Genomic DNA, 121,896 nt, shown 5'->3' with positions numbered 1-121,896 from the left:
CGAAGTGTTGGGATTACAGGCATGAGCCACTGCCTGTGTGGATGTTTGTCCCTTCCAGATGTCACGTTGAAAGGTGATTCCCAATGTTGGAGGTAGGGCCTGGTGGGGGGTGATTGGATCATGGGAGCAGATGCCTCCTGAATGATTTAGTACCATCCCCTTGGTGATAAGTGAGTTCTCAGTTCATTTGAGATCTTGTTAAGAGTCTGGGGCTGGGCAAGATGGCTCATGTCTGTAATCCCAGCACTTTCAGAGGCTGAAGTGGGAAGATCGCTGGAACTCAGAAGTTCAAGACCAGCCTGAGAAACATGGCAAAACCCGATCTCTTAAAAAAAAAAAAAAAAACGGCCGGGCGCGGTGGCTCACGCCTGTAATCCCAGCACTTTGAGAGGCTGAGGCGGGTGGATCACCTGAGGTCGGGAGTTTGAGACCAGCCTGACCAACATGGAGAAACCCCATCTCTACTAAAAATACAAAAAAAAAAAAAAAAAAAAAAAAATTAGCCAGGCGTGGTGGCTCATGCCTGTAATTCCAGGTACTTGGGAGGCTGAGGCAGGAGAATCGCTTGAACCCAGGAGGCGGAGGTTGCGGTGAGCCGAGATTGTGCCATTGCACTCCAGCCTGGGCAACGAGTGAAACTCCTTCTCTAAATAAATAAATAAATAAATAAATAAATAAATAAATAAAGCTGGGATGGTGGCACTTGCTTGTAGTCTCCCAGCTACTTGGGATGCTGGGGTGGGAGAATCATCTCAGCCTGGGAAATTGAGGCTACAGTGAGCCATGATTGCGCCACTGCACTTTTGCCTGGGCAACAGAGCAACCCTTTCTAAAACAGACAAAACAAAACAAAACAAAAGGAATGCTACATAAAAGCTACCATGGCAAAACTGGATGAGTCTGTAATGTTACCCAACATGCTGTTGGCATTGTTGTAAACAAGGATAAGATTCTTGCCAATAGAATCAGTGTGTGTATTGAGCATATTAACCACTCTAAGAGCTGAGATAGCCTCCCGAAATGCATGAAGGAAAATGATCAGAAAAGGAAGCCAAAGAGAAAGGTACCTGGGTTCAACTGAAGCACTAGCCCACTCCACCCAGAGCAGCACACTGTGTGAGAACCAATGGAAAAAAGCCTGGGCTCCTGGAATCTATGAATTCATGGCATTATAGTAACAGATGTAAAAAAGTGGGACGTCCACCGGGCGCGGTGGCTCACGCCTGTAATCCCAGTACTTTGGGAGGCCGAGGCGGGCGGATCACAAGGTCAGGAGATCAAGACCATCCTGGCTAACATGGTGAAACCCCATCTCTACTAAAAATACAAAAAATTAGCCCGGCGTGGTGGCGGCTGCCTGTAGTCCCAGCTACTCGGAGGCTGAGGCAGGAGAATGGCATGAACCTGGGAGGCGAGCATGCAGTGAGCTGAGACCACACCACTGCACTCCAGCCTGGGCGACAGAGCAAGACTCCATCTCAAAAAAAAAAAAAAAAAAAAAAAAGTACATGGATGTTCATTCTGTCTACTTTTGTTTTCCTCGACAGCTGGAGAATGCAGGGAGAGGAAGACTATACACATAAGAGGTGGAACTTTAAGGTTCTTCCACATATCCCAGTCCTCTTTTCCCTCATTCTTCCATCCTTCCTCATCACCCTTACTCCACTTCCTTCTGCCAATTTTCTTTTCTGCATGAAGAGAGCAGCTGTACCAGGTGCTGTACCAAGATGAATAACACTAGCTTTGCTCAGGCAAATTTGATTCTACTTAAGGTAGGTAACAGCCTGAAAAACATGAAATGCCTACCAGAGATATTAGAGCAAGGAAAACTTGGGTGAGGACTCCAGCTTATCTAGAGAACTTTACCATATGTGATGGCAAAGACCAAAAGTATTAATATAAAATGGCTTCATTCTTATAAGGTGATGTTGGCAAGGACTAGGGCTGAAAGACTTTCCTGGGTTAACTAAGCTACACTCAATGAATGCTTATGAAGAACATACTGGGTGAACAGAAGTATAGACATTTGATGTAAATGTTATGAAGTAAAAAGAAAAAAAGTGCTAGACATTGAGGGAAATAAAGGTACAGCATAATCCCTGCCCTTGGGGTTATAATCTAATTTCAGAACTGCAACACACTAACAACAGAGTTTGCATGTCAAGTGATACTGATAATACATGTTGCTATAAAATGTTAGAAATTTTTTTTTGAGATGGAGTCTTGCTGTATCACCCAGGCCAGAGTGCAGTGGCATGATCTCGGCTCACTGCAACCTCTGCCTCCCGGGTTCAAGCGATTCTCCTGTCTCAGCCTCCCAAGTAGCTCGGACTACAGGCACCTACCACCGCACCCGGCTAATTTTTGTAGTTTTAGTAGAGATGGGGTTTCATCATCTTTGGCCAGGCTGGTCTTGAACTCCTGACCTCGTGATCCACCCGCCTCGGCCTCCCAAAGTGCTAGGATTACAGGCGTGAGCCACCATGCCAGGCCATCTTGAGTAGATTTATCACTGGTAGCTTTTATACATAAGTTTAGAGAAAAACCCTACCACCATCTTAGGAAGAGATGGCTTATCTATGTACTTCCATCAGTACAATTCTTCTAATAACAACAACAACAAAAAATCGCAAACATTGAGATTAAACAGGCAAGTTTTATTATCAAATGTTAACTCTACAAAAATTCAGTAGTATTGTAGTAAGCATTACTGCCTATCTTAAAGTCTTTCAGAGCTTTGGGCAGCTTTGGGCATCTTAAGGCATCAAGTATACAGAAATTTCTTTTCGATCTTAAGTGCCAGTTATCACCAATTTTCACACAAACCTTTTTTTTTCTTCCTATTGCAGTTAAAGGGCCATTGCCAGTCAGATGAAGAAGGAAATGTTTGCTTCTCCCTTTAAGGTGTTAAAGTAATGCACAGAAAATAAAAATAGCAGCCACATAAATCTGCACAGCATTGCATTCAAGCAAAGGACAATATGAGTAACTTAGAGAAATATCCACATTCAATGCACTTAATGAAATCCTGTTTTCTTTGGAGTTACATGAGGCAGCAGTACTAGCTAGTGTCTAATATTGCACTTTTATAGCATAAACACAGCTAAACATAGTGTTAAACACCGACAGCATCAGTACCTGTTCTAACTGCATCAGTGTTTACCTCTCAGTCTAGCATGCTGACTATAGTCCTATGCTTTAAAAGGTTATAATTATTTGACAGTTAAGGCATTAGAGGAAAAAGGTTTAAGGCTATCATAATATATATAAGCATTCACTTCTGTTCAGTTAGTGTATTGTTTTCTAGAATACACTGTTCAAATTGTCTCACTTCTGGGATATTAAAAGCTATGGAATTTCTCTTATTAAAGTCCAAACCATCAATAATGAAAAAAGTACAATATAAAATAATACATATGAAGCCACAATATTCAATTACAGTTCAAACTAGAAATTACTAACTACATGTAGCTGCTTCATTTTTCGTTTTGCATTTTGGCCCCTAATTCATTATTTACAACTGATACCTGCTGAGAAAAAGATCCAAACTTTTAAACTTTGTATGTTTTGTGGAGGGTGCACAATTTCTTCTAATTTATCTTCAGGTGTTTTAAAATTTAATTTGTTTTTAATCATAACATATCATCATGGCCAAGAGACTGGGAAAATAACAATTTTATTCTTTCTCCTAAGATTGTGATTTTATTATTCCAAGACCTTATGCTTGAATTACTTAGCAAGAAGGCATGATTATGCAGAAGACAGGGAAATGAAAAGAGCGGGAATATACAAAAATGAAGCTTCCTTAACAAGAGTTCATGGTGGAGATGGTAGACACTGGTGGAGTTTTTATCCAAGACTTAAAACTTAGGAAACACCTATGATGCCACTTTAACTGGAAGTAATGGAGACATCTGATTCCAAATTCACATTTTAAATGCCTATTTGCAATCAGCAAAGAGCCAGGTATGCTGCATGCTGCTTGCTGTAAGTTACGATTTGGCTTCACTGGCTCAAATTTTTTCACTCCACCAAAAGATAAGGCACAGGCCCGTTTGTCCAATCAAGTTTGCTGAAAATACTGCAGCCTGAGTGTAGACAAACTTCCCCTGAATTTGCTAGAAGTTTTCTTCTGTCTGGCGGTTTCAAGATCACCATACATCTTTCAAACACTGAAAAAAAAAAAAAAAAGTGAATAAAAGGAAATGTTATAGTCTCTAAATGTCATTCTCAGCAGCCACAAAAATGATTTCAAATTCCACAAGGACTTTGTGGAAAAAAAGCCTTAAGATGGTCCAAGTTATTATTTCACACAGACATAGTTGGCATTTACATGGCAAGGGCTTTGGGAGTACAGCACTAGCCAAGGAAGTTTCCATGGTTTACACAGTAGTTGGCGTTCTGCACCACTCCTACCCTTTGTAGTATCATGTGTTTAGTTTAACATGTATGGTTTCCGACTCTCTGCTCAGCTCAGCTCCTTTCTGGAGAGACTATTTCATTCATTCCTTAGAGGTTCAATATCATTACCAAAATAAACAAAACCATTTAGACAAAATTTTAAAGTTAAATTCTAGTATAAGAAATTCCAAATAATTTCTAAGACACTTAATAAGAAGCAATAAGGGGCCGGGCATGGTGGCTCATGCCTGTAATCCCAGCACTTTGGGAGGCCGAGGCAGGCAGATCACATGAAATCAGGAGTCTGAGATCAGCCTGGCCAACATGGTGAAACCCCATCTCCACTAAAAATACAAAAATTAGCTGGGCGTAGTGGTGCGTGCCTATATTCCCAGCTACTTGGGAGGCTGAGGCAGGAGAATTGCTTTAACCTGGGAGGTGGAGGTTACAGTGAGCCAAGGTCATGCCATTGCACTCCAGCCTGGGCAACAGAGGGAGACTCTGTCTCAAAAAAAAAAAAAAAAAAAAAAAAAAAAAAAAAAAAGCAATAAGGCATGACATAACAGCAAACATATGGGCTCTATATGCCTGTGACTAGTTGATGATTAGCACCTTTATATGGATCATGGATAAATTTATTTCATCCCCACATACGACCTTTTAGATTACCTTGTTATCCCCATTTTAGAGAAGGAAAAACTGAAGCACAGAATGATTAAGTTAGTAATGGGCAGATGCAGGATTTAAACTAATACAGATTGGTCCCACTATGTTATTTTACTTATATTCCATACAACCTTAAAATAAGAACTTTTAGTAGGCATTATATACTGTTTTGAAACAGGGTCTAGCTCCATCACCCAGGATGGAGTATGGAGTGATATGATCCAATCATAGCTCACTGCAGTTTTTTTTTTTTTTTTTTTTTTTTTTTCAAAGAGATGGTGCCTTGCATTGTCACCCAGGCTGGAGTACAGTGGTGAGATCAGAGCTCGTTGCTGCCCCAAATTCCTGGGCTCAAGGTATCCTCCACCTCGGCCTCCTGAACAGCTGGGACTACAGGCACACCACTATATCCAGCTAATTTTCAAATTGTTTGTAAAGACAGATTCTCACCATCCTGACCAGTCTGGTCTCAAACTCCAGGCCTCGAGCAATCCTCCTGCCTTGACCTCTCAAAGTGCTGAGATTACAGGTGTGAGTCACAACACCTGGCCCTAGGCTAAATAAAAGATATATATATATATTTTAGAGATGGGGTCTCCCTATGTTGTCCAGGCTAGTCTCAAACTCAGCCTCAAGTGTTCCTCTTGCGTGGCATTCTAAAGTACTGTAAAGTGCTGAGATTACATGTGTGAGCCACCACACATGGCCATTATGCATACTTTGACATGTAAATGAAAAACAGGAATGTTTTAGACTTCAGTCTTATTTCATATGGCCAGTATGAAATGTCTAATGGAGTTTTACTGCTTAACAATGAAACTGAAGACTCCTAACTGCTAGCAAAAAAAAAAGTCTCAGAAGCACATGAAGATTAATTTATTTGAAGATTAAATCTGCCTTAATAACACAGATTCTACAAATGGTACAAATCTAATATCAGGTATTTAAAAAACACGGAAATACTGGTTAGGATGCATCTTTTAAATGTGGTTTCCAAAGTGACCACAATTTGGCACTCAGTTTAAAATACCACATGCTGAAAGGCTTCTCCTTTGACACTAAATTCAGATAAGAAAATCAATGACCCAACACTATTGATCAGTATCTATTTTACCCCTCTTTTGGCAGTAGCACCTGAATTGAAAACAACTGCCCCATCACCTAATCTCAAGCCCCTAAGAGGCAGTTTTACCACTGAGCCAAACAAGGGGCCCAGGCATGGCCAGTTAGAGCCCTGCATATCCCAGGTCATTGTGGTTTTAGGATGAACGTAAGCCAGGCCAGTGAAGGCCAAGTGTTGCTAGGGGTATCTCAGTGAGTTTGGATGAGCAAACCCTTGGATCCAGCTACATCAGTCAACCCTGGGACTGCCAGTTATTAGAGTCAATGAGTACCAACTTCTTCATTCCTATCACATTTATACTAGGAAATAGCATCTTTGTAGATGCTGAAAATTAAGCCTTCATATTCTGATAAAATGTGGAAATGCCAGGAAAAGTTAAAGTTAAACGTTTAGCCTTCTCGAACCGCTTTTTAATGCCAGTGGAGTTTGACTGTGTAACAATGAAACTGAGGCCAGGAGCGGTGGTTTATGCCTGTAATCCCAGCACTTTGGGAAGGTGAGGCAGGCAGATCATGAGGTCGAGATGGAGACCATCCTGGCCAACATGGTGAAACCCTGTCTCTACTAAAAATAATAAATAAGCTGGGAGTAGCGGTGTGTGCTTGTAGTCCCAGCTACTCGGGAGGCTGAGGCAGGAGAATCGCTTGAACCCGGGGGGTGGAGGTTGCAGTGAGCCGAGATTGCGCCACTGTACTTCAGCCTGGTGATAGAGCAAGACTCTGTCTCAACAACAACAACAACAAAAAGAAACTGCAGACTCCTAACTGCTAGCAAAAAAAAAAAAAAACAATCAATCTCAGAAGGAGATAGAGAAAATGTTTCCTCTTCCCGTTTAGCTATAGCAAACAAAGTTGAGAATTACAACTGCAGACGTTTACAAATCTTATTTCCCTTTCAAATAAGATCTGTGTTAAAACATGTTTTTATTTTGTAATACACTGTCATTAAAGTATTACATACAAAGAAGTCTTTAAAGATATCTGGATTTCACCACTGGTGCTATATGCTACAGAATGAACCTATAATCCCTTAAAAACCCTGCAATTCTACAGCCAGGCATGGTGGAGAACACCTATAATCTCAGCTACCAGGGAGGCTAAGGTAAAAGGCTCACTTGAAGGCTGGGCGTAGCGGCTCACACCTGTAATCCCAGCACTTTGGGAGGCCGAGGCAGGCGGATCACGAGGTCAGGAGATTGAGACCATCCTGGCTAACATGGTGAAACCCCATCTCTACTAAAAATACAAAAAATTAGCTAGGCATGGTGGTGGGCGCCTGTAGTTCCAGCTACTCAGGAAACTATAAGTACTTCCTATGTGTTTTTACTGTTATTCTGGACTCAGATTATCTAAATGGAAAAAATAAGATCTTATAAAAAGTTTGTTCTTTTTAATCATCTTACACAAGAACTTGCAACATCAAGTTACAAAATGATCAAATACAGTTTTTATATATTTTCATGTAATTAACTGGTAACCGTCCAGACAGAGGTAAATACTGTGTTATTTTTGCGTAAAATTTCTCAGTAGGAATTTCTCGTTATTTAGAAAGTTTATGTAATCTGAACTCTTTAGAACAGATCCTATGGAAGGCCTAGAAAACACACCTATCAAAAAAGCAAAGCCCTGTTGCTTAAGGCTGACAGTCCAATAACAAAAAGGGGAAAGATAACACTGATCTAAGTACTACACTCCAGCCTGGGTGACAGAGTGAGAGTCCATCTCAGAAAAACACAAAAAAACCCCTATGTCCCTATGATTATTATAATCATAACAGCAAAAGTTATGTATTAATATAAAACTTTAGTTTGTAAAACTTGTTTTCATTCATTAATTCTCACTCTGTCGTCCAGGCTGGAGGGCAGTGGCACGATGACAGCTCACCGCAACCTCAACCTCCTGGACTCAAGCCATCCTTCCACCTCAGCCTCCCGAGTAACTTGGACTACAGGCGTGCATGACAACACCTGGCTATCTTTTAATTTTTTGTAGAGACGAGGTCTCACCACATCACCCAGGCTATTCTTGAACTTCCAGGCTCAAGCAATCTTCCATGCACAGGCATAAGCTACCATGTACAAGCCAAAATATCATTAATAGATTTAAATTTGGGGGCTGACATTGCCTTCGAGACCTAACAGATACGAAACTTGGAACTTGGCCAGGCACAGTGGTTCATGCCTGTATCCCAGCACTTTGGAAGGCTGTGGCAGGCAGACAGCTTGAACCCAGAAGTTCAAGACCAGACTGGGGCAACATAGTGAGACCTTGTCTCTATGGGGACAAAAAAAAAAAAAAAAAAAGAAAAAGAAAAAGAAGAAAGCAACTTGGAATGTAACAGTAACTGGAGAAAAACACCCTTTCTGGTGATCTGAGGAAGCATTTCTTCCAGCCAGACACCCAATCTCCTTCCCAGAAAGGCTTGTGGGCATCTTGAATGGTTAAATGAGGCATATCTCCACTGATTCAGTGAGACAGTCAATGTGTGTTGGCTGGGTTGATGGGACAAGGCAAGAGAAGACAGAATAGTGTGACTTCTTTACCAGACCTCGCTGTGGGTGTTAGCTTTCTTTACCTGATCCTATAGCCAGCCATGAGATCATTCGCTCAATTTTCTTTTTTTTTTTTTTTTTTGAGATGGAGTCTTGCTCTGTCGCCCAGGCTGGAGCGCAGTGGCGCGATCTCAGCTCACTGCAACCTCCACCTCCCAGGTTCAAGCAATTCCCCTGCCTCAGCCTCCTGAGTAGCTAGGATTATAGGCACACACCACCACACCCAGCTAATTTTTTTCTATTTTTAGTAAAGACAGGGTTTCGCCATGTTGGCCAGACTGGTCTCGAACTCCTGACCTCAGATGATCCACCTGCTTCAGCCTACCAAAATGCTGGGATTACCGGCATGAGCAACCGCACCCGGCCCTCTTAACACACACACACACACACACACACACACACACACACACACACACATTTTTTTTTGAGTCGGAGTCTTGCTCTGTTGCCCAGGCTGGAGTGTAGTGGCGCGATCTCGGCTCACTACAAGCTCTGCCTCCCGGGTTCACCCCATTCTCCTGCCCCAGCCTCCCGAGTAGCTGGGACTACCGGCACCCGCCACCACGCCCTGGCTAATTTTTTGTATTTTTAGTAGAGACGGGGTTTCACCATGTTAGCCAGGATGGTCTCGATCTCCTGACCTCGTGATCCGCCCGCCTTGGCCTCCCAAAGTGCTGGGATTACAGGCGTGAGCCACTACACCCGGCCCTCTTAACATATTTTTAAAAATACTGTTAGTTTCCTGTCACTGCTGTTACCATAAATTGGGTGGCATAAAATAAGAGGTATTCATTCTCTAACAATTCTGGAGGCCAGGAATGAGAAACTGTGTCGGTGCGGCTGTGCATCCTCTGGAGGCTCCAGGGAGCAGTCAGGTCCTTGCCTCTTCCAGCTGCTGGTAGCTGGGAACACTCCTGGCCTGTGTCAACAGCTCTCTCATCTCTGCCTCCCTCGTCGTATTGCTGCCTCCTCTTCTGTATGTGTCTCTGTCTGATTTCCCTCTGCCTCTTTCTTACACGAGTGATTGTATCTAGGGACCACCCAGATAATTCATGATCTATTTTCCTCTCAAGAACCTCATTACAGCTTTTTCCATAGAAGGTAATAGTCACAGGTTCCAGGGATCAGGATGTGGACGTATCTCGGTGGCCACCATGAAGTCCACTGGAAGCCCTTTGCCATGCTACAGTTTGGTTAACAGAAAAGCATCCTCAGAGTGAAGGCAGAAGGCCTGGATCTTTTTGTTAGCTTGATCATTAGCTGTATGACTTGTGTAAGTTGCCTAACCTCTCTGGGTTTCATTTCCTCATCTGTCAAATGGGCCCATGATGCCTCCTTGCAGGCTTATGGTGGGTCTCAAATGAAACTGTGGATATAAGTACTTATAAGAACATGAGCCACTCGGTTATGATAATGAATTTGATATTGATAAGGAGGCGGTGAAAAATATGTGTATAACAATACAAGGTTAAGGGGAAAGAAACAAGGTTCAAAATTGCATGGGGGTATGAGAGGATGAAAGGAAGTATTTATTATGCTTGTTTCTGGGTGGTGAGATTATTAGTGACTTCTTTATACCTGTCTCTCTGTTCCAAATTCTTTGCAATGAGCACCCAATACTTTTATAATCCTATCTCCTAGAGTTGGTAAGATAATTAAATAAGATAAATTATGCCAAGTATTTCACACAGTAATCTATGCTTTTTTTGTTTTGAGACAGGGTCTTGCTCTTTGTCACCCAGGCTGGACTGCAGTGGTACAATCATGGCTCACTGCAACCTTGACCTCCTGGACTCAATTGACTCTCCTACCTCAGCCTCCAGAGTAGCTGGAGGTAAATGCCACCACACCTAGGTAATTTTCTGTATTTTTTTTCGTAGTGACAGGGTTTTGCCATGTTGCCCAGGCTGGTCTCAAATTCCTAGGGCTTAAGTGATCTGCCCACCTGAGTCTCCCCAGGTGCTGTGATTACAGGCATGAGCCACTGCTCTTAGCCAGATCTGTATTTTTAAAAATTTGCAATAGAGAGGCACATTGACCTGACTTTATTATGACGAAAAGATGCAGACATCTGGATTTGAACACAGTGCCCGATCTGTTATTCTGTCATGACTCCAAATATATAAACACAGGGTAGAAAACTAGAGGTGGTGAGTAATGGTTCGTAGTCAGTTTAGGACATTTCTGGTGTAATGTCAAAAGCTTCCATTTCCAGTCATTTCTTAGTCAGTATACTCATTTAAAAATATAGACTATGCGTTAATCAAATTCATAAACAACATGGTATTCAACAATGAACATGTGAAAAGAAAATATGGACCAAAATGGTATCAACAGGCTAGAACAATGTGTTCTCACCACTGAGACAAAGACTAGAGAACACCCATTACCACTGCAAAGCATTCGTACGTGACACTCCTTGGTAGGACCAAGATATACTGAAACCTCACCGAAAATGACAGATCTGAAAAAAATCTTCACTTCCAACTTAGAACTGGGGTTTCCACACTTCAGAGCAAAGGGCTAAGATGCAAATTCTTATTTCTCAATGATGACAAAGTATTGGCAACCTCATTTCCAGTTTAGAATCCACATGGTTAAAACCCACAGGGTCCTCAGCCATGAAAATGTTAATAGAATTGGAAAATGACATGCCAGCATGCCAGCTTCAGAAAACTCAACTCAAAAATGATGAAAAACCAGTATCAATTCCCAAACACATCCCTACAACTACATCTCCCAAGAAGCCTCAAAGAATGCCAGTATCCTTTAAGAAAAGATTGTGGATTAATGGGGACTGAGGAGAAAACATTAATCTAGAAGACAATTTTCAAAGAAAATTATCAGCATTCCTTTTGTCTACATTTAGTTCTAGAAAAGGAAAAAGACATGCAACAAAAACTTTCCAATCATTTTGGATTAAAGCACATTTAAACGTATGCCCAAATCTACTTAAACACATAATGCTAAGTGAAATAAATAAGCCAGTTACCGAAGGACCAATCAGTCTGCTTAGGAAGGACTACCTAGAATAGTCACATTCACAGAGACAAAGTAGAATGGTAGTTACCATAGGCTGGGGAGAAGGAGGAATGGAGAATTCTTGTTTCATGTATACAGAATGTTAGTTTGAGAAAATGAGAAAGTTCTGGAGCTGGACGTCGGTACCTGGTTGCACAATAATGTGAATGTACACTTAATGCTACTGGACACTTTAAAATTGTTAAGTTTCGTTGTGTCTATTTTACAACAATCTTTTTAAAAGAGGAAACAGGCTGAGCGCGGTGGCTCACGCCTATAATCCCAGCACTTTGGAAGGCTGAGGTGGGCAGATCACAGGGTCAGGAGTTCAAGACCAGCCTGGCCAACATAGTGAAACCCTGTCTCTACTAAAAAACACAAAAAAATAAGCCAGGCATGGTGGCAGGCGCCTGTAATCCCAGCTACTCGGGAGGCTGAGGCAGGAGAATCACCTGAATCCGGGAGCAGAGGTTGCAGTGAGCTGAGATTATGCCATTGCGCTCCAGCCCGGGCAACAGTGTAAGACTCTGTCTCAAAAAAAATAAAAATAGAACATAAAAGAGGAAACAGGAAAAAGTATACCCAATCCAAAAGAATCACTACATGACTCAGTGATTATACTCCTGGGTACACACCAAAGATAATTAAAAACAGATATTCAAATAATTATACATGAGTGGTCACATCAGCACCATTCACAATAGCCAGAAAGTGCAAACAATTAAAATGTCCATCAGTGGATAAATAAAATGTCGCATGTCCATACAATGAAATATTATTCAGTCATAAAAACAAATGAAGCATTAACACGTGCTACAAGGGTGAACCTAAAAAGACAAACACAGAAAAGGTCACATGTATGATTCCATTTATATGAAATATCCAGAATAGCCAAATCCATAGAGACAGAAAGCAGATTAGTTGCCAGGAGCTACTGGGAGAGAAAACAGGGAGTGACAAAAATGTTTTAGAACTAAATTGAGGTAGTAGTTGCACGATTTTGTGAATATACTAAAAACCACTGAGTTGTAAATGAGTTTAAAATGGTTAATTTTATGTTATGTAATTTTTACCTCAATTAAAAAAAAGAATACTCAACTTGTACTCCACATGAGAGATAGTAAATTAATGTCCAAAGGGAAAAGTTTTCCCTTGCCCCACAGTAACAAACAACTCTCATCCATTAATGTTGCTTAGATTCTATGTACCTAGATGACAAACTTAATTCTAGTCTCCATTCCTTCCAGGATATCTGATATTTTACATTACACTAAAGAAAAGAAGGATTCTCTCAGTTGATTTCTAAATGCCTTCAGAATCTTGATCTCTATTTGTTTGGCCCTTTATAATTTAACTTGCACATCATAAAGCCTTACCTTCTTTTCTGAGGATGTTCTAACTGCTGGGGCCCTTAAATACAAACCCATTCTTTGGGTAGAGTCCTGGCCTGGTCATTTGTGTGTATAAGTCCATCCTCGGTTGCATACTAAAATGCAAGTTAAAACAAACAAGATCAAAAGACGGACAAACTGTCACTATGGATAATATTTCAGCTAAATAGATCTACCAACAAAAGTATAGGACATTTAGATAGGAGGAAACAAACACAGGTACAAGCCATATACATATTTACTAACCCAAACCTTTATTTCTTAACATGTTTAAATACCATAAAAGTCCCTTCTAGGATGGACATTAGATTGAAAACATGGATTACACACACATACAAAACACCATACCACAAGAACCTAGGAGGCCAATTTCTTCAGATCTTGCCTAGTACTGTTTTCATGCTACTGCAAGTATGATTACATATCAAATATTTGAGCACTAGTTATTTGCAAGGGATTGTACAATAAGCCCAATACCCAGTATCTCCAAACAATGCAGTGAATTTTAGATAGTGTTAGATGTATTTGTAATATCAGTCTAATTCTCTCAACAGGGCAGCAAGTAGTGAGAGGTCCAAAGAAACAATAATCAGTACTTGAAGAGAAACAAAAACTAGCATCTATTGAAAATGTAAAAGGCATTGATGGTAAAGGGTAGTACAAAGAGCAAATGAAAATGTTAAAGGACTTATGTAAGGATACCTGAGAGTCCATTCAGTATGAAAACACATCATCTAAAATATACACACATTTATGGACCAGAATGACATCCTCATTACCAAGTATTTTCATGGTAGTTTGTAAATCCTTGGTCTTTGTGGCTTTACCTCCACCCTAGATGAAGTATGGAAGACACAAAGAGTAGTTTTTTGTTTGTTTTGAGACAGAGTCTTGCTCTGTCACCCGGGCTGGAGTGCAATGTCGCATTCTCAGCTCACTGCAACTTCCACCTCCTAGGTTCAAGCACTTCTCCTGCCTCAGCCTCCTGAGTAGCTGGGACTACAGGCATGCACCACCATGCGTGGCTACTTTTTGTATTTTTAGTACAGACAGGGTTTCACCATGTTGGCCAGGCTGGTCTTGAACTCCTGGCCTCAGGTGATCCACCTGCCTCAGCCTCCCAAACTGCTGGGATTACAGGTGTGAGCCACTGCGCCTGGCCTAGAGTAGTTTTATGTAAGAAATTTTGTTAAAGGTTGGGGGGAAAATACATTAAAAAATTATATTTAAAGATAATTTATAAAATTATATATGCCATTATTACATCAAGATATGTTTTTAAGAGACAGAATCAGAGACCATCAAATTTCTTCAGCTTCAGAACAGATAGAAAAGAAAAATAGGCTAGCTGCGGTGGCTCATGCCTGTAATCCTAGCACTTTGGGATGCCAACACAGGCGGGTCACGAGGTCAGGAGTTCGAGACCAGCCTGGCCAGCATGGTAAAACCCCATCTCTACCAAAAAAATACAAAATATTAGCCAGGCTTGGTGGCACGCGTGTAATCCCAGCTACTTGAGAGGCTGAGGCAGGAGAATTGCTTGAACCCAGGAGGTGGAGGTTGCAGTGAGCCGAGATTGCGCCACTGCACTCCAGCCTGGGCGACAGAGTGAGACTCCGTCTCAAAAACAAAAAAAAAAAAAAAGAGAGAAAGAAATTTTATTTACTCAACCAATTATTGCCTGGATATTTGCTTAGTTATGTAGTTATTATATAATTATATATAAAATAACTAGAAGTAAAATTAAAACCTCCCATTAAGCCGGCAACAGCCAATACATGCACGCTAGGTAAACACAGATTACACTTAAGTGAACAGTTTTCAAAAAATGTCATCCACTGATTTTATCATCTTGGTTGCCAAATCTAAAGAAGATGGAACCCTGTAGTGAATTTAACTGAGAACACGAAACAAGAAGGCATGTACTCTTCAAGACAGTAGAAAATACACATTTTATGTAAGAATGATACAAACTTGGGTTAGGTGTAAAGATTTTTGAGTGCATGCATTATGACTGCCTCAAAGCTCAAATTACTGAAGAAGATATCAGAATAATTTGATACGTTGAATTAGATAACCGAAGTTCCTATGTAATCCTAACTCACTGTTCCAGTTCATAAATTCCAAGCACTTCAGAAATGAAGGCCAAATGCCTTGAGATGAAATAATATTGCACAATCGTTATGTTTCTGGTTATACTAGACAAGTCTATTCCAACCTTGAATGGTTCTAAGAAGTTACTACAAAGAAAAACTGCTACAGACTGAAGTTATGTTATCTCAATTTTGAAGAATGTGAATCTTTTAGTCATAAACATAGAAATAATCCCGATTGCATGGTTGTGGTAAAATAAATACCCACAAATGCCAGGCATGACACTTTTTTTCTGAAACGGAGTCTCGTTCTGTCACCCAGGCTGGAGTGCAGTGCCGTGATCTTGGCTCACTGTAACCTCAGCCTCCTGGGTTGAAGCGATTCTCCTGCCTCAGCCTCCTGAGTAGCTGCGACTACAGGCGAATGCCACCACGCCTGGCTAGTTTTTGTATTTTTAGTACAGACGGGGTTTCATGTTGGTCAGGCTGGTCTTGAACTCCTGACTTCAAGTGATCCACCCACCTCGGTCTCCCAAAGTGCTGGGATTACAGGCGTGAGCCACCATGCCTGGCCGACACTCTTAATAATAAAGAGCAATTCTGCTTAATCTCATTACTAATTTATATGTAAGGCAACCTAATTCTATTCAGTGTGAATGTAAAAGTTTGTTAGTCAAACAAATGAAAAAGAAATTAATTCAGCTGAGTACTAAAACCTGAAACTTTCTTTGAACTTTCTTCACTTGGAAAACAATGGAAAAAATAAAATACACAAGTCAAAATGTTTTCTCCATAATAAGCAACCTTCTCAATAAGCTTTTAGTAAAATCTTCCTTTTATAATCTAATGAATCAGATAGGAAGTTTAAAAAGTAACTTTTTAACCCCTTTCAAAGTCTTCCAAAGGCAGCAAAATTGCTTAGGGAGGAGTGAGTATCTACTGACCTCCACCTTCCTTCAGCTTTTCACTATCAGCCATAGATTTTGTCAGAAAGTGTCCTTCATATGTTTAAAAACCCCTGAGAAAATGACAGCCACTTGGTAGGTTTGGGCTGGTAGCATCGCCCCTGAGATAATTTTAGCTGAGATCACAGTCCTCCATGACTCACAGATGCCAAGCTCGTAAACCCATTCTAATCACCAAATAGCCTCTACAGACACAACCCTTGTAATGCTGTACTGAAAATGCTCAAGGGCTATTTTAGAATGTGACTATTATTCCGAAAACAGCTTCTCCACTCCAAAGACTCAAGCAACGTTCAGATCCAGGAGGAAAGAGGACAATTGTTGCTATTAGTACAATAAAAAGACTATAAGTTACTTATTTTTTAGAAATGGCAGGAAAGAAGGAATTCAAGACTTAGGTAATTATGTGACTTGAGGAAAGAAAGGTATCTGCTTAGATGGAATGGCAATGTTCACTGTTAAAGAACTCTTACTAAAAATCATCTCATTCTTTAGCATATGTGAGAAAACAGCTGATGGACACAGACTGGGGTAGAAAAAAACTGCCAAGAGCAAACATTAGTCACAAGAATAAACATGAAAGGCTCGCCCAATACCTGAGAGCTCATTCTAAGGTGTTACCACCTAAAGACTCATGAGTGTCCTAGGAGTTAGGCAATTTTTTTTTTTTTCAGGTTATCCAGAGGCCTCTGGCCATGTTTAAATACTCACCTTTAAAACCCATGTTTAAGTACTTATTGGTTTAGTCAAGGATTTGACACTTGACTTTGAATAAAACCCCTTAGCCAATCCTATTCTAGATGTAAACACTCATACTGCTGCATGTCCTAAAGAGCTTTCCCCAAGTAGCTCACTTTTCAAAAAATAACCAACAGATTAAGTTGGAAGACTTAAGACAGCATGGAAAAGCCTTAATTTTTGACAAGGGGATGAGTCTGAAGTTGGTCCCCACAGTGACTCCAGATCTATTTGTTTCCATAAGCAAATGCATTAGCATATATACACACACGAGTTTCATAGAATCTGTTTCTTTCCTGGCTGCATTCTGTAGGCAAATCAACTTAAGTAATAAGGGCACTGAGGATTATTCTCCTTCAAGCTACTGACCTGGTAACCTTGGAAGAAGTTAAGAATTTCCTTAACTCCAGTATTGTAGGCCAGGCCCTGCATTCTGACCACCGTGCCAGGCTGTGGAGGGACACCGCTAAGATTAGCAGCTGTAGGGAAGTAGCCAAGACTATTAGGCGAACCTGGGGGGCTAAAGGGAGAGAAAGCACAGTGAACCAACAGGAATAGACAATGTTGAATACTTACTATAAAAACATTAGTTACTTAAGGAAACAGAATTTCTCAAGGCAACCTTTCTTATACTTCTCAGAGCCGTCTTTCCTAAGACAGGTGAAAACACCACAACAGTTCTGTCTCACATTTCCACGAAAGCCAAAAGTTGAAAGGCAGTGAGATTAGTGCAGAATTACATACAGGGCTTCCTCACATCCCTGAGATTCTTAAGAGAAGGACAGAAGTAAGCCTCATGTCAACTCCACCGCAAAGCACCACTTCCGAGGCCCAGCTCTCTGATGATTCACCGGCTAGCTACCAATAACACTAAGGCATGAAGAGGCACGTATACAAAGAACTAAAGGGAACCACAGCCACAGAGACCAGAAGTATCCAAAGTGATTGCACCGAAGAATAGACTGTTCTACCTATATATAGGAGCATGAGGAATAGCACAGCAGTACTACAGCAAATCAAAGTACTAGAGTGCCCATGGGTTATATTTTCCTGCCTTTTAAAAAATGGGGGTGGTGGACGTTGGAAGAGATACATAAAAATTAAATCAATCACCATTAACACAAGGGAGAAAATTGATGAGTGGGTCTTCCGGTATATCTGCAACCATAACCTCCAGGGAACACCAGCCAAGTAAACACCCAACTTTATGTGACAATTTGAGTCATTACCATATTATGCAATTAGTTTCACCCTGTTCCCACCCAGTCTGTTTTCTACCTCAATTGGTGGCCATTATTAAAAATTTTTATTACACAATTCATTTTACATAATATAGAGTTTAATATAATTAAAACTCATAATTGAAAATATATAGGGAATTTTTAAAAAGTCATCAGCCTAAAGAGTAATATAGACTTGCAACTTTGGATTATTAACCTTTATTCATCTTTCTGAGTTGGTAATTGTCCCATTTCAAGGATAATTAAACACATAATAGAAGGGACTAAAAGTCTTTGAGATTATCTATCATACATAATCCCAACAGATAGCTTAATAGGAATGGAGTCAGATGTGCCTCCAGTCCCAGACTCTGTCTATAATTAGCACAGCAAGCTTAAATCACTTAATTCCTTCATTTGCTTACTGGGGGGTGATCAGCACTTTCCTAGTTTCACAGAACTGCTCTTCAGCTTCAGTGACTTAACATATCAAATTACTTCATAAACCATAAAAATGCTGTAACATTACTTCATTCTTGCTATTTCCGTCACCATCATATTTCATCATTTAAAAAATAATGGGAGCCTGAACTATTACTTTACATTAAGCTGCCCTTAACCTTCTATGTTGCTAAAGCAGTGGTCTTTAACTAATTTGCAAGTAAGAATCAGCAGGGGAGTTTTTGTGTTTTTTTGTTTGTTTTTTAAACAACTCTCTATTATGAGATACTACCCCAACAAATTAAAAATTAGAAACTCAAGACAGCCAAACCCAGACATTGATATAAATATATTTTAAAGGCTACTATGTGATCACAATGTGAGATTTCAAGTCAATTTATGGGCAACTGTGAGACTAGAGAAAGAAGAAATGCTAAACTTTTGGTCTGAGTAGGACATTCGCCACTATTCAGCCATACCTCTTCATTTTTGCAGAGGTGGAAACAGAAACTAAGAGTTAGATAATTTCTCAACAGGTCCCATAAGTTACCTCTTGCCAAACTGTAAGAATCACCCAAACTCTTGACTTCTGGTTCATTGCTTTCCTCCTATACAACTAGCATTCACTCAAAGATGGTGTTTGCTCAGAAAGATAGCAAGTCTAATACTCAAAGACCATCGGGACTTCTGCACATATTTGATTACTTAGACTTTTCCAGACTAGATATAAAAGGTCATTTTCACAGCATACAACTTACTTTCACAGCTTTATCCTGCCATATTCTATTCCGCTTGCCTAAAGATCTTCTATAAATTAAGCCTGAGGTCTCTAGTACTCTCAAAATATAATCCAGATAAAACTAGCCAAAGTAAATGCTGCACAACTAGAAATTTAAGCTTATAAATGACAATTATATTCCGCATCTAAGGTACCATCTATTCTGATGAAGCTTAAATACAACACAATTTGGATTCTTATCCTTATTTTTCACAGCTATGATTACCTGCTGTATACAAGGAATCGTAAGAAAAATTTAAAAAGTCATATATCTACCTGACAGGACATGAAAGTAAGAATTTTTCATCAACCTAAATTCTAGGCCGGGTGCAGTGGCTCATACTTGTGATCCCAGCACTTTGGGAGGCCAAAGTGGGCAGATCACTTGAGGCCAGGAGTTCAAGACCAGCCTAGCCAACATGGTGAAATCCCATCTCCACTAAAAATCCAAAATATATATATATATATATATTAGCCAGGCATTGTAGCTCATGCCTGTAATCCTAGCACTTTGGGAGATGAAAGTGGGTCATCACTTTAGGCCAGGAATTTGACACCAGCCTGGCTAACACAGTGAAATCCTGTCTCTAAAAAACAAAAAACAAACAAACAAAAAAACAAAAAAAATTAGGCTGGGCACGGTGGCTCACGCCCGTAATCCCAGCATTTTGGGAGGCCAAGGTGGGTGGATCATGAGGTCAAGAGATCGAGACCATCCTGGCTAACACGGTGAAACCCCATCTCTACTAAAAAATACAAAAAAATTAGCCGAGCATGGTGGTGGGCGCCTGTAGTCCCAGCTACTCAGGAAGCTGAGGCAGGAGAATGGCATGAACCTGGGAGATGGAGCTTGCAGTGAGCTGAGATGGCGCCACTGCACTCCAGCCTGGGCGACAGAGCAAGACTCCATCAAAAAAAAAAAAAAAAAAAAAAAAAAAAAAAAAAAAAAAGCCAGGCATCATAGCACATGCCTGTGATTCCAGCTGCTTGGGAGGCTGAGGCACGAGAATCACTTGAACCCAGGAGGCAGAGGTTGCAGTGGGCCAAGATCGGCTGCACTCCAGCCTGGGCAACAAAGTGAGGCTCTGTCTCAAAACAAAAAAACCCTAAATTCTAAATTTTAAGGTCTTTTGTGGATTACTAAGAATCAGCAAAAATAATTTACATTATAAAAATGGCAAGATAAAGACAAATATGAACTTACATGTAGAAAAATAAAAAAGAATTTACTAAAAAACTACTAGATCTAATAAGCCAGTTCAGCAAGGTTACATAAGATCAATACACAAAATAAATCAACTGCATTTCTATACACTACAACAACCAAAAATAAAACAATTCCATTCACTATAGCATCAAAAATAATAGACTTAGAGAAACATTTAAAAGTGCAAGAGTTGCACACTGAAAACTACAAAACATTGTTAAAAGAAAAAAGATCATCTAAATAAATGGAAAGGCAGCCCATGTTCATAAATATGATTTTTTTTTTTTTTTGGAGACTGAGTCTCGCTATCACCCAGGCTGGAGTGCAGTGGTTCAATCTCAGCTCACTACAACATCTGCCTCCCAGGTTCAAGCAATTCTCATGCCTCAGCCTCCCAAGTACCTGGGATTACAAGTATGTGCCAACACATCTGGCTAATTTTTATATTTTTAGTAGAGACAGGATTTCACCATGTTGGCCAGGCTGGTCTCAAACTACTGGCTTCAAGTGATCTGCCCACCTCGGCCTCCCAAAGTGTTGGGATTACAGGCGTGAGCCACCATGCCTGGGTAAGAATTAATATTGCTAAAATGGCCATACCACCAAATTGATCTACAGGTGCAATGCAATAGCTATCAAAATTCCAGCTGTCTTTTGTACAGAAATTGACAAAACTGAACCTAAAATGTATATGGAAATAAAAAGGATCCAGAATAGTCAACAAAGAAAAAGTAGGACGACTTTTTCTTCACAAATTCAAAACGTACTACAAAGCTACAGCAATCATTACAGTATAGTACCAGCATAAGGAGAGGCATATAGACCCACGGAATGTAACTGAGAGAACAGAAATAAACCTTTACATTTATTATCAATTGGTTTTGTTTTTGTCTGTTGAGGCATTTTATTTGCATGTATTATATCCCCAAGAACATGAATCCCAGGGTTTTCCCTCATGTGTGTTTTCATCTTGCTTCTTCATGGTCTGTGATGCCAGCCGAAGTTGTCAGTATAATGAAACCAAACTGATGATGTGGAAGCAGATAATTCTGCCACTTTTCTAGATCTTTGAGTTGCACATGAAATCTGAGGATGATCACACTTGTTTAACTTGCCTGTGAGGTTCACAACAATTTCCCCAGCTCTGTGATCTCAAATGACTTCAAATTCGCCATTGTAACCATGCTTCATCATCAGTCAGAAACTGGACAATAACACTGGGCACAGCCTTCTAAGAACCTGATGTTTGCCTCTTGTTTTGACATTGTTGATGCTCTTAAGAGCAATGGTCAGGACATTCATGTGCACCATTTTGATGGCACAAAAACAGCTGGTCATAGATTTTTGATAAGAGTTATTAGAACGCAATTTGATGGGAAAGAGGTGTTTTCAATAAATGGTGCTGGAACAATGGACTATCAACACGTAAAAGGATGACTTTGTTTTTCTCTAAAGGGATGATTTTAGACCCCTACCTCACACCATACAAAAAATGAACTCAGATCGAATTATACCTAAATCTAAGAGCTAAAACTATAAAACACTTACAAAACATAGTAGTAAATCTTTGTGACCCTGGGTTAGACATCACACCAAAAGTGTAAGGGAAAAAAGAATAAATTAACAATCAAAATTAAAAACTTTTATACTTTAAAGGACACTACCAAGAAAATGAAAAGACAACCTACAGAATTGGAGAAAATATTTGTAAATGACGTCTTATAAAATCTCATATATTTAGAATATATGAAAAAAATTTACAAGTGAAAATAATCCAATTTAAAAATGTGCAAAGGATTTGAGTAGACATTTCTCCAAAGATGTGCAAATAGCTAAGAATCACATAAAAAGATTCTCAAAACCAATGCTCATTAAGGAAATGCAAATCAAAATCATAATGAGATAGCAAACCCACACCCAAGAAAATGGGTAAAATTAAAGACAGTAAGAATTGGAAAGCAATTACAGAAATTAGAACCTTTATATATTGTTAGTGGGAATGTCAAATGGTGAAGCCACTTTGGAAAACAGCTTGGTTGGCAGTTTCTTGAAAGCTAAATAGTTACTGTATTATCCAGCAATTCCACTTCTAGGTATATACCCTAGAAAACTGAGAACCTATGTCCACACAGAAACATGAATGCATATGTTTCAAGTAGCATTATTCTTAATAGCCAAAAAGTGTAAACAACTCTAAATAGTCATCAACTGATGAATGGATAAACCAAATGTGGTATGGCTCTACAATGGATTATTTCACCATAAAAGGGATGATATATGTCACAATATGAATGAAACTGAAATATTATCTGGAATAGGAAAATCAAAAGAAATAGAAAATGGATTGATAGTTGTTTAGGGGTGGGGAGAGGGGTGAGTGAAGAGATAGAGGACAGGCAAATGGGAGTTTCTAACTAATGGGCATAAGGTTTCTTTTTGGAGTGACATAATATTCTAAAATTAGACTGTTACATGATTACCTAAAGATTAGATTGTAAAATTATTCTACAATTGTAAATTTTGGAACTCTGTAAATATACTAAAAATGACCAAACACCTAAAATAGGTAAATTTTATCAAATTATCTCAAAGCTGTAATAAAAATCATGTGTATAGGCTTTATGGCAGTAGTTTAGAGAAATATAAGGATTAAGCATGAAATTTTCTACTTGCACGCCAAATAAGAATAAAAAGTTCTTTAAAAAGAGCTATGCCAATTAGTAACTCATCTGAAGTTATGTTCAATAATGTCACTGTTTTAGATTTTTACCTCCATTATACCTTTACATTTCAGATTCTCAAGTTCCAGTATTTATTAACATATCATATATACATTGTGTCAATAATGTAACTTGTACTCAAAAGATATACAAGTTCAAAAATTGATAGGACCACAGAGGAACCGAAGGGTTAGGGACAAATGACCAAGTCAATGTAACAGTGTATTCAAAGGTCCTACAGTTTTGGAGACTGTACCACATCAAATAAACTAACAAGGAGACTGTCATGGAGCTGGAGAAGCAACCTTAAGGTTACCTGAACAAAGAGCTGAAGGGATGTGAGAGGAAATGAAGGGAAAGAAATTAATACTAGAGGGGCTGTTCCAAAGGCTTGTATCCAGAAAACTGCTAGAGCATCACAGTTGCAAAGACATTAATTACTTAGGATCACAGCCAAGGCTCCTTCAGTAAGCTGCACCAAGATCATGTTAGGAAATTACTGAATGAAATACATGAGTTAATATATTATAAAGTTGCTGAAGACTTCCTCCACTGCAACACTTAATATCCTCTGTACATATATAGGTAACGTAGGCCAGCCCTGGTGGCTCATGCCTGTAATCCCAGCACTTTGGGAGGCCGAGGCGGGTGGATCACTGGAGGTCAGGAATTCAAGACCACTCTGGCCAACATGGCAAAACTCTGTTTCTACTAAAAATACAAAAATTAGCCAGGGTAGTGGGTGCCTCAGGAGACTGAGGCAAGAGAATCGCTTGAACCCAGGGGGCAGAGGTTGCAGTGAGCCGAGATTGCACCACTGCACTCCAGCCTGGGTGACAGAGGGAGACTGTGTCTCAAACAAAACAACATATATAGGTATTAAGTTTTTCCAAGCACAACGTAAATAAAAATTCCATTTCCCTGATAAGTTATGATATCCTTTCCTTTAAAATTATGAATTTTACCATTCAATCTTCCTTTGCTTTGACTACCTGCTCCCAGCCCATTGTTTTGTTTTTGTTGGCTTTTTTTTTGAGACTGTCTCCCTGTCACCCCGGCTGGAGAGCAGTGGCACAATCTGTAACCTCCATCTTTCGTATTCATGCCATTCTCATGTCTCAGCCTCCCAAACAGCTGGGATTATAGGCATCTGCCACCATGCCTGGCTAATTTTTTTATTTTTTCAGAATGGAGTTTTGCCACGTTGGCCAGGATGGTCTCGAACTCCTAACCTCAGGTGATTTGCTCTCCTCAGCCTCCCAAAGTGCTGGGATTACAAAGCCACCATGCCCAACCCTATTGTTTTGTTTTCTGAGACAGGGTCTCACTGTCAACCAGACTAGAGTGCAGTGGCACAATCACAGCTCACTGCAGCCTCAAGCTCCCGCACAGCCCACTGGTATGCCAGTATCAATTTAATTGGCCAAGATTCTGTTATTGGACTATCCACAAATTTCTCCCTATGCTATATTTTCCAGACCCTGACATATATTGTCTAGTTTTATAATATACAGTGTAGCCTAATAAATCATATACAATTATATGTAAAACAAGATATGAACATGCTGGATGCCAAGATGCCCACCACATCAACATACTCATAATATATGCTATATTGATAACAAGACTTATAATACTCTTCCTCCATTTAATAATCACAAAATACAAACATTGGTAATACTAATTAATATTATCAGGTGATTTCTAAAATAAAGGTAGTCAGAAGTATGAGAGTATTGATAATATTCACAATTTGAGGATTTGCCATATATAGATATATATGGCTTTTTTTTTTTTTTTTTTTTTTTTTAAAGACAGGCTTGGGCTGTCTCCCACACCACAATGAGCACGATCACAGCTCATTGCAGCTTCAATCTCCAGGCTCAAGCGATCCTCTAGCCTCAGCCACCCAGGTAGCTGGGACTACAAATGGGTGCCACCATCCCAACTTAAATTTTTTGTATGCCCAGGATGGTCTCGAACTCCTGGGCTCCAGCGATCCTCCTACCTCGGCCTCTTAAATTTCTGGGATTACAGGCATGAGCCACCACGCCCTGCAGACTTGCTATAATTTCACTAAAAAAGAGAGGCCAAAGTATCATATGTATGGTTAGAGAAATTGATTAAGTGGAAGATTAGAGAATTACAGTCTCCCCTCTGAATGAGTGACTACATATTGTTTCACATTTTTGAGAAACCCTGCAGAAAAATCTAATTATCACTGCTTTGTAAAATGACCACACAGAACCATTTTACCAACATTAACATCCCTAGTGTTACAAATACCACATATTTGGGAGTAACTGGAGACATACTGTTTCAATCCTTGCCAGTGTAAAACCTAAAGTCAGTTTTCATGTAGGAAACCTTTAAACTGACTTTAATTTTCATCTGAAATTAACAAGGTTAACTTTTCGAGATTCTTCATGGATTTAATAACTACAGCAGTCTATGGACTGATGACTACCTCTGGACGCTGGATTTCTGTTAGTGCTCCTAAAAGTCCATACAGGCTTCTCCAGGCCTGCGCTTCTACCACTCAGAGAAAGTCTAAGGAACCAAACAAATAAATAGGAAAACACTTTGGCACAAATAAATAAATCTTCCAAGAATCTATCTCACCCAAATACCTGGCAAATTTATGTGCTGTCAAAAAAGTTTGGTAACTAAACTTAAATTTACCCCAAGGCCGGGCGCAGTGGCCCACGCCTGTAATCCCAGCACTTAGGGAGGCCGAGGCGGGTAGAGCACCTGAGGTTGGGAGTTCGAGATCAGCTTGACCAACATGGACAAACTCCATCTCTACTAAAAATACAAAATTAGCTGGGCATGGTGGTGCATGCCTGTAATCCCAGCTACTCGGGAGGCTGAGGCAGGAGAATCGCTTGAACCTGGGAGGCGGAGGTTGTGGTGAGCTGAGATCGCGCCATTAAAGTTTTTACATTAGCAAAGGGTCATTTCCTCCCTGAAAGCCATACTGAACTCTCGCTGACTAGTAGTAGAGAGTGAGCTGCCCATGGCAGTTGTTCTTCCTTACATTATTTAGAAACCTAATCCAAACTAAAACACCTGATAATCATAATCATGACCACCCACAAAAATTACCTGGCACTTCTCTCATATTATAATATTGCTTCATATTGCATCACTATTACTATTATTTCTAGCATCATTTCATTGGATGCTAAATTCTTGTTTGCATTTGTGATACTAAATATTTAACTTGTCAGAAAACTTTTAAATCAAGAATTCTTTTTTCTTGGTCCTATGAGAACACTTGCAACAACAAGCAAATTAGAAAGTAAACTGATTCCCATATGTTACCATTGGGATAAACTAGGTGAAGTGTACAAGGGATCTCCATGTATTATTTGTTACAACTGCATGTGAATCTCAATAAAAATTTCAAGTAAAAAAGTAAACTGGAATAAGAAGAGCAAGTTCAAAATAGGAAATGTAAGCATCTCTCAGAGGCTTGGTATTCTTCTGGTTCAACTACAAAGAATTCCAGGATAGAACACAGTAACACAACAAACCAAAGATCGATGTGCTTAGTAACACATACATATTACTAAATATACATATTCATAGGCCGGGTGCGGTGGCTTGCGCCTGTAATCCCAGCACTTTGGGAGGCCGAGGCAGGCGGATCACTTGAGGTCTGGAGTTGGAGACTAGCCTGACCAACATGGAGAAACCCTGTCTCTACTAAAAATACAAAATTAGCTGGGCGTGGTGGCACATGCCTGTAAACTCAGCTACTTGGGAGCCTGAGGCAGGAGAATTGCTTGAACCCAGGAGGTGGAGGCTGCAGTGAGCTGAGATTGTGCCACTGCATTCCAGCCTGGGCAACAAGAATGAAACTCCGTCTCAAAAAAAAAAAAAAGAAAAAAAAAAAATATATATATATATATTGAATAATGAATATATATGTATCTATACACATATATATATTCATTCATTAGGTTATAACAAAAGCGGGTTTTAAAACAAATGGTTACAAGAAAGACAATGGTTATTCCTCACCATAAAGCTTTTATACAAGCTTGCACAGTTTACTTGTGACTACATCACTCATTAAAAAAAGTAAAACTTCCTGTGCTTCCTTTGTTGGCACAAAATGTTGTTACTTGGCTGGGCATGGTGGCTCACACCTGTAATCCCAGCACATTGGGAGGCTGACGTGGGAAGATTGCTTGAGCTCAGTACTTTGAGACCAGCGTGGGCAACAAAGTGAGACCCCGTCTCAACAAAAAGTCAAAAAATTAGCCAAGTGAGGTGGTGCATGCCTATAGTCTCAGCTACTTGGGAGACTGAGGCATGAGGATCACCTGAGCCTGGGAGATCAAGGCTGCAGTGAGCCATGGTAGCGCCACTGCACTCTGCCCTGGGTGACAGAGCCAGACTACATCTCAAAAAACAAAGACAAAAAAGATGATGTTACTTGTAATTTATAGTGTCGTACGAAAAGCAAGAGATGCATAGAAGGTATGTATGTCATTCAGTCTTTGAAGAATCAGCATGTCTCCCACCTATGCAACAGCTTTGCTGCAAAGGAGAATATTCTTTTCTGAGAAAAATGAGAGGTCAGAAGAAAAAGTAGGGCTTGATGTAATGAAAGAGAAAAGATGTGAGGTAACTGATTTTGCACTGATAATCAGAGAGGACCCAAATAGAAAGCCCTTCTAAATATTTTTCTGCCCTAGCTAAGGTATGAGTCACTGGATAACTGAAACCCTCTTCTGAGGTAGAGAAGGGGGTGAAAAGCCCAAAAAGAGAAAACAAAACCACATGAGGCATACATGCTTTCATTTCACCTGCTCTTCCAGATGCTGTTGTGACAGCGTCATTTATTTTTATTTTTTGAGACTGAGTCTCGCTCTGTCACCCAGACTGGAGTGCAGTGGCATGATCTTGGCTCACTGCAACCACCGCCTCCCAGGTTCAAGTGATTCTTCTGCCTTGGCCTCCCAAGTAGCTGGAACTATAGGTGCCCACCACCATGCCCTGGCAATTTTGGTATTAGTAGAGACGGGGTTTCACCATATTGGCCAGGCTGGTCTTGAACCCCTGACCTCGTGATCTGCCTGCCTCGGCCTCCCGAAGTGCTGGGATTACAGGGGTGAGCCACCACACCCAGCCATTTTTATTATTTATTTTTTGAGACGGAGTCTCGCTGTGACGCCCAGGCTGGAGTGCAGTGGCACAATCTTGGCTCACTACAGCCTCCGTCTCCTGGGTTCAAGCAACTCTCTTGCCTTAGCCTCCGTAGTAGCTGGGATTACAGATACTGACCACCACACCCAGCTACTTTTTGTATTTTTTAGTAGATGGAGTTTCACCATGTTGGCCAGGCTGGTCTCGAACCCCTAACCTCAAGCGATTTGCCCATCTCAGCCTCATAAAGTGCTGGGATTACAGGAGTGAGCCACCATGCCAAGCCAGTTTTTTTTTTTTTTTTTTTTTTTTTTTTTGAGATGGGGCCTTGCTCTGTCGCCCAGGCTGGAGTGCAGTGACATGATCTTGGCTCACTGCAAGCTCCTTCTCCCGGGTTCAAGCCATTCTCCTGCCTCAGCCTCCCAAGTAGCTGGGACTATAGGCACCCATCACCACGCCCAGCTAATTTTTTGTATTTTTTAGTAGAGACGGGGTTTCACCATGTTAGCCAGGATGGTCTCTATCTCCTGACCTTGTGATCCGCCCGCCTCGGCCTCCCAAAGTGCTGGGATTACAGGCGTGAGCCACAGTTTTTTATTTTTAGTAGAGATAGAGTCTCACTTTGAGACTCAGGCTGGTGTCTAACTACTGGCTTCCAGTGATCCTCCCACCTTTGCCTCCCAAAGTGCTGGGATTACAGGCATAACCCACCACTTGTGGCTTTTTTTTAATGGAAGAAATTTAAAAATAAAGAAAAACACAAGAGCTTCTGATTAATAATATCCCTAGAATATGCTGTTTCAGATTTCCCACTTATCAGAGTGGAGGCCAAAACATACTTGAGCATTTACATAACAAAGTTTTTTAATAGCCTCAAATGCCCAGTAGTTATGCCAGGTTAGAAATTAATGTTTTTCACCGAGCGTGGTGGCTCACACCTGTAATCCCAGCACTGTGGGAGGCTGAGACGGGCAGATCACCTGAGGTCGGGAGTTTGAGACCAGCCTCACCAACATGGAGAAACCCCTTCTCTACTGAAAACATAAAATTAGCCAGGCATGGTGGCACATGCCTGTAATGCCAGCTACTCAGGAGGCTGAAGCAGGAGAATAGCTTGAACCCGGGAGGCGGAGGGTGTGGTGCGACAAGATCACGCCATTGCACTCCAGCCCAGGCAACAAGAGCGAAACTCCAACTCAAAAAAAAGAAATTAATGTTTTTCTATCAAAATTATAAAACATCTTTGGCATATGCTTTTTAAATCATACCAGATTTGCAGCATAAATAAGAGCATATAATTCCCATGTTTGAATGCTTTCATGTTGTTATGTAGGTAATTTCACTAAAAGTGGGGAAATGTAAAATAAAATAACACACTCTAGGGGTTAATTTGGAAGTATTAGCTTATATATAATGCACCTGACCTTCGTTTTTAAAATTCCACTTCTGTAAAACTGTCCTACAGAAATACAAGCATGTCCCCTGCAACCCCAGCACTTTGGGACGCTGAGGCAGTGGATTACTTGAGCCCAGGAGTTTGAGACCAGCCTAGGCAAAATGGCAAAATCCCATCTTTAGTCAGGGAAAAAAAGTTTGAGAGAGAGATAAAATCAAGTATTTAAAGATCAACATGAGCTTTAATAGAGAAAAATTAAAAGTACGGATATCTACAAATAAACTTAAATTATATTTTTACTCTTTGGACATTTTGAGGAATTTACAAGAATGAGGTAAATATACACAGAAGTCACTGACACATTTTCAAGTTTTAAAAAAAGAAAGAAGGAACGATTAGACAGTACACATTAAGATGTCACATTATTTAGAAGCATACACGTGTATTACCAAACTGATAATAACAGTTACTTCTAGACTCGGAGGTGTATAAAATGGGAGTCTTTACTTTTACTCACTACACTCCTATACTCAGACTTAATAATGAGCACAATACAAATTTTAAAACTACTGGTAGAAAAAAAAAATTGACCTACAGGCCCACATCCAACATTACAGGAGCTATTAAGCCATAAATGTCAGTTCCTTCTGTCTTTGGGGCTTCAAGATTCATGGTCTCATTTCCAAGAAACTCCTTCCTGTACCACTACTCAGGTGGCAAGTAGTGATGGAAGTGGATATTCTACAATTACACTATAGGAACAAGAACACTGGCAGACATTCGGAGACACCAAGGATTCCATTCCTGACATTCTGATGACATAAGCAATTATCACAGGGTCCAGAGAGGGTGGCAGATTGGGGCTGGGCTACGTGTCTGGCACAGTATTCCATCATGAACAGTTACTCATGCTTCTTAGCCTTTTCAAACCTTCAGAAGACAGCTAGCTGACAACTGTCATAGCCTTTTTCTTATTTTTCTTCTCCAGTGGAATAAAAAATATTTTCAATAGCATTAATGTTTTAAAAACTTCTAACAAAATAAAAAACACAATTAAAAGTGGCTACAAACTTGCCTGTTATTATGAGACCCCTAACCCTTACTCCCTAGTGGAAAATTCTGTATTGGACAGGGAAGAAAAATACAACGCAACATAGCTGTAGGATCAGACAGGTTAGGTCCAAGACACTTATTATAAGCCTCATTTACATGCTCGTGCATGTACTCCAAATATTTCGTCTAAATAGCTTGGAAAGAAGCTAACATTCAGTCTCCCAACTCCCAGACTGACAACATTCTCTCCATTATATGCTAGTATGCTATGTCCGAGAAATTGAACACAACTAAAAAGACAGACTTAAAATATATAGACTCTAAGAAAACACTAAATAATCTAATTCTGGATTGGTTTATAGATTTGTTTAAAGATTTAGGAGGAAAAGAATATAAGCCCTGGAATATTTAAAGCAACAGTTTTTATTCACTGTGCCATAACATGAACTCATACTACTTCAAAATAGCATTGTTCCTCTTATGAATTTTCTTGTTTTATGATTCATTCATCTGATATTGCCATCCTATTGCAGTGATCACATCACTACTCACTTGGGGTCCTATGACAGGAGAGGTAAAAAAGGAAAGCTGTAGACATAGGTGACCTAAAAGATCATGCTGTCAGTATATGGTTAAAAACTATACTGCTTTTGCTTTGTCTTGAAACAATCTTCTTGGTCAGAGATATGACCAGAGGCTGTGGCCTGCCACGCTAACCTTCAACATGGCAGACAATATTCTTTTGTGAGCTCGGGCACTGGCTATCAAAGGAGTCCTTTGTTTCTGCCCCTCATTTCCACTTCTGTCAGAGCCTTACCTGGGATAGTACGCTGTGTAGTTCATGAAGAGCTGAGTGCCTGCTGGGTAGTACGCTGTGGAGGGCTGCAGTGCTCGTGGATTCAAAATCACAGAGGGCTGGTAAATGGCAGCTTCTGTAGGAATAACTGCAGCAGGAGCTGGAAATGTGTAGGAGGGAGGAGACAGGCCTAGATATGCAAAGAGAGATTCTTTGAGACATATTTGTAACAGCTGACATGCACGTGCTAGCACTAAAAACATAGTCACTGTTCCATCTACACATTTTAAAGAAAGAGACCACAGTTCTTTATCCTATCCCAAGCAATTTCCTTTTGATTATATAGTTAATACATAGAAGTATCTGAATTCCACCCTGTCAACCTAAAAAACAGTTCTTAGCCAGAAATTCGGAAACACCAAAATCAAGTGGATTTTCATGTCTTCTCAACCATTTCACAATATGTAATTTTTTTCCCTCATGTTCCTGAGTGCCAGTTACTACAAACCAACTCTCAGAGGAAAGAAACAAGGAACTGACGTTTAAGTTTCATACTAGAGGCTACTAAATATTTTAAATTTTAAGTTATGCTTCTACTCCCTCTTGCTACCTACCCGTCAGTACAGCATCAAATGAGAAGTGTTATGATAAACCTCTCTTGGCCACTACCACATATTAGGTCAAAGCATAGACTGTGCCAGAAGGAACTGACCTAAAAGAAACAAGCAGATCAACTCTGCATTATTCTCACCTAAAGGCTAGCCACATGATGGGCTTTGAAGCTAATTTATATTTTCAGACCTTTAAAAAGAAAAAAATCCAACCTGGGAAATAGTCCCAAAGGAATTGATGCCTAAGTCTTCCTGGGACTCAACTAATAAAAAGCTGGCTCAGATTAAATTAAAAAATGGGCCCAAACTCCATTGTCTTCTGGTTATCCAACATCTTCTAGGTTTAGAAACAGAAGACCAGTGGCTGGTCACTAGCTTTCACTTGTGGAATGAACACAACTATCTGGGCCATTTATACCCAATAGAAGAGTTAAGTTGAGATGCTGAATGAATATGGGGTCCCTGACTTTAAGCTTCATACCTAGAACCACCACATTTTGCAATCAGCAGAGGCCCAAGAAATAACTTTTTCCCATAAAAATCTCCAAGCTGACTTCAAATTGTCTTTTGTTCTTATGAGTTTCTACATTTCCATGGAGATGAATAAGACAGCAAGCTAAATATGGGCGTATAGTAAAAAGACCAACATATTGATCTCATATTTAACTTGAGTGCCTCTTTCACACTCATCAAAAACTGTGCAAAAGAAAGACCAACAATACAAATTGAGGCACCTAAGTCTCATAGAAAGTTATACAGCCTGTGCTCATATTCTGATTTCTTGTATTTTTTTTAGTAGAGACAGGGTTTCGCCATGTTGGTCAGGCTGGTCTCGAACTCCTGACTTCGGGTGATCCGCCCGCCTTGGCCTCCCAAAGTGCTGGGATTACAGGCGTAAGCCACCGCGCCGGTTCATATTCTGATTTCAAAACTATCAAGCAGTTCATTACAGGACAGTGCCTCACACCAATAAGACAAACACACATGGCTGGGTGTGGTGGCTCACGCCTGTAATCTCAGCACTTTGGGAGGCCGAGGCAGGCAGATCACAAGGGCAGGAGATCCAGACCATCCTGGCCAACATGGTGAGACCCCATCTCTACTAAAATACAAAAAATTAGCTGGGCATGGTGGCACACTCCTGTAGTCCCAGCTACTCAGGAGGTTGAGGCAGGAGAATCACTTCAACCTAGGATTCAGAGGTTGCAGTGAGCCGAGACTGAGCCACTGCATGCCAGCCTGGCAGAAAAGCAAGACTCCGTCTCAAAAAAAAAAACAAAAAAAACAAAAAAACACACACGCATAAACACACACACATAGTAGGTGTAAGTCTGTTCAGCTTCAAAACAAAGGTAGAAATTTTCGATAACCAAATAGATTGGGCTGCAATGTTTTGGGCATTCCTCAAACAAAAGGATAGCTTTTTTTTTTTTTTTTTTGAGACTGAGTCTCACTGTCGCCCAGGCTGAAGTACAGTGGCGCAATCTCAGCTCACTGCAACCTCCGCCTCCCGTGATCAAGCGATTCTCTTGCCTCAGTAGCTGGTATCACAGATGTGTGCCACCACTCCTGGCAATTTTTTGTGTTTTTAGTAGAGACGGGGTTTCACCATGTTGGCCACTCCTGACCTTATGTGATCCACCTGCCTCAGCCTCCTAAAGTGATGGGATTACAGGTGTAAGCCACCATGCCCAGCCTAGGATAGCTAATCTTATATATCTAAAGTAGTGTATATGCACTGACTACAAAAATGAAGTTAAACATAAAACATTCCTTCTTAAGAAAGTAAGTTAACAAACTTTAAGAAGTTGCATAAAAGTTAAATGCAACATAAACTCGTTATGTTGCTCAAGCTGGTCTTGAGCCCCTGGCCTCAAGTGATCCTCCCACCTTGGCCTCCCAAAGTGCTGAGATTACAGGTGTGAGTCACTGTACCTGGCTGACACATGGATTTTAAATCTTTTTTATTTGGAGGCTTGTGAGGAAAAATGGGTAAAAATGAAAGTCTTCAGAGGAAAAATCTGTAATGACCAGGAGGAGGGACAAGTGAAAGGATATTCCAAAAGCAGAATTTGGGTCACACATGATGCTTTATCTTACAATGTTTGACAGATTATCACTAAAGGATATCGTAAAAGCTGACATTACCAGTGGTTTATATACTGAAGACATACAACTGGGATTACTGTAAGATCTCTTAACCCAATTATAAATTTCCAAAACTTCATACTTATTAATGATCAACTCTAAGATATTCACCAACAGCAAGCAGCAGGTAAATGGAATATTAGCATTTAGAAATTCAAAATGCTAAAAGATAAAAAGGATTAAGCCCCACTGAATCTTCTACAAATAATACTTTACCAAACAAGATCATTAGTATAGGTCCATCTTATTAGAAAGTGAGGTGCCCAAATCCCCCGCTTTATTGGAATCAAGCACATAATCCAGTTTACTTTCTTAGTTATCTTTGAACTGTACTGCAAATACTATATTCTTTAAACATACCCAACAGGCCTAAGAAGGTACATCTTATTTAAAGGAGAAATTGTGTAAAAAAGACTCAAATTTTAACATCAGATCCCCATATGTTCCTTATTCACTAACTAGAACTTTGTAGACTACAGGGCTTATTCCCCTCAAATAGGATTCCAGATGGCTTGCACCCAGGTGCCAATGAGCAAGAGCATGGCTTGAAATTAAGCACTGATCCTGTGATCCAATGGAAACTTTGGCTAATTAATCTATGTGGTTTTTTTTGTTTTCATTTTTTGTTTTTGCTAACTTGCTCATTCCAGATATCCTGGAGAGCAACAGAAATGCTCAAAAATGTTAAAAAAATACTTGATGCTCAAAAAGTTAAATGCAACATGTGCATCAAACTGCCCTTCTTAAAGGTTAATACGTTTTAAAAAATAAAAGAATCCAGCCATACTTTTATTTTGCCTTTAAATGTGTACTAAAATTATCTACATAGCCAGGTTGCCTCCCAGAGTCAGTGCTTATCTGGAGCACACTAAGCTTCAGAAATCAAGTGCTTATCACTGGAAAAGCAGGAATATAATTTGAAAGGAGGTATTTGTAGCATCTCTAATTACGGGTGTCCACAACCAAGGTCTTAAATGATTACCAGGTACTACTGATTACAGATGGGAGAGCCTTATATAACCACCTCACCTGCCTCAGAAAGAACCAGGGGCACAGAAAGTTACGAAAGCAGCTTAAGCACCTACCAGCATATAGCGTAGAATAGCGCCAAGACCCAAGAAAAACTTACATGGTAACTTACATGGCGGTGGGGATAAGCCATTTCGATTTAAAGTGCCCCCCATTAACACAAAGTTCATCTCCTCAGCTGAACACTGAAAGACTTCAACATATCTGTCCTTCATGTTTTTTTTATGACACTTCTGTGCAGCCATAAATGCTCTGTCCGCAGACTTCATCTGGATAAAGGCATCTCCTGATGGGCGGCCCTGAGTGTGTGGGGGAAGAATAAAAACAAAAGGAGACTGTCTCCTTCAACAAGGAAATGGTTGCTTACAAAACATACAAAGTGACAATCACCCATAATACAGATATTTTAGCCACAAAATCCGGGTGATGGTGTGATCTGCTGGAACCTGACTTGCATTTCATCACCTGATCACCAGAATGGCCAACAAAACCTTTAAGAAACAGTTTTGAGAGCTCATAGCTGAAAATGAGCCTTTTTCACTTCTGTTAATTAGTATCAGATTTACAAGGGTTTGAAAGGGTCTCCTTGTGACTGCTGTTTCAAAATATAGGATCGTATACTAGTTTTTTTTCTCTTCTGAAAAATTCGATTAAATCTCATTCAATTGAGAAAAGCTAGTAACAGAACCAGCACTGGAGCTTTAGGTACCCTCCTACAGGAAACTGAACCGGTATTCTTTTTTGGCTCTCAGTTCCAGTCCATCACTGACCTGCCATATCCCTTTCAATCTTCCCTCATCCCTGAGACCTAGGTTGGAATGTGGCTTGGGGGCAAGGAATTTGGGAGGTGCAAGGCCCAGTGATGATTTGTGAGAGCTGTATGTATCATCAGCCTTGCTTGGGAGCCCTTCTCTCACTCCTTACAGCTCTACCTTGGTCAAACAGGTATTACTAATAGACATTTTCTATTAGTAATAGCTTGCTAAAACCCCCTATTTCAAACCAAGCCTGTAGATTTGTGTTCCACAGAGGTAGAACGCCTTAGTTTTATTGAGCATGAATGTTTTATGGGGGAGAAAAAGACATGATCAGCTTATAGGACTACTTTCTTATTTTATGGTTTTCTCAATAAGTCTCTTAAGGACTGTGAAATTATTACCATGCAAGTTACCATTAGAGTTACCACACCAGGGAAACTAGCAACAAACCCAGTCCAAGATGGAAACCTAACATCCTCAAGGCACCTAAGAGTTTGTGCATCATCTAAGAACCTTTTCCCAAGTGTAATCACAATAGGTCACATGAGGCAAAGAGAGACAAATACTGTTGTTAATCAAAGATTAATGGCCTCTGGGTTATTAGAAGTGGTGACTCAATAAGAAACCAAATAATTCCCTGGTGATGCTTAAATGTGGGCAATTTTATTCAAAAGAACTGCTACCAGTGAAGCATGCTGAGAGGGTCAGATAACAAGTTGTATAATTTAATATCAATATTGACTGAAGATTTAGAATGAGCATGTGCTGAATACAGAAAACTGGTATAGAAGGCAAGGGCTCAGGATGGTTTCTGATTCCTTGTATCCAATGGTACAGGCTTTCCAGTGAGACAAGATTACAGTTATGAAAGTGACCAAATCTCCAAGTGAAAAGGTGAGAAATTAGCAACTTAGGGGAAAAAAAATTCAGTATTTTCAATATAAGCCTACATTCAACCCTTAATCCTCAGAAAACATTTTCAAAAATTAATAAAGCTTTGCATTTAATTAAGAGTCCCAGGCCAGGTGCGGCGGCTTACGCCTGTAATCCCAGCACTTTGGGAGGCCAAGGCGGGTAGATCGCCCGAGGTCAGGAGTTTGAGACCAGCCTGGCCAACATGGTGAAATCCTGTCTCTACTAAAAATACCAAAATTAGCTGGGAATGGTGGTGGGCACCTGTAATCCCAGCTACTCGGGAAGCTGAGGCAGGAGAATTGCTTGAACTCAGGAGGCAGAGATTACAGTGAGCTGAGATTGCTCCACTGCAATCCAGCCTGGACGACAGAGTGAGACTCTGTCTCAAAAAAAAAAAAAAAAGTTCCAAAGTTTCAACTAGAACCACCTGGCTTATGGGTTTGTAGAATTGTATCTTGCTTATGACAGCACAAAATACTGTTAAATTTTCCAGCAAATATAATTTTCTTTAACCAAAAATTAGGTGACAATAAGCTAGGAAATACTTTACATTTGCATATGGAAGAATTCAGTTAGATTTTTATACAGGCTTCTCAGCAACTCATTCATTAATACATTTGAGAGCCTGTTATGATCCACACATACTGTTCTTTCTAGGTGGTATGGATTCAAGTCCTCACTGAGTTTGGTTCCTATTGAATGTAATTTGATGTCTAACATGTATATATTAAATATGAAATAAGCCATTTCTAAATAGTGTATGGATACAAAATATTCTGGAACAGATATGATTATTTGTTAAAATAAGCATCATCCATGATTGCTGCAACACTACAGCAGAGTTGCAGAGTTGAACAGCCAAAATAAGAAAAATTGTGTCAAGACTGATAATATATGTCATGCCTACTTGATGCTATTGATAATGTGATGGATATATGTGATGAAGAAATCAAAGCTGAATTTGAATTATTATACTAATGACAGCATTATTTTCAGTTCATTCTAAAGACCTCTAGTATTTACAGTTAAGTCTTTCCTTAAAGACTTAGTGTGTAACTGAGGATTACGTACTTTTTAATTAGATGTGAGACTAATTTTATTTATCAAAGACTAATTTCATCTAAATTTATCTCAGACTAATTTTATTTATCAAAGACTAATATCTAATATTAGATATTTCTAATAGATTATCTAATATCTAATATTAGATATTTCTAATAGATTATCTAATATCTAATATTAGATATTTCTCATATGTAGTGAGAAAAAGCGAATAAGTTTTCCCCTAAGTATCTTTCTTACCTGGTGATTCAAAACCATGTGAACCCCATGAGTACGAATATCTGTGGCGAACTCCCCCAGGAAATCCAGGATGTCCTCAATTGTGGCTGCATAGGGAAGACCTCGAAGGCGTATACAGTCTCTAACATTTGTAGGGGGCACAAATTGCTGAGGTAGTACTGGAATAATGGGAGGGGTTGGAAGTGGAATGAGAGGGGCCGAGGAGAATCGATTCAGCACCTGTACTCAAAGCAAAACAGAAGTAATTTAGAGCTGTGCTACTCCCCTGCTTTCTGCAGATCAGCAATGGCATCACTGGGAAGCTCGTTAGAAATGCAGAATCCAGCTCACCCCAGACCTAATAAATATGAATCTTCATCTGAACTAAATCTTCAAGTGATTCAGAAGTACATGCAAGTTTGAGAAGTAATGGAGAAAGGGATTCATGCATTCCAGCAGGGAAAGCATGATACTCATTTTTGTCAAATACACTGTGAGGTGTACACCACACACAACACAAAACACTTAAACAGTTAGTGTCTACCTGTAACAATGTATCACTATCTGTGAGGGACTATTATCCCTAAAGCTGCCACTTTTATACAATTCTGAACATATCACTAAATGTGGACTTTTGTAGCAAAAGTAGAAATGTATCATTTCACTAAGTACACAGTATTCCCCTCATTACCTTCATACTCCACCTCCAAACCCAAGAAATAGAGAATGACCCAGTAAAAGAATCACAGGCCAAACAATCACTTTGGATTATATTAAAATATAATGCTGAATAATAGCACAAGACAGAATGGGTGGGTATAAAGACCTGAAAAGAATCATTTGTTGACCATAAAGATGAATAGTAGTTTAGTTTCCCTGTGAATTTGAGACAGTGGTAAGACAAAAGATCTTGAATATCTTCTAGATTCATGGAATTCAGCTATCTTGGAAATGGATGATGATAGGTTAGGCGAATTTTAGACAAAAGACTGCCCTTAGGCAACACTCATATTACAAGGCTCTTGTCCACTTTTGTCTCAGAGCATGCCAACTAGTTCATAATACTAGAAGTCCTTAGGCAAATGCCATCTGTGGCATCTCCAGGTTTTCTGAACAACTTAATCACTCTAGCCTTTAACATCCCGTAAATTGACAATATAGAAGAATCAATGAACCCTTCCCCAAAACATGCACTAATTTCCCCACTCACACCCTGCTCAGTTGCTATCTGAGTAAGAGGGGACAAAAATCAAACCACGCCACCAGAGAAATGGCATGAAAAAGAGACAAGAAGACTTTAATAAGAAGTTATATAAACAATCCAGACACAGCAAAAACATTAGAAGAACAAGAATAGAAAATTAGTGTAGTAATAGATAAACTCAGGACAGGAAATGGTGAAGCATCTCATAATACCTAACAATTAAGAGGTGCTCAAATATTTATTGAATAAAATGACTAGTAATGAAGAAAAGACAGTGGAAGAACCTATGACTAGTTCAAAACTTATTAAATAAATCAAGAAGGATGGAGAAGTAGAGAAAATGCACACCCAAAAGCAACTCATAGTAGAATCATAGAGAGGCAGCCTACTCTATTTCCAAACCAACAGAGTAGCCCAGGCTCTGCAGTAGCTTATTCTAGGCCATGATTTCATAAGACAAACTCTCTTTCCAAATAATGATCTGCAACCACATCTAGTTTTCTCTCCTGGTTTGGGAAGAATGTGTGTCATGTTTGAAAACTCAAGCACATTTTAGAGATTCAGCACTTATGACATTTTCAAAAAGGTATAAATTTTTTTTTTTTTTTTTTGGTAGCGGGAGACAAAGTCTTGCTTGGTCGCCCAGGCTAGAGTGCAGCGTGATCTCTGTTCACTGCAACCTCCACCTCCCGGGTTCAAGCGATTCTCCTGCCTCAGCCTCCCGAGTAGCTGGGACTAAAGGCGCACACTGCCATGACTGCCTAATTTTTTTTTGTATTTTCAGCAGAGATGGAGTTTCACCTTGTTGCCCAAGCTGGTTTTGAACTCCTGAGCTCAAGCAATCCACCCGTCTCGGACTCCCAAAGTGCTAGGATTACAGGCGTGAGCCACTGCGCCTGGCCAGATTTAAATTTTAAATTGTAAGAATGTAGCTAGTTTAGGGTTCAAAAGCACCAGTACAATGGAACACAAAAATAATTTAGAATTTCAACTATACTTATTTTAAGTACAAAAATAATTTTGGCATTCTAGTAGGTAAAAAGGTTCTTAACTTTGCATAATTATTTAAAATCACAGCATATAATGGGATGCAGAAGCTACACAAAACTCTGATGAACTCACAGAAATAAGTAAGTAAGTATCCTAAATACTTACAAAGCAGATCTGTGGAATCATATGAATCACTATTCTACTATGGGACACAAATAGAGCAAGTTGGAAAAGCAGTCTATACCATTTATGCTACAAAGGCAAACTGACCCCTGAAGACATGTTCAATTGGTAGCTGGTAAGTCAAGAACAGTTGAAAAGCTTGAGATTCTATAAATGGTTTAATGCCTAGATCTTAGTACATTTTGAGGAAGTGATTGCCTCATTTTGTGCCTCAAAAATGCTGAAAGTTGCCAGGCGTGGTGGCTCATGCCTGTAATTCCATCACTTTGGGAGCCCGAGGTGGGCGATCATCTGAGGTCAGGAGTTCGAGAACAGCCTGGCCAACATGGCGAAACCCCATCTCCATTAAAAATTCAAAACTTAGCTGGGTGTGGTGGCAGGCAGCTGTAATCCCAGCTACTCAGAGGCTGAGGCAGGACAATTGCTTCAACTGGGGTAGGCGGAGGTTGCAGTGAGCCGAGATTGCGCCACTGCACTCCAGCCTGGGTGACAGAGCAAGACCCCATCTCAAACACACACACACACACACACACACACACACACACACACACACACACACACAAACACGCTGAAAGCTAGTAAAACAGGACAGAGCTCACCAGCAGGGTATGAAACTGATGAAGGCTTTTGGGAAATAACATTTGGCAACACATTAAAAACCTTAAAAGCTCACACTCTATATCCAATGCTACAGAAATCAAATTGATGACAGGTTTTTAAGCATTTTACATAGAAATTTCTTCTGGTAGAAAAAAATCAATCTAAGTGTACACTAGAGGAATTTCTAGATAAAGTATGCACTTCCATGAGATATTTAAAGATGAAACTTTTCAGACATAGGTAAGCTTTCATAGTTTTAAAACAGAATACAAAAATCCAGCTATAGCAGTATCCCATCTCTGTAAAAATACGTAGTATGTGTTGTGTGTGTGTACAGGATAACAGCGGCTATCTCTTGGTTATAGAATCAAGACTATTTTCATGTAGTGACACTTTTAGTATTTTGCCAGTATTATTTTAACATAATGAGCAATGTAGGACTATTTTCAGAGATAAAGAACAGAAATTAATGCAAAGGCACAACATACTTGTTTTTAAAACCAACCTGCTGAACTTCAGCTGCTGTGCTCCTGAAGAGTTCAATGTATCTTTTACCCAACAAGTCTTTATGCTTCCTCAACGCATTCTGTGCATATTCCTCACAAGCAAAGAGGACAAAAGCGTCCCCTGTTGGCCTACCATCTGGGTAGGTGACAAAGAGGATGCCTTCCTTTCCCCCAGTAATAGGGCAATGCTGTCCAAAGAAGGCCACCACTTCTTCAGCTGTGGCCGTGAAAGGGAGCCCCCGCATGCGGACAATGACTTGATTTTCCTTGGAGAGAAACTGGGCTACCTCATTGGAAGTACCTAGGGAAAACAAATATTAGGAAGCAGGGAGAGAAATAGTTAAGACATCAACTTTACCGATTTTAAAGTGATAAAAGTCCCGCCAATGTCTTGAGTTCATAATGAAGACCCATACTCCTACTGAACGCAAAATAACATCCTAGAAATCAGAATTTTCTAAATTTGAAACTCCTCCCCTTTTTCATAAAACATCCTTCTTAATTTAGGAAGCTGGTAAGACAATTAAATCATGGGCCAATCACTAGTAAGTAATTGTGGTAGTTAAAGGCACAGGTCCTGGAGCCAGAATGCCTGGGTCCAATCTTGGCTTTACTGCTTACTAGGGCATAATCTTAGTCAAGTTCAACTCCGTGCCTTACTTTTCTTGTCTGTAAGATTGCCTATGTCATAAATTATGAAAATTAAGTAGGGTAATAGATATAAAGCACTTTGGGTTAAAAAAATCTTTTCCTGATTACTCTTTTGCTCCCAAGAAAACCATCTGCAAGTAACTCAATTACTTTTTTTTTTTTAAATTAAGAAAGGTTCAAACATTCTTAGTAAAAAGAATAGTATAATGAATATATGGGGTACCTACTTTCAATATTGATCAACATTCTGCCCAACATAAAACATTTTGTACAGTGTTGTCATATAGCAAATACTTAAATGCATACCTTTGAAACTCATACACTAGTAATATTTTCCCTAATAGCAAGTTCTTCTTTTTGCTTCTTTTCTTTTTTTTTTGAGACACAGTTTCACTCTGTCTCCTAGGCTGGAGTGCAGTGGCACGGTCTCAGCCCACTGCAAACACCGCCGCAGAGATTCAAGTTGATTCTCCTGCCTCGGCCTCCCAGATTAGCTGGGATTACACACACACACACACACACACACACACACACACACACACACACACACACCTCTCCTGGCTAATTTGTGTATTATTAGTAGAGATGGGGTTTCGCCATATTGGCCAGGCTGCCCTTGAACTCTTGACCACAAGTGATCCGCCTGCCTTGGCCTTCCAAAGTGCTGGGATTAAAGGCATGAGCCACCAAGCCCAGCCCCTAATAGCAAATTCTTATCGCAGTGCCCATATACAATGAAATCCCAGAAATGATATAAACATTAATTGACTCTGCCATCTCCAAGTTGCAATGCATCTATCACGAAATGTCAGGATTTAGGTAAAACCACAGCAACCCCAAATATATTTGACCCCAAACAATATCAAACATTGCTTGGGAACTCTGGAAATGCTCCTAAATTTAAAGTCCTGAATTTTGAAGCCTTAGAGTTTATCTAAAGATGAACTGGAGCAAAAATATACCAGTAGATTGTGTTAATAGGATGCTGTTCCTGTAAGTTCTATAGCTGCAAAATTTTCACCCAGGCTCTGTAATGTAGGAATACAAATGTTCTTTTACACAGTGAAAGTCATCTTCATATAATTTGGCAATAGATGTCAAATGGCTGTTGAAAAGGTCCAAAATTCTTTGATTCAGCTATCCTGCTTTTAGAGATTTATCCCAATGAGTGGCGCATACAGAGATTTTAAAATATTTACAACATATTAAAGTCAAAAGTTGGAAATGCGTTCTAAATGCTCAACAGGGATATTTTATTTATTACAGACAGAATCTCACTATGTTGCTCAGGGCATTCTCAAAATACACCAAGGCTCAAGCAATCCTCCCTGTCTCAGCCTCCCAAGTAGCTGGAATTACAGGCACAAGCCATGTGCCCAGCTCCAACAGAGATGTTTCAAAATATTATGGTACATATAATACCATGTAGCAATTAACATTTAAGAAAACTGAGTAATGTAGGATGATGTTCATAATACATTAAAAGGAAATTATAAAACAATATGAATGAGCAACAGAAACTTACAAAGTAGATATATGTATAGAAAAAAAATCAGACAAAAAGCAGTCAACGTTTTATGCATGTTACTTCCTTTAAAGTTATTAATCACTAAATAACTGGATAAAAACCACATCTGTTCCACCCTGTTTTTAACCATATTACTGTAAATACACATCCAAAAATACTATGAGACCCAAAACTGCCATGTTTCTGGTGACTCGTGTTAAGTTTAGAGAAAAATTAGAAGCACATGTGCAACAACCCCAGGTATTGCAGCGTGGCCGTTTGAAAGCAGTTTTCTGACTCTTTTCAAGAATATAATTTCCTGGCCGGGCACAGGGGCTCAGGCCTGTAATCCCAGCACTTTGGGAGGCTGAGGCAGGAGGATCAATTTGAAGCCAGGGGTTCCAGACCAGCTTGGCCAACATGGTGAAACCCCGTCTCTATTAAAAATACAAAAAGTTAGCCAGGCATGGTGGCACACACCTGTAAACCCAGCCACTAGGGAGGCAGAGGCACAAGAATTGCTTGAGCCTGGGAGGCAGAGGTTGCAATGAGCTGAGATTGTGCCCCCGCACTCCAGTTTGGGTGACAGAGCGAAACTCTGTCTCCAAAAAAAAAACAAAACAAAAAAACCTAGCCTTTCCATATGCATACAACTTCATATCACCTTTTCACCTTCGTATAGTACTATTTTTAATGGCTATTTAACTATAGTAAGTTGGCTCAAGCCTTAGGACAAGTGTTATACATTAAGCTCACTGTTATTATTGGAAGCTTCTACCTCTGGGGAAGAAAATCTATTCCCATGTTCCATTAGAAAATAAAAACCATTCATGACCCTATTCATCTACTCTTGCTAAATTTAAGTATGCAAAATTTTAGATTCTTATTAACTAAAGCCACATTATGTAAAAGGCACTTACCACCAGCAATTTTAAGGAAATCTTCACCTGTTGCTTTGTAAACCTGAGAAAAGACAGAGAAGTTAGTGTTTCTGAGCCTTCCATCCTATGTTAATTCTCATTCACGATGTCCAGGGGTTCAGGTTTTGAGGACATACCTCAATATACCGGGTCCCCATGTGATGTTTGTGCCTCTGTAGTGCTAGGTCTCGGTGCTCCTCACTTACAAACCTAACCAGAGCTTCTCCATTCCTTCGACCCTGAGCATTCAGACAAAGTGCTGCACCTCCCCTTTGAGAATAATAAAACAGACGGCAGGTAGAAAAAAAAAATACAGTGAGGAAAAAAAAGGTAGAAAATCCATTATCCCCATGGGATTGTTAAGTAAAATAGATATTTAAGAAAACCAACTTGGCAATATTGAGTCCTTTGAAGAATCTTGCAATATCTTGATCTGAAGACTGCCATGGTAAACCTCGTGCCCTGACTACGGTGTTATCATCAATAAGTTCCATCTTGCTGCTGTGGATGAAGCAAAACTTCAGGTTGCATGATAAATGCTAGCAAGTCAGACACCTATTACCCCCTGCAAGACAACTGCCTAGTTACACAGGATGTATTATTTGGTGTTCAGACAGACTAGCAATACTACTTGATTTCCCTTATAACCTCAAAAATTATGTGGGTACAACTCAAAGTAATGTTTAGGTGGTTCATTATAGAAACATGGCTGCCTGTGCAGGCCCAACACAGCTAGCTCACTCAGCAAACCATCTATCTATCAAAGCTGAGGAAGGCCAGGCATGGTGGCTTATGTCTGTAATCCCAGCACTTTGGGAGGCTGAGGTAGGTGGATCACCCAAGGTCAGGAGTTTGCGACCAGCCTGGCCAACATGGTAAAACCCTGTCTAGTAAAATTACAAAAATTAGCCAGGCATGGTGGTGTACGCTTATAATCCTAGTTACTTGGGAGGCCGAGGCAGGAGAATCACTTGAACCTGGGAGGTGGAGGCTGCAGCGAGCTGAGATTGTGCCACTGCACTCCAGCCTGGGCAATAGAGCAAGACTCCATCTCAAAAAAAAAAAAAAAAAAATGCTGAGGAAATGTTTGCTTGGCACCCTCATGTCCTGAAAGTTCCTAGAACCCCAAAAGATAGGTTTGAATTCATTCTCAAATTTAGACAGCATACATGTGGGGTTTAAATCCAGTTTAGCAGCTGAATTTAGGATCAGAATAAAGCTGACAATTAACCCACATGAGGAATGTGTGTGCATGGTAGGAAGTCTGCCATTAAAATATCCCCCAGATCAAACCAGGGAGCCATCCCAGAGAATGTCCATAGAAACGCCTGTGAGTCCCTACACCTTAATGACTCATTTGCAAATCACTTATTATATATTTTGACACCTTTTGATGTCTTATCCCTCCCACGTTCACATTTTCAGTTCTCCTAGGACATTTTCTTAATAAGTCACTTTCTCCACAACTAATCGGCCTCAAAGTCTCTCTCTATGGGCAAAGCTGTCAGAAGTTTCTATTCACTTTAGAGACCAAGCACACACTCAATTCATTAGAGTGATTTACAAACAAACAGGTCTACCTGTGATCACTAACAGACACCACTTCATACTTCTCCCCAGCTATTTCCTTGGCTTTAAAGTAGAAACCTATATAGCCAGGCACAGTGGCTCACACCTGTAATCCCAGCACTTTGGGATGTCAAGGTGGGTGGATCACATGAGGCCAGGAGTTTGAGACCAGCCTGGTCAACACGGCAAAACCCCATCTCTACTAAAAATACAAAACTTAGCCAGGCATGATGGTACACATCTGTAATCCCAGCTACTGGGGAGGCTGAGGCACAAGAATTGCTTGAACCCGGGAGGCGGAGGTTGCAGTGAGCAGAGATCACACCGCGATATTCCAGCCTGGGCAACAGAGCAAGTGTCTCAAAAATAAATAAATAAATAAATAAATAAATAAATAAATGTACTTATAGAATGTACGTAAAATTTTATCTCAGTAAAAATTGTGAACTCTATTAAAGCCTACAATTTCTCCTTTGGAAATTTTCTAAGTGAAAGATTGGATAGTTTGGGGAGACCAAAATAACAATCACAGATATGAGCATATAATATACTTAAGGTCAGGGTGACTAAAGATGCCAGTAAGTCGTTACATTTTATTCCCAATATCAAGCTCTAAGTAATACAACCTTCTTTTACAGATGACCGAACAGCAAGAAAGGATAGCTAAAAGGATTAGTAAAGTTTCTCAAATATAACAAGAATTAAGAGGCACAATATGAACAAAAACAAGTTAAAGGCCGGGCGAGGTGGCTCAGGCCTGTAATCCCAGCACTTTGGGAGGCCGAGGCAGGCAGATCACGAGGTCAGGAGATTGAGACCATCCTGGCTAATATGGTGAAACCCCATCTCTACTAAAACTACAAAAAAATTAGCCAGGCATGGTAGCGGGCGCCTGTAGTCCCAGCTACTCGGGAGGCTGAGGCAGGAGAATGCCATGAACCCGGGAGGCGGAGCTTGCAGTGAGCTGAGATCGTGCCACTGCACTCCAGCCTGGGCGACAGAGCAAGACTCTGTCTCAAAAACAAACAAACAAACAAAACAAGTTAAAAAGCTCAAATAAATAGTACTCAAGCACTTACCAAGTCCCACTTTCAAACTTGTAATTCACTCTCTCTGGATCTGAAAACCTGTGATCTAAAAATGAGAACACAAAAGTCATCATTTTAGTGATTAGGGAGACAAAGTTGTAGGAGGAAATTTGAGTATAGGTAAGAGAAAAATAGTACGAATTCTGGGACTGCACTACTATAAAAGCAATACTTACTATAAGGCTCTGAAATCATTGCTAAAATTATATTCCCCATATCTTCAACTTGAGAGGCTCCATATCGAGAGACTGAACTACTCTTCTCAAAATTTAAATCTGTGAGATTAAATTAAGGAAACACTTTGGAAAGGTAAAATCAGGTTACTTCTAAATCAAAATTAAACCTATACCAAGCCAAGAGGAGGAAGATGGATCTAGCTGAGCTTCCTTTAGAAATCTCAGAATGGCTGCCTCCCATCAGTCAGTCATTCAACTTAGGCTCCAACTGCCCTTTTGGGTAAAAGAGCCAAATCAATCCAGTGCTGAAATATTACCAGGAATACAACTTTTATTTACCCAGTTGTAGCAAATGAATACTGAGCATTTTCATTTCATTTTGAATCAAAGTATGCAACAAAGTTAATTAGAATATTTCATCCTCTGAATCTTTACAGCACACACAAGGCAATGACCATGCCGACTTCATGATATGGTGACATTATCAACACTACAAGGTATTAAATGACTTTTTTTTTTGGCCTAATGTTTGAAATGGACACCACAGATTATTGATGTGAGATTACTTCCACAATGCCACTTTTGCTTAGAAATTCTATTATAGAACACTTTCGGAGCCCTGTAGGATAGTCCACCTTTGATGACAGCAGATGCTAGTTCTAGACAGCAAATTTTGGAAACAATTCAAGCACTCAGAGCCAACACAGACCAATGTGCTTCTTTACCAAAAGTATACTCTTTGAAACACATAGCTCAAACTTGGTTTGAGGGTGAAACCAGGAATTCACATGAAGTTTTGCGAATCTCTCTAAAATAAGGATGTATTTCCATCAAATAGAGGCATACCTTGAAAATATGGTAGGCTTGGTTCTACACCACTGCATTAAAGTGAATATCACAATAAAGCAAGTCACACAATTTTTTGGGTTTCCCACTACATATAAAAGTTATGTTTTGACTGTACTAAGTATTCAATAGCATTATGTCTTTTAAAAAATGTACATGCCTTAATTAAAAAATACTTTGTTGCAGACGGGCACAGTGACTCACACCTGTAATCCCAGCACTTTGGGATGCCGAGGCGGGAGGATCGCTTGAGACCAGGAGTTCGAGACCAAGCCTGGCCAATATGGTGAAACCCCATCTCTACTAAAAATACCAAAATTATCCAGGCCTGGTGGTGCATGCCTGTAATCTCAGCTATTCAGGAGGCTGAGGCAAGAGAATCACTTGAACCCGGGAGGTGGAGGTTGTAGTGAGCTGAGAACACCCCACTGCACTCCAGCCTGGGCGGGAAGTAGACTCTGTCTCCAAAAATAAAAAACAACAGAACAACTTTGTTGCTAAAACATGTTAATCATCTGAGCCCTCAGTGAGTCAATCTTTTTGTTGGTGGAGGATCTTACCTAGATGTTGATGGCTACTCATAGATCAGGGTGATGGTTGCTAAACGTTGGGATGGCTGTGGCAATTTCTGAAAATAAGACAACAATGAAGTTTGCCACATCAATTGCCTCTTCCTTTCATCAAAGATTCAGTAGCCTGTGATGCTGTTTGAGGGCACAGGCAGAGTTGACTTAGAGTAATTCTTGGTTTTCTTTGGTTTTTTGTCTGTTTGTTTTTTTTGGTTTGGTTTTTTTTTTTTTTTTTTTTTTGAGACAGTCTCGCTCTGTTGCCCAGGCTGGAGTGCAGTGGCACAACCTCAGCTCACTGCAACCTCTACCTCAGCCTCCCGAGCAGGTGGAATTACAGGCACGCGCCACCATACCCAGCTAATTTTTGTATTTTTATAGAGACGGGGTTTCACCATGTTGGCCAGGCTGGTCTCGAACTCCTGACCTCAGCTGATCCACCTGCCTCAGCATCCTAAAGTGCTGGGATTATAGGTGTGAGCCACTGCACCCGACCTCATTTTTGTATTTTTTAGTAGAGATGGGGTTTTACCATGTTGGCCAGGCTGGTCTTGAACTCCTGGCCTCAAATGATCTACCTACCTCGGCCTGCCAAAGTGCTGGGATTACAGCCATGAGTCACCACCCCTGGCCAATTTAGCATAATTCTTCAGAAGGCTAGGATTTTTAGAACGGTTAATGAGCATTAGCTTTAACTTAAAAGTCACCAGCTACATTAGCCTCTAACAAGAGAATCAGCTTTTGAAGCAAAGCATTGATTTATCCTCTCTAGCTATGTTAGTCCAGGATGGCATCATCTTCTAAGAGAAGGCTGTTTCTAGTACATTGAAAATCTGTTTACTGTAGCTGCCTTCATCAGTTAGCTAAATCTTCTGGGTAACTCACTGCAACTTCTCCATAAGCACTTTCTGCTTCACTTTGAATTATGTCATAGAGCTGACTTATTTCCTTGAATCTCATAAACCAATCTCTGCTAGCTTTTCTTCTGCAGCTTCCTCACTTCTCTCAGCCTTCATAGAATTGAAGAGACTTAAGGCCTTGCTCCAGATTGTGCTTTGGCTTAAGGAAATGTTGTAGCTAGTTTGATCTATCCAAACCACTCACACTCTCTCCATATCATAGCAATAAGTATATTCCATTCAAATTACGCTTTCCTCTCTTCTATAAATGACAAGTGGTACCCAGCCTTCTCATTTTTGCTCAGGTAACACCCTATAATGTTTTGCTTTCTTATCATTCATATATTCACTGGAATATTCTAGAAATTTTCCTTTACGCAACTTGACAAATCATTTGGTGCATAAGGCCTGGCTTTTGGCCTCCCTTAGCTTTTGACATGCCTTCCTGACTAAGCTTAATCGTGTCTAGCTTTTGATTTAAAGTGAGAGATATGAAACTCTTACTTTCACTTGAATGGTTAGATGCTATTGTAGGGTTAATTGGCTTAATTTCAATATTGTGTTTCAGGGAATAGGGAGTCCCAAGGAGAGGGAGAGAGATGGGGTAACCACCAGTTGGAGCAGCCGAACACACACAACACTGACCAATTAAGTTTGCCACCTAATATGGCCCTGCTTTATGGTGCCCCAAAACAATTACACCAGTAACAAAGATCACTGATTACAGATCACCACAACAGAATAATGAAAACATTTGAAAGGTGACAGAGAGACAAGTGAGCAAATGTTGCTGGAAAAATGGTGTCAATAGACTTGCTGAATGCAGAGTTGCTACAAACCTTCCATTTTCTTTTTTTTTAAACAAAACAAAACTGGCCAGACACGGTGGCTCACGCCTGTAATCCCGGCACTTTGGGAGGCCAAGGTGGAAGGATCATTTGAACCCAGGAATTCAAGACCAGCCTGAGATAGCGAGTCCCCATCTCTACAAAATAACAAATTGGCCTGTCATTGCATCTACTCAGGAGGCTGAGGTGGGAGGATTGCTTGAGCCTGGGAGGTCGATAAGTACACCACTGCACTCCAGCCTGGGTGACAGAGCAAGATCCTGTCTCAAAAATAAAAGATAAAAATAAAAAAAAAAGACAAAATACAACAACTGTGAAGCACAATAAAGTGAAGCACACTAAAACAAGGTGCACCTGGGTAAGCAGACCCTAATGTGCTCCGCAAAACCTAACATTGACTTTCTAGCCCCTTATAGCAAAAGGTTATTGACCTGTGACCTATTACAGAAGAATGGAGATTGCAAAAAGATGGCCAGATACAAAGGATGCCACAGGAATGTTTGTCAATCAATCTGAAAAAAGAATATGGGGAAAATTTAGACTTGAAAGGAGTATAAAAGTATATTCCATTCAAATTAAGCTTTCCTCTCACCTATTAATGGTAGGATTACCTAGCCTTCTCAACATTGCTCAGGTACCACCCTATAAGGAAAGCACTCTTATCTTAATCCCCTAACCAAATTAGGCCACAAATGACCCACCAAAACTGTTCTAGGCCACAATCATCAATTTAAGAGTTCATTAGATACTATTCCTAAAATGTTATGCTATTTTCTCGACTGTCGTAACATTTCCTGGGTGTAGGCCCCCATCTTCCTCTGATCTCTTTCCACCTATCAACATCTCTATAGCTTCCAAGGATCTACTGACTTAAATGGTGGCATTTACTGGACACCATTTTGTGCCAACCACTCCCTATTTCTTCCAATTCTCATAATAACCCTGACAGATAAATTACAGCAAAACCAAACAGTTGTAGAACTAAGATTTAGTGAGGCTAGGCATGGTGGCTCAAGCCTGTAATCCCAGCACTTTGGGAGGCCGAGGTGGGTGGATCACTTGGAGGTCAGGAGTTCGAGATCAGTCTAGCCAACATGGTGAACTCCTGTCTCGACTAAAAATACAAAAATTAGCCGGATGTGGTGGCGGACGCCTATAATCCCAGCTACTCAGGAGGCTGAGGCACAAAAATCGCTTGAACCTGGGAGGCAGAGGTTGCAGTGAACCGAGATCATGGCCACTGCACTCCAGCCTGGGTAACAGAGCAAGACTCTATCTCAAACAAACCACTGGGATTGAGTGATGTTCAGTAGTTCACCCAGTCACCTGGCTGATGGGTAATGGAGGTGGGATTACACGACAGCTATGATTTGACTATTGAGCAATAGTGTGTGAGAAGTTTTATAAATTCATAGATAAAAGCCAACTGAAGAAGACAAAGTTCAAAAGTAAAAATGTAAAGCATTCCTGCCTGGTTAGAAATAGACTTGTAGCTGAAGAATCATTTTAATGAATTCTACTTTTTAACTCAGAAAATGTTCTTGACATTTGGCTACTACCTTGGTGCCACATAACACGTCCCAACATGTCTCCCTTTGAGCCATCACACACCAGGATCAGCGTCACACACCAGGATGAGTGGCACTAAGCTGTGTAACAACTTGTAAAAGTCACCCAACCTCCTGAATGCCCAAGCCATCTCCTTACACACACACACATACACACAGCCTCCATAGGCCAGTTTCTTCAATCTATAATCCTTAGCATCACTGAAAACGAGTAACAGAGAGGAATGAGAAAAAAAGTTTTAGTAGCAATTCTTTCCCCTATCAATTTATAAGTATATATTGGATTACTTGCTGCACGTCTGATCTTGAGGAAAGGAAAGATGGGTCTGTGCCTCCTGATTTATAGCTCCTCATGCAACTTACTCATTCTGCCCTCAAGGCAGTCACAACAGTACAAACAGGCTTAGCCAGCTTCACAAATGAGAAATGCCTCAAGGAAATGAGGAAGGGTACAGGCAGAGGCAGTGGGAACAAAACTCATCATTTCAGGCTGCAACTGAGCAAGTAAAACTTTATATGCATGTTAGAGGAGTCTAGAGAGACTTGGTCTATATATTAACAGGAGGGACACTTTCCTTATGACCACCACTGGTGAAACAGGCTTGAGGATTTAATCCACACTTACATTAGCTGAGGATATAATTCAGAGAGAAATTTTATGGTTTATCAATATTAGCTTATCTACTTTAAAAAGTTATCCTTCCCAACTACCTAAAAATGGTCACATCTGGTTTCAGAACATCCAATTTTTACTTGTAAATATCTTTTTAAACTAAGTTTTTAATAAGGTAATACATTAACTCAGACAAGTTTAAGCTATTTTATAATTACTCCAATTTGAAGTGTCATCTGAAAGCCATTTTTCCTTGCCATAGAATCCTCACAAGACGTTAAATCCATTCCTTTTGTTTACTTTCATTTATTGTATAGTAACACAATTTCATGCTGCCAGACTTATAATACCTATGCTAATGAACAAAGGAGTAGCTGATAAAATACAGCAAGAAAAAAAGAGAAAAGTTGATTAGTCTTCTATCTAAAAACTGAATTTTCTAAAATCAAGTGATAGAGATGTTACTCTTAAAAGAGTTGCTTTTATGGGCTGGGCGCGGTGGCTCACGCCTGTAATCCCAGCACTTTGAGAGGCCGAGGTGGGCGGATCACAAGGTCAGCAGATCGAGACCATCCTGGCTAACATGGTGAAACCCCCGTCTCTACTAAAAAAATACAAAAAATTAGCTGGGTGTGGTGGCACGCACCTGTAGTCCCAGCTACTCGGGAGGCTGAGGCAGGAGAATGGCTTGAACCCGGGAAGTGGAGCTTGCAGTGAGCCGGGATCGCGCCACTGTACTCCAGCCTGGGCGACAGACGATGACTCCGTCCCCCCCAAAATTTTTTTTTTTTTTGAGACTAGGGTCCTGCTATGTAGCCTAGGCTGGAGTGCGGTGGCTATTCATAGGTGCGATCCTGCTGCTGATCAGCACATGAGCATGAGTTTTAACCTGCTCTGTTTCTGGGACAGTTCACCCCACCTTAGGGAACCCTCCACTCCACTCCCAGAGGTCGCCATATTGATGATGAACCTACTGTGGATACTGGATGGGCATACCGCACTGCAGCCCAGAACTCCTGGGATTCAAGCAACCCTCCTGCTTCAGCCTCTGGAGTAGCTGGCATTACAAGAGTGTGCCACCAAACCTAGCTGTTTGCTTAATTTATTTTTTCGAGACAGGGTCTCACTGTTGCCCAAGCTGGAGTGAAGTGGCGTGATCTCGGCTTACTGCAACCTCCGCTTCCCGGGTTCAAATGATTGTCCAACCTCGACCTCCCAAGTAGCTGGGATTACAGACGAATGCCACTATGCCTGGCTAATTTTTGTATTTTTTGTAGAGACAGGGTTTCACCAGATGGTCAGGCTGGTCTCAAACTCCTGAGCTCAAGTGATCTGCCCGCCTGAGCCTCCCAAAATGCTGGGATTACAGGCCTGAGCCACCGTGCCCAGTTTGGTTGCATAATTTTAAATGTAAGTTCTACATATAACCTGATATATTTTAAAGTGAGCTTTGAAGGAAACAAAACATGTCACCATAAGAAAATACAATGAGAAGTCAAGACAACCAAAACTATTTAACACCAGTAATAAAATGCTGGGGAAAAAAAATCTAAAACCTAGGTATGAGCTGAGAGGAGTGAAAAATATAAAAATAAAATTAAAAAAAAAAAAAAAAAAAAAGAGACGCCAAGTGTGGTGGCTCACCCCTGTAATCCCAGTATTTAGGGAGGCCGAGGCGGGTGGATCACTTGACACCAGGAGTTTGAGACCAGCCTGGCCACCATGGTGAAACTAAAAGTAAAATACAAAAATTAACCAGGTGTGGTGATGCACATCTGTAATTCCAGCAGTTACTTGCGAGGCTGAGGTATGAGAATCCTTTGAACCCAGGAGGGAGAGGTCACAATGAGCTGAGATCGCACCACTGCACCCCAGCCTGGGTGAGACGCCGTATCAAAAAAAAACAAAACAAAAAAACAACAAAACACACACACACACACACACACAAAAAACCCAAAAAACCTCACAGACACAGATACACACATACTTAAAACCCTAGTTTTGTCTTCTCCCAACCAGTTTTCTCAGGTTGAATACAACCTTAGTTTTAAACCTTACTTCTCAGCTTACTTTTTTTTTTTTTTTGAGGCAGGATCTTCAGGCTTGAATGCAGTGGCGTGATTACGGCTCACTATAGCTTTGACATCCTGGGCTCAAGTGATCCTCCCACCTCAGCCTCCCAAGTAGCATGGACCACAGGAGTGTGCTTATTTTTAAGCACCTAGCTAATTTTTAGATTTATTTTTGTAGAGACAGGGTCTCCCCGTGTTGCTTAGGCTGGTCCTGAACTTCTGGGCTCCAGTGATCCTCTTGCCTTAGCTTCCCAAAGTGGTGAGATTACAGGCATGAGCCACTGCACCCAGCCTCTTACTCTTAGAGGGTAAAAAATAAGATCCCTACCTAACAAATACTACTTCTTGGAGATATTATTGTACTGAAGAGTCACACAGAAGGATTTCCAACAAACCTAGTAAGTCAATTATACCGTAGAAGAAAGAAGATGGAGATAGGGTCTCATTCAACAAAGGAGATGAAAACCTTTACTTTGGAAAAAGACATTTATATGGGATAAACAAATTAGGAAAAGGAGACTCCTTGATAACAAGTCTTCCGAAGCTTTCTAAAACAAAAGGATTAACTTGGAATTTCCAAACTCCCATTTTAAAAGTAAAATATTTTATTTTTTTGAGATGGAGTCTCACTCTGTCGCCCAGGCTAGGGTAAAGTGGCGCGATCTTGACTCACTGCAACCTCCGCCACCCAGGTTCAAGCGATTCTCATGCCTCAGCCTCCTGAGTAGCTGAGATTACAGGTACCCACCACCACACCCAGATAATTTTTGTATTTTTAGTAGAGACGGGGTTCCGCCATGTTGGCCAGGCTGTTCTCAAACTCCTGACCTCACGTTATCCACCTGCCTCCGCCTCCCAAAGTACTGGGATTACAGGCGTGAGCCACTGTACCAGGCCAAAATATTTTATAATTAAAACAAACAACACATAATTAACATCAGTCTGAGGGCTGGCAAGGAATATGCAGTATTTCTAGTTACTTCACTCACTGCAGATGACAGGCCAGTGTCCGTGCCGATTTGGCTCATGTTATGCCAATGTGATGCCAGAGATAATTCCTTCCACCTCCAGCTAACAAGGTCAACTACTGGCCCAGCTTAACTGTATACTTGATTTTGTATATATATATATATACATATATATATATGTATGTATATATATATATGTGTGTATATATATATATATATATCCCTTTCATACACAGAAAAGTACCAATGAGGATTCGGTGTTTGCCTTCACCTTTACAGCAGGGCAGGGAAGGTTTGTACAATTATAAAGCCCCAGCTCATTTCACTGTTAGAATAAACTCCTAACCTTCAAGTTTACCTGTACTAACATGTAGCTGATGCTTTGAAAGGTCTACATCTAGTCTCACATAAGGTTAAAAAAATTTATATGTGTAAAATGGTTTACATAAGGTTTTAAAACAATAAGGAAGTCCTTTTCAAAGTCCCTTGCCAGCTGTTTTTCCTGTTCTGAGACACCCGACAACCTGGTGGGGTCCACAGGATCAGTCAACATTGCAGAGTGTGGGGCAGGCCAACCACCAGCTAAGTGGCAGCACACATTATCTCATTAATCCTTATACAATAGTCTTACCCATTTTAAGATGGGGAATCTGAGGCTGAGGATTCAAATAAGTTGCCCCCAGTGTTCATGTTCTTAACTACTATCCTATTATCCCCAATTGTAACCTATAGGAAAAACAGGCTAATGTCACACACTGATAATAGAGCACACACATGTGCACACACACCCAAATCCTTTACACCCCCCAAGAAGTGATAAAACATACACACCCTAATAACCTTTGAATGGGTAGGCATGAGCAGTTTAGTGATTTTTTTTTTTCCTGATAATGGAAATTTGCCCTAGTGAAATGGCAATCGTAATCATGTCAAACAGCACATACAAATGCAATACCCTATCATGGAATACATATTTTACAAAATTAACTTTACTGCTTTAATGGTTTGATATGTGCCGAGGAAACACAGGATATTAACTTAAAAGGGAGATAACCTATTTGAGGTAGCCAACGTGCCTCAAATGATTGTATACATTCTAAAATATTTCACCTTGTATATTGTTGGATGCTAGAGCATATAACTTAAAGACAAAGCCTCTAAGCCTCAATTTCCCTAGTGATAAAATGGGGATGAAAGCTCCCCACTGAGCCGTTCATGGCATATGTAGTAAGAAGTCAATTGGTAGTTTTTTTCACCTGTCCTCCTTACCATACTTTCAGAAAAATAAGATCTTAATAAATGCTTGGCAAAGGGAAGTAAACACAATATTAGAAGTCTTGATTAGTGAGAATAAGTAAGTTCCTGACAAACAGCTAACAAAAAGCAGGTTAAGAAATCAGGAAGTAATTCCATCCAACATTAGTGGGGAAAAAAATGCGTTTAAAAGAAAATGAATAAAAGAAGCCATTTACACAAATGTCCTTTCAGCAGGAGACAACTAGTATTAATTTCCGTAAGGGATCTAAGATAATTTCAAAAAAAAAAAAAACCACAGAAGCCCCAGTCCCTATCATCTCACACCCTCACCATCCTCACTTGATTAAGTAAAAAGCTTACAACATGCAATCCAGTTTACCTGCTAGATGAGGTCTTCTCAGCTAGCATCACATAATTCAAAAGCAGACAACAATGCAACTGGAATAACTCAAAGGCCTAACACCAACAGCAGAAATGTGTTTAGGGCCAGGCGCGGTGGCTCACGCCTGTAATCCCAGCACTTTGAGAAGCTGAGGAGGGCAGATCACCTGAGATCAGGAGTTCCAGACCAGCCTGGCCAACATGGTGAAACGCCATACTTACTAAAAATACAAAAATTAGCTGGGCATGGTGGCGCATGCCTGTAATCTCACCTACTTGGGAGGCTGAGACAGGAGAATTGCTTGAACCCAGAAGGTGAAGGTTGCAGTGAACCAAGATTGCGCACTGCACTCCAGCATGGGCAAGACAGAAACTCTGTCTCAAAAAAAAAAAAAAAAAAAAGGCGTTTTAGAACAAATACAAAGACAAAGAGGGAAAGAAGTGCCAAAAATAAGAACCAGAACTACACTCAATTCCTGGTCAAGTGTGGCGGCTCACGCCTATAAAACCAGAACTTTGGGAGGCTGAGGTGGGTGGATAACCTGAGGTCAGGAGTTCAAGACCAGCCTGTTTAATATGGTTAAATACTACTAAAAATACAAAAATCAGCCAGGCGAGGTGGAGGGCTCCTATAGTCCCAGCTACTTGGGAGGCTGAGGCAGGAAAATCGCTTGAATCTGGGAGGTGGAAGTTGCAGTGAGCCAAGATTGCATCATTGCACTCCAGCCTGGGCAACGGAGTAAGACTCCATCTCAAAAAAAAGAAAAAAAATTCCTAAACCCTTTTGTCATCAAAATGGTCGTACTTTTTCATTTACATAGCACTTCACTTACAAAGCTTTCATTTTGGAATACTCAAGATTAAACTTTGGCTCGGTAGACACAAGTAACTCCCAGGAAAGCAAAGCTGCTGTGTAGCAGGGTATACTCAGCTCAGACTTTGTGACTCTACAACTTGGGTTTTAGTGTCCTCTTCCATTAGAAATACACAACATTGGCCTGGCACAGTGGTGCAGGCCTGCAGTCCCAACTACTTGAGCCTAGGGTGCAGGAGTTTGAGGCCACAGTGCGCCACAATAGCATTACAGCACCAATGCACTCCAGCCTGAGCAAAAGTGAGACTTTGCCCAAAAAAAAAAAAAAAAAAAAAAAAATGACCACACTATAATTTTCTTTCTTCTTCCATAAATGCCTTGAAATACTGCATATTATTCAAGTTCCACATATTGTTTTTTTTAATGCAAGGCCTCATTGCTTTCCCTCACCATTCCCCCTGGAAAAAAGTCTGCCTTAAACACAAAAATTGCAGTGATATATAAAAAATGACACTCTTCCCATATGATCCAGCAGTCACACTCCTTGGTACTTACCAAAATAAATAAAAAACCTAGGCTGGGAGTGGTGGCTCACGCCTATAATCTTAGCACTTTGAGAGGCCAAGGCGGGCGGATCACGAGGTCAGGAGATCGAGACCATCCTGGCTAACATGGTGAAACTCCGTCTCTACTAAAAATACAAAAATTAGCCATGGGCGGGCGCCTGTAGTCCCAGCTACTTGGGAGGCTGAGGCAGGAGAATGGTGTGAACCTGGGAGACGGTGCTTGCAGTTAGCCAAGATCGCGCCCCTGCACTCCAGCCTGGGCAATAGACCAAGACTACGTCTCAAAAAAAAAAAAAAAAAATGATTAAAAAAACCTATGTCCATATGAAAACCTGCATGTGATGTTTATAACAGCACTATTCATATTTGCAAGAACTTGAGAGCAACCAAGATGTCCTTCGGTAGGCGAATAAACAAACCATGTTTGGATAAACAAACCGTGTATGGATAAACAAACCATACATCCAAACAATGGAATTCAGTGCTAAAAAGGAACTATAAAGCCACAAAAAGACATGGAGTAATCTTAAATGCATATTACCGGCTAAAAAGACAATCTGAAAAGATTACATACTACATGATTCCAACTATATGACCTCCTGGAAAAGGCAAGACTACAGAGACAGTAAAGATTGGTGGTTGTCAGGGGTTAAGGGAGAGGGAGGAATGATTGGCCAAAGTACAGAGGATTCTTAAGGCAATAAAACTATTCTATTAGGGATAAAAGACTTTAAGGTAGCAGGTAAAAAAAACAAAACAAACAAAAAAATTCTATACTATGCTATTGCTACAATGTATTTTGATACCACAATGGTAGATAGGTGTCATTATACGTTTGTCAAAATCCGTACAATGTACAAGACCAAAAGTAAACCCCAATGTAAACTATGAACTTTGGGTAATAATGACATGTCAATGTAGGCTCATCAGGTGTAACAAATGTACCACTCTGGTACAGCACTTTGACAGTGAGGGGGCACGGGGAGAGAAGGAGAGGAAGGGAAGGAGCAGGGAGAGGAAGAGGCAGAGAATAACAAGGGTTCTATAGGAACAATATACTTTCTGCTCAATGGTGCAGCATGTTGACAGTGGGGGAGTGAGTGAGAGTGTGTATGTATGTGTGTAACAAGGGTTATATAGGAACACTCTATACTTTCTGCCCAATTTTGCTCTAAACCTAAAACTGGTCTAAAAAATAAAGTTGGGGTCGGGTGCAGTGGCTCACACCTGTAATCCCAGCACTTTGGGAGGCCGAGATGGGTGGATAACTTGAGCTCAAGAGTTGGAGAACAGCCTGGCCAACATGGTGAAACCCCATCTCTACTAATAATACAAAAATTAGCCAGGCATAGTGGCGGGCGCCTGTAATACCAGCTACCTGGGCGGCTGAGGCAGGAGAATCACTTGAACCCAGGAGGCGAAGGTTGCAATGAGCCGAGATCACACCATTTCACTCCAGCCTGGGTAACAGAGGGAGGCTCTGTCTCAAAAAAAAGGAAATAATAATAATAATAAAAAGTTGAGATTACAGGTACAGCAGATGCACCTGTAATCCAAACTTCTCAGGAGGCTGAGGCAGGAGAATTGCTTGAGTTCAGGAGTCTGAGACCAGGCTGGGTAACATAGCACAACTACATCTCAAAAAAATAAAGCCTACTAATTAAAAAATAAATGAGGCCAGGATATGGTGGCAAACACCTATAATCCCTGCATTTTGGGAGGCCAAGACAGGAGGATGGCTTGAGGCCACGAGTTTGAGAGAAGCCAGGGCAAAATATGAGGACCCATCACCAAAAAATGAAAAATAATTTTTTTTTAAATCTCACTCTGTCACCTGGGCTGGAGTATAACGGTATGATCTCGGCTCACTACCTCTTGGGTTCAAGTGATTCTTCTGCCTCAGCCTACTGAGTAGCTGGGATTACAGATGTGCATCATCATGCCCGGCTAATTTTTCTATTTTTAGCAGAGACAGGGTTTCGCCATGTTGGCAAGGCTGATCTTGAACTCTTGAACTCAAGTGATCCACCTGCCTCGGCCTCCCAAAGTGCTGGGATTACAGGCATGAGCCACCGTGCCCAGCCAAAAATGGATTTTTATTAAAAATTTTAAATTTACTTGGATGTAAAGTTAATAAAGCATGTTTCCAAAACACTTAGAATATTGTGACATCACTGAGGGTCCAAACTGATATTTCTGTATCCTCGTTTAAAACAACCAATCAAGGATACAAGTATTTCACAACAAAAAAAATTAAACACTTCAACCTGCACATTCTCTTATCTGCTCTTCTCCAGGTGTTTACAGAAGCCCCTTTCCCTCCCCCACTGGTTTACCAGGTGAAACAGGTAATTCCTCAAAAGCAAATGACCTTCTGTCCACTTGGCAAAACCATCAAGAATGTTTAATGACTACAGATCTCCCAATTCAGCGTCACTTCCATATTGGCAAGGAAAATGTTTAATGCTCTGAAAGAACAGAACAATTCAATTCAGACACTGTAGAAATACTTTGCATAGATGAGCACAAGTTGATATTCAGATTGGACATAATTGCTTTTAGCCTCAGAAATTGGTCTGGTAGCCTAGTCAGGGAAATAAGTATTCCTCTGAATAGCAGTCATAAAATAACTGACCACAGCAGCAATATAACACAAAAACCGTTGCTAAGAAAGCTTATTAGCATTTCTAACTTGTTAAATGAGAAAGACATGTACAAGTACGATATTAAATATTAAAACATTTAAGAATAAAATCCACTTTTTTTGAGACAGGGTCTTGCTCTGTTACCCAGGCTGGAGTGTAGTGGCACAATCATAGCTCACTGCAGCCTCGACTTCCTGGGCTCAAGCAATCCTTGCACCTCAGCCTCCTAAGTAGCTAGGACTACAGTCTCATGCAACCACGTCCAGCTAATTTTTTTATTTTTTTGTTGACATGGGGTTTCTCTTTATTGCCCTGGCACAACAATCCTTAATATACTTCCCTTCCTACTGAAGTTATCTTTTTCGTTTTTTAAAATATTTTTATTTCATTTTACTTTTTGTAGAGATGGGTTCTCGCAATAATGCCCAGGCTGGTGTCAGCACTCCTGGTCTCAACCCATCCTCCCTCCTCAGCCTCCCAAAGTGCTGGTATTACAGACATAAGCCACCATGTCCAGCAAGAAGTTGTCTTTTTCTAAATTAAGATAGCTTATTAGATTTTTCATCCACTGTCTTCTAATTTTTCAGTAGGTACTCTGGTTCTCTATTTTGTGGAAGACCAACTATCCACATTAAAAAGTTTAATATATACTTAAGAACTGAATTGTGTCCTCCACCTCCCCCAAAGTCCTGTGTTGAAGCCCAACCCCCAATGTAACTATCTGGAGAGAGGGTCTTTAGAAGTTAAGTTTAAATGAGGTCAAAGGGTGGAGGGGTCTAATTAGATAGGGCAGTGACCTTGTAAGAAGATAACTCCTCCTGCTATCCCCCCAGAAAAGGTGGCTGGCTACCTGCAAGCCAGGAAGAGCCATCACCAGAACCTGACCATGCTGACACCCTGATCTTGGACATCCCAGCCTCCAGAACTGTGAGAAAGTAAATTTCTTTTGTTTAAGCTCCCTAGTCTATGGTATTTGTTATGGAAGCTTGAGCTGTCTAATACAACACTCAAACCAACAGAAAAACCAGTGAGAATTTTTCTGGTGTACTAACCTTTTTAACAAAATTCTTGTAAGAATTCTGTCACAATGAACTTATTCCACCCTCTTCCCAACACTACTGGTCATGCTAAGCCAAAATTCCAGCTAACTGACTCCAAGAAGAAGGCAAATGAAAACGGATTTGACCTGTTTACAAGTAGTTATGAAATATATGTGAGCAAACTTCAATCAGGAAAAAAAATCCTGAAGTAACACAAAAACCAGGCTTTAGTTCCTGAAAATGAATGAGAAAGTTTGGGAATAAGCATCTACAACCCACAAGCTACTGAAGGTAACTTAGTTTTAACTTCATGACGACTCTCACAGTGGCTTTTGGGAAGCCACTCAAGGTAACAATTACTCAACTTTACATCTGATATATTAGCACACGCCTGCTTATTAGTTAGCATTTGAAAGACTTAATGAATGTAAGATGACGGGTCATTCATGATTATAGATTTGTAATTATAAAATTACTTTTACAATATATCCTGCATCAAATGTATTATTTTGGTAACTAAAGAATGTGGGGGACAATCCAGACCCCATTTTATCATCTCCAAAGATGGCTTATTATAATCAGCATAATCTTGTATTTGAAAAATTCAGGGGAGGCTAAAAGCAGGACCAGTGAACAGCAGTTTGTAAAGGGGATATATCCACCAATTAAAAAAATTATTGACTTCATTCCAAAGAAGCCAAAATAAACCCTAAAATCACAGTAACCAAGAAAAAGTGGCCTTAGAATCTGCACTAAAGTCTTCATGTTCTTTCTGCAGCACACGCACACATTACATAGCTGAAACTGAATCCTATTCTACATGTGATCACCCCACCAAAAAATCCATCTCCAAATCCATCCAACCATCTGACTAATTATAACCACTTTCAAAGATGTCTATAATTGTATTTTAGTTTCTCAGCAGAGTAAACAAATTTTGGATAGGCCAATTTTATCCATATGCTGACAAAATTTAAAATGTTTGAAAGTTTCTTGAATTACCATTTTTTTCTGGAACTATCTTTTCAAATGATTCTTGAGTAATGATTTAAAGGATACACTCTGTCATTGTGGCAACGTCCAGTTTGTCAATATCAGGTGAACCAGGGCAACACTTCTTGAATTCTTTTCGAAGATCAAAAAAGGAATAGAAGCATTCAGGTAATAGTACATTCTGAGGAAGGACAAGGTAGATAATGTTAACTAGGTGAATTTGGTTCAATGTTTCTCTCACAATTAGGAACCTAAAAATTGAATATAAGCATATTTTACAAGGGAAAAAATTTAAAATTTAATGTAAGAGTGGATTTATTTTTAAAAGTTGGTCCTGTTTCTATATTAGATCCTATGTACAAGTCTCATGAAAAAAATTCCTCTTGTTTTAAGGCAGTGGATTACAATGTTTGTGCTCCAGTATGCATTCCATTCAAAACAATTCTGAAGCTGTGATACATTTGTGCTGTTATACTTCATATTTTCTGGCTGTTAATACTACTTTTTTCCAGCCATAACCATTTTAGAACATCTGTATTTTCAGGCAGCACTAGCAGCCCTTTCAGTTTTCACACAGGTGCGGGATTAGATTGTAAAACTGGGTAGTTCTAACTATTGGGTTCTAATACTGCATATTTTCAGTAATAAGTGAGATTAGAATAGTAAATTCCTGATTAACTGAAAAGGCTTATTTCTGTGCCAAATAATAGTCCCACATTAGTCTTCTTGAACAATATTGTAGCTGTACCTGTGAACTCAAATTAGACTTCAAACAAAAACAAAAACAAACTCACAAATCCCAAAGGCAAAGGAGAAATGGTTACCTGCTGTTCTTAGCTATTAGGACCACTACCGTGGCTACGAAGCAAAGCTCAACTGTCTGGACAAATATTACACTATTGTTTCTTTTGTTTTTTTTTTCTTAACAAAATAACCCAGCATTGGATAACTTTTAAAGATAATCCTTTTAAAAACTCAATTTAGATTTTTCTTAAAATTTTGAAATTGTGTTAATTTGCTGGGAATTTTTACCCATTTTTACATTAGAACATCAAGGAAATTAAGACTTTTAAATGTTAAATGTTCATGCAAAATATCTCCTCTCCAAGTTCCTTCTATTGGACTTTACTAGATGTGACGTGTTCATGCTGTATTTTGAAATCAGTATTGCTGCATCATGGTCACAGCTTTTAAAAAAGTTAACCAAAAGAACCATGAAACCTCCCTATTACCTACAAAAATGCTCATTTAAAAGCTATTTGTAAGGACAATAACTCACATGTTCAACAATAATCAGTTTAAATTGTTGTGTCCATTTAAAATACTGAGTATTTTATTTAGTGGTTATAACAATGTTGATGTTCTATTAAATAATGTAGGCTAAAAGGCTTATGCCGTATGAATGCTCTTTGTAAATAATGCTTGTCTACAGAAATCTGGAAGAATATATCCAAATACATTCATGTTAGAGAAAAACATTTTAATATATTGAGTGGCAGGATTATTTCATGTTTTGCCATTTTCCCTTTTCTTTAATGAATATACAGAATTACTTTCACTATAACATTAATTGTTTTAGTTTCTGTATTTAATCAAAATTCTAATAGCAGTGGCTGAGGAAAAAGTCTTAATTTTTCTCCACATGTTTTCCTACACCCAAAGCAGACCACCTAAATAATGAAAACAGCTATTTTCCTCTGGCCCAACAGGGAAAAGATTAAGTCTTGTCCTTCTGTCATGTGAGTTTGGGAGTAAAAAAGTAATCCTTACATATTACTATTTCTGGTAAGGATGTAGCGACTAGTCTAGCATTTAATTTTTTAAAAAAATTCTTCCCCTTTTGTCAAATAATTACTAAGGCTCGTATAAAAGGAGTGATTTTCTGAAGACATAACAACTTGAGTTACTCCTTCAAACTTTTTGAATTGTCATAATATATTAAACGAAATAAAATCTGCACTTACTTGCCTGGGTCATTTATCAGTCTACATCTTTCATTGCAAGCCTTGGCTTATACAGGTACCTAAATATATTCTACTTCCATCTTTTCAAGCTCAGTGCCTGCCTACCACAATAAAAAGTTACAGCTCAAACTAATTTAAGTTGTTAAGAGACAGTGTATTAACAATGATTGGCTACACTGGGTGGGTTGTCTCTGCTGTTCCTTTTCCCACAGCCCCTCAGTATTTATCCCAGGGAGAGAAATCACATTTTACCTATAGTAAGACTGTATTTCTCTCACTCTGTAATCCTCTCTCTGTCAGAAAAATGAGCAAAGGTAAAAGATGAGGCTGACCCTTTTGTTTCGATGCAAGAATGTTTTGAACATTTACTTAAAATCAGACAAAGTGAAGAGTGCTATGATTGTGGTTTCACTAGATATAAGGTTGTCTTATTTAAGTAGCCTTTTTAATGAAATGATTAGAAATACAACTTTAAATGTTTAATTCTTTTTTCCTTCCTTTCTAGGATATAGCATTTCCAACACAAATGGGGATATTATGACATACTAAAGAATAGTTCTTTCCTCTCTTTGTAGTTATTTTAAATGTCAAAAATTCACACTGTATTAGCTTTGGAAAAGGGAAGAGTGTCATGCATCTTGAAAATTGGACGTAAACAAAGAGACTATTTTAAGTCACCAAAGAGTATCTTTGTATATACATAACACCAAATTTACCATTTTAATAATTTTTAAGAGTATGGTTCAGTAAAACATTAAGTACATTAACATATTTTGCAACCATAAACACCATCCATTTCCAGAGCTTTTTCATCTTCCCAAACTGAAATTCTGTACTCATTAAATAACTCCCTATATGCATCTTTTTAAGAACAGAGAAACTTGAATAAACCAAAAATTTTTAAAAACCTCCAGTCACCCCAAAGCTCCAACCATTTTTTTCCCAGAAGCCAGCACTCTTACCTTCTTGGAAGCCTCAGGATGCAGGATTTGCCTGACATGAAGCTGCCCATCAGTACAGAGACAGAAGGAAGTCCCTACTCCAATATTCAGTTCATTGCTCACTGACTGGTTAAACTGCAAGAACAAGATACACATAGGGATGCAACTGATGCACCATTTACAAACTCTGCAAAGTAGCTCCCCTTGGTGATAGCCAGAGAAAACCGCAATAAGGGCCCTGATGGGTGACACCGGTGCTGGGGCAACCTTGGACAGACTCCTTTCCCACGAACCATCTAGCTTCCTCGAGGTAGGGAAGCTTTCCAATCAATCCGCAGTTCGCGCCCAGGAGAAACTTGTCAATGCATTCTCCCTTCTGTTTTTACAAAAAAAAATTCATTCAAGACTTAAGTCAGATGTCTCATTTCATCAGCAGGTTGCCTGCAGATTACATCATTCCCTAGTGTTACTTTTTATATGTTTGGATGTGCCAGGCTTAAGAAAGATGCCAGCTTCTAATAAACAAATACGGGTATTGGGTATACAGATCTGGAAAGTCTTGGATGAATACACCCCAGAAAGGATAGCTTTCTCCTATAACTCGAAGCTCGTGTGCTAGGGCAGAGGTCGTGAGAACGCAGAGCATTCATCTGTGCACAGGTGTGTAGCGCCCCGCCCTACCCGATCCGGCACCCGTCAACACCCCGGAACAGCCGGTTTTTAGGTCACCTCAGTCCTAATAAGGTGATTCCATCAGTTCCGCCGTGACCCAACGGGCGGCCTTGCACGTTCGGACCTGAAAAACCTCCCTGGCACTGGGACCAAGGCCACTAAAGAAATAATGACGGACCGAGCCTTTCGTTGGGAGTTCAGAAGCCTGAAACCAGGCAGGCACCTTCAGGTTCCAACCCAAACTGTGCTACTTCTTGCACCCCCGCCGGGCCCGCCAGCACGTCTACGCCACAGCGCCCCCTGCCCGAAGGCTGTGGGCCCAAACCCCGCAGGGGAGCGGCGCGTCTGGGGTCTGGACCTGGAGATGGGGGCGCTAGGATTCAAACTCCGCACGTCAATCAATTGGCAAAATGGAGCTGACGCTCCGGCTCCAGTAACTACTCAGGAAGCAACTCGAAAACTAGTGAATGTCGGTCCCAAACCCTGGGGGCTGAGAGGTGAAGAGAAGCAGCGACCCCCGCCCAAACAGTGCGCCCCGGCCCTCAGGCTGGGCTCCCACCCACGCGGCCGGGCAGGCGTCTCGCCACCCTGCTCCGGGAACACGCGTGGGCCGCCCTGAGAGGGCGTAGGGTGCGGTGGGGTTGGGCCCAGGCTGGGATGGGTGGCGTGACCCGGGGTTGTCACCTGTCGGAGGGCTTGGTCCAGCTGCGACGCCGAGGACAGGCTTTCGACGTCTATTTTAGTTTCTTCTTTGCAGTCCTCCGTCAGTTCCAACTGATCCGGTCTAACTAGTACTTCGTGCAACTGTCCCACCTCCGAAGGTAGAGAAGCATGGGTCAGTTTCCCCCAATTTCGGAGCCTCTTTCTGCACCCTCCTCCCTCGCTCCCCTGCTGGGGCGGCCCGCGCCTCTCTTGGGGTCCGGACGCAGAATCAAAGCTCTCGACTCGCCATCAGTTCCGGCGCGTTCCTGCCCCCCGCCCCACCCCCCACCCGATAGGTCGGAAAAGCCCTGGAAGTGGACCCCGGGGCCTCCGAGACCCCACCTCGTCTCGGCGGAGCGTCCCCCGACGGGCAAAGAACCCGGCTCGGTAGCGCCGGCCTCTCCACCTGAGCCAAGTTGCGGAGGACTGAAATGGCTCCAAGGCAGTTGGCCAATAAGTTTGGTTTTACTCTAGCTTCCCTAGGCCTCGGGTCCAGACTCACAAGTGGGCAAACAAGAGCACTTATTTACTTACCTCCACCCCCCTCCCCGCCCAAACCTCTACCACAAACTTCTTGCCCCATTCCTTGCATTTAGACGAAAATGTGGAGAAATACCTTCTTGTTGGCCAGATCCACGACTTTCCAGAACAGCAGGATCAACTCCTTCTCATCCGAGCCTAGCTTGGCCCCAGTGGCCCCAGCAGTGATCCCAAAAAGCACCACCAAGTAATCCGGAGAGGCCGTCATGACGATAGGTGGGGAGGGGGAGAGGGGGAGTCGGGAGGCGGTAAGGTGGTGTGGAAGTGAGAACGAAAAAACCTGTGCTAAACCCTCTTCTAAGAGAAAAAGAAAGAGCGCCCACCCCCCTTCCTTGCTACTGCTAGTGCAAAAGGCGGTAACCAACCACCCAAGCCCACACCTGGTCGGTGCTCCACGCCCAGGGCAGGAAGGGGGGTGGAAAGGAGGGCGCAGGAGGCCTGCCCTTTTTGTATTCAGTTGCCCGGGCGTCTATGCAAAAAGCCTGGAGCAAGGCTGCCCCCCCGGGAGGCACGCAATGGCTGAAAGCTTTTCTGTTTTGGGATGTGGCTCTACCTGCCCGCCCCTTCCCCCTCCCCCACGTGGTGCAGGTAAGAGACACCTGGCGGCGCCGGCCCATTGGCTCCTTCAAACCACGACGTGGCAGCGGTGGGGGAGGAGGCCGCTTGGGGAGGGGGAGGAAGGGGCGGGAGACAATGGCTGGATGAATGGAGAGGCGAGGGCAGGGGAGGAGGAGGGGGAGACGTGAGGGGCGGGGAAGAGGCGGTTGCCACCCAGAGGGTAGACGAGGCCAGACGGGGAAAGGGCTCAGAGAGGTAAAGGGCTCGGAGTCGCTGGGGGGAGGGGTTCCCACTGGAGGTAACTGAGAGGTGCAGGGGGGCTCGGAGAATACCGGCTGCGGGGAACGAAGCCGAAGGTTCTGAATGGTCAAGCGAAAAGGCCAGGTGCAGGGAGGCGAAAGGAGGCCAGAGGTGAGGCCCGGGGCGCGGAGCTGCCCAGGGCGCGGCGCAGGCGGAGGACGAACTGCTGAGGGAGGGACCTGCCAACCGCAGCCAGGAGGTGGCCGGGGCAACGGCAGATCCCCGGAAAAGCAGCTCCTGAGCCAACACAACTTTCAGTGCAAACAGCAGGAGAAACCCTGCGAGCCCCCCCTTCTCGGGGCCGGAGCCCGGGTGCACGCTCGTCCCAAACCCGCCGCGCTGCCCACCTTCCGGAGAGGAACCCCGCGCACGGCAGAGCCGGACGCCAGGGGCTGGACGCCCAACCACCTAGTCACTCCCCAGGACGCAGTTATCGCGCGCAAAGCAGCTGGGGGACCCCGCAAGGAAACTCAGGCACAATGGAGCCCGCTTCTTTTTCTGTCAACTCTGAATGCTATGTCTGGTTTGGTCCTGGCTGCTAGTTCGAAGCTGGAACATCCTCCAGAGCTGGGGCCCATTTCCTTTTATTTGCCTTGGGCCCCAAATGAAAAGCATCTATCCGCATGCCTAATAAAAATTTTCTTAAATCGGGCCACGCAGGCTTTTTCCCAGGTTCTGCGCCCTGACCCCATTCCCTCTGCTCATGCTTTTGGCATTGTATTGGAGTGTGTTGACTTGACCAAGCTCCCAAACAACCTCCGTGCTCCACCTCAGCTTGGTCTGCCCAGAGGCTCGTGCCCCAACCATCACCCCCAGCCACCAGATCGGTGGCAGTATGTTGTTGGGTCTTGTTGACATTTTAGAGAGAAAAGGGCTAGAGGTGAAGTTTTCTCGGGTTTTATATCTCAAAGCGATTTGTTCTTGGGAACAGAATTCTGTCTGAAGTATTAATAATTCGGCTGTAGGTGTCCAGCCGCGTTCATATTCATGATGTGAAACGGGCAACCATGGACCTATCCCTGCAGAACCCACTCCGGGTACAAATCCGGTAACCTTTCAGGACGCGTGTCAAGGGAAGCTGGAGGCCTGGCTTTCCCAGTGGGGGTTCAGGCTCCCGGGAGGGGGGAGAGGAGCCCGAGGCCCGCGCCGTCTCGTTTCCTGGTAGGAGAAGGTGCAGGCGGAGGCGGGGCCTCCCGTGATACAGGTGGCAGCTCGCGTCCCCTGAGAGCGGGCGAAGGCCAGGGTCCCACACTCGCAGCGCTGCGACGGCACTCGGGACCTCCCTCGTCCGCTGCTTGAGCTCCAGAGGTGGGTGCTTCCCTGTCCTGAACTTCAGAGTGCGGAGTCATAAATGGGTTCCGGCTGGCTTACTGCAGTAGCCTCGCTCCTCCCCAGCCCCGGTAACTCCGAGCTACCCGTCCAGGCCCTCGGGCGTCGCGGGGGCAGGGACTGGGCGCGGAACGAGGCAGGGAGGGACCTGGAAAAACCACCCAGATTGCATTGCAGTGGGCGAGGCCACCTGGAGGAGCCGGTTCCCCCTAACCACCTCCCCTTGGGGCTCTCGGTGCGCGGTTCCCAGGTGCTCAGCTCTGCTGGGCCCAGGAGGTGCCGCCTCACAGGGACGCGGAACCCCGTGCGTGGCCCCCGCCGGGTGGACCAGATAGCGCGAGGCGGTCCGGAGGCTCGTCGCCAAGCAGGTGACTCTTGCTGAAAAAGTGGTTGGAACACTTGAGGAAACCCGGCCCCGCCTGTTCTTTCTAGGTCTTTGGAGTTTGGATTAATCATTTGTGTAGCCCGTTTGGATAAACCGAAGACTTTATTAAATCAGCGCGCTTACCAGGAATTCCGCAGTAGTATCCACATTAGAATCTTGAGTCTTGGAGTTGACCATATTCACACAGACTTGCCTTCTTCCTGTTTAGTTTATGCCTTGTGTTCCGTTATTGGAACGCTAAGCTTGTGGGAGTTGTTTACATCCTACTGCTCAAGGTCATCGCTAAGGTGTGATTTTTCACAAAAAGAATTTGCAACCTCCGGCATGAATGGCTTAAGGAAGTCTAATCCTGGTTTCTGATTTTTTTTTTTTTTAATTTAAAAGTTAATCTTTCTGGGCCGGGCGCGGTGGCTCACGCCTGTAATCCCAGCACTTTGGGAGGCCGAGGCGGATCACGAGGTCAGGAGTTCGAGACCAGCCTGACCAACATGGTGAAACCCCGTCTCTACTAAAAACACAAAAATTAGCCGGGCGGGGTGGCGCACACCTGTAATCCCAGCTGCTCGGGAGGCTGAGGCAGGAGAATCGCTTGAACCTGGGAGGCGGGGGGTTGCAGTGAGCCGAGATCTGGCCATTGCACTCCAGCGTGGGCAACAGAGTGAGACTCCATCTCAAAAAAAAGGTTAATCTTTCCAACTAGATTTTCAAGGATGAGGATTTTGTTGTTGTTGTTGTTGTTCTCAAATGTATTCCCAGGGCTTGGAACAGAGCCTGACATATACTAGGCACTCAACAAATATTTCTTGAATGATTGTAATGAGTAACACCCATTTTTGCAGATCTTTGTCTTCTGAGCCTAGGGCATAGGTCATCACTGCAGGGGTGAGATTGTCAAAATGGGAGTCTACAGGTAATTTAAGACTTAAATGTTTAAAGAGTAGGTGCTCATTCTTCAACAAACTTTTGTTAAATTAAAATGGTAAAATGTGGTGGAGGGGTTGGAATATATGTAATTCAAGACAGTTCTGAATACAAAAATGTTTTACTGTCTATCACCACCATCTATAAATCTAATTCACTAAGGATAATCTGTGTAAGGTGGCTGGAAAGAACCTTGAGGAGAGAGGCTTATTTAAGTATTGGCTCAGGACCACACCTAAAACTCTCAAAACGTTGAGATTCTGTTGTTTTGTTTTTAAGCGCCAGAGACCCAAGTTGAGGAACAGCATATAAAATAACTGGCCTGTACTCTTACATACATGAAAGCCATCAAAGACAAAGACTGAAGAAGAACTTTGGCAGATTAAAGGACTTTAAGAGACATGATCCTGAACCAGAAAAAGTAAAAAATAAAAAAATAAAAAGATCTGTAGATTAAATAATAGTATTATATCCATGTTAATTTCCCATTTGTTGTAATATTACTGTGGTTGGGCAAGAGAGTGTCTTTGTTGGTGGAAGTATCTACTGAAGTATTTAGGGGTAAAGAGGAATCATGTCTGTAACTTATGCTCAAAAGGTTCAGACAAAATATATGTAAAGGGAATGATAAAGCAAATGCAATAAAATGTTAACATTGGGGAATCTGTATAAGGGAATTCTTAACTTTTCTGTAAGTCTAAAATTATTTCAAATTAAAAATAATTTTTTTAAGCCTCAGAGGACATTTTGCTGCCACCGCCTTGCTGGTGGTTGACAAGGCTCTGTGTCATGACTTTTTTTTCTGCTAATCTAACTACTTGTACTGTAAAATAAACCCATTTTCTTTGTTTTTTCCTTAGTGAATGAAAGAGGGTGAAAGAAAAGGTCACCATTTCTGTATAGTAATCCTTTCATATACTTTAAGGTTGTTCTTAACTCACCTTTCCTAGACTAAATAACTGCAAACTCTTTAAAGTTTTCATTGTGAATCTTACTTTCCTGCTCTTTAATTATCTTCATTACCCTCCTTTGACCCTTTTTCTCATCACTTTTAGAGAGCAGCTCTTGAACTGGACAGAATACAAATGTGTCTGCTGGGGCTTCACTGTTGACACAGTGGTACCTATATGTCATAATCTTTTTTTATTTTTTTGAGATTCAATTATTTTTATTCCAAAGATATAAGTAAAAATGTAAGGCCGGGCATGGTGGCTCACACCTGTAATCCCAGCACTTTGGGAGGCCAAGGCAGGCAGATCACCTGAGGTCAAGAGTTCGAGACCAGCCTGGCCAACATGGTGAAACCTCATCTCTACTAAAAATACAAAAAAAATCAGCTGGGCATGGTGATGCACGCCTGTAGTCCCAGCTACTCGGGGAGGCTGAGGCAGGAGAATCACTTGAACCCAGGAAGCAGAGGTTGCAGTGAGCCAAGATTGCGCCACTGCACTCCAGCCTGGGCAACAAAGGGAGACTCCATCCCCCCCCCCCCCAAAAAAAAAAAAGGTAGGCCGGGTGTGGTGGCTCACGCCTGTAATCCCAACACTTTGGGAGGCCGAGGTGGTTGGATCACGAGGTCAGGAGATCAAAACCATCCTGGCCAACGTGGTGAAACTCCGTCTCTACTAAAAACACAAAAAATAGCCGAGCATGGTGGCGCGCACCTGTAGTCCCAGCTACTCGGGAGGCTGAGGCAGGAAAATTGCTTGAATCCGGGAGGCAGAGGTTGCAGTGAGCCAAGATGGCGCCACTGCACTCCAGCCTGGCGACAGGCGGAGACTCCATCTCAAAAAAAAAAAAAGTGAACAGATATATTGACATAAAATTCATAAAACATATGGGTATATTAAAAACTAGAAACTCAGGTTGCCTTTGAGGATAAGAATTGAGGGCCTATGTGTCAAGGATACTTTGCACAGTTAGGCCGTGCGCGGTGGCTCACGCCTGTAATCCCAGCACTTGGGGACTCTGAGGCAGGCGGATCACGAGGTCAGATTGAGACCATCCTGGCTAACACAGTGAAACCCCATCTCTACTAAAAATACAAAAAATTAGCTGGGTGTGGTGGTGGGCACCTGTAGTCCCAGCTACTCCCGCGGCTGAGGTAGGAGAATGGCATGAACCTGGGAGGCGGAGCTTGCAGTGAGCCAAGACCGCACCACTGCACTCCAGCCTGGGCAACGGAGCAAGACTCCGTCTCAAAAAAAAAAAAAAAAAAAAAAAAAAGAATACTTTGCATAGTTTATACTATTGTGGTATTTGAATTTTTTTCCTTGTACATGTATAACTTTTTAAAAAGAATGAGAAATGCCGTATAAGTGCAACTATTTTTACTATAAATCTTTATTTCCATAAAATTATAAGTGTGTGGTCAATAGCTCCTATTATATAGCTATGATATCTTTTGAATTTGTTTACCTGGTAACACTAGCTCATATCTGTAAATCCTTTGGAACTCCCAAAATGATTTTACATACATCACCTAATTTGTAAGATTACATTAGCTTTTCTGGTTTTCTTGTCTTAATATGTGATTATCATATTGAACTGCAGTGTTTTTTTTCCCCATCATGTCAACACACACAAAATAGGAAACCAGTAGTTGTAATTTTCTTCAGCAGTTCTTAATGGAATTTATTTAATAGTTTAGCACTTTTCTTTCTTAAGTATTGGACCAAGCTGTAATGGAATTATAAGACTCATGCTTTCAGAACAGAGCCTTCTGTTACTCATGTGTTTATCCTGATGGCCATATGACCACGCAAAGCTCCATCACGATATATGTCATAATCTTATTACTTGCAGTGCAGTTCCCCTTTTAAGACTACGTAGCAGCACTACATTTACTGACTCAAGGTTCATTTGAGATCTCTAGATCTTTCTTTCTTTTTTTTTTTTTTGAGACAGAGTTTCATTCTTGTTGCCCAGGCTGGAGTGCAATGGCACAATCACGGCTCACCACAACCTCCGCCTCCCGGATTCAAGCGATTCTCCTGCCTAGCCCCCCAGTAGCTGGGATTACAGGCATGCGCCACCATGGCCCGCTAATTTTGTATTTTTAGTAGAGACAGAGTTTCTCCGTGTTGGTCAGGCTGGTCTCAAACTCCCAACCTCAGGTGATCCGCCTGCCTCGGCCTCCCAAAGTGCTGGGATTACAGGCGTGAGCCACCGCGCTCAGCCCTCTAGATCTTTGTTAGTGTTTTAATTGCACATACTTAGTTATTCTCTTGTACTTATAAGAAAATCTAAGCTGGGCGTGGTGGCTCACGCCTGTAATCCTAGCACTTTGGGACGCTGAGGTGGGCAGATCACTTGAGTTCAGGAGTTGGAGACCAGCCTGGCCAACATGGTGAAACCCCGTCTTTACTAAAACACAAAAATTAGACGGGCATGGTTACAGACACCTGTAATTCCAGCTACTCAGGAGGCTGAGGCATGAGAATCACTTGAACCTGGGAGGCAGAGGTTGCAGCGAGTTGAGATCGGGCCACTGCACTCCAGCCTGGGCAACAGAGCAAGACTCCATCTCAAAAAACAAAACAAAATCTTCTACAGTGAGTCAAAGTATGAAAATATTCTCAAATTATATAGCGGCAATGCTGGCACAAATCTTTTTATGTACTAAAAACCACTGAATTATATACTTTAAAAGGGTGAATATTATGGTATGTGAGAATTATATTTCAATTTTTAAAAAAGCAAATCAAAGTAGAAACCTGTGTTCTGAGGCTACCAAAAGCCACTGATACTCTTAGTTATTCATACTAGATGCATTTGTAAAAAGACACCACATTTTATACTCCCTGGACATGTCTAGCCTCTGAAGTGGAGAGGCAAGGAGAAGTGATGGTCAAGATAAATAAATAAATTATAATTATCCATTACTCTGTGCATTACACATTTAAAGAAATTACTGGCCTGAACCTTTATTATAGCGATTATTACAGATCATGAAGAAAAGTATGGGTTTAATAGTTGGCTCTGCCATTTGCTACCTTGTGGCCTTGGGCATGTTCCTTAACCTCACAAGAACTCAGTTTTACCTGTAAAAATGGGGACTTTGATGATGTACACTTCATAGGTTTTAAGGAGAGAGATTTTTGCATACAAAAGCTTCCTAAGGAAAACAAACCTGAGAACCAGGAAGGTTACTACTGAAGAGGAATCTCCAAGTGAGGGGGGTTCTTTCCAGACAACCACAAAGGCTGATGATTCTCTGGCGTTAGCATAGACAAAAGACACCATTGAGGCATTTGAGCAAGACTTTACTGACTGCTATGTCATAGGGAAATACACAGAAAAATACAGATAGGGAAATGCGCCATTAATCTGCACAGCATGGCTTATAAGATCCCCCTGATCCTTGGGGATCACAAAACTGATCCCATTTAACTGGGCATCCAGGTAAAAAGAGATGCCACCAAGAGAATTCCTCCCTCCTTACTGCTGGCCTTTTGCCATCAAGGTATCAATTAACCCTGTCCCCGAGCCCCTTGCCCAGGAGTAAGTCCCTGCCTCTTCCAAAGCCCAAAGAGAGGAAAGCACAACAGCACGCCTTATCTTTTAAGTCAAGGTGGGGTTGACAAGGGTGAATGTTTAAAGAAGGAAAGGAAGTTTTGTTTCTCTTCTTTCCTAAGGCCCTGTGCATCCCTGTAGCCTGCCTACTCACCTATCCATTTGGCTGATAAAGGGCCAATTTTATTATTCTGGCAAAATGTAACCTAAATACCAGGAAATAGTTGTCGCCCTGTTTTATGTCTGTTTGAAGTGTGTGAAATGGCCAGGTGTGGTGGCTCATGCCTGTAATCTCAGCACTTTGGGAGGCCAAGGCAGGCGGATCACCTGAGGTCAGTTCAAGACCAGCCTGGCCAACATGGTGAAACCCCGTCTCTACTAAAAATACAAAAATTAGCTGGGTGTGGTGCACGCCTGTAGTCCCAGCTACTCAGGAGGCTGAGGCAGGAGAATGGCGTGAACCCAGGAGGTGGAGCTTGCAGTGAGCCGAGATTGTGCCACTGCACTCCAGCCTGGGCGACAGAGCGAGACTCCATCTCAAAAAAAAAAAAAAAAAAAAGAAGTTGAATCTCTTCCTCACACCACACAGAAAAATGAATTAAAAATAAATGTCCATTACACACCAGGCTATTGATAAAATAAAAATAAAAAATAAATAAAATGATGAACCAAAATGTAAGAGTTAAATCTATAAAATGGGAAAAATGGAGTACAACTTCATGATTTTGTATTAGGCAATGGCTTCTTAAATATGACTCCAGAAGAACAAGCAACAAAAGAAAAAAATGATGAATTGAAATTCATCAAAATTAAAAGCTTTAGTACATCAAAGGACATGATCAGGAAAATGAAAAGACATCCCACAGAATGGGAGAAAATATTTGTAAATCATATATCCGATAAGGGTCTAGTATCCAGAATATACAGATTTTTTCTTTTCTTTCTTTTTTTTTTTTTTGAGATGGAGTTTCCCTCTTGTTGCCAGGCTGGAATGCAATGGCATGATCTCAGCTCACTGCAACCTCCGCCTCCTGGGTTCAAGCAATTCTCCTGCCTCAGCCTCCCGAGTAGCTGGAATTACAGATATGTGCCACCATGCCTGGTTAATTTTGTATTTTTAGTAGAGATGGTGTTTCTCCATGTTGGTCAGGCTGGTCTTGAACTCCCGACCTCAGGTTATCCACCCACCTTGGCCTCCCAAAGTGCTGAGATTACAGGCATGAGCCACCACGCCTGGGCCAAAAAAAATTTATAACTAAAAAATGAAAGTTCTACTTGCTGTAGATTTGGGGGGAAAAGAAAAACAAAAGACAAATCACCCAGTCAGAAAAATGGGCAAAATATTTGAATGGACATTTCTTTAAGAAATGTACACCAGTCACAGTGGCTCACACCTATAATCCCAGCACTTTGGGAGGCCGAGGTGGGCAGCTTACTTGAGTCCAGGAGTTTGGACCAGCCTGGGCAACATGGCGAAACCCATCTCTACAAAAATTAGTGAGTGTGGTGGTGCTCAGCTGTGGTCCCAGCTACTCAGGAGGCTGAGGTGGGAGGATGGCTTCAGGAGGTCGAGGCTGCAGTAAGCTGAGATGGCGCCACTGCACTCCAGCCAGGGCAACAGTGTGAGACCCTGTCTCAAACAAACAAACATATATATATATACACACATACATAAATGGATAATAAGTACATGAAAAAATGCCCACTAGGAAATACCATTTTTATCTACACTAAACTGGCTAAAAATAAAAAGGCAGACCCAAGTGTTGACAATATATGGAGAAATTGGAACCCTGATTCATTGTTGGGGGGATTGTAAAATGGTACAGTCACTTTGGGAATAGCCTGACAGTTCCTCAAAAGGTTAAACAAAGAATTACAATATGACTCAGCAATTCCAGTCCTAGTATATACCCAAGAAATGTGAAGCCATATGTCCATGGAAAACCTTATACACAAATGTTCATAGCAGTATTATTCATAATAGCCAGAAAGGAGAGGATCGCTTGAGCACAGGAGGTGGAGGTTGCAGTGAGCCAAGATGGCAGCACTGCACTCCAGCCTGGGCGACAGAGTGAGACCCTGTCTCAAAAAAAAAAAAAAAAAAAAAATTAGCCAGAAAGTAGAAGCAATCCAATTGTCCATCAACTGATGAAAGGCTAAACAAAATGTAGCACATCTTCTCTAGAAAAAAAAAATTAGTCATTTATCTATAAAAGGATAAAGAAATACTGATACATGCTACAATCTGGATTAATCTTGAAAACTTTATGCTTAGTGAAAGAAACGAGTCACAAAGGCCACATGTCATATAATTCAATTTATATGAAATGTCCAAAATAGGCAAATCCGTAGTGACTGAAAGTAGATTAATGGTTGCCAGGGGCTGGAAGCAAAGGAAGAATGGGGAATTTCTTCTCATGAATACAGGGTTTCTTTTGGGGTGATGAAATGTTCTAAAATTAGACAGTGATGTTGAGGTTACAACTCTGATACACTAAAAACCACTAAGGTGTAAAAGGATGAATTTTATGGTGTGTGAATAATATGTCAATAAAGCTGTTATAAAAAAGAACTTATCATATAGCATTAAAATTATGTCTTCATATGTATTTCTTCCTCTTACTAGAATTAGACTACATGGTAGGCAGCAAATACTAACAAGAAAGAAATTAAGAGACAAAAAAAGAATAAAAATAAGAATGACAGAAGAAAAAAATCAAACTAAAACAAAACAAAAAAATAGAATTAGACTATGAGCTTTCTTCATCCTTACACATGGTAGATACTCAACGAACACAATAAATACTTGATGATCCAGTAATTAATTCATTGATCTAATCTTTGAAAGAAGTTTAAGACATTAACAGGCAGTTGGAAGGGAAGATTATTCTCTGCAAAGGCAGTGGCTGAGCACAGAGAAGGAAGGGCAGTAGGCTTGAGCAGCCAGCAGTTCTTGATTGGCTAGGAGAAGCAGGGAAGGAAGCAGTACAGATAAGGGTGTTAAGGCTGTATTACCTCCTAATTTGCTCCATATTTAATTGTTGTTAAATATTGTTAATTCATAGTGTTTGGCTGACTAAAAATATTTTCAGAGAAAATGACGATTCAGTCTCTTTCCCCTGCACTTTTTCCTGTCTCCTTAGTGTAATCAAAAGCTACAAGTGAGGCTGGGTGTGGTGGCTAACACCTATAATCCCAGCACTTTGGGAGGCCGAGGCAGGCGGATCACTTGAGGTCAGGAGTTTGAGACCAGCTTGGCCAACATGGAGAAACCTCATCTCTACTAAAAATATGAAAATTAGATGAGGTGGTGGCGTGCGCCTGTAGTCTCAGCTGCTTGGGAGGCTGAGGCAGGAGAATCACTTGAACCCGGGAGGCGGAGGTTGCAGGGAGCCGAGACTGTGCCACTGCACTCCAACCTGGGCAACAGAGCGAGACTCCATCTCAAAAAAAAAAAAAAAAAAAAAAAAAAAAAGCTACAAGTGAGATTGTGCCAATTGGAACAAAACAAGAAGTAAAAGTTTCATCTCTGATGGGCCCTGGCCAGCGCTGCCCCCCTGGGCCTTCTGCTCTAGAAGCCCATGGTGATCCTCATGTGCCATTCACCCGGCTACTTGGCCCTAATTTCACACAGTTCGAAGCCAGAAACCTGCTGTTTGAGCCTACCTTCCCAGAGTCCTTCCTTCTTTCATGAATTGAACAAACATTCATTGAACACCTGCTTTTTGCCAGGGATTATGTGAGGCATGGGATATGGCAGCAAATAAGTCAACTTTGCCGTCAATATATGTCATAGTAGTCATTGTTGAGTTGAGGCATTTCTATTTGGCTATTAGTAGCACTGGTTTAGAAAGAGCCTCAAAACCCTCTCTAGTGGACTTCTTGTGAGAACACTACCTTATATTTGAATAGAACTATTCAAGGATTTCACATGCAATATTCCATTTGATACTAAAATCTATTTTAAAAAAAGAAGAGAGGGCAGGTATTGTCTTCATTTTGCAGATGAGGCCAATGAGATTCGGATAGGTTAAATGATTCCTTTGAATTCACACAGCTAGTAAACAGCGAAGCCTGCTTGGGAACCCAGCTGCGACTTCTAATTGGTTGCTTTTCCCGTTACCCCTTATGGAGACCAGAAGGTCCAACTTCTTAGGAGGCAGCTGCCTCTGTCTGTGTGTAGACAATAAGGCAGCAAAAGACTGTTGGGTTTGCTCTTTTTAAATTTTTAATAAACCATCACTGTGTTTATTATCAATTTAATAAACAAGCAACCATCAAGAAGCGAAGTAATGAACCCAGCAGATAGGGACATTGTGAAAATATGTTTCGATGAGACTTGTAAGTGCACAGTTAGTGAGAACAGAAATCAAATTTTTAGCAAAAGATGTAGTTCCTGACTGGTGGGGGCCACCCAGAACTCTCTCCTGGAGATCCTTCTCATTTACCTCAGCTGTGAGCCTCTGTGTGAATGATTTCCAAATTCAGTTCAACAGGTGTTGAATCAATGACCTACAGAATGTCCCACGCACTCAGAATATAAACAAGAATGAAGCTCACCTCAGGTTTCAGAGCTCCCAGGCTGCATTAGGAAAACAAATAATTAAAATACAATGTGTGCTGCTTAAGCACAGGAGTTTGAGATCAACCTGGGCAACATAGGGAGAAACCGTCTCTACAAAAAATAAGAAATTAGCCAGGTGTGGTAGAGAACGCCTGCGGGGCTAACGTGGGAGGATGGCTTGAGCCCAGGAGAGGTCGGGAGAGGTCGAGACTGTAGTGAGCCATATTGGTGCCAGTGCACCCTAGCCTGGCTGAGGGAGCAAGAACCCATCTCAAAAACAAAACAAAACAAAACACCCCCCCCAAAAAAACCCACCACACACACAACAAAATAAAACCAATGTGGGCATGGTGGCTCAAGCCTGTAATCCTAGCACTTTGGGAGGCCAAGGTGGGTGGATTACTTGAGCCCTGGTATTTGAGACCAGCTTGGGCAACATGGTGAGACCCTGTCTTGACAAAAAATAAAAAATTAGCCAGGCCTGGTGGCGCATGCCTGTACTCCCAGATACTTTGGAGGCTGAAGTGGGAGGATCACTTGAGCCCATGAGGTTGAGGCTGCAGTGAGCCATGATCATGTCACTGCACCCCAGCCTGGGCAACAGAGTGAGACCCTGTCTCAAACAAAACAAAACACACAAACAAAAAACAACGAATACATCTCATAATGGGCAAGTGCTCTAACGATGTAGAAGTTTTTCTAAAAAATAAGGTGAGGAAGCACTTACGTGTAGTAAACATTACTTCATAATTCTACATCTGAAATCGTAAATCTTTCAATCTCTAAGCTTTCCAGTTTCCTTAATGAAAATAAATAACATTTTTATTTAATACTTATGATGCAGTGGACATTATGCTAACTGCTTTACAGGTAGTATATCTCATTTAATCTTCATAACAACCTTATTTTTTTTTTTTCATTTTACAGATCAAGAATCTGAGGCTCAGGGAGGTTAAATGACTTGTTCCAGGTCCCACAGCCAAGAAGTGGGAAGAGCCAATTTGGTCTCCTAAGTGCATCCTCTTAATTGTGACCCTGTATGGCCTCTTTTTCTCCTAATGCAATGTTCTCTGATCTTACCGAGACCTCCAAACCTTGGCCTCTGTTTTCTCCGGTCTCTCAGCCGTCACCTATCCTTCTCTGTCTATCCTGCTACCATGCCAGACCACTCACAGTTACCCCCTGGTGTGTGGTGTGGTATCTCTTTACCTTTGCACACATGTTCCCTCTACCTGGATGAGCCAATCACAGAGCCACCAAACTCATTTGTAAATCTGGCCAAGTGAAAGATGAAAATGAGCCACAGTAGTATACAGTATATTTGAAACACTGGCCGGGCGCAGTGGCTCATGCCTGTAATCCCAGCACTTTGGGAGGCCGAGGTGGGTGGATCACCTGAGGTCAGGAGTTTGAGATCAGCCAGGCCAACATGGCGAAACCCTGTCTCTACTAAAAATACAAAAAAATTAGCCAGCTGTTGTGGCGGGTGCCTATAATCCCGGCTACTCATAAGGCTGAGGCAGGAGAATCACTTGAACCCAGGGGTTGGAGGTTGCAGTGAGCCAAGATTGCGCCACTTCACTCCAGCCTAGGCGAAAGAGGGAAACTCCATCTAAAAGAAAAAAAAAAAAAAGAAAAAGAAAAGAAACGTTAATGTCATTTCTATAACACTGAAAAAATTTAAGAGATTACGGAAGTGGAAAACTTATGGTAGCATTTATAAGTGAAAAGATCTTATTCATAGAATGTAGGAACACATTCTAAGTGCAGTTGTAACATTCACATAATTTCATCCTGTATTGTAGGACAAAGATATACACAGTTAATACTTCAAGTTATTATTTCTATATATGGCATTCTTAGACTATAACAAAACAAAAATTTTAATGTGTTTCAATGCAATGTCTTTAAAAATAAGCATATGTATGTGTGTGTATGTGTGGCACATATATATGTATATATACATATAGTCTCTTAAAATCTAAATCATGAAGTGAATCTGGGTCACATCATCAGTTTTGTGAACAACAAAAATTAAAATATAAGATATAAATCAAATGCTGTTAAATCACTATCTAGAGGAAAATTTCTTTGCACTTAGATGCTTGTAGTAATAAATTTTGTTAAAGCATAATGAATTAAGTATCTTTCTAAATACTGTAAAAAGAAACAAAGTATCTCCTTATTTTACAATCCAGTTTTGCCGTATCTTAAAATTTTGCCACATTGTATGTAAAATTAGGGACTTGAAAAATCAGTTTTGTTAATTTTTTTTTTTTAAGAGACATGCGGTCTCACTATGTTGCCCAGGCTGGTCTGGAAATCCTGGGCTCTGCCCACCTTGGCCTCCCAAAGTGCTGGGATTACAGGCGTGAGCCACTGTACATGGCCAGTTTTGTTAATTTTTAAAGAACTGCATTGGTTTGCTTATCAATTCTATTTTTGGTTTTTATCTTATATAACCAATGAAATTAACAGCTGGCTTGGGAAAAAAATGATAAATCACTAGCTTAGTAAAATAAAAGGAAAATTCAAATTAACAAAATCATGGACAGAGAAAAGCCAACATAACTCAAACATATTTTAATGACAAAATGTTATTTTAAGCTATAAGCTTATAAAATATATTAAAGAAATGGAAGAGGATAACTGCTTATAATAGTGTAAGGATACTACACTCAAGGCAGCTGGAGAGAAACCATGACGATACATACAAGAGAGAGAGAAATAGGTACTTATCATATGAGTAATAGAACAACAGCAACAACCCACCATTTTATCCACTATTTCTGGAAGTGGAAAGGGGAAGAAGGGCATGGTGACTCAGGCCTGTAATCCCAGCATTTTGGGAGGCCAAGATGGGAGGATAGCTAGAAGCCAGGAGTTCGAGACCAGCCTTGTCAACATAGTGAGACCCCCCCCATCTCTATTTATTTTTAACAACTAAGAATATATTATCTTTTAATAAAAATATATATAAAAAGAAAAGAGGTAGAAGTCTTCTGGAGCAACATTTAGAAATGTCAAGATTTTGTTTTTGTGGCTTCCATTTGACCCAGCAACTGTAATTTAGATATTTTTTACTAAAGAAGGTTTAAATATGAATTTTTTTTTTTTGAGACAGTCTCGCTCTGTCGCCCAGGCTGGAATGCAGTGGCACAATCTCAGTTCACTGCAACTTCCGCCTCCTGGGTTCAAGCAATTTTCTTGCCTCAGCCTCCCCAGTAGCTGGGATTACAGGCGCTTGCCACCAATGCCCAGCTAATTTTTGTGTTTTTTGTAGAGATGGGGTTTTGCCATGTTGTCCAGGCTGGTAAAAAATATTTGAACTCCTGAGCTCAAAGTGATCTGCCCGCCTTGGCCTTCCAAAAGTGCTGGCATTACAGGTGCGAGCCAACATGCCTGGCCGGTTTTTAAGGAAACAGTCTGTCCTGGTTCTTTTTCTGCCTCTCAAGCTGGGCCTTTTTAGTAGTGGCCGTTGCTGTGTCTCTTTTTCTGAATGCCCATCTCACTGCACCATCTTTCTCTTGTCCACTGTCTGGCTTCATTTGCTGATGACTTCCAAGTCCCTGGTCATCAGTACAGACCTGTCTTCCCAGTGCTAAGATCCTCTAGTTCAGAGGCTGGGCTTCAATCCTGATTCTACCACCCACTAGATAGGTGACCTTAGGTGATTTATTAAGCTTATCTATTAATTCTTCGTCAAATCTGAAAACAAAATTACCTCTGCTGGGCGCAGTGGTTCATGCCTGTAATCCCAGCACTTTGGGAGGCCAAGGTGGGGGGAATCACTTGAGGCCAGGAGTTTGAGACTAGCCTGGCCAGCATGACAAAACCCGTCTCTACTGAAAATACAAAAATTAGCCGGGTGCGGGATTACAGGAATGAACCACCACGCCCGGCAGTGAATTGAGTTTTAACCAGCATTCTGGATGATTCTGAAGCATGACTCTCAAGACTTCAGAAGTATACAGAACTAAATTAGAATCACCTGGAGAGTTTTTGAAATTTCCCCATGCCCAGCCTGCAGGCATACCTATTAAACCAAAATCTGGGGTGGAGCCCAGGCCCCAGTGTTTTTCAGAGCACCCCAGGTGATTCCAATGTGCACCCAAGATAGAGAACCACTGCTTAGGCTCAAGCTAAAGTAATTTAATAGCTTTTATTTATTTATTTATTTATTTATTTATTTTTGAGACAGAGTCTCGCTCTGTCGCCCAGGCTGGAGTGCAGTGGCACGATCTTGGCTCACTGCAAGCTCTGCCTTCCGGGTTCATGCCATTCTCCTGCCTCAGCCTCCCCACAGCTGGGGCTACAGGCGCACACCACCACGCCTGGCTAATTTTTGTATTTTTAGTAGAGATGGGGTTTCAGCATGTTAGCCAGGATGGTCTCGATCTCCTGACCTTGTGATCCGCCCGCCTCGGCCTCCCAAAGTCCTGGGATTAAAGGTGTGAGCCATCGCGCCCGGCCTTAATAGCTATTATTTATAAAGCACTTAAAATGTGCCAAACACTGAACTTCCTTTTTTGCATTTCCATATAGGACTTTGGTGTTATTCTTCCCATTCTACACAAATTAATATTGAGGTTTAGCAATGTTTTGCATCTTGCCTGTAGGCACTGAGTTAGGAAAGCCAGGATTGAAATCAAGATTTTCTGACTCAAAGTCTGGGCCACAGCTCACTCACTGTCAGATAATACAGAGCCTTAGAGTTATCATTAGGGTATGAGCAAGAATGGTCAGTGGCAATGTGAGCCCAGAGGCTTCAGAGGAGGTTTACGGAGAAAGAAGCATTCAGCTCTCCTGGTAGAAGAGCTCAGGCTCAAAACTCAGACAAACCTGCCTTTACTGCTGCCTCTGCCCAAGGCCTTTCTTTGTGACTTACCCTTCATGAGCCTCAGTTTCCTCAGATATAAAACGAAGATAACAATACTTACTTTGTGGAATTGCTGTGAAAAGTAAATGAGATAACACCCATGGAAGTGTCTGGCATGTACTAAGCACACAAAAATGTTTGTATATCCCTAGCCAACAATAAATTCCAATCCCACTTTAGCACAGCCTGTTAGGGCCTAAGGGTTGTTGTGGTGGTGATTGCTGTGAGAATGAAACTTGGGAGTATTAACTTCTCTGTTCATCAGTGTTTTCTAGTAGTTGACTCTATTTCCATTTTCTATTCCTAATTCAGTCGCTAGTAAGAGCCAATACTTCCTTCCCTCCCTGCCGCTGTTTGAATCAGCCCCACCCAAGCCTTTGCTTAGATGCGTGAAATGAATCACCTCCCTTTTCTAGTTTGACAGTCCTTCTGCCAAATCCCTCCTCCTCCTCTTCTGATTAGGTCAGATCTGTCTTCCTCACCTCACTAACCACCCCCTCTTGTGGTCCATCACCTACAGGTCTTGCCTACCCTTAAGGCCTAAGTGTAATTACAGGGTTGGCCTGCACAGTCTTGGGTTGATGGCAGATGTTGTGGTAATAACCTCCTGGGTCATATGACCACTGTGTCTACTGGATGGTTTTTGTTTGTTTGTTTGTTTGTTTGTTTTTGGAGACCCTGTCTCAAAAATAAACTCCCAGCCTCCAGGAAAGGGTCCAAATGAAGTGACCCTCTAACTTCTCATTCTCCACCTAGATTAACCAGCCTCTTTTTCAGCATCCTACCACTCCTGGCTAGAAAGGCTTGTTTCTCTAGACTCATATAAAACTTAAAGGAACTTTAGAAAGGGATTTTTTTTTTGAGAAGGGGGTCTCACTCTGTTGCCCAGACTGGAGTACAGTTGTGCAATCTCAGCTCACTACAACCTCTACCTCCCAGGTTCAAGTGATTCTTGTGCCTCAGCCTCCCAAATAGCTGGGATTACAGGCAGGCACCACCACACCTGCCTGGCTAATTTTTGTATTTTTAGTAGAGACAGGGTTTCACCATGTTGGCCAGGCTGGTCTCGAACTCCTGGCCTCAAGCAATCTGCCCGCCTCAGCCTCCCAAAGTGCTGGAATTACAGGTGTGAGCCACCGTGCCAGCCTAGAGAGGGAATTTTGTACCCATGTCTTTCGTTTTGTACATGAGGAAGCAAATAGCTCTAGGTTAACTGGCAAGTTGCTGATGGAGTCCAGACTATAAGACAGGTTTTCTTACCTTCTGCAAAGCCCTCTTGCATCAAGAAGCTGTTTCACAGTGGAGACAGCCCTGGACTAGAGTTGCAGTCTTGTATGGTGTCCATGGAACCTTAAAGCAAGATCTATTTTAGTCTTCAACTTACGGGTCTCTTTGGGCCTCAGTGACTTTCTTGATATATATATTTTTAATTTTATTAGACACTCAGTCTTGCTGTGTTGTTCAGGCTGGTCTAGAATTCCTGGGCCCCAGTGATCCTCCCACCTCAGCCTCCCAAAGTGATGGAATTACAGGCATAAGCCCCCATGCCCAGCCTATTTTTGTTAATATTTAAAAATTGTGTATTGGCCAGGCACAGTGGCTCACACCTATAATCCAAGCACTTTGGGAGGCCAAGGCAGGCAGATCACTTCAGGTCAGGGGTTCGAGACCAGCCTGACCAAAATGGTGAAACCTCGTCTCTGCTAAAAATACAAAAATTAGCTGGGCGTGGTGGTGGGCACCTGTAATTCCAGCTATTCAGGAGACCGAGGCAGGAGAATAGCTTGAACCCAGGAGGCACAGGTTGCAGTGAGCTGAGATCACGCCACTGCACTCCACCCTGAGCAACAGAGCGAGACTCTGTCTCAAAAATAAATAAATAAATAATTGCTTTATTGGCCTGAATGTGGTAGTTCACGCCTGTGATCCCAGCACTTTGGGAGGCTAGGGTGGCTGGATTGCTTGAACTCAGGTTTTCTAGACAAGCCTGGACAACATAGTAAGGACTCATTTCTTTTTTCTTTTTTTTTCTTTTGAGATGGAGTTTGGCTCCTGTTTCCCAGGCTGGAGTGCAATGGCATAATCTCGGCTCACTGTAACCTCTGCCTCCCAGATTCAAGCGATTCTCCTGCCTCAGCCTCCCGAGTAGCTGGGATTACAGGCATGCACCACCACGCCTAGCTAATTTTGTATTTTTAGTAGAGATGGGGTTTCTCCATCTTGGTCAGGCTGGTCTCAAACTCCCGACCTCAGGTGATTGGCCCGTCTCGGCCTCCCAAAGTGCTGAGATTACAGGCATGAGCCACTGTGCCCAGCCGAGACCTCATTTCTTAAAAAATAAAATAAAATAAAACCGTCTGGTTGCAGTGGCTCATGCCTATAATCCCAACACTTTGGGAGGCCAAGGCAGGCAGATCATTCGAGGTCAGGAGTTTGAGACCAGCCTGGCCAACATATTGAGACTCTGTTTCTACTAAAAATTACAAAAATAGGCTGGGAATGGTGGCTCTTACCTGTAATCCCAGCACTTTGGAAGGCCAAGGTGGGTGGACCACCTGAGCTCAGGAGTTCAAGACCAGCCTGGCCAACACGGTGAAACCCTGTCTCTACTAAAAATACAAAAATTAGCCAGGCATGGTGGCGTGTGCCTGTAGTCCCAGCTACTCAGGAGGCTGAGGCAGGAGAATCACTTGAACCCAGGAAGTGGAGGTTGCAGTGAGCCGAGGTCACGCCACTGCACTCCAGCCTGGGTGATAGAGCGAGACTCCATCTCAAAAAAAACAAAAAACAAAAAACAAAAACAAACAAACAAACAAATACAAAAGTTAGCCAGGGGTTGTGTGGTGGTGCACACCTGCAATCCTAGCTACTCAGGAGGCTGAGGCAGGAGAATCACTTGAACCCAGGAGGTGGAGGTTGCTGTGAGCTGAGATTGAGGCACTGCACTCCAGCCTGGATGACAGAGTGAGACTCCATCTCTAAATAAATAAATAAATAAAATAGAATAAAATAAAAAGATTGTGTATTAATTAAAATGTGATCATAGTAGGAACATATAGAAAAATAAGAAAAGGGGCTGGGTGTTGTGGCTCACGCCTGTAATCCCAGCACTTTGGGAGGCTGAGGCAGTCGGATTTCTTGAGCTCAGGAGTAAGAGACCAGTCTGGGCAACATGGCGAAACGTCAGCTCTATTCAAAATACAAAAATTAGCTGGGCGTGGTGGTATGTGCCTGTAGTCCCAGCTACTCGGGAGACCTAGGTGGAAGGATCCCTTGAGCCTGGGAGGTGGAGGTTGCAGTAAGCCATGATTTGCCACTGCACTCAGCCTGGGCAACAGAGTAAGACTCAGTCTCAAAAATAAAAATAAAAAATCTTTTAAAAAGAAGAAAAATCAAGAGAAAGGGACAGAAAAGAAGGTGGGGGAGAGAAGCAACCAAAAGTATGCGACAAGAAGAGAGAAGGAAAAGGGCAATAAAATCTGAGGTGTGGAATGCATAAGCGTTGTGTATCAGCCTTGTTGGTCAAAGGCCACCCTTACCATCTGGTTCTGTTGCAGCCATAATCATGTGGAGAACATCACCATACCCACCATTAATCCCAATTGCCCCACCCCACAGACCTAAGGCACTAGTACTCTTCACTCCTTTCCTTCCCCACCTTTTTGTTTTTGAGATGCAGTCTTGCTCTGTCACCCAGGCTGGAGTGCAGTGGCATGATCTCAGCTCACTGCAACTTCCCTGGTTGAAACGATTCTCCTGCCTCAACCTTCAGAGTAGCTGGGATTACAGGCATGCACCACCATGCCCAGCTAAATTTTGTATTTTTAGTAGAGATGGGGTTTCACCATGTTGGCCAGGCTGGTCTCGAACTCCTGACCTCAAGTGATCCACCCACCTCAGCCTCCCAAAATGCTGGGATTACAGGCGTGAGCCACCAAGCCCAGCCTGCCTCTCTTTAATACTGTCCCCCATCAATAGCTAGTCCAAAAGAGTCAGGGAAAACTCATGGTGGTCTGTGTTGGAATTGTTGGCTCAGAAATATAAAAATGTTGCAAGGTTCAGTGTAGAATTTAGGTTCTACTGCCTCTCAAGGTAGGAGACACTCTTGAGATTTTATTTTGGGGAATGCGTTGCTTGGCTGATTTAATTAAACCTTCCAGGGTCAAATATAGATATACTCCATTTCTAACTCACTCAAAGCACAGTGAGTCAACCTGGGGACTGTAAGAGCAAGGCCGGATCTTTTTTCATTACCCTCTTGTATTAGTTTGTTTTCACACACGCTGCTGATAAAGACATACCCAAGACTGGGAAGAAAAAGAGGTTTAATTGGGCTTACAGTTCCACATGGCTGGAGAGGTCTCAGAATCTTGGCGGGCAGTGAAAGGCACTTCTTACATGGCAGCGGCAAGAGAAAATGAGAAAGAAGCAAAAGCGGAAACCCTTGATAAACCCATCAGATCTCATGAGACGTATTCACTATCACGAGAATAGCACAGGAAAGACTGGCCGCCAGGATTCAGTTACCTCCCCCTGGGTGCCTCTCACAACATGTGGGAATTCTGGGAGATACAATTCAAGTTTAGATTTGTGTGGGGACACAGCCAAACCATATCACCTTTGGAAAGTTTATAATGCACAGGCAAGAACCAGGAGCCAGAGATACAACCTGACTTATTCATTTTTTTAATAGAATTTTTTACTGAGATAATTACAGATTCATATGCAGTTGTAAGAAGTTATACAAAGAAATCCAGTGTACTTTGGGCTGGGTGCGGTGGCTCACGCCTGTAATCCCAGCACTTTGGGAGGCCAAGGTGGGCAGATCACAAGGTCAGGAGATCGAGACCATCCTGGCTAACACAGTGAAACCCTGTCTCTACTAAAAATACAAAAAATTAGCTGGGCGTGGTGGCGGGCGCCTGTAGTCCCAGCTACTCAGGAGGCTGAGGCAGGAGAATGGCGTGAACCTGGGAGGCGGAGCTGGCAGTGAGCCAAGATCAAGCCACTGCACTCCAGCCTGGGCAATAGAGCGAGAATCTGTCTCAAAAAAAAAAAGAAAAAAAAAAAGAAATCCAGTGTACTTTTTATTCAGGTTTCCCCAGTGGTAACATTTTGCAAAACTGTCGTACAGTATCATAGCAGCTATTAATATTGATATAATCCGTTATTCAGGCTTCTCCAGTTTTATTTGTACTCATTTGCATCTATGTGTTTATTCAGATCTATGCACTTTTATCACAAGTGAAGGTCCATGTATCCATCAAGTCCAGATACCGAACAGTTACATCACTATAAAGATTATTTATGCTGCCCTATTATAACCATATGAATCTCCCTCCTGCCCCACTTCCTCCCGCCATACCTAACACCTGGCAACCACGTTCAAATTCTAAAATTTTGTCACTTCAAAAATTGTATATACATATAATAATCATAGCGTATGGAACCTTTTGGCCTTGGCTTTTTCTACTCAGCATAATTTCCTGGAGAGTCATCCAAATTGCTGCATGTATGGACAGCTTGTTCCATTTCATTGCTGAGTTCATTTGCTATTTTTTTGAGACAGGGTCTAGCTCTGTTGACCAGGCTGGAGTGCAGTGGTGTGATCACAGATCACTGTAGCCTCAACCTCCTGGGCCAGAGCAATCCTCCCACCTCAGCCCCCCATGAGTAGCTGGGACTATGGGTGTGTGTCACCATACCCTGCTAATTTTTGTATTTTTAGTAGAGATGGGTTTTTGCCATGTTGCCCAGGCTGGTCTCTGGGCTCCTGAGCTCAAGCGATCTTCCCACCTCAGCCTCCCAAAGTGTAGGGATTACAGGCATGAGCCACGGTGCCTGGCCCTCATTCACTTTTTTATTCTGTGATTGTAAACAACTACCTTTGGAGTTTGTGCTTTTCTACTTGTAGGGCCTTTGAAATTACCTTAACCCACCTAAGCCTCCATTTATTCATCTGTTTGTTGTTTTTTTGTTTTGTTTTGTTTTGAGACGGAGGCTGTATCCCAGGCTGGAGTGCAGTGGTGCAATCTTGGCTCACTGAAACCTCCACCTCCTGAGTTTAAGCGATTTTCCTGCCTCAGCCTCCAGAGTAGCTGAGACTACAGGCATGCACCACCATGCCTGGCTAATTTTTGTATTATTATCATTATTTTTGAGACGGAGATTTGCTCTTGTTGCCCAGACTGGAGTGCAATGGCGCAATCTCCGGCTCACTGCAACCTCTGCCTCCTGGGTTCAAGCGATTCTCCTGCCTCAGCTTCCCAAGCAGCTAGGATTACAGGTGCGTGCCACCACAACCGGCTAATTTTGTATTTTTAGTAGAGACGGGGTTTCTCCATGTTGGTCAGTCAGGGTGGTCTCGAACTCCCAACCTCAGGTGATCTGCCCGCCTCAGCCTCCCAAAGTGCTGGGATTACAGGCGTGAGCCACTGCGCCCGGCTAATTTTTGTATTTTTAATAGAGACAGAATTCTACCATGTTGGCCAGGCTGATCTGGAACTCTTGACCTCAAGTGATCCACCTGCCTCAGCCTCCCAAAGTGCTGGGATTACAGGCGTGAGCCATTGCACCTGGCCGTTGTTGTTGTTTTAATGATGGGAAATTGACAGTAGTATAGTTTTCCCCAGGATTGATATAAAGATCAAATGAGATGATAAGCATAATGATGCGTTGTGAACTGTGCACAACACACGTATAATGTTATGATAACGGCCTTATTATGGGTCCTCCCATAAAGGAAGCTCCTGTTTTAAATTTTGTTTTCCCTGCTTCTTCCAGACATATCAAATTATTCCCATTTTGGGATTTTCTTCCAGCCAGCTAAACCGAAGGGGAATAGGGATTTGACTTTCAGGCTTCCCTTGAGGAAACTGCTTACTTGCCGCAGAGAGAGAGAGAGAGAGAGAAAGCATGAAGCTTTCAGGGCTCTTTTCAATTATTCTCAAACCCATTCTGATTGCAGGATACTCTGTGTGATTTGCACAACAGCATCCAAATTGATCAAAACAACTCCATTATTACATACAAAACCAATTTATAAGGCAGAAAAAAAAATCCCTCTAATTCTGTGTGTGCAGCCTAAAATCACATTCACAAACACACATATCCGTGAAAAAGAGCAGGATGTCTAAGTGTGGTTATCTCTTTTTGAGTTTTTCTGTAAATATTCATTTTACATCCTACTAGAGCTCACTAGAAGACAAGTGATAACTTCTAAAGATTGAAGAAAAAATTTAGGGGAGATAAACTTAAAATCAGAAAATTCTACTTATTAACCTTTTTTCTTTTCTCAAACAAGGAGAAGGTACTGGTGGGAATGTTTCTGCCCAGTTCATCTTTTTTTCTTCTGAGACTGAGTCTCACTCTATTGCCCAGGCTGGAATGCAGTGGCATGATCTCGGCTCACTGCAACCTCTGCCTCATGGGTTCATCTTCTACTCGAATTCAGGTAAACCAGAATTATCTGAGAATTCCATTATAGATTCCAATTTCCTCTCCTACTAATTTAATAGGTTTGGCATAGGACCGGGAAACTGGTTTTTGTTTTTGTTTTTTAAAGTTCATTGGGTCATTCTGATGTCGGCCAGGTTGGAAACTTCTATTTGAGATTTTTCTTCAGTGCCCTCTCATGGACTTTTCCTGACATATCTGGGTATTTCTCTTTCCTGTAAAATCTGTCCTTATGGAAGTTTTCCTTTCTATCAAAACCTAGTTCCACTGGGTTTTCAACTTCCTTCCTCCCCTGGAACCACCCTTGTCCACGTCATGATCACTTCTCTCTCTCCTCTTAACAGCGCAGCAGCATTTGACTTTGTTGACCATATCCTCTTGACCTGAAATACCTTCAACCCTTATTTCTGAAATGTTAGACTCTCCTATCTCTCAAATTCTTTTTTCTCAGCTCCTTTACTGGCCCCACCTCCCCTGCCTCACTCTTCAGGGTCCTGGATCCTGGAGCCCTGGCTGGGCTCTCTTCTGCTTTGTCTGTACTCTGTTCCTAGGTGCTCCTGTTTAGGTAGCTGGCTTTAAATACTATCCATATGCTAACAGCATTTACAGTTCTACCTCTTCCAGAGCTGCCTGCTTGACATCTCCCTTGGATATCTACTCAGCATTTCAAATTCATCAAGTTCAAAATAGAACCCTTGGCCAGGTATGGTGGCTTCTGGCAAAGTGCTATAATCCTAGCAAGTTGGGAGGCTGAGGCAAATGGATTGCTTGAGCCCAGGAGTTCGAGACCAGCCCTGGCAACATTGTGAAACACAGTCTCTACTAAAACCAACAAAATCAGCAGGCATGTTGGCATGCGCCTATAGTCACAGTTACTTGGGAGGCTGAGGTGGGAGGATTGCTTGAACCTGGGAGGTCAAGGCTGCAGTCAACCCTAATCCCACCACTGCACTCAAGCCAGGGTGACAGAGTGAGACTCTGTCTCCAGAAAAAAGACACACACACACACACACACACACACAAAAGACAACAACAAAAAAACACGACAACGAATATAGAACTTTTTTTTTTTTTTAAGAGACAGGATTTTGCTATGTTGCCCAGGCTGGTATTGAACTCTTGGCCTCAAGTGATCCTCCCTCCTTGGCCTCCCAAAGTGCTGGAATTACAGGCATGAGGCACTAGGCCCAGCCCAAAAATAGAACTCTTGTTTCCCCCATCGACACCACCAGCCTGGTTCTACAGTCTTCCTCATTTAATTGAACAGCGCCACCATCCAGGCAGTTGTTCAAGAGAAAAATGTAGCTCTTATCTTCCTTCCACTTCTCACCATCTTTCTGCTACTTCTCGAGTCCATGCCACCATCATCTTTCATTAAAACTATTGCAACTGTTCCCTAATCGGTTTCTCTGCTTCCATTCTTGCCTCCTTAGAGCTGATGCTCCACTGAGCACTATTTAAAATGTAGTCTGGGTGTGGTGGCTCACACCTGTAATCCCAGCACTTTGGAAGCCCAAAGAGGGAGACTGCTTGAAGCCAGGAGTTCAAGACCAGCCTGGGCAACAGGGTGTAGTGGTGCCTATCTGTAGTCCCAGCCACTCAGGAGGCTGAGACAGGAGGATTGCTTAAGCCAGAGAGATGGAGGCTGCAGTGAACCATGATTGTGCCAGTGCATTTCAGGCTGAGTAGGCAGAGCAACACACTGTCTCTTAAAAAAGAAAAAATATATAAATGAGGTCAGACCACTCTCTTGTTTAAAACCCTCTAATGACTTTGCATAGCAAATAGAATAAGATACAGCCCCTTATTTTGTTTTTGTTTTTTATTTTTTATTTTAAATTAAAAAAAATTCTTTTCATAGAGACAAGGTCTTGCTATGTTGCCCAGGCTGGTCTTGAACTCCTGGGCTCGAGCACTCCTGTAGCCTCAGCCTCCCAAAGTACTGAGATTACAGGCATGAGCCATTTTGCCCAGCCCAGCCCCTTATTTTGAAGCCTACAAAGTCTAGACAATATATCTCTGAGCCCCCACAATGCTGGCTCCTCTTCCCACAGATCATTGCATTGCAGACTCCGTGGCATTTCAAGGTTGTCGAGCCTTGGCTCAAACATCACCCTTCCTGAGAGAGACTTTTCCTGAGCTTCTAATCTGAAGAGTCCTCCAACCAACAAGAAAGACTCTCTTCTTTCTTGTCACCTGATTTATTTTCTTCATTGCCCTTTCACTATCTGAGATTTTTTTTTTTTTTTTTTTTTGAGACGGAGTCTTGCTCTGTCGCCCAGGCTGGAGTGCAGCGGCACAATCTCGGCTCACTGCAAGCTCCGCCTCCCAGGTTCAGGCCATTCTCCTGCCTCAGCCTCCCGAGTAGCTGGGACTACAGGCGCCCGCCACCACGCCCGGCTAATTTTTTGTATTTTTAGTAGAGACGGGGTTTCACTGTGTTGGCCAGGATGGTCTCGATCTCCTGACCTCGTGATCCGCCCGCCTCTGCCTCCCAAAGTGCTGGGATTACAGGCGTGAGCCACCGCGCCTGGCCTGAGATTTTTTACTTATGTATTTGTTTGCTTGTTTATTGTTGGTCTAGCCCCACTAGCATCAAACCCCATCTCCACAAAGCACATGCTCTATTAACATGTATTTAATAAATCAGTCATTCACACCATAGCATACGTGACTCCAAGTATTCCATTTTTCTTTTCTTTTCTTTTTTTTTTTTTTTTTGAGACAGAGTTTCGCTCTTGTTGCCCAGGCTGGAGTGCAATGGCGTGATCTCGGCTCACTGCAATCTCTGCCTCCCGAGTTCAAGCGATTCTCCTGCCTCAGCCTCCTGAGTAGCTGGGATTACAGGCATGCGCCACCATGCCCGGCTAATTTTGTATTTTTAGTAGAGACGGGGTTTCTCCATGTTGGTCAGGCTGGTCTCGAATTCCTGACCTTAGGTGATCCACTCGGCCTCCCAGAGTGCTGGGATTACAGGCGTGAGCCACCGTGCCCGGCCAGTATTCCATTTTTCTTGCGCATTTCATTTTAACTGGGATCAAAGCTTTAAGGTAAGGAAAGCGCAGCCTGGTAAGATTTTGAACATTAATTTACTGACTGAGGAGAATTTCTCCACCACTCCCCTGAAAAATCATACCTCCATTACTACAGGCCACCCCCATTTTCTGTCTGTACTTGCTTCTGGTCTCCCTCCAACTTTCCTGGGAGGATCCCTCCGTAGACTGTTCTTCACTGGGTGGATTCACCCGGCTCTAAGAGATGTGTAAACGTCCAGGCTTACAGATCCTATTTTGCAGTAGCCACACCTTGGATATCCTTGTCAGAGGCAAAGTCAGGGTCGGGGGTGGGGAGGGTGTGGGGGAAGTGGGAGTGGGGGCTGAGTTTCTTTCATGCGGCAGCTCAGCAGTTTTCAGTAGCCTGCTGCCACCTCAGCGCTATGCTCCCGGTCCGTCCACACCCTTATTCCGCCTACCAGCTGTGCCCAGCCCTTGCTTCCCATACCTTTTCTGGCCCGTATTTTTTCTTGCTTTTTAGTTGGCGAGATGCCTAATTCAACCTCCAGCGTCTCCATTTCTGGAAACATTTCACAGTTGCTGCTGCCACAATTCTGCCCTCTAGTAGCTGAAACTGGAAATGCACGTGTCTGAGCCAGCCGCTATAGGAGCCATCATCTCAGCTATTCCGGAGGCTGAGGCGGGAGGATTGCTTGAGCCCGGCAGGTCGAGGCTGCAGTGAGCCGTGACTACGCCACTGCACTCCAGCCTGGACGACAGAGGGAGACCCTGTCTCTAAAAATAATAACAATAAACATGGCCGGTCGTGGGGGCTCACGCCGGGAGGCGGAGGCCAGAGGATTGCTTAAGCCCAGGAGTTCGAGCCCAGCCTGGGCAACATGGTGAAACCCGGTCTCTACAAAAAGTTTAAAAAATTCGCCGGGTGTGGTGGTGCATGCCTGTAGTCCTAGCTACTTGGGAGGCTGAGGTCAAAGGATCGCTTGAACTGGGAAAGTCGAGGCCACAGTGAGCTGAGACCATACCACTGCACTCCATAATAGACAACTGGAGTGAGGCTCTGTCTCTAATAATAATAATAATTGCTGTGCGCAATGGCTCACGCCTGTAATCCCAGCACTTTGGGTGGCTGAGGCGGGTGGATCACGAGATCAGGAGTTTGAGACCAGCCTGGCTAATATGGTGAAACCCCGTCTCTACTAACAATACAAAATTAGCCAGGCATGGTGGTGTATGCCTGTAATCTCAGCTACTCCAGAGGCTGAGGCAGGAGAATGGCTTGAACCCAAGGGGCGGAGGTTTCAGTGAGCCAAGTCACGCCACTGCACTCCAGCCTGGGCGACAGAGCAAGACTCCATCCCAAAATAATAATAATAATAACAATAAAAAATAATAATTAAGTTAAATAATACAGTAAGACACATCTCTGACTGGAAAGACGGCACTCGCCTAGCAGCTCCCTCCTTCCTTGGCTACCCTTTCAGGAGGAACTTAAATGGTGGACAGTCTCTTAACTCAAGGGCGTTCAGGAGAACTGGCTAGAAAGAGAACTGTGGCATGGTGAAGGCAAGGTATTTCTGCATTCAAGCGACACTCTCCACCACCTCACCCCCTCAACGGTATGTTCCTTTCTTTTCTCCATAGCCTGTGTTCACGACAGATACTCCCAGGGACAGACAGAATGTTTTTTTGTTTTTGTTTTTGTTTTTGAGACGGAGTCTCGCTGTCGCCCAGGCTGGAGTGCAGTGGCGCGATCTCGGCTCACTGCAAGCTCTGCCTCCCGGGTTCACGCCATTCTCCTGCCTCAGCCTCCCGAGTAGCTGGGACTACAGGCCCCCGCCACCTCGCCGGGCTAATTTTTTGTATTTTTAGTAGAAACGGGGTTTCACCGTGTTAGCCAGGATGGTCTCGATTTCCTGACCTCGTGATCCTCCTGCCTTGGCCTCCCAAAATGCTGGGATTACAGGCGTGAGCCACCGCACCTGGCAGAAATTTTTTTGTTTTTTGTTTTTTATGAGACAGAGTCTCACTCTGTTGCCCAGGCTGGAGTGCAGTGGCATGCATGATCCTAGCTCACTGCAACCTCCACCTCCAGGGTTCAAGCAATTCTCCTGCCTCAGCCTCCGGAGTAGCTGAGATTACAGGGGCCTGCCACCACGCCCAGCTAATTTTTATAGTTCTAGTAGAGACAGGGTTCCACCATGTTGGCCAGGCTGGTCTCACACTCCTGACCTCAGGTGATCCGCCCACCTAGACCTCCCAAAGTTTTGGGATTACATGTGTGAGCCCCGGTGCCTGGCCCCAGATTGAAAATTTGATACCCCTTCTAGTTAACAGCTATACTGTCAGTGTTTGTTCGACATTTCCTTAGTGAGGGTGAAGAGAAACTAGTTTTCTATTAATAAAAATGACTCAAACTAAGGGATTTATAATGTAATTTTCCAAGCCCCCAAACTTCATGGGAAGTATAAATTTTTTGCCATCCAGAGTTAACCACTATCCTGAGTACTATTACCATAGATTAGATTTGCCTGATGTTGAACTTCATATAAATGGAATCATATAACATGTGTTTTTTTGTGTCTGGCTTATTTTGTTTAGCAAGTTTTTGAGATTTATCCACCTGGTTGCATGTAATAATTCTTTTTACTGATGAATAGTATTCTACGGTATGGATATACCACAATTTGCTTATTAATTTTCATATGGATGGACATTTAGACTGTTTCCAGATTTTTTTCAGGCAGCTTTGAATAAAGCTACTATAAACATTTGTGTACAACTCTTTTCATAGTTGTACATTTTATTTTGTCTTGGGAAATTACCTGATGAGTAGAATTGCTGCATCATAGAGTATACATTTAAATTCATTAGGAATTGCCAGTTTTCTGAAGTGGTTGTATCATTTTACATTTTGGGAGACATATTAAACCTGTTTTGTTTGTTTGTTTTGGGTTTGGTTTTGGTTTGGCATTGGGTTTTTTGAGGCGGAGTTTCGCTCTTGTTGCCCAGGCTCTCCAGCCTGGGCAGTGGTGCGATCTCAGCTCACTGCAACCTGAGCCTCCTGGGTTCAAGCGATTCTCTTGCCTCTGCCTCCTGAGTAGCTGGGATTACAGGCATGCGCCATTACGCCCAGCTAATTTTGTATTTTTAGTAGAGATGGGTTTTCTCCATGTTGGTCAGGCTAGTCTTGAACTCCCGATCTCAGATGATCTGCCCGCCTCGGGCTCCCAAAGTATGGGGATTACAGGCGTGAGCCACTGCGCCTGGCCCTGATTTTTAATTTTTAAAACATAACACAAATACAGAAATAAGGCAAACACTTTGCTTTATATAATTTATTAAGTTGTATGTTAGTTTTCTTCTTTCTTTCTACATGAAAGAAGACAGAATCTTGCCAGTCACTCCAGAAGCCATTCATATTTTCATACACCTATCCCAAACACAAATCCCCTCACCACAAAAACTATTTGCTGTCCTGACTTTTATGTTCGTTGTTACCTTCTTTCTTTCTTTCTTTCTTTTTTTTTTTTTTGAGACAGCGTCTTGCTCTGTCACCCAGGCACCCAGGTTGGAGTGCAGTGGCATGATCTCTGCTCACTACAAGCACCGCCTCCTGGGTTCACACCATTCTCCTGCCTCAGCCTCCCCCGTAGCTGGGACTACAGGTATCCACCACCACGCCTGGCTACTTTTTTTCTTTATTTTTAGTAGAGACAGGGGTTCGCCCATGTTGCCCAGGCTGGTCTTAAACTCCTGGGCTCAAAGGATTCACCTGCCTTGGCCTCCTGAAGTGCTGGGATCACAAACCTACGCCACTGTGCCCAGCTTAATTGCAACCTTATAATATAGTTTGTTTATCATTATTCTCTGCCTGCTGTACTTCCTGCAAATTGATAATGGAATCCAGAGGTTTTATCGATTCAGGTTTGATTTTTTTGAAAAAAGACTCCTGCGTAGGTGTTGTCTTCTTCTTCGAGAAGCATATAATATCTGGCTGGTTCTCTTTTTGTGTTGCTAGCTTCCATTGTAGCGCAATTCATAACAGTTGCAAAATGATGATATTCCAATTCTATCAATCCTTCTTCATTTATTGTTGGAATGCTTCCATAAGAAGAAACTTCCCCTCATCACTTACTTGACTACTCCATGGTATATTCATAGGAAAGGCAAGATAAATTATTGAGTCTTTCCTTTCACTTACCAGTTTTCAAAATGTAGAGTTGATTCCCAAGCATCCTGCCATGAAGATCGAATTTTTCCTTGATATCATTATGAACATATGAACTTAAACATTTTTTTTTTTTTTTGAGACAGAGTCTTACCCTGTAGCCCAGGCTGAAGTGCAGTGGTTCAATCTTGGCTCATTGCAACCTCCACCTCCTGTGTTCAAGCGATTCTCCTGCCTCAGCCTCCCAGGTACTTGGGATTACAGGTGCCCCCCACTACATCTGACCAATTTTTGGATTTTTAGTAGAGGTAGGCTTTCACCATGTTGGCCAGGCTGGTCTTGAACTCCTGACGTCAAGTGATCTGCCTGCCTCAGCCTCCCACAGTGCTGAGATTTCAGGTGTGAGCCACCGCGCCTGGCCATATTTTAATTTTTATTGACAGTCAAGTTGTTTCATCAATGGCCAATGGCAACATCTTCAAATTAGCTATCAAATCCTTTTTTTTAAAAAGTTTTATTTTAGGTTCAGGGGTACACGTGCACGTTTATTATATAGGTAAACTGCATGTCACAGGTGTTTGATGTACAGATAATTTAGTCACCCAGGTAATAAGCATAGTACCTGATAGATATTTTTTCTGATCCTCTCCCTGCTCCCACCCTCCACCCTCAAGGAGGCCCTAGTGTCTGTTGTTCCCCTCCTAATACCCACGTGTTCTTGTTATTTAGCTACCACTTATGAGTGAGAGCATGTGGTATTTGGTTTTCTGTGTCTGTGTTAGTTTGCTTATGATAATGGCCTCCAGCTCTATCCTATTGCTGTAAAGCACATGATCTCATTATTTTTTAAGGCTGCATAGCAGTCCATGATGTATATGTACCACATTTTCTTTATCTAGTCTGCCATTGATCCCAAATCCTTTTAACATCATTCTACCCATTTTTTGTTTTGTTTCTTTAAATGAGACGGTCCTGCTATGTTGACCAGGCTTGTCTCAAACTCCTGGCCTCAAGTGATCCTCCTGCCTCAGCCTCCCAAAGTGCTGGGATTATAGGCATGAGCTATCACACCCAGCGTCTATCAGTTTTTGGTAGATTTTTTTCCCCTTCTCTGGTATGACATGATTCATCTTATACAGTTCCTGCCTTGATCCCCAGCTTTTTTTTCCCCAAAAAAGTTTTGTGTTCTTTCAGCGGGAAATGGTATTCTAAGACCACAGTTTTGTTTTTTTTTAATTTTTTTATCTCCATAGGTTATTTGGGAACAGGTTTGGTTACATGAGTAAGTTCTTTAGTGGTGATTTGTGAGATTTTGGTGCACGCATCGCCTGAGCAGTATACACTGCACCCAATTTGTAGCCTTTTATCCCTCAACTCCTTCCCACCCTTTCCCTCTGAGTCCCAAAAGTCCACTGTGTCATTCTCATGACTTCATATCCTCATAGCTTAGCTCCTACTTATGAGTGAGAACATATGATGATACATGATGTTTGGTTTTCCATTCCTGAGTTGCTTCACTTAGAATAATAGTCTCCAGTCTCATCTAGATTGCTGCAAATGCCATTAATTCATTCCTTTTTATGGCTTAGTAGTATTCCATCATATATATATATAAAATATATATAGTATATTATATATAATATATATAGTATATTATATATTATATATAGTATATTATATATATAATATATATGTATATTTTATATATATAATATATATAGTATAATATATATTATATATATATATATATATAAAACAGTTTCTTTATCCACTCAATTGATGGGCATTTGGGTTGGTTCCACATTTTTGCAATTGTTAATTGTGCTGCTATAAACATGCGTGTGCAAGTATCTTTTTCTTATAATGACTTCTTTTCCACTGGGTAGATACCCAGTAGTGGGATTGCTGGATCAAATGGTAGTTCTACTTTTAGTTCTTTAAGGAATCTCCACACTGTTTTCCATAGTGGTTGTACTAGTTTACATTCCCACCAGCAGTGTAGAAGTTCCCTGTTCACCGCATCCACATCACCATCTATTTTTTTTTTTTTTGATTATGGCAATTCCTGCATGAGTGAGGTGGTATCGCATTGTGGTTTTGGTCTGCATTTCCCTGATCATTAGTGATGTTGAGCATTTTTTCATGTTTGTTGGCCATTTGTGTATCTTCTTTTGAGAGTTCTCTATTCATGTCCTTAGCCCAATTTTTGATGGGATTGTTTGTTTTTTTCTTGCTAATTTGTTTGAGTTCACTGTAGATTTTGGATATTAGTCCTTTGTCAGATGTATAGATTGTGAAGATTTTCTCCCATTCTGTGGGTTCCAAGACCACCGTTTGGATGTTAGAGTTGTTTATTGCTATTGGATTGGTCATTGTTTCTCCCTTCCTTTCTTCCTTCCTTCCTTCCTTCCTTTCTTTCTCTCTCTCTTTCTCTTCTTTCTCTTTTCTTTCTTTCCTTCTTTCTTTCTTTTTTCTTTTCTTTCTTTCCTTTCTTTCTTTCTCTCTCTCTCTCTTTCTTTCTTTCTTTCTTTCTTTGTCTTGCTCTGTCACCCAGGTTGGAGTGCAGTGGCATGATCTTGACTAACTGCAACTTCCACCTCCCAGGTCCAAGCGATTTTCCAGCCTCAGCCTCCTGAGTAGCTGGGACTACAGGCACATGCCACCACGCCCAGCTAATTTTTGTATTTTTAGTAGAGACAGGGTTTCACTATGTTGGCCAGGCTGGTCTTGAATTCTTGACCTCAAGTTATCCGCCCGCCTCAGCCTCCCAAAGTGTTGGAATTACAGGCGTGAGCCACCGCACCCGGCCTCTTTTTTCTTTTTAATAAAGTACATCTTAAGTCATACTGATACTTTCATTCTAGTTCTCAAGGTCATTGGCTATAATAGAATGAGAATATTATATAATTTTTCATTTGCTTTATTCCTCCTTGTTATAAAACTCAGGTTTATTGAAGTATAATTGACATATAAATATACCATTTTAGGTGTACCATTTGTTAAGGTTTTTAAATGTGTGTGGTCTTGTCACGATTATCACAATAAAAATACAAAACATTGCCAGCCAACCTGGCAGGGTGGCTTATGACTCTAATCCTGGCACTTTGAGAGGCCAAGGTGGAAGGATCACTTTAGTTGAGGAGTTTGAGACCAGCCTGGGCCATGTAGGGAGATCCCTTCTTTTTTTTTTTTTTTTTGAGATGGAGTCTTGCTCTGTCACCCAGGCTGGAATGCAGTGGCTCAATCTTGGCTCACTGCAAGCTCTGCCTCCTGGGTTCAAGCAATTCTCTGCCTCAGCTTCCCGACTAGCTGGGACTACAGGGGCATGCCACCACACCTGGCTAATTTTTGTATTTTTAGTAGAGACAGGGTTGCACCATGTTGCCCAGCCTGGTCTCGAACTTCTTACCTCAAGTGATCCGCCCGTCTTGGCCTCCCGAAGTGTTGGGATTACAGGTGTGAGACACTGCATGTGCCTGGGAGACTTCTTCTTTACAAAAAATTTAAAAAATATTAACCAGGCATGGTAATACACACCTGTGGTCCTGTGGTCCCAGCTACTCTAGTGTTTGAGGTGGAAGGATTGCTTGGGCCCTGGAGGTTGAGGCTGCAGTGAGCTGTGATCATGCCACTGCACTCTAGAGAGCAAGACCTTGTCAAAAAAAGAAGGAGAAAGAAAGAAAGAAAGAAAGGGAGAGAGAGAGAGGGAGGAAGGAAGGAAGGAAGGAAAGAAGGGAGGGAGGGAGGAAGGAAGGGATGGAGGGAGGGAAGGAAGGAAGGAAGGAAGGAAGGAAGGAAGGAAAAACCAAAAAAACATTGCTAGCCCAGACTCAATGTGGGAGGGAAAGGGAATGGCACAAATAGTGGGAGGTGTGGTTCATTGGAGACTTGCTAAACATCACACTTCTATTTTAGGCTCTTTTCTTTCTTTCTCATTCTACGTACTCTCCCAGGCAATTTCATCTGCTTCCATTCCTTTAATTACCGGCTCAGGCTGACTCCTACATCCTTATCTCCTGAGCTCTAGATCTGACTGCAGACATATCCTCCTGGAGGTGCCACATTATCTTTTCCCAAAACTGCTCCTTCCCTCATCTTAGATAGTGCCAATTATCCAGTGATTTAGCTCTTATCTTAGACTGTGCTACCTCTCCCTCAGTTCCCACAGCCAAGAGATTTCAAGTCTGTCAATTACCTTTTGAATATTTCTGGAATCAGTCCCTCTAACTACATTTTTTTTTTCAGTTAATGCCTGTGTTATCTCTCTTCTAAACAACTTTTTTTTGTTTCTGTGATGTCTTCTTGTTCTTCTTCTGTTTTTTTTTTTTTTCTTAGGTTGAGTCTTGCTCTGTCACCCAGGCTGGAGTACTGTGGTGCGATCTTGGCTCACTGCAACCTCCACCTCCTGGGTTCAAGTGATTCTTGTGCCTCAGCCTGCCAGGTAACTGGGACTACAGGTGTGGGCCACCACGCCCAGCTAATTTTTGTATTTTTAGTAGATATGGGGTTTCACCATGTTGGCCAGGCTGGTCTCGAACTTCTGGCCTCAGGCGATCTGCCCACCTCAACTCATGGTGGCTCATGCCTGTAGTCCTAGCTACTCGGGAGGCTGAGACAGGAGAATTGCTTGAACCCAGGAGGCGGAGGTTTCAGTGAGCTGAGATCATGCTACTGCACTCCAGCCTAGGTGACAGAGTGAGACTGTCTCAAAAACAATTATTTTTAATTAGTCAATTAATTTTTTGAGAACATCTACTATACTAGTTACATAGCAAACAATAAATATTTAACATGTGAATCAATGAATGAATACTAAAAATTTTTATTTCCTACTGTGCTAAACTACAGCCATTCACTGGATGCCTCAAATAACCTCTTCGTATAGGCTGAATGTTTGTTCTCCCCAAAATTCATATGTTGAAACTTAATCCCTAATATAATAGTATTAGGGATGGGGCCATTGGGAGGTAATTAGGTCATGAGGGCTTCACCCTCATAAATGAGTTGAGTGCCCTTATAAAAGAGGCCCAAGAGAGCTTGTTTGCCCCTTCTGCCACGTGAGGACACAGCAAGAAGATGCTGTCTATGAGGAACGGGCTTTCACCAGATACCAAATCTACCAGTGTCTTGATCTTGGACTTCCCAACGTCCAGAATTGTGAGCCATCAAATCTGTTGTTTGTAAGTTACCTGGTCTAGTGTATTTTGTTTTAACAGCCCAAGTGGACTAAGACATCTCACATTTCTCAGCCTTTGTTTGCACGGGCTCTAACTTCCATTTGAATGATCCTTTCTCTTCTTGTCTGCCTGGAAATGTGCTTGTTCTCTAAGATTCACCTTAAATGAAACAATCTCTTTGAAATCTTCTATCTCCCTTCCCCATCTTGTCCTCCTACAGTATACTCTGTGCTCCTCTGTCATACTGCTTTATTGACCAAACTACACATCAGGCTCCCCAGAGCTGATTCCTGTTGCTTGTAGCAAAAGTATCCTTACTGATAAACCAAGATACACATGCCTCCTGCTCTCCTAGACCTCACTTTCTAGAAGAGAGACCAATATAGCATTAAAAATTCAACTTCCAGTATTGTAGGTTTGGTGACTAAACCTCCATTTTTATCAGTTTGGACCACTAGCTTGAAAATTGAACCACTAATTTAAAAGAGTTTCTATTGGAAATCTTGTGCCGAGTTTTGAAAATGAATAAACTATAGAAATGTATGATACTTCTTGTGGTCCTTCTGTTTATATATTTCAACAAATATGTATTGCACTGTGAGAGATCATGGAAGAATAAAACCTGCTTCCTGGACAGTTTTTATTCCTGTCCTCCAGTATTTATATATTTCTTTTAGTGAGACAGGCATTTAAATAACTAATTATGATAGAAGGCTATATATATAATGAACATAGCTTTTTTAAGAAGGAGGGTATGTTGTGAATTTTTTTAGACAGGGTCTAGCGTTGTCACCCAGGCTGGAGTACAGTGGCCTGATCATGGCTCACTGCAGCCTCCATCTCCTGGACTCAAGTAATCCTCCCACCTCAGCTTCCCGAGTAGCTGGGACGCAGTAACGTACCACCACACTCAAGTAATTAATTTTTTTTTTGGAGACACAAAGTCTCATTATGTTGCCCAGGCTGGTCTCAAACTCCTGGGCTCAAGTGATCCTTGTGCCTTGGGCTCCCAAAGTGTTGGGATTGTAATCCCAACAGTGGCATGAGCCATTGACCCTGATGAAGTGACTTTTTTTTTTTGAATAAGATTTCACACCTGTAATCCCAGCACTTTAGGAGGCTGACGCAGGAGGATATCTTGAGCCCATGAGTTTGAAATCAGCCTCGGCAACATAGACAGACCTTGTCTCTAGAAAAAAAATTAAATTAGCCAGGCGTGGTGGCACATGCCTGTGGTCCTAGCTACTCAGAACACTGACGTGGGAGGATCACTTGAGCCGGGGAGGCAGAGGTTGCAGTAAGCCCAGCTCGTGCACTGCACCCCAGCCTGTGAAACAGAGCAAGACTCTGTTTAAAAAAAAAAAAAGTCACTTCTCTAAAGATCAAGAATCACCAAGAATCATCTCCACCCTTCATGATCCCTGTCATGTGGTGTTTACAAAAGAGGCTCAATAAGTATTTGGTTGACTCTCTGGTATATGTAAATTAATTGACAGGTATGAAAAAGGAGCCTTAGCAGAGATTAAGAGAGAGAAGATGGGTTGTAAATAGATTCTTGAAATGTCCTACAGCAACAGCTGAGATAATGACTACCTGGAGCCTTAAAATTTCAGCCTGAAATTCCTGGTATGCCATATATGTCATTTTATTTTATTTTATTTTTTAATTTTTTTTAAGACAGAGTTTCACTTTTGTTGCTCAGGCTGGAATGCAATGATGCAATTTGGCTCCTGCAACCTCTGTATGCTGGGGTCAAATGATTCTCCTGCCTCAGCCAACGAGTAGCTGGGATTTCAGGCTCGTGCTGCCATGCCCAGCTAATTTTTGTATTTTTAGTAGAGACAGGGTTTCACCATGTTGGCCAGGCTGGTCTCGAACTCCTAACCTCAGGTGATCTGCCCACCTTGGCCTCCCAAAATGCTGGGATTACAGGTGTGAGCTGCCGCACCCAGCCATGTGTGTCATTTTAAATGTTGTATAAACAATATCACCTAAGCACTGACTCAGATGAACATTTGTCTTAGTCACCTGTATTACGTCTCTGAGCACACAAGGGTTTCCCTGAAGGTCTCCAAAGACATCAGTTAGTCATGCCCAGAAATCAGAAATGAAATTAGTTTGGGAGAGTGGCATAATGGATCAGAGTTCTATTAAAAATATGTTCATTTTTATAAAAAAATTTTCAAGAGAATTTAAAATATTTTTCTTAGGAAGAATATTAATATTTTTCACAAGGGTTGTTTTCGATTTTCAGGTTTTTTTTTTTTTTAATCTTTCAGACCACCAAGCCTAGATGTGAAACTGAAGAAATGCATCTTTAGAAATAGGAGTTAATTTTAGCAACAATAAGCAAAAAAAAAAAAAAAAAGTACAATTTTTAAATTTTTAAACTTGAAGCTTAGAAGTTAATTATTAAGAGTTAAGGCCAGGGCCGGTCATGGTGGCTCCCACCTGTAATCCTAGCACTTGAATCACTTGAACCCAGGAGGCGGAGGTTGCAGTAAGCCGAGATCATGCCACTGCACTCCGGCTTGGGCGACAGAGCAAGACTCCATCTCAAAAAAAAAAAAAAAAAAAAAGAGTTAAGGCCAGGCGAGGTGGTTCACGGCTGTAATCCCACACTTTGGGAGGCCGAGGAGGGCAGATCGCTTGAGGTCAGGAGTTTGAGACCAGCCTGGGCAACATGGCGAAACACTGTCGCTACAAAAAAAATTAAAAAATAAAAATTAGTTGGGCATGGTAGCATGCACCTATGGTCCCAGCTGTTCAGGAGTCTGAGGTAGGAGGATTGCCTGAGCCCCGGAGGCAGAGCTTGCAGTGACCCCACGTCACACCACTGCACTTCAGCCTGGATGACAGAGTGAGACCCTATCTCAAAAAAAAAAAAAAAAAGTTAAAGTATAAGTCTTCTTATAAAATCTAACAATTCTAGCAAAAATTAAAAAATGGAAATAATTTTTTTCTTTTAACAGTTAAAGACTGTTGTTGATCCACAAAATGCTTTGTGGGGTGGAATGGCATACAAGACATGCCAGTTTGGTAATTGCCTGCTTGCACACACCCAGACATCTATTTTCAAAAGCTAGTGAAAGGCGTTTCATCGTAGAGGCCTGAATAGTTTTGTGATTATGTAATGCTGAAGTTAATTTCAGAAATCACTTAAATCAAGGTGGGGATTAGCAAAGTAACCCAAAAAGATCAAAATGTAAGAGTCATGTCCAGATATGTTTTCAAGGCTCAAGTCAGAAGCTTTGACTTTTACCCTCTCCTTCTTCCGAGCGGCCAAACTGGCTTTTCTGGCAGGCTTTGTTCAGATGAGTGACAGTTGGTAATATTTCCATTTGGGTAAAATGTCCATTGAATTTTTGGTCTCTTGTTCCCACCCCTTAACTCTTTAATTTTTTTCTCTCCTTTTATTTCCTTCCTTTCTCCCTCCCCTCCCCTTCCCTTCCCTCCCCTCTCCTTTCCTTCCTTTCCAACAGAATCTCACTCTGTCATCCAAGCTGGATTTCACTCTGTCACAGCACACTGCAGCCTCAACCTCCCTGGCTTAAGCGATCCTCTCATCTCAGCCTCCTGAGTAGCTGGGACTACAGGCACATGCCAGCATGCCTGGCTATTTTTAAAAATTTTTTTATAGAGATGGGAGGATCCCCCTATGTTGTCCAGGATGGTCTTGAACTCCTGGGCACAAGCAATCCCCTTGCTTTGGTCTTCTACAAGTGTTGGTATTACAGGCACGAGCCACCGTGCCCGGCCTCATCGCTTTCTTCTGTCCTTTGGCTCTGCTTGGTTTCCTTGGACTCTGTGCTTGCCCTCCCCAGCCTCTCCCTCAGAACTCTTTCTGCCCTCACTGTCATGCTTTCCCATGGCCCTCTAGTTCCATGCCTGTTTTTCTATGTAAAGTGTTTAGGAGGTGTCCTGGGTTGGGAAAGGAAAACAGAGTAAATTTGCATTTCAACTGCTCTGGGTCAAATATTCATTAGTGTGGCAAATCTTTTTCTTTTTTCTTTTCTTTTCTTTCTTTTCTTTTTTTTTTTTTTTGAGATGGCGTCTCGCTCTGTTACCCAGGCTGGAGTGCAATGGCATGATCTTGGCTCACTGCAACCTCCTCCTCCTGGGTTGAAGTGATTCTCCCTGCCTCAGCCTCCCAAGTAGCTGGGATTATACGCATGCACCACCACGCCTGGCTAATTTTTGTATTTTTAGTAGAGAAGAGGTTTCGCCATGTTGACCAGGTTGGTCTCAAACTCCTGGCCTCAGGTGATCCACCAGCCTTGGCCTCCCAAAGTGCTGGGATTACAGGCATAAGCCACCGCACCTGGCCAGTGTGGCAAATCTTAACAAACAAGTACAAGTGTTTGTAGTGTGCTTGCTAAGGATACAGAGGACATATAAAATGTGAGTGACTCTCACACCATAAGAATGACTATTTTATTTATTTATTTATTTATTTATTTATTTATTTATTTTTGAGACAGAGTCTCGCTCTGTCACCCAAGCTGGAGTGCAGTGGCATGATCTCAGCTCACTGCAACCTCTGCCTCCTGGGTTCAAGTGATTCTCCTGCCTCAGCCTCCTGCATAGCTGGGATTACAGGCACCCACCACCATGCCCGGCTAATTTTTGTATATGGGGTTTCACCATGTTGGCCAGACTGGTCTTAAACTCCTAACCTCAAGTGATCTACCCACTCTGGCCTCCCAAAGTGTTGGGATTATAGGCATGAACCACTGCACCCTGCCAGGATGACTATTATTTTTTAAGAAAGAAAAATAACAAGTGTTGACAAGGATGTAGAGAAAAATGGATCCCTCATGCACTGCTGGTAGGAATGTAAAATGATGCAGCGACTGTGAAGAACAGTTTGGTGGCTCCTCAGAAAGTTAAGCATAGAATTTCCTTGTGACCAGCAACTTCACTCCTAGGTATATACTACAAAAAATTAAACACTGGGACTTGAACAGATACTTGTATATCAATGTTCATAGCACCATTATTCATAATAGCCAAAAGTGTGAAAGCAACCCATGTCAATTTATGGATGAATGGATAAACAAAATGTGGCATATGCATGCAATGGAATATTATTCAGCCATAAAAAATGAAATTCTGATACATGCTACAACATGGATGAACCTTGGAAACATTATACTAAATGAAAGAAGCCAGACACAAAAGAACAAATATTGTATGATTCCACTTACATGAGGTACCTGGAGTAGTCAAATTCATAAAAACAGAAAGTAGAATGTGATTACCAGGGGCAGGAGAAATGGGAAGTCGTTGTTTAATGGGTACAGAGTTTCTGTTTGGAATCATGAAAAATTTTGGAAGTGGAGAGTGGTACTGGTTGTACAACATTGTGAATATACTTACTTAATGTCACTAAATTGTACATTTAAAAATGATTGAAAGGTCTGTTGGACAAGAGGTTGTTGTAAAAAGAAAAATAATTTTTGGTAATGATTGCAAGGATAAGTTTTATGTTGTGTTATTTTAATGTGCGTGCCCACGCGCACACGCACACACACACACACTTTATGTAAGTGGTTTGTTGCCGGCCCAGACTGGGTTCCACTAAAGAATCTTCTGGCCAGATGTGGTGGCTCACGTCTGTAATCCCATTGCTTTGGGAGGCTAAGGCAGGAGGATCACTAAGGCCAGGAGTTTGAGACCAGGCTGGGCAACATAGCGAGACCCCCATCTCTACAAATAATTTTTTTTTTTAGAGACAAGGTCTCACTCTGTCACTCAGGCTAGAGTGCAGTGCTGTGATTGTGGCTCATTGTCGCCTCAGTCTCCTGGGTCAAGCAGTCCTCCCACCTCAGCCCCCTGAGTAGCTGGGACTACAAGCACACAACCACCATGCCTGGGTAATTTTTTTCTTTTTTTGAGATGGAGTCTTGCTCTGTCACCCAGGCTGGAGTGCAGTGGCATGATCTCAGCTCACTGCAACCTCTGCCTCGCCTGGGTAATTTTTAAACAGTTTTTTGTAGAGACAGGATCTCACTTTGTTACTCAGGTTGGTCTCAATCTCCTGGCCTCAAGTGATCCTCCCACCTCAGCCTCTCAAAGTGCTGAGATTACAGGCCACTGCACCTAGCCTACAAATAATTAAAAAAAAAAAATTAGCCAGGCATGGTGGCACACACCTGTAGTTCTAGCTACTCAAGAGGCTGAGGTGGGAGGGTGGCTCAAGCCCAGGAGTTCAAAGTTACAGTTGAACTGTGATTGACCACTGCACTCCAGCCTGAACAACAGAGTGAGGCCCTGTCTCTAAAAAAATAAAACAGAGCATCGTCTAACGAGAGTCAACTTTGGGCTTTCTGAACAGCTCTGTGTCTGCCCTAATTCTACGATGCACAGGAGACTGAATCTGTCTTCCCTGACTTCTGTCTGAAATGGGAATTCCTGTCAAGTGGAGCAGTTCCTAGAAAGCTCTACTAGGACCTTGGAGAAAGCCCACAACTATGTATTGTAACTGTTCATGACATGGCACTTTCTAGAGTTATCATATTGGAGAACATTAAATTAAAAAAAAATTTTATTACCAAAAAACACCTGTTTACTATAGAAAATTTAGAAAATAAAGGTAATCAGGACATAAACATCACCTATAATCTGTAATTCTACCACCTGAAGAGAAATCATTCTAACATTTTGTTGTGTATCTTTTCAATTAATTCTTTCTCTCTCTCTCTCTCTCTCTCTCTCTCTATATATATGTATATGACTGCCTTTAATTTAACAATTTATCATTTATCGTTAAAATATCTTTTGTTAGGAAAGATTTATTTATTATGTTGTTTTTTTTTTTTTGAGATGGAGTCTCGCTCTGTCGCACAGGCTATATTTATTTTATTTTAAGATGGAATCTTGCTCTTGTCGCCCAACCTGGAGTGCAGTAGCGTGATCTCAGCTCACTGCACCCCCGCCTCCCGGGTTCAAGCAATTCTTTCTAAGGATTCTCCTGTCTTGGCTTCTCGAATAGCTGGGACTACAGGTACGCACCACCATGCCTGGCTAATTTTTGTATTTTTAATAAAGATGGGGTTTCACCCTGTTGGCCAGGGTGGTCTCAAACTTCTGGGCTCAAGTGATCTGCCCACCTCGGGCTCCCAAAGTGCTGGGATTACAGGCATGAGCCACTGTGCCCGGCCACTTTTGTGGGGAAAGATTTGGATAAAACTTGTGATTATTGAATTAAATTTATTTTATCAAGAGGTTTTTTTGGCTTTAAGTAATTTATTTTGTAATACTTTTAGAATTATAAAATTAGGATTTTATAATTTTTAAAATGATCAAATTAGGATTTTATAATTCTAAAAGTTGCAATAGATAGTACAGAGAGTTTCTATAAATCCTTCACCCAACTTCTTCTAATGTTAACATCTTACATAACCATGACACATTTATCAAAAATAAGGAATTTATATTGGTGCGTTCCTAAAGTGCAAACTTTATTTGAGTTTTACTAGTTTTTCTACTAATCTCTTTTTTCTGTTCCAGGATCCAACATAAGATACCACATTGCACTTAAGACAAGTATTTTTTAGAATATCTAATACTTTCAGGATATTGTAGAGTGTTTAAAAATAAAGAAGCTGTAGCCCTGCTCCCAAAGAGTTCTCAGTCTACTAAGAGAGGTGATATGGATATATAATCCCAATAGTGCAGGGCAAATGACAGGAACTATATTAGAAGGAACAAAGGGCTAGAGTGAGTCCATTCAGGAGGCTAGAAATGCTTAGTGAAAGAAGTGGGCTAGGCTTGGACACATGGAGGTGGGAAGATCAGAGTTTTTCAGGGATTGTAAGTTCAGTGTGTCTACACCACAGACTACATCATTATTTCTCAGGTCTGACTATGAATCAAATCCATCTCTGTGGCTTTTTAAAAATTCAGATGTCTGGCCAGTTACGGTGGCTCACGCCTGTAATCCCAGCACTTTGGGAGGCTGAGGCGGGTGGATTACCTGAGGTTAGGAGTTCCAGACCAGGCTGGTCAACATGGTGAAACCCTGTCTCTACTAAAAATACAAAAAAATTAGTTGGGCATGGTGGCACATGCCTGTAATCCCAGCTACTTGGGAGGCTGAGGCAGGAGAATCGCTTGAACCTGGCAGGCAGAGGTTGCAGTGAACCGAGATCGTGCCATTGCACTCCAGCCTGGGCAACAGAACGAGACTGTCTCAAAAAAAAAAAAAAAAAATTTAGATGTCTGAGCCCAAATCCCCTCCACCTTCTGAATCTGAATGTTAGAAGGCTGGGCTGAAAAACATTTTAGTTTGTTTAAGGATCTGATGTGCAGCCAGGATTGAGAACCACAGGATTATAAGGAGAAATATTTGTTGAAATACACATTGCCAGCCAGGCGTGGTGGCTCATGTCTGTAATCCTAGCACGTTGGGAGGCTGAGGTAGGAGGACTGTTTGACCCCAGGAGTTCAAGACCAGCCTGGACAACATAACAAGACCACATCTCTATTTAAAAAACAAATACTATATATAAAAATATATTTAGTATATATATATAAAATATATTTAGCATATATAAAATATATTTAGCATATATATAAAATATATTTAGCATATATAATATATTTAGCATATATATAAAATATATTTAGCATATATATATAAAATATATTTAGCATATATATATATATATATATATATATATATGTACATTCCCAAACTAGGTATTTGGGGCATTGAGAAATTAATAATAATCTGTTCTATTTTGCCCTAGACTGGCAGAGTTACCATTTAACTACTTAGTATGACAGACTAAGAAATACCAAATTACTTGCTTTCCCCTTTCTTCTTTTTTCTGATTTTTCCCAAATGTGATGACTGTGAAACAGATTGACCTAACACAAGACTTAGGAGAAGTGCAAAAGAGTTATACATTGACAAAAGTATGATTTTTAAAATTATAAATGTAGAAATAAAATACATATAATCATGTATTATTATTTTGATTTAAATATTAAATACCGTTGAATATAACACATATATTGTGGTACTTACAACTGATGTCTGTTAAAAATGTGGATCTGGCCGGGCACGGTGGCTCACGCCTGTAATCCCAGCACCTTGGAAGGCCGAAGTGGGAGGATCACTTGAGCTCAGGAGTTTGAGACCAGCCTGGCCAACATGGTGAAACCCCGTCTCTACTAAAAATACAAAAAAATTAGCTGGTCATGGTGGCACGTGCCTGTAATCCCAGCTACTTGGGAGGCTGAGACAGGAGAACCAGTTGACCAAACCCGGGAGTCGAAGGTTGCAGTGAGCCTAGATTGTGCCACTGCACTCCAGCCTGGGCAACAGAGTGAGACTCCCACTCAAAAAAAAAAAAAAAAAAAAAAAAAAAAAAAAAAGTGGATCTGGAATTTTATACTGGTTTTTAATTCTGAGAACGTTTCCACAATGATATTTCTATGTGTTTACCCACAAAAATAGCCTTGTTGTTTTATATCTGTCTCTTTCACAAAATTAGGACAGTGTTTTCTATCTGTCTTTTTCACAAAACTGAACATCTTCCGAGTAAATCTTTCCTAAATGAATGAATGAATGAAGTTGAGAGCAATGTTATAGAAAAGTCAGGTCAACAGCAGGTACATGGTATTACATATTTATTTGTTTGTTTGTTTATTTATTTATTTTTCACATACCAGTCATCTTTTCCTTGGAGGTTAATTCCCATTAGAATATGAAAGGATTCAGCAACTATCGAGACTGTCTCCCTTACGGAGGGGCTCAGGCCAAGAAGGTCGTGTGGGGGAGTGCGGAGCGTGCCTTCTTCTTCAGTGATACTTGAGTAGCCGCTGGTGCTTGAGCTCCTTGTAGGAAAGTCAGTAGCTGAAGAGCATCTAGCCTGCCAGCACCATGGTAACCCCAGAGATGCTCCCCTTCTTCACGTTGATGTACTTGTTGTAGTACCGGTAGCAACCTCTTTGAAACGCTCTGGCAATGCCCCTAGGGCTGAAGTCCTACATCAATTAGAATACCATGTGTATTAAAGGATAACTAATAAAACTGTGTCAATTTGAAAATAACTAAAACTCTCAACAATCCAGGCACAGTGTTGTCGTACACTTGTAGTCCCAGCTACTCGGGAGGCTGAGGCAGGAGAATTGCTTGAGCCTAGGAGGTTGAATCTAGACTGGGCAATACAGCAAGCCCTCATCTCTGAAAAATAAAACACTTTTTAAAAAAAAAACACCTCTTAAGACCTGGCGCAGTGGCTCACACCTGTAATCCCAGAACTTTGGGAGGTCGAGGTGGACGACCAAGGTGGGCAGATCACTTGAGCCCAGGAATTCAAGACTAGCCTGGGCAATATAGTGAGACCTTGTCTCTACAAAAAAAAAAAAAATTAGCTGGGCGTGTTGGTGTGTGCCTGTAGTCTCAGCTACTCATGAGGCTGAGGTGGGAGGATTGCTTGAACCCAGGATGCAGAGGCTACAGTGAGCCGAGATGGTGCCACTGCACTCCAGCCTGGGCAACAGAGCAAGATCCTGTCTCAAAACAAACAAACAAACAAAAACACCTCTCAAAACTAACTGCAGAGGGATTCTTTAGGCATGATTTTTTTTTTAATCGTAGCTAAAAGGCTGAGAAGTGATTGGCAATTCTTTACAACTTAAAGCAACAAAAGATTTTTTTCTAGAGGAGGAGAAGGTTTTTGCTCAGATTAGTGTATTAGTCCATTTTGTGTTGCTATCAATGAATACCTGAGGCTGGGTAATTTATAAAGAGAAGAGGTTTGTTTGACTCATGGTTCTGCAGGCTGCATGAATGCCCAGCTAATTTTTGTATTTTTGGTAGAGACGGGGTTTCACCATCTTGACCAGGCTGGTCTCGAACTCCTGACCTCAGGTGATCCACCCACCTCAGCCTCCCAAAGTGCTGGGATTACAGGTGTGAACCACCGCACCCGGCCCACTTCTGTTTTCTTATAAATTATAAATGCTGGAATATTCCTGTTGCCGATCAGTGACAAATGACTGCACTATTGACTGGATCTTTTGTTTATAAGGTTATCCTCTGAATTTCTCATCTGTGAAATGGACAAGTAGTGCTCAGATTGTGTTGGACTTCTTCGTGGTTGTAGTGTAGCTTGTGTCATGGCGGAGATCCTGTTATCTTTTCAGTATTCAGGATCCCTAAATTCTTTTTTCAGTCACCTTTGAGAGTGATCTATGTTTGTTTGTTTGTTTGTTGCTTTTTTTTTTTTTTTTGAGACGGAGTCTCACTCTGTTGCCCAGGCTGGAGTGCAGTGGCGGGATCTTGGCTCACTGCAACCTCTGCCTCCCAGGTTCAAGCGATTCTCCTGCCTCAGCCTCCCAAGTAGCTGGGATTACAGGGCGCACGCCACCACGCCTGGCTAATTTTTGTATTTTTAGTAGAGATGGGGTTTTGCCATGTCGGCCAGGCTGGTCTCAAACTCCTGACCTCAAGTGATCCACCTGCCTCGGCGTCCCAAAGTGCTGGGATTACAGGCGTGAGCCACTGTGCCCGGCTGAGAGTGATCTATTTGAATCATAACAGAAGCACGTATCTTTGTGAAAAGCTGAGTTCACTTTGTTTTTTTTTTGCTATGTGATCTACTGGAGCTCCTGGGCACAAAAGTAATGGTTAGAACTGGGATCCTCAGGACCTCACTTCTGCTTAGAACACTTGCTTTGTCACACTGGCCTCTTAAGCACTTTGGTGAAGCAACAAATAAGTGGAAAAAGGCCCCAGGCATTACATTATATAAGGAAAACAGCACTGAGCTGTCTGACCAATTTGGTCCCCTAACTGGGATACATATTTGGGTTTGGAGCAGGTCAAAGGCAAAGATTACACCTGAAGAAAAATGTTGCAGGGGGCTCCACCTCTAAAATAGAGCCTCACAGTTTAACCTCCCCCTGGTGGCCACATACAGTCAGTAGAGTAATCTGCAAATTACAATTCGGTCCTCCCTCCCTGCCCTTTACATAGGCAGCTTCTTGAGGAGTTCTTTTTTTTTTTTATTCTTTTTTTTTTAAATTTATTATTATTATACTTTAAGTTTTAGGGTACATGTGCACAATGTGCAGGTTAGTTACATATGTATACATGTGCCATGCTGGTGTGCTGCACCCACTAACTCGTCATCTAGCATTAGGTATATCTCCCAATGCTATCCCTCCCCACTTGAGGAGTTCTTTATACCACTAGAGTACAGAGCTTTAAGACTTTTGCTTTTGGTTCAAGAAATCTGTCCTAGAAGTGGGAATAATGTTAACACCTTAATTTGAAAGCAGAATGAACAAGAATAAAAGAGAAATTATAGGTTCCAGTGAATAAAACATAGTTAATAGTTGGGGCATTTATCAATGATGCCAATGTGAATCAATAAATGCAGAACTATGAAAAACAGAAACGGCAGCTCTGCAGGAAAAGAAATGCAGTCATGCTTTGCTTAACGATGGGGATACTTTCTGAGAAATGTGTCGTTAGGTGATTTTGTCGTTGTGCAAACATCTTATTTATACAAAGCCTATGGCTCCTAGGCTACAAACCTGTGCAGCATGTTACTGTACTGAATACTGCAGGCAACTGTAACACAATGGTAAGTATTTGTGTACCTAATATGTCTATTTTTATTTTTAAGTCAGTCTTGCTCTGTCACCCAGACTGGAGTATAGTGGTGTGATCTCAGCTCACTGCAACCTCTGCCTCCTGGGCTCAAGCGATCCTCCCATCTCAGCCTTCCTAGTAGCTGGAACTATGGGCGCATGCTACCACACCCAGTTAATTTTTGTATTTTTTGTAGAGATGGGGTTTTACCATGTTGCCCAGGCTTGTCTCGAACTCCTGAGCTCAAGTGATCCGCCCACCTCAACCTCCCAAAGTGCTGGGATCACAAGTGTGAGCCACCACACCCGGCCCTAAACATATCTAAACATAGAAAAGGTACAGTACAAATACAGTATAAAAGATAAAATACAGTACACCTGTGTAGAGCACTTGCCATGAATGGAGCTTGCAGGACTGGAAGTGGCTCTGCGTGAGTCAGTGAGTGAGTGGTGGGTGAATGTGAAGGCCTAGGACATTCAACTCCTGTAGACATTATACACACTGTATGCTTAGTTTACACTAAATTTATTAAATAATATTTTTTCTTCAATAATAAATTAACCTTAGCTTACTGTAACTTTTTTACTTTATAAAGTTTTTAATTAAAAAAATACTTTTTGACTCTTTTGTTTTAAGACAGAGTCTCCCTCTGTTGCCCAGGCTGGAGTGCAGTGGCGTGATCTCGGCTCACTGCAACCTCCGCCTCCCGGGTTCAAGCAATTCTCCTGCCTCAGCTTCCTGAGTAGCTGGGATTACAGGTGACTGCCACCATGCCCAGCTAATTTTTTTTTTTTTTTTTTGAGACAGGGTCTCACCCTGTCACCCAGACTGGAGTGCAGTGGTGCACAGCTCACCGCAACCTCTGTCTCCCAGGCTCAAGCGATTCTCCTGCCTCAGCCTCCTGAGTAGCTGGGATTACAGGCGCATGCCACTCCTGCCTGGCTAATTTTTCTATTTTTAGTAGAGACGGGGTTTCACCATGTTGGCCAGGCTGGTGTCAAACTCCTGAGTCAAATGGTCCACCCACCTCGGCCTTACAAAGTGCTGGGATTACAGGAATGAGCCACTGCACCTGGCCAACAAAACTTTTTGATTTTAACAACTCTTAGCATACAACATAAACACATTATACAGCTGTCTAAAAAATGTTTTCTTTCTTTATATCCTTATTACCCTATTCTTTATATCCTTATTCTTTTTTCTTTCTTTATATCCTTATTACCTTATTCTTTATATCCTTATTCTTTGTTCTATTTAAATTTTTTTTTCTTTTAAAATTTTTTTGTTAAAAACTAAGACATAAATACACGCATTAGTCTAGACCTACACAGGATCTGAATCATCAAAATCACTGTTTTTCTCCTCCACATCTTATCCCACTTGATGGTCTCCAAGGGAAATAACACACATGGAACTCTCATCTCCTATGATAACAATGCCTTCTTCTGGAAAAACTCCTGAAGGACCTGCCTCAGGTTGTTTTACAATTAACTGAAAATTTTTATTTTATTTACTTATTTTTCTGAGACAGGGTCTCCTCTGTCACCCAGGCTGGATGGAGTGCAGTGGTTTGATCTCAGCTCACTGCAGCCTTGAACTCCTGGACTCAAGCAATCTTCTCGCCTCAGCCTCAGCCTCCTGAGTAGCTGGGACTACAGGTGGGAGCCACCCTGCCTGGTTAATTTTTTTTAAAATTAGAGACGAGGTCTTGCTATGCTGCCCAGGCTGGGCTTGAACTCCTGGGCTCAAGTGATCTGCCCATCTCAGCCTCCCAAAGTGCTGGGATTACAGGTGCAAGCCACCACCGCTGGCCAAAACCTCTTTTCTTTATAAATTATCCAGCCTCAGTTATTCCTTTATAGCAGCACAAATGGGCTAAGACAATATGCATATACTTTTTATTTTGAAATACTTTGCCTCACAAAAAGTTGCAAAAACAGTACTGAGTTCCCGTTTATTCGACTTCTCCCAATGAAAATTAATGTAACTTAAAAAAATTTCTACTTGAATTTTTCTTGACCCTGTTGACTCTTTAGTCACCTCTCCTTTTGCCAGTTGATGTGAATGTAGGGAATTTACACTATTTACTCTGTGTTTCTGCCAACATTTCTTCTCATCTTCTAATTTGCTCCCTTTTCTTTCTGTTCTGCTCTCCTTCTCTGCTTGTTTTTATGGCTATTCTCTTTTATGCCTCCTGTTTCATTCTTCTGATACTCACTTTATACTTAAAATGTCTTGGCTGGGCATGGTGGCTCATGCCTGTAATCCCGGTACTTTAGGAGGCTAAGGCGAATGATCACTTGAGTTCAAGAGTTCAAGACCAGCCTGGGCAACATGGCAAGACCTTGTCTCTACAAAAAAATACAAAAAATTAGCTGGTGTGACGGCAAGTGCCTAGTAGTCCCAGCTACTGGGGAGTCTGAGGTGAGAGGATCGCTTAAGCCCAGGAAGTGGAGGTTGCAGTGAGCTGAGATCACACCACTGCACTCCAGCCTGGGCAACAGAATGAGACCCTGTCTCAAAACAAAAACAGGCCGGTCGCCGTGTCTCACTCCTAGCACTTTGATCCCAGCACTTTGAGAGGCCAAGGCAGGATGATCACCTGAGGTCAGGAGTTCAAGACCAGCCTGGCCAACATGGTAAAACCCCGTCTCTACTAAAAATACAAAAAATTAGCCAGGCGTGGTGGCACGTGCCTGTAATCCCAGCTACTCAGGAGGCTGAGGCAAGAGAATTGCTTGAACCTGAGAGGTGGAGGTTTCAGTGAGCCGAATTTGCACCACTGCACTCTGGCCTGGGCAACAGAAACAAAAACAAAAACAAAACAAAAACAAAACAAAAGTCTGAATTCCAAAGAGACTTGGAGCATAGTAAAATGACAAGATGTGGTGTGTGTGCATACCCACACACAGAGACCTGTTCATAAATTGGGGGTGAAGAAAAGATGGCACGGAAGTATAGGAGTTACTCTCATGCCCCTCTCCTCAGTAGAGTCCATCTCACCAGGTCCACAGCCATCTCCCTTCCCAGAAGTCCTTGCTCTCCTTGCCATGGATCAAATAGCCCCCTTGATTGTAGCCACCGTTTCCATCAAGGGCAGAGGTGGAACTCACCATGGGTGCAGAGGATGAGCTGGATAAGTGTGTGCTGTGCGCTTCAGAGATTCTGTAGACCCTTTAGTTATGTGTACTCTCTATTTCCCAATTGTTGCTCTTAAATCTTTGGTAAAGGTTTTGTAGTGAGTAGGCTTAAATGTACAACAGAACA

At 41.8% G+C, this 121,896-nt stretch overlaps 1 protein-coding gene and 1 long non-coding RNA gene across 8 annotated transcripts; one reads left to right on the top strand and one right to left on the bottom strand.

Moving 5' to 3' along the window:
* Positions 1-2,636: 2,636 nt before the first annotated feature.
* ESRP1 (epithelial splicing regulatory protein 1) lies at positions 2,637-69,207 on the bottom strand. 7 transcript variants are annotated; one of them, XM_063817331.1, is made up of 16 exons: positions 68,825-69,207; positions 68,191-68,319; positions 66,856-66,969; positions 63,996-64,110; positions 47,854-47,952; positions 47,669-47,723; positions 45,411-45,521; positions 45,158-45,290; positions 45,021-45,063; positions 41,942-42,243; positions 38,481-38,699; positions 35,606-35,804; positions 31,739-31,907; positions 17,319-17,469; positions 13,139-13,248; positions 2,637-4,172 (listed from the first exon to the last, which is right to left on the bottom strand). In XM_063817331.1, exons 1-15 carry the CDS (start codon positions 68,954-68,956, stop codon positions 13,174-13,176), a joined length of 2,046 nt encoding a protein of 681 aa, XP_063673401.1. In that variant the 5' UTR covers positions 68,957-69,207; the 3' UTR covers positions 2,637-4,172; positions 13,139-13,173. The 7 variants fall into 7 exon arrangements, with proteins under 7 accessions (XP_063673401.1, XP_063673398.1, XP_001143826.1 ...); XM_063817328.1 differs by having other exon boundaries at positions 35,618-35,804; positions 68,825-69,101; XM_001143826.8 differs by lacking the exon at positions 13,139-13,248 and having other exon boundaries at positions 35,618-35,804; positions 68,825-69,101.
* A 294-nt stretch (positions 69,208-69,501) lies between these two features.
* LOC104007688 (uncharacterized) lies at positions 69,502-72,594 on the top strand. The gene is made up of 2 exons (XR_010159636.1): positions 69,502-70,914; positions 72,521-72,594. It is a non-coding gene; the product is annotated as an uncharacterized LOC104007688 (long non-coding RNA).
* Positions 72,595-121,896: the final 49,302 nt, after the last annotated feature.

The sequence above is a fragment of the Pan troglodytes genome, chromosome 7 (genome assembly GCF_028858775.2).
Source record: "Pan troglodytes isolate AG18354 chromosome 7, NHGRI_mPanTro3-v2.0_pri, whole genome shotgun sequence".
In the NCBI taxonomy this organism is placed as follows: Eukaryota; Metazoa; Chordata; class Mammalia; order Primates; family Hominidae; genus Pan; species Pan troglodytes.
The sequence above is the reverse complement of the archived record's forward strand: the minus strand, read 5'-3'. Positions and strand labels throughout refer to the sequence as shown.

Bases quoted from the DNA above. Each gene is read 5' to 3' on its own strand.
- ESRP1 (XM_063817331.1), bottom strand. From the start codon at position 68,956: ATGACGGCCTCTCCGGATTACTTGGTGGTGCTTTTTGGGATCACTGCT. The intron at 66,970-68,190 runs GTGACAACCCCG...TTGTTCTTGCAG, and splicing joins TGGACCAAGCCCTCCGACAG to TTTAACCAGTCAGTGAGCAA. The intron at 42,244-45,020 runs GTAAGTGCCTTT...TGTTTTCCCTAG, and splicing joins TTTCCTTAAAATTGCTGGTG to GTACTTCCAATGAGGTAGCC.